The 144,179-nt window shown below is 37.0% G+C and overlaps 2 protein-coding genes across 8 annotated transcripts in view; both read right to left on the reverse strand.

The window, feature by feature from the left end:
- The window catches only part of LOC110147941 (cylicin-2-like), a 56,205-nt gene extending 29,882 nt beyond the window's left edge, over positions 1-26,323 (reverse strand). The window contains exons 1-9 of the mRNA XM_020909740.2: positions 26,305-26,323; positions 25,100-25,120; positions 24,892-24,912; positions 21,759-21,779; positions 21,560-21,580; positions 14,129-14,152; positions 11,292-11,309; positions 10,097-10,114; positions 4,739-4,759 (exon numbers count right to left, since the gene is read on the reverse strand). Coding sequence (XP_020765399.2) covers positions 4,739-4,759; positions 10,097-10,114; positions 11,292-11,309; positions 14,129-14,152; positions 21,560-21,580; positions 21,759-21,779; positions 24,892-24,912; positions 25,100-25,120; positions 26,305-26,323 — 184 coding nt within the window. The remainder of the gene's footprint in view (positions 1-4,738; positions 4,760-10,096; positions 10,115-11,291; positions 11,310-14,128; positions 14,153-21,559; positions 21,581-21,758; positions 21,780-24,891; positions 24,913-25,099; positions 25,121-26,304) is intronic.
- A 15,506-nt stretch (positions 26,324-41,829) lies between these two features.
- Positions 41,830-103,237, reverse strand: TSBP1 (testis expressed basic protein 1). Of its 7 annotated transcripts, none has more exons than XM_070456285.1 (33): positions 103,027-103,237; positions 101,281-101,361; positions 100,499-100,531; positions 100,053-100,085; positions 98,951-98,983; positions 98,836-98,865; positions 98,722-98,742; positions 97,435-97,455; positions 96,889-96,909; positions 89,998-90,018; positions 87,376-87,414; positions 86,801-86,821; positions 85,072-85,092; positions 84,383-84,403; positions 83,796-83,816; positions 83,171-83,191; positions 81,575-81,595; positions 80,978-80,998; positions 79,056-79,076; positions 76,207-76,221; positions 75,585-75,608; positions 74,924-74,947; positions 74,589-74,612; positions 74,108-74,128; positions 73,125-73,145; positions 70,461-70,481; positions 69,481-69,498; positions 67,914-67,934; positions 67,212-67,229; positions 63,119-63,139; positions 49,970-49,990; positions 49,158-49,172; positions 41,830-43,760 (listed from the first exon to the last, which is right to left on the reverse strand). In XM_070456285.1, the coding sequence occupies exons 1-33, from the start codon at positions 103,037-103,039 to the stop codon at positions 42,163-42,165; spliced, it is 2,376 nt and encodes a 791-aa protein (XP_070312386.1). In that variant the 5' UTR covers positions 103,040-103,237; the 3' UTR covers positions 41,830-42,162. The 7 variants fall into 7 exon arrangements, with proteins under 7 accessions (XP_070312386.1, XP_070312385.1, XP_070312388.1 ...); XM_070456284.1 differs by having other exon boundaries at positions 101,281-101,367; XM_070456287.1 differs by lacking the exon at positions 96,889-96,909 and having other exon boundaries at positions 101,281-101,367.
- Positions 103,238-144,179: the final 40,942 nt, after the last annotated feature.

Genomic DNA, 144,179 nt, shown 5'->3' on the forward strand with positions numbered 1-144,179 from the left:
GAGTCCCAAAAAGACAATGGCTATCTTCATTTTAAGAGTGTGAATAAGGTATTCTTGGTAGAGCGAATGATTCATTTTTGGTAGTATCTCCAGTACTACGCAGAAATATCCTGGTTTACTGTCAATTTGGGTGTCCTTTGATTTCTTGAAGAATACAGAGATTCCTTTAAAACCTTAAAATATTTTTTTTTTACTGCTGAAAAATCTGGGTTGATTTTGCAGAATTTTAATAATCTTTCTTTAGTTCTTGGATTCCCTTGCTTCTGTGTTATCCATCAGTCCCTTAACTGCTGATAAATATGAAAAAAACTAAATGCCATCAGTTATGACAAAGTTCAGGATTAAATCTCCTGGGATTAGTTATAATGACTTAAGAGAAATATGAATTTTCAGGCTAACTGATTATACTTAGGAGAGTGATGGTATAAGAATGCAGAGAGAATAACAAAAGAGGCAACATTAGTCCTTGGTCGAAGTGTTGGAACTAAGAGAACTCTAGCCCAGTTCCTGCTGCTCAAAAAAGGGAAAGAAAGGGTGCTCACTTCTTTCCCAAATAATGGAAGGCTCAGCTTATAATTTATTTATAATTTATTTATCAACTCCCACAAAGGAGAGGTACAATATTTCCCATTGAAAAGAATTCATCCTTCATTCCCAGGTGGAAAGTATTTTGTTTCTTTTTTATTCTAAGAATAGCTGATATACCCCAAATTTCCTTTCAAATTCTAAATTCTGGTTCCTTTAGGCTTCCAGATTCAGTAGTGACTAGGAGGCTCTGGCCTAGCTGGCAGTTTTCATTTCCAGCTATGTTTATATTGATATACCCCCTTTCTTATCTTCTTATTTGTTGTTAGTAATTTTGAGGACTAACTCATATTACAAATAGAGAAAAACATTATCCTGGTAACTAATAATGGTAAAACTCAAGACTTATAAGAATGGTGTACAAATACTGAAAAAGGCAGCAACTGAATTAAAGAGTGGAAAGAAAGAAATGACAAGTAGAGAAATTAATTTCAAATCAGTTTCTCTCACTTCTTGCCTAGGGTCAGAAAGTGAAATAAAAGACTGGAGTCCACCTACCAAAGTCTCTCATACATTGAGAGGTGGACACAAGGCTCCTATAGTTGCTGAAACATAAAGGAACCTATTCTTCCTACACATTTCACTGCCCGTGAATAATTGCACTTGATTGCCCCTTCCCCCACAAAAAAAGGCCACAAGTGGAAACTGTCTTCATTCATTCCTCCAATTTATCCAACAAACAGCACTTAGAATATGCTCTCTGTACTAAGTAACAGGATTGTGAAGATAAATAAGTTGGTTCCTCTCTTCAAACTCATAGTCTAATAACCTAATAGACAAAAAATTTTAACTAACTTAATATTATCAAATATTCACAGGTGCCAGGTAGTATTTATGTACTAAGGACTCAATGGCAAAAATGTCAGAAAAGGTTTTTTTTTTTTTTCTCCCATTCAATTTGTTTAAACTAAAAAAAAAAAAAAAAAAAAATCAGTTCATCCATTTATCTCGCCTCCCAGCCCCCAACTCTTGTAAGCACCAGTCTGTCCTCTGAATCTATGAACTTGGGTGTTTGTTTGTCTCAGATTGTGCATATAAGACAGATAGTATGGTCTTCGTATAATTTATTTCACTAGCATAATGCCCTTAAATTTCATTCATGTTTTCACAAATGGCAAGATGTCATTCTTTTTTTTGTGGCTGAATAATATTCTATTCTCTATACATGTAGATCTCACAAATTTATTTAGCCATTCATAATCTTAGATGGGGCTTCCCAGGTGGTGTCAGTGGGAAAGGACCTGCCTGTTATTGCAGGAGGTATAGGAGATGGGAGTTCGATCCCTGGGTTGGGAAGATCCATTAGAGAAGGGCATGGCAACAAATTCCAGTATTCTTGCCTGGAGAATCCCATGGACAGAGGAGCCTGGTGGACTACAGTCCATAGGGTTGCAAAGAGTTGGACACAACTGAAGTGACTTAGCACGCACAATCTCAGATAACATTCTTATTCATGTGGAATTTTCATTGAACTGGAGAGAGACAACAAGAAAATAAATAAATGCAAAGGACAATTTCAGAAAGTGATCATTGTTATGGAGAAAGTTAAAGGAGATAGCATAACAGAGTTACTGAGGAGAGTTAATTTGTCTTGATTGAGAAGGCATGAAGAAGTGACATTTGATCTGAGACCTAATCAAGGGGCTAAGCATGTGCATATCTAGAGAGAAAGTATTCCAGAGAGAGAGAGAGAGAGAGAGAGAGAGAGAGAGAGAGAGAGAGAGAGCAACTTCAAAGGGCTTGGGGTGGGAATGAACTTGAGGATTGGGGGAAAAAAATAGTGTGACTAGAACCTAGGAGGCAGAGAAGAAAATAAAGAAGATGTTAGAGAAGTAAGGATGTAGTAAGTCTTGAAAATACATTGGTATTTTACCCTAAGTAAAATGAAGATTCACTAGAAAGTATCAAACAAGGGGGTTACAAGTTCTGATTTTTTTTTTTTTTGAGAAGGTCTCTCTGGCAATTTGTGCATAATGTATGTTTGAGAGGAGCAGAAGAAGCAAGACAGGCTGCCAGGTGTTGAGGTGGTTAATTAGGAGAAAATAATAATGATAAGAATACTGAGATTTCCAAAGCTGGATATTTTCATGGACTTAGGTGTTTATAAGTAGTTCAAACTGGGAAACAGAAATTGAACTTACTGGTAGTGTTTGCTGTTGTTTAGTCATTAAGTCGTTTCCAACTCTTTTGTGACCCCATGAACTGCAGTCCGCCAGGCTCCTCCATCCTTGGAATTTTGCAGGCAAGAATACTGCAGTGGTTGCCATTTGCTTCTCCAGGGAATCTTCCTGACCTAGCGATTGAACCTGTGTCTCCTGTATTGCAGGCGGATTCTTTACCACTAAGCTACCTGGGAAGCCATCTTTATACTTAGATTATATTAATTCCTTTTTGTTCATGCATGTGATTAAATTTTTTACTAAGTAGGTTTCTGAGAAAGGAAAGAAAAGATCAAAGAAAATACGAGATCTTATATTTGAAAAATGAGACTTACTTAAGTTAAAGTTTGGAAAATAACCTTTTAGCTTATTACAGAATATTGAGCAGAGTTCCCTGTTCTATACTGTAGGTCTTTGTTGGTTATTTATTTTAAATATAGCAGTGTGTGTTTGCATTCCCAAACACCTGATCTGTTCTTCCCCCTAGGTCATCATAAGACCCAAGAGTGGGATTGCTGGGTCATGTGGTAGCTCTATTTTTAGTTTTTTAAGGTGGCAGTTCCCAACCTTTTTGGCACTGGGAACTGGTTTCATGGAAGACAGTTTTGCCATAGACCAGTGGTGGGATGGTTTTGGGATGATTCAAGCACATTACAGTTATTGTGCACTTTATTGTTATTACATTGTGATATATAATTAGATAATTATACAGCTAACCATAATGCAGAATCACTGGGACCTGTGAGCTTATTTTTTTGGGCTTAGAAGTAACACAGGTTCTGGGGAGTGGCTGTAAATATACCTCCTGATGTGTGGCCCTGTTCCTAACAGGCCATGGACTGGTACTGGTTCGTGACCTGGGGGTGGGGACCCCCGTTTTAGGGAACCTCTATACTGTTCTTCATAGTAGCTGTATCAGTTCTCACCAACAGTGCCAGAGGGTTCTCTTTTTTCCACACGCTGTCCAGCATTTATTGTTTGGTGATGGCCATTCTGTCTGGTGTGAAGTGGTCCCTCACTGTAGTTTTGATTTGCATTTCTCTAATAATTAGTGTTTTTGAGTATCTTTTAAAAAAATTTTTTATTTTTTATTAGTTGGAGGCTAATTACTTTACAATGTTGTAGTGGTTTTTGTCATACATTGACATGAATCAGCCATGGATTTACATGTATTCCCCATCGCGATCCCCCCTCCCACCTCCCTCTCCACCCTATCCCTCTGGGTCTTCCCAGTGCACCAGGCCCGAGCACTTGTCTCATGCATCCAACCTGGGCTGGTGATCTGTTTCACCCTAGATAATATACATGTTTCAATGCTGTTCTCTTGAAACATCCCACCCTCACCTTCTCCCACAGAGTCCACAAGTCTGTTCTATACATCTGTGTCTCTTTTTCTGTTTTGCATATAGGGTTATCATTACCATCTTTCTAAATTCCATATATATGTGTTAGTATACTATAACGGTCTTTATCTTTCTGGCTTACTTTGCTCTGTATAATGGGCTCCAGTTTCATCCATCTCATTAGAACTGATTCAAATGAATTCTTTTTAATGGCTGAGTAATATTCCATGGTGTAGATGTACCACAGCTTCGAGTATCTTTTTACGTGCCTCTTGGCCATCTGTATGTCTTCTTTGGAGAAATGTCTATTTTGATTTTCTGCTAGCTTTTTGATTGGGTTGTTTGGTTTTTTTGATATTGAGGCACATGAGCCGTTTATAAATTTTGGAAATTAATCCCTTGTTGGTTGCATCTTTTGCAAATATTTTCTCTTATTCTGTGGGTTGTCTTTTCATTTTGTTTATAGTTTCCTTTAATGTGTAACAGCTTTTGAGTTTAATTAGGTCCCATTTGTTTGTTTTCATTTTTCATTAATCTAGTAGATGAGTCAAAAAGTTATTGCTGCAATTTATGTCAAAGAGTGTTCTGCTTATGTTTTCCTCCTCCTAATTCTAAATGGTAAAAGAATTAGTTAATGAATGAGAAACTTACCTGGGGTTGCTGAATATCTTCCTAAAATAAAACAAGCAAGTGAGTGTGGCATGGTTTGCTAAAATGCTTGATAAAAACATTGTTTAAACTTAATTATCTTGAAGCATTAAATAATATTGGGTCATTTTTATTGACGAATGACCATGTGCTAAGCAATTGTATAAGAGCTTTATGTATTATATAATATAATCCTCAACAACCCTATGATAAGGATTCTGAGCACAGAGGTTACCAAGGGTCACACAGCTAATAATTAGGGGAGATAAGATCTGCCCAAAGCAAACAGGATCTACTCTTGCTTTGAAAAATGGTTTTTTGGTCAATTTGGCACCATTATCTCAGGATTGGTCTGAATCTGCTGGCCTTTTATGAGTAATATCATACTCTTATTCTCTTTTTTAAATGGTAGACCTGGAACTGGAATCCAGGTTTGCTCTACTCTAGTCTTTGTGTAATTCAGGCTGTTCACAAATTTTTTAGAAGAGGAAATAGTCTACTTGCATTTGTTCCACAGATGTGTATTGAGCATCTGTATGTTCCAGACACAATACTAGGTGCTGGCAACAGAATTCAAGATGGAACACTGAGCTGACTCTTGAAAAATTGAGGAGTCTACTAGAGGAATCAGCTATTTTAATAAATTATTGCATCAGGGTAGTGAGTACTCTAATAGAAGTGCAAACTTTAAGTGTACTTTAAGAACAGAGAAAGAAGTACCACTCTTTTTTTTTTTTTTAGAAGTACCACTCTTATTCCCTTTTCTTTCAGCCCTTTTAAGGAGTTGACACATATTGGGAATTTTGAGCTCTCCCCTTATATGTGTCTTAGTCATGTCTGACTTTTTGTGACTGACCCCAAGGACTATAGCCTGCCAGGCTCTTCTATCCATGGGATTTCCCAGGATAGAATACTGGAGTGGGTTTCCATTTCCTTGTGCAGGGGATATTCCTGACCCAGGGACTGAATCTGTGTCTCCTGCAATGGCAGGTGGGTTCTTTACCACTGAGCCACTTGGCCTGATTCTAAAGGAAAAATGTTTCTTTAACAGTAGGCAGAGAGGGGATAGAGCATGGTACAATGAAGGGCACTGGTAGATGCTTTAAAGAAAAAAGTGAAAGATTAAAGTAATGTAAAAGTTATGGAATAAATTGTAGAAGAATATCTTCATGAGGTTTAAGTTGGGAAAGAATTCAAACCTCTATAAGCCAAATCATATTGTGAAAAGCTGAGCTATTTGATTACATAAAAATCTAGTGGGAAAACCACTAGACCACTCAGGTATGACCTAAATCAAACCCCTTATGATTATACAGTAGAAGTGAGAAATAGATTTAAGGGACTAGATCTGATAGACAGAGTGCCTGATGAACTATGGTTGGAGGTTCATGATATTGTACAGGAGACAGGGATCAAGACCATCCCCAAGAAAAAGAAATGCAAAAAAAGCAAAATGGCTGTCTGAGGAGGCCTTGCAAATACCTGTGAAAAGAAGAGAAGTGAAAAGCAAAGGAGAAAAGAAAAGATATACTCATTTGAATGCAGAGTTCCAAAGAATAGCAAGGAGAATAAGAAAGCCTTCCTTAGTTAGTGATCAGTGCAAAGAAATAGAGGAAAACAACAGAATGTGAAAGACTAGAGATCTCTTCAAGAAAATTAGAGATAACAAGGGAACATTTCATGTAAAGATGGCCTCAATAAAGGACAGAAATGATATGGACCTAACAGAAGCAGAAGATACTAAGAAGAGGTGGCAATAGTGCACAGAAGAACTGTACAGAAAAGATCTTCATGACCCAGATAATCATGATGGTGTGATCACTCACCTAGAGTCACACATCCTGGAATGTGAAGTCAAGTGGACTTTAGAAAGCATCACTTTAAACAAAGCTAGTGGGGGTGATGGAATTCCTAATTCAAATCCTAAAAGATGATGCTGTGAAAGTGCTGCACTCAATATGCCAACAAATTTGGAAAACTCAGCAGTGGCCATAGGACTGGAAAAGGTCAGTTTTCATGTCAATCTGAAAGAAAGGCAATGCCAAAGAATGCTCAAACTACTGCACAATTGCACTCATCTCACACACTAGTAAAGTAAAGCACAAAATTCTCCAAGCCAGGCTTCAGCAGTACGTGAATTGTGAACTTCCAGATGATCAAGCTGGATTTAGAAAAGGCAGAGGAACCAGAGATCAAATTGCCAGCATCCACTGGATCATTGGAAAAGCAAGAGAGTTCCAGAAAAACATCTATTTCTGCTCTATTGACTATGCCAAAGCCTTTGTGTAGATCACAACAAACTGAGGAAAATTCTTCAAGTGATGGGAATACCAGACCCCCTGACCTGCCTCTTGAGAAATCTGTGTGCAGGTCAGGAAGCAACAGTTAGAACTGGACATGGAACAGCAGACGGGTTCCAAATAGGAAAAGGAGTATGTCAAGGCTGTATATTGTCACCCTGTTTATTTAACTTATATGCAGAGTACATCATGTGAAATGCCAGGCTGGGTGAAGCACAAGCTGGAATCAAGATTGCCAGGAGAAATATCAGTAACCTCAGATATGCAGATGCCACCACCCTTATGGCAGAAAGCGAAGAACTAAAGAGCCTCTTGATGAAAGTGAAAGAGGAGAGTGAAAAAATTGGCTTAAAGCTCAACATTCATAAAACGAAGATCATGGCATCTGGTCCCATCACTTCATGGGAAATAGATGGGGAAACAGTAGAAACAGTGGATGACTTTATTTTTCTGGGCTCCAAAATCCCTGCAGATGGTGACTGTAGCCATGAAATAAAAAGATGCTTGCTCCTTGGAAGAAAAGTTATTACAAATCTAGACCACATATTAAAAAGCAGAAACATTACCTTGCTAACAAAGGTCCATCTAGTCAAAGCTATGGTTTTTCCAGTAGTCATGTATGTATGTGAGAGTTGGACCATAAAGAAAGCTGAGTGCTGAAGAATTGATGCTTTTGGACTGTGGTGTTGGAGAAGACTCTTGAGAGTCTCTGGACTGCAAGGAGATCCAACCAGTCCATCCAAAGGAAATTAGTCCTGAATATTCATTGGAAGGACTGATGTTGAAGCTGAAACTCCAACACTTTGTCCACCTGATGCAAAGAACTGACTCATTGGAAAAGACCCTGATGCTGGGAAATATTGAAGGCAGGAGGAGAAGAGGATGACAGAGGATGAGATGGGGTGGATTGCATCACTGACTCAATGGACATGAGTTTGAGTTAACTCTTGGAGTTGGTGATGGATAGGGAGGCCTGGCGTGCTGCAGTTCATGAGGTTGCAAAGAGTTGGACATGACTGAGCAACTGAAGTGAACTGAACTGACTGAACTGAGTTATTTGATTACATCAAAATTTAGAATTTCTGTTCAAGGAAGCACACAATAGACAGAATTTCAGAGGTAAATGACAGAGCGGGAGAAGATATTTGCAATTCCTAAAACCTGGAATGTAGCAACTGAGCTGTGTGGTGGCACCTGAAAACCAGTAAGAAGAAGTCAAAAAATCCAATAGAAAAGTGACAACCAATATGCATTCAAGTTCATGAAAAGGAAACAATGGTTAGCAAGGATGTATTGAAGTGCTCAAACCCATGGAGATAATATTACAAATTAATGCAACATTGATATACCTTCCTTTCACCTGAGTGGCAAAATTTGCAAGTGGCATAATTCAAGATGTTGATAGGAGTGGGTTGACTGCCACAGATCACAGGTGGGAATGTAAATTGTACAGCAGTTATGGAAATTATCTAGCCTATTCTGTAGACCAGAAATCCATTTGCTGAACGTATTTCTCAAGAAATTTGAACTCAAGTCCTCAAGATATCACATATCAGGATGTCCAATTAGTGTTTTTGTGACATTAGGGCATTGAAGGTAGTGGAGATATCACTTTTCTATTGGATTTTTTTTTGTCCTTTTCTTACTGGTTTTCAGGAGCTACTACTAATATACATCAGTTGCTACATTACATTAGTGATGTGTCTACTATCAGGAAAATGGAAATGTGAGAGATATATTCTCTGTAATCCTCACAAAACTAGAAGTAAAGTATGGGATGTCCATATAGCAACATGAATCTTTAAGGCTATTAACAGTAAAGAATGAGATATAATTGATGATATTAGATATACATACATGCAAATAAAAACTATGAGTTATTTAGGGATAGAAGACTACTAAGAATAAACATTAATCACAGGGTAGTTATATATGGGACTGACGGTTCTGGGTGAAGGTGAAATATTAAAAAAACAGTAAAGTTTGAATTTTAAATCCACTTTGATTTCAGCCTTGGTTTTGCTTAATAGCTGTATGGATTTGAATACATATTTTATTGAATATGCATGATTTCTTGCCTCTAAATAGGATAAGTGATAGAATTACATTGAGTTTTAGGAAAATACTCTATACAAAGTTCTCTTTTCCTGTTGTGTGCTTTAGTTCAGGCATGCATGCATGCTAAGTTGCTTCAGTTGTGTTTGACTTTGTGTGACCCTATGGACTGTAGCCCGCCAGGTTCCTCTGTCTATGGAATTCTCCCAGCAAGATACTGGAGTGGATTGCCATCCCTTTCTCCAGGGGATCTTCCCAACCCAGGGTTGAACCTGGGTCTCCTGCACTGCAGGCAGATTCTTTACCATCTGAGCAACTAGGGAAGCCCATGCTCAATTCATATCCTTTCCATTTCTTCTCTCTTTCCATCCTTCTCTTTATAGGGATACCATCTTTGTTTACCTGCTTTTATTACCTTTTATTTAATCTTACTTTCTTTGTCTTCTTTCTAATCTTGTTCTTTTCTCCTCTATTTTTCTTTCCACTCTCATTGTCCCTCATGCATATTAATGCATTTATTGCTTTTGATGATGAGCTACTATAATCATTCTAATAAAATTGCACATTTAATATTTTCCTATGTCTCTGGAATTAAGAAAATACTTCACTAGGAAATATTTCATGCATATATATATATGAGTTTATATATATTTGTGTATAGTTCAAAGAATAATATCCATCTACTATCCATCCAGGTGCTCCTATACCTGTTTGTCCTACCTGATTGCACATTTTGCCCCCCTTACACTTCTTCATTCTTTGCTTAAATTAACCATGGTCCTGAATTTTGTTTTAATCCTTCCTGATTTACTCTCCATTCTTTTTCTTTAGTGGGTTCTGTTCATTTGCTAAACATTTATAAGCAGTCTAATGAAATTTTGCTTATATAAAAGAGGTGAAAATACCTGAGTCTAAATTTGAATCTACCCAGAAGTGAAAACAGAAAATTCCAAAAAATTTCCCAGAAGGCACTGAGAAAACCATATCTAAGAATTAGAAAACTTACCAAAAGATGAAGATACATCTAAAAGTAAGTCAAAGAAATAAGTAAGGTTAGGTTTTCTGCATCAGTTACCCATGTCTTATCTAATCTTTGCATGGGAAGCATAAACATTTAGGGAGTGCCTCATCTTCACAGTTACTCAGTTGTAATAAAATGTACTGGGTGCAGCATCTTTGACTTTAAGAATAGTTCTAGTTCTTCCCTATCTCTGAATAATTGATTTGGTGGACCTTCAGGGATGCTAGAGTGGGTATAATTTCTTCCAGTTTTTCACTTCATTTTTTAGCCCATCATTAAAAAACATCACAGTGAATTAAACTTAAAGCATTCAGTATATCCCTGTTTCTCACTATTTTTAAAATCATCATTCTTTCTTTTTGTCTTCTCTTTGTTCTTATTTCCACCACCAAATACAGAAATATGTGATCCACTAGTTTTTGTTGTTTAGGAACTATTTTCAGTTTTATCAGTGTGTTTTCCTCTTTATGTCAGAGCTATCTTTACTTTCTAAATGTGTTAGTAACCTGTCAAGATAAAGAGAAGACTTATGGTCTAAATCTTTTGTGTGACAATGCTGGTGATCAGAGCATTGTACAGTAAGTAAGTCAATAGAAAAAAGGAAGTTACTGGGGGTAAGTACAGACATTTTGAAAGTAAAACATATTTTAAAATCTCTTTCATTTAACACATGGAGAAGTAGCATGTGTTGATTACAGTTTTTTCATAGGGTTACCAAATCCTTCACAACAGATTCTGTGGCATTTTTAACTCTACCAGGAGAGAGATAACCATTCTTTTCTTTAAGTTTTTGAAGACAGTTATTGATTGTCAAAATTGCTCTACTTAAAAATTTTCTGCCCTTGGTTTTTTATTTCTTTATTTTTCTTAATTTTTAGGTCTGTTTTCCATCTTTGTTTTTTCTTTATTATGTTGGAAGTTTCAGTTAATAGCCCATTACAATCAATCTTTGGAGACATTTCTCTTACTTCTGTTCTTTTGGCCAGTCATTGGGATTTTGTCTTCTAAATATGCTCAATGAATGGAAAGGATTTTATATACTATGAAACCAAAGGGAATAGAGAAGCATGTTTCTCAGGTAAATCAGAGCCAGAACAGAAAAGGATTAAGTGTGGAATGCGTTGTATATGTTTCAAAAGACTGAAATACACCAAAATTGATAAAGAAATAAGCAACTCACTGCAAGTTGTAGAGATTTCTAAAAGAGAAAAAAATACATATGAATTAGCTCTAAAAGTTTAGTATTGCATTTTTGAGATTAATAGCTATTTTATCTAATATTTCTCCAATAGAAACATAAAAAAGGATGTTTACAGAACTTGTTTCTTCTCAATGAGTGATTATGACATTGTAAGAGACTGGTGTGTATGCCTGCTAAGTCGCTTCAGAGTAGCCCAGCAGGCTCCTCTGTCCATGGGATTCTCCAGGTGAGAATACTGGAGGGGGTTGTTGTGCCCTTCAGGGGGTCTTGTGTCTCATGCATTGGCAGGTGGGTTCTTTACCACTAGTGCCACCTGGGAAGCCCTTAGTAATTCTGAACAATCCCATTGTGGGGTTCTGTGGTCCTTAACTTGGAAGAACTACAGGGAGACTAGACAGATGGAACTCATTATACCCTTTCACTTTTCTTCATCTGCTGAGCATCTCTTTCCTATCCCTAAGTTTTTTTTCTCCTTTATGATTTTTTCCCTTTTTACACACTTTTGTTTTCTGAATGGCAAGTGTCAGTTTATATTGACAGCCTCTAGAAAACCTTTCCCAGACTAATGTTATTCCATACAGTGTTTAATTAGAAATGATTATGTTTTAAAGAAAATGTTAATAATATAAGGGCTTCCCTGGTGGCTCAGATGGTAAAGAAGCTGCCTGCAATGCAGAAGACCTGGGTTTGGCCCCTACGTCAGGAAGACACACTAGAGAAGTGAATGGCTACCCACTCCAGTATTCTTGCCTGGAGAATTCTATGGACAGAAGAACCTGGCCAGTTACAGCCCATGGAACTGCAAAGAGAATCGGACATGACAGAGACTGACACCTTCACTTCACTTAATAATATAGCAGAATTCTGAGAAATAAGGTGCTAGGAATGAATATTAAACTTTTGGAAGCTTAGAAGTGAAAGCCCTCAGACATTGTGGAAGATCAAAATATATTTGGGAACCATCTTATCTGTTGTTTTTACTGAAATATAATAAAGATATAGATGTTTTTGGTCTAAGAAGAGACTAGACTTTTCTCTAAACCTTTAAAAAGTGCAATAGGTTAAAATTAATATAATTTTAAGTTTATAATTTAGTCTTATAGAAGTAATACATATATATTCTTAAAAACTTCAAATAATTTTATAAACATAAGAGAAAAACTCAACAATATCCTGACCTACACCCTTTATTCCTATTTTTCTTTCTTGGAAGGAACTACTTTTAACATTCTTTGATTGTTTTTTCTTGTGTTTTATATCTGTTTTTCTAAATAAGATATTTATAGAGTTATTTTTTGATTTATAATAGTCCATTTTAATTTTTGACTGCTTACCAGGCTTTATTTCTCATATTCTGTCTCTTTTCCCTTACGATGCATGTTCCCTTCTTCAATCCTTCCAATATATTTTGTCACAATTTTTGATTAAAATAACATATTCAGTGATTACATTGTTACAAACCTATATCCACAGTTAAGGCTTATACAATGTTATGGTGGTTTTGTTTACTGTACAACTCTTTGTATTTGTAATTAACCTTTTTCTTTGTTTTAAAAGAAGCTTGTCCTTTGGATTTTATGCCATTTTAATGCCTTAACTGTCACTTTCTTTGCTTTTAGAAAGCACTGATTTCATTAGAGTGGTTAAAACTAGTGTGTTTGAACTGTTACATCTTCCTAAATCTCCTGTAATACTTTTCTCACAAATGGTTTTACAATGGATCTGGTAAAAGCCAGAGCAAGCAAATATCTTTCACATCATTAGATTAAAGCCATGAGAGATGAAAGTGAAAAAGGAAACTGTAACAGGGAAATACAAATCAAAAGCACAATGAGATATCACCTCACATGTTAGAGCGGCTATTATCAAAGAGGCAAGGATGCGAAGAAGAGGGAATGCTTGTGGACTGTTGGTGGAAATGTAAATTGGTGCAGCCACTATGGAAAACAGTATGGAGGGTCCTTAATAAGTTAAAAATAGAACTGCCATATGATTCAGTAATTCCACTTCTGAGTATTTATCCAAGGAAAATGAAAAAACTAACTTGATAGATATATGCACCCCCATGTCTATTGCACCATTATTTACAAGTCAATATATAGAAACAATTTGTGTCCATCAGCAGATAAATGGATGAAGATGTGGTGCATGTATACAGTGGAGTACTGTTCAGCATAAAAAGATGGATGGACTTTGAGGGGATTATGTCAAGTGAAATAAGCTAGACAAAGACAAATACTGTATGATCTCACTTAAGTTGGAATGTAAAAAAAAGAAAGCAACAAACCCCCAAACCCAAGATGTAGAGCGTAGACACAAAGAACAAATTGGTGGTTGCCAAAGGTTGAGGGTGGGAGTTGGGCAAAATGGGTGAAGGGCATTGAAAGGCACAAACTTCTAGTTGTAAAATAAATGAATCATGGGATATAGTGTATAGCTTGGCAACTATAGTTAATAATGAGAGAGTAGATTTAAAAAATTTTTGTCATAAGAAAAAAATTCTGTAACTATGCATGGTGAGGAATGTTAACCAGACTTACTGTGAAGTATATAAGTATCAAATCATTATGTTGTACACTTGCAACTGATATAATGGTCTATGTCAATTATACCACAGTAAGAAAATAACAAAAGAAAAAGGAACTGGGTAGCAAGTTGTGTGGTCTTTCCCCAGCATAAACAAAAGCCTAAGTGTAGTTTGTATGGAAGAAGATTGTTCTTCTAAAGATTCTCTACCAGAGTAAATTTTAAGACCAGAAGTAACAGAGTAATAAGATTTCAAGCAACTAGATATGAGAAATATGAGAGGAACTTACTCCTGGGTGATTCTTTAGTTGTAACTGAAATACAAACACAGATAAGAATTAGTGTTATTCTGTGAGGAAGAGAAAATAGCTCTTAAACAGTTTTTCATTATCAGCAAAATGCATAATTATATAAAAATTTAAAAATTGTGTTTTTATAATACATGTATATATGTTTTAAAATTAAAAATTTTATTGGCCTATAATGAAATTTAACCATATGACTTAATTCTTTATACCCCCAATTCCCTCCCCTAAGAATCAAGCACTTTCAGAAGTTTCAATAGGTGTTTTGTTTTCTGGTGTCATTTTTTTGTCTTTTAAAAAAATGGAAATATAGCTAACTTACAATATTATGTTGGTTTCAGGTACTCCATAGTGATTTGACATTTGCATCCATTACAAATCTGTCCCCATACACAGTTATTACAACATTGATGACCATATTTCTTATGCTGTATATTGCATGTGCATAACTTATTTATTTTGTAATTGGAAATCTGTGCCTCTTAATTCCCTTCACTTATTTGGCTCAGCCTTCCACCCTCTCCCCTCTTGTAATCACTCATTTGTCCTCTGTATCTACAAGTCTGTTTTTATTTTGTTTGAGTTTTTGCATTCTACAAATAACTGAGATCATGCAGTATTTGTCTTTCTTTGTTTGGCTTACTTCACTTATCATAATACCCTCTTGACTTCCCTGGTGGCTCAGACGGTAAAGAGTCTGCCTACAATGCTGGAGACCCGGGTTCAATCCCTGGGTTGGGAAGATCTCCCGGAGAAGGAAATGGCAACCCACTCCAGTATTCTTGCCTGTAAAATCCCATGGGCGGAGGAGCCTGGTAGACTACAGTCCATGGGGTCGCAAAGAGTTGGACATGACTGAGCGCCTTTTTTTTTTTTTAAATATCCTCTAGGTTTATTCATGTTGCATGTGGCAAGATTTCAATTTTTTTTAAAAGCTCAGTAATATTCCATGTGTGTATGTGTGTGTGTTCATCAATAGATAAATGAATAAAGAAGATGTAGTATATATATATTATTCATCTACATCAATAGACAAATGAATAAAGGTTTAATATCTATATATTAAATGAACACTTAGGTTGCTTCCATGTCTTGGCAATTGTAAACAGTGTTGTAGTGAACATTGGGGTACACTTTTCAAATTAGTATTTTTGTTTACTTCGAGTAACTACTTAGAAGTAAAGTTGCTGGATCATATGGCATTTTTATTTTTAAATTTTTAAGGAAACTCCATAATTCTACACCAATTTACAATCCCACCAACAATACATGAGGGTAACCTTTTCTTCACATCCTTGCCGAAACTTGTTATTTTATTTATTTACTTTTAGTGATAGCCTAAAGATGAGCACAATATCACTTTTAGCGATAGCCTAAAGATGGGCACAATAAAGGACAGAAATGTATTGACCTAACAGAAGCAGAAGATATTAAGAAGAGGTGGCAAGAATACACAGAAGAACTATACAAAAAAGATCTTTATGACCCAGATGGTGTGATCACTCACCTAGAGCCAGACATCCTGGAATGCAAAGTCAAGTGGGCCCTAGGAAGCATCACTTTTAACAAAGCTAGTGGAGGTGATGGAATTCCAGCTGAGCTTCAAATCCTAAAAGATGATGCTGTGAAAGTGCTGTACTCAATATGCCAACAAATTTGGAAAACTCAGCAGTGGCCACAGGACTGGAAGAGGTAAGTTTTTATTCCAATCCCAAAGAAAGGCAATGGCAAAGATATTCAAACTATGGCATAATTGCACTCATCTCACACGCTAGCAAAGTAATGCTCAAAATTCTCCAACTAAGGCTTCAACAGCACGTGAGCTGTGAACTTTCAGATGTTCAAGTTCTGGATTTAGAAAAGGCAGAGGAACCAGAGATCAAATTGCAAACATCTGCTGGATCAACAAAAAAGCAAGCAAGTTCCAGAAAATTATCTAACTCTGGTTTATTGACTATGCCAAACCCTTTGACTGTGTGGATCACAACAAACTGAGGAAAATTCTTCAAGAAAATTCTTCAAGGAAAATTCTTCTTCTACCAGACCACCTGACCTGCCTCTTGAGAAATCTGTATGCAGGTCAGGAAGCAACAGTTAGAACTGAACATGGAACAGACTGGTTCCAAATAGGAAAAGGAGTATGTCAAGGTTGTATATTGTCACCTTGCTTATTTAACTTATATGCAGAGTACATCATGTGAAATGCTAGGCTGATGAAGCACAAGCTGGAATCAAGATTGCCAGGAGAAATATCAGTAACCTCAGATATGCAGATGACACCACCCTTATGTCAGAAAGTAAAGAAGAAATGAAGAGCCTCTTGATGAAAGTGAAAGAGGAGAGTGAAAAAATTGGCTTCAAGCTCAACATTCATAAAACGAAGATCATGGCATCTGGTCCCATCAATTCATGGGAAATAGATGGGGAAACAGTGGAAACAGTGACAAACTTTATTTTTTCTGGGCTCCAAAATCCCTGCAGATGGTGACTGCAGCCATGAAGTTAAAAGACGCTTACTCCTTGGAAGAAAAGCTATGACCAACCTATACAGCATATTAAAAAGCAGAAACATTACTTTGCTAACAAAGGTCCATCTAGTCAAAGCTATGGTTTTTCCAGTAGTCATGTATGGATGTGAAAGTTGGACTATAAAGAAAGCTGAGCACCAAAGAACTGATGCCTTTTTTTTTTTTTTTTTTACTCTAGAGGCTGTTCCTCTCTTTTTTATTTATTTATTTATTTATTTATTTTTCCCATTTATTTTTATTAGTTGGAGGCTAATTACTTTACAGCATTGCAGTGGTTTTTGTCATACATTGAATTAGCCATGGATTTACATGTATTCCCCATCCCGGTCCCCCCTCCCACCTCCCTCTCCACCCCATCCCTCTGGGTCCTCCCAGTGCACCAGACCTGAGCACTTTTCTCATGCATCCAACCTGGGCTGGTGATCTGTTTCACCCTAGATATACATGTTTCGATGCTGTTCTCTTGAAACATCCCACCCTCGCCTTCTCCCAGAGTCCACAAGTCTGTTCTATACATCTGAGTCTCTTTTTCTGTTTTGCATATAGGGTTATCATTACCATCTTTCTAAATTCCATATATATGTGTTAGTATACTGTAATGGTCTTTATCTTTCTGGCTTACTTCGCTCTGTATAATGGGCTCCAGTTTCACCCATCTCATTAGAACTGATTCAAATGAATTCTTTTTAACGGCTGAGTAATATTCCATGGTGTATATGTACCACAGCTTCCTTATCCAATCATCTGCTGATGGGCATCTAGGTTGCTTCCATGTCCTGGCAATTATAAACAGTGCTGCGATGAACATTGGGGTGCACGTGTCTCTTTCAGATCTGGTTTCCTTGGTGTATATGCCTAGAAGTGGGATTGCTGGGTCATATGGCAGTTCTATTTCCAGTTTTTTAAGAAATCTCCACACTGTTTTCCATAGCGGCTGTACTAGTTTGCATTCCCACCAACAGTGTAAGAGGGTTCCCTTTTCTCCACACCCTCTCCAGCATTTATTGCTTGTAGACTTTTGGATAGCAGCCATCCTGACTGGCGTGTAATGGTACCTCATTGTGGTTTTGATTTGCATTTCTCTGATAATGAGTGATGTTGAGCATCTTTTCATGTGTTTTTTAGCCATCCGTATGTCTTCCTTGGAGAAATGTCTGTTTAGTTCTTTGGCCCATTTTTTGATTGGGTCATTTATTTTTCTGGAGTTGAGCTGGAGGAGTTGCTTGTATAGTTTTGAGATTAATCCTTTGTCTGTTGCTTCGTTTGCTATTATTTTCTCCCAATCTGAGGGCTGTCTTTTCACCTTGCTTATAGTTTCCTTTGTTGTACAAAAGCTTTTAAGTTTCATTAGGTCCCATTTGCTTATTTTTGCTTTTATTTCTAAAATTCTGGGATGTGGGTCATAGAGGATCCTGCTGTGATTTATGTCGGAGAGTGTTTTGCCTATGTTCTCCTCTAGGAGTTTTATAGTTTCTGGTCTTACATTTAGATCTTTAATCCATTTTGAGTTTATTTTTGTGTATGGTGTTAGAAAGTGTTCTAGTTTCATTCTTTTACAGGTGGTTGACCAGTTTTCCCAGCACCACTTGTTAAAGAGGTTGTCTTTTTTCCATTGTATATCCTTGCCTCCTTTGTCGAAGATAAGGTGACCATAGGTTCGTGGATTTATCTCTGGGCTTTCTATTCTAGAACTGATGCTTTTGAATTGTGATGTGGGAGAAGACTCTTGAGAGTCCCTCGGACTTCAAGGAGATCCAATCAGTCAATCCTGAAGGAAATTAGTCCTAAATATTCATTGGAAGGACTGATGCTGAAGCTGAAACTCCAATCCTTTGGCCACCTGATGCGAAGAACTGACTCGTTGGAAAAGACCCTGATGCTGGGAAAGATTGAAGGCAGGAGGAGAAGGGGACAACAGAGAATGAGATGGTTGGATGGCATCACCGACTTGATGGACCTGAGTTTGAGTAAGCTCCGGGAGTTGGTTGGTAATGTATGGGGAAGCCTGGCATGCTGCAGTCCATGGGGTTGTAGTCAGACATGACTGAGCGACTGAACTAAACTGATTCTGATGGCTATCTCATTGTTGATTTGCGTTTCTTTGATAATTAATGCTATTCGGCATCTTTTCATGTACCTTTTGGCCATTTCTGTGTCTTCTTTGGGAAAATTGTCTATTTAGGTCCTATGCCCTTTTTTTAATTGTTTTTTTTTGGAGGGAGTTTGTTTGTTCTTTTTAGATGTTGAGTTTATTGAGTTCTTTGTATGTTTTAGATATTAGCCTTTTATCACATATCATTTGCAAATATCTTTTCTCATTCATTGAATTGCCTTTTTGTTTTGTTGATAATGTACTTTGATGTGCAGAAGCTTTTTAGTTTGAGGTATTCCTGTTTGTTTACTTTTGCTTTTATTTCCCTTGTTTGAGGAGACATACTCATGAAATATTGCTAAGAGTGATGTCAAAGAGTATATTGCCTATGTTTTCTTCCAGATTTTTTGTGGTTGAACATCTTACATTTAAGTCTTTAATTAAAGTTTATTTTTGATTTTATTTTTGAGTATGGTGTGATAAAGTCCAGTTTGACCCTTTTGTGTGTGGTTATTCAGTTTTCCCACCACCATTTACTGAAAGAAAGAAAGTGAAAGTTGTTCAGTCATGTCCAACTCTTTGTGACCCCATGGACTGTAGCCTGCCAGACTCCTGTGTCCATGGAATTCTCCAGGCAAGAATACTGGAGTGGGTAGCTGTTCCCTTCTCTAGAGAATCTTCCCAACCCAGGGATCAGACCCAGGTCTTCCGCATTGCAGGCAGATTCTTTACCGTCTGAGCCAACAGGGAATTCTTCATTGCATATTCTTGGACTCTTTTTTTTAAATTAATTTATCAAATATTCATGGATTCATTGCTGGGCTCTCCTTTTCTTTTACTCTATATGTCTGTTTTTATGCTAGTATCATGCAGTTATGAATATTATAACATAATAAAGTTTGAATCAGAGAGCATTTAAGCTTTAAGAATTTTGTTTCAAATTTTCTTCTGCTTGCATTCCTCTGTTATTTCTTAGACATAACAGTTTAGCCTTTTAAAATAAGTCTTTTCCAGAAATATAGATCAATGGAACAGAATAGAAAGCCCAGAGATAAATCCATGAACCTATGGTCACCTTATCTTCGACAAAGGAGGCAAGGATATACAATGGAAAAAAGACAACCTCTTTAACAAGTGGTGCTGGGAAAACTGGTCAACCACCTGTAAAAGAATGAAACTAGAACACTTTCTAACACCATACACAAAAATAAACTCAAAATGGATTAAAGATCTAAATGTAAGACCAGAAACTATAAAACTCCTAGAGGAGAAGATAGGCAAAACACTCTCCGACATAAATCACAGCAGAATCCTCTATGACCCACATCCCAGAATTTTAGAAATAAAAGCAAAAATAAACAAATGGGACCTAATGAAACTTAAAAGCTTTTGTACAACAAAGGAAACTATAAGCAAGGTGAAAAGACAGCCCTCAGATTGGGAGAAAATAATAGCAAACGAAGCAACAGACAAAGGATTAATCTCAAAACTATACAAGCAACTCCTCCAGCTCAACTCCAGAAAAATAAATGACCCAATCAAAAAATGGGCCAAAGAACTAAACAGACATTTCTCCAAGGAAGACATACAGATGGCTAACAAACACATGAAAAGATGCTCAACATCACTCATTATCAGAGAAATGCAAATCAAAACCACAATGAGGTACCATTACACGCCAGTCAGGATGGCTGCTATCCAAAAGTCTACAAGCAATAAATGCTGGAGAGGGTGTGGAGAAAAGGGAACCCTCTTACACTGTTGGTGGGAATGCAAATTAGTACAGCCGCTATGGAAAACAATGTGGAGATTTCTTAAAAAACTGGAAATAGAACTGCCATATGACCCAGCAATCCCACTTCTAGGCATACACTCTGAGGAAACCAGATCTGAAAGAGACACGTGCACCCCAATGTTCATCGCAGCACTGTTTATCATAGCCAGGATGTGGAAGCAACCTAGATGCCCATCAGCAGACGAATGGATAAGGAAGCTGTGGTACATATACACCATGGAATATTACTCAGCCATTAAAAAGAATTCATTTGAATCAGTTCTAATGAGATGGATGAAACTGGAGCCCATTATACAGAGCGAAGTAAGCCAGAAAGATAAAGACCATTACAGTATACTAACACATATATATGGAATTTAGAAAGATGGTAACGATAACCCTATATGCAAAACAGAAAAATAGACACAGATGTATAGAACAGACTTTTGGACTCTGTGAGAGAAGGCAAGGGTGGGATGTTTCGAGAGAACAGCATCTAAACATGTATATTATCTAGGGTGAAACAGATCACCAGCCCAGGTTGGAGGCATGAGAGAAGTGCTCAGACCTGGTGCATTGGGAAGACCCAGAGGGATCGGGCGGAGAGGGAGGTGGGAGGGGGGATCGGGATGGGGAACACATGTAAATCCATGGCTGATTCATGTCAATGTTTGACAAAACCCACTACAATATTGTAAAGTAATTGGCCTCCAAATAATAAAAAAAATAATAAATAAATAAATAAATAAATAAATAAATAAATTCAGATAAAAGGCAATTAGCCTCCAACTAATAAAAATAAATGGAAAAAAAAGAATAAAAAAAATAAATAAAATGTCTTTTCTCTCAATTTAATGGGTTCTTAAGCATGCCTGGAGGAAAATGAAATTTTAATTTTCAGCCTCAGTATCCCAATAGTACTCTTAATAACAAGATTTATAAAAGTGTAGGAAAGGAAATGTTTTCTTTTTCCCAAGAAAGCAACACCTATCTTGGTGGTAAGCAATATAGAGGGAACTTACCCGTTTGTGTTGATACAGTTCCTATAGAAACAAATACAAAAAAACATATAAGTTAACTTAAAGGTGATACAGCAATTATTTCTAATTTTTAAATGATAGATGCAAATCTAGAAATGAAATGATGACAGATGGAGAACACAAAGATCTCGTGTTAATTGATATGAAAACACAATATCTGAGATTCAAAGGAGGAACTTACTGACAGGTTTTGAAGTCACAACTGAAATAAGAAGAAAAAAAGATATAGGCATTTGTTGCCCATTAGGAGGAAATTAGTTTTCTTTGCTATGTTTCTAAAATCATACTATAGAATTAAAAAGTTACATAAGTTATTTAAATCAAAATTATCCTATATCAAAGTTCATATATGTATTTTAAAAGTAAGATTATTTTATGTGAGTAAAAACAGCAATTCTCTGACCATTTCCTTCTTGCCCTTAATTTCCTTTCCATTTTCATCCCTTTGGAGTGTCATTTAATATTTGGTTATAAAAGGTCTATTTTAGGATTAAAAAGTATGGATAATGTATAAAGGCTTCCTACTATGGGCAACTGTGCTTAGCCTCTTTTTTTCTACCCTTCTCCAATTCAATTTCCATGTACCTATAAGAAACCAGTTGAACATTTTTTTTTTTTTTTGGTAAATCAGTATATTTTGTTAGCAATATCATGATTATGTGAATTATTTTTATTGCTGAGTCATAATATTCTAGCTTTCATGTGCAAAATTTTCTTTTCTCTGAGGTAATTCTTTGTTTTTTGGGATTTCTTACATAGACTTAGAAGATTTTTGCCTTTTGTTATTTTTCCTCATTTAAGTGAGTTTCTGGAGGGAAAAGAAGATGGTGTCATATTCAATTATCTTTTTAATAATTATATTTTATTTTTTAAGTTTTTGGCCATGCTGTGTGGCTTCTGTGGGATCTTAGTGCCTGACCAAAGGTTGAACCCAGGCCTTTGACAGTGAGAACACAGAGTCCTAACCACAGGACCACCATGGAATTTCCCATATTCAGTTATTTTAATATGGCTTCTGATATTCTTCTTTGGTGATTATACAATTAGAAATGGTCACATTCCAAAATTGCAAATGTTTCACAATTAGTGATCCAAATTATCCCAAGATTAAAAATAGAAAGAGAAGGTACTTAGTGAAAAAATAAAAAAAAATATTTCTCTCTAAGTTAGAGTGATTTAAAAATTGAAGTTATAACTTGCAAAACTCAAAAGTTTTCCTTTTCACAAACAGAATGTGCAGATGTCAAAACTAACTTACAGATGGATTTTGAAGTCTCAACCAAAGCACAAACAAAACTAATGCAATATTCTTTGCTTAATGAAAGAAAACTAGATTTTCTTATAATATTTTTGACTTAGTCACAATATAAAATGGACCTGCTCAAATATATTATTAATGTTTACTTATTTATGAAAGTCATATATTTTCTAGTTTTAAAGTCCACTTGTTTTATAGGTGTGTAGCAAAAGTAATTAGTTCCTTAGTGAATATATTCATAGTTGGATTTTTCTCTTCAAAGGCATTTATTCAATATTTGTGTGCAATCTCTTTTTCTGGGACTTACAAGAAATATTTCAAAACTGCTTTCTCGATATGTGGTTTCTTGTATTTTTAGTTTTAAATATCATGTACTGATTTCTTACTCTCAAGATTAGTCCTTCTTGTTCCTCCATATAGCCGTATTTTAAGGTAAATCCAATGAGTCACACCCTTGTGTAATGCACTCCACTTGAGTGAGAATAGAACCTATAGTTAATAGCAGTTGGCAAAGGTTATAGGACAGTCACTACCATGATAGTGTTACAGCATCTATGGCTTAGTTCTAAAGGCTGGAGATTCTGCTGGCTTTGAAGATGTAAGCTTCTATGTTGTGTGAATGTCTTTGAAAGAATAAGGTAGGAAGAAACTTTAGAAGTCTCTAACATCTGAGAGTGGCCTCAGTTGACAGCCAGTAAGAAAGTGGACACCTCACGAAAGAGACATATAGTATATTGTGAAATAACCTAACAAACATGACATTTTAGTTACAGAAGTGAGGCAGAGAGAATAGGACAGGCACTAAAGGGAATGTTAAATGAAATAAAAGGAAAATAATTCCTGTTGGAAGTATGGAAGTATGGTTATTTGGGATGCAACAAGCATAACACAAATTAGAAGTAAATATTATATGTTTAAAAATAATGAAAAGGCATTATCAGGTTAAAATAAATGCTGATTTAAAATACATCTTAGCAAAAATGAAAGATGAAAATCACATGGCCATCTCAAAAGACAGAGAAAAAGCATTTGACAAAATTAAACATTTATTTAGAATAAAAACTCTCAACAAAGTGGAAACAGAGGGAATGTATATTATCATAGTAAATACCACATATGACAAACCCGCAGCCAATATTACACTCAATAGTGAAAAGCTGAAAGCATTTCCTTTAAGATTGGGTATAAGACAAGGATGCCCACTCACACCACTTTTATTCAGCATAGTTTTGGAAGTCCTAGCCACAGCAGTTAGACAAGAAAAAGAAATAAAGGGATCCAAACTGGAAAGGAATAAAACTATCACTGTTTGTAGGTGACATAATGCTATTTTTAAAAAATCCTAATGATACCACTGAAAAGCTATTAGGACTCATCAATGAATTCAGTAAAATTTCAGGATATAGAATTATTATATGGAAATCTGTTGCATATCTATATACTAACAATGAACTGTCAGAAAGATAAAGGAGACAATCCCTGTATCCAGGGCTTCTTTCATCCATTTTTTCCTGAGAATATTAAATTGTGGGATCAAAGTAGAAGCTTGATTGAGAGGAGTGGAAGAGATGATTTATATAGACTTATTTTTAACAAACTTTCAGCTGATCATCCTGTCTTCATTTCTGCTTTTAGGTGGTTGGTTAAATGTTACCCAGTCTGGAAATTCTGAGTCCTCTGATTTTACTGTTAGATTTAATTCTCTTGAATTTTCTGGGATTCATGTTTTGTCTTAGCTAGGTTAGTTATTACTCATCCATCTGCTTTTAAACTTGAATAGTTTTGTTTCAGATTTTCATCTGCTTATTTCTTTTTTTATTTCTAGACATCATAGTTTTGCCTTAAACTCTTTTTCTGTTATTTAATGTGTTTCCAGGAGTGCGTGGAGGAAAATATAGTTTTTCAAGTGTTCATCTTCAACCTAAAGTACTCCAGTATTACTCTTATAATAATGGGATTTAAACAGTTATGACAGTCATCACTATATAATTAAAATATTTTTCTACTCATCAGATACCAAAGTGTACTAGCAATAAGAGATAGATAAGGAGCTTACTGGTTTGTCCTGAGGTAGTCCCTACAGAAACAAACACAAATAGACATATAAGCTAACAAAGGTATTATTTTCTGCAGTTCTCTAAATAGTATATTTACAAAGCTAGAAATGAAGACAACTAAAGTATGCAACTATTCCTTGTAGGTTATTTTCAACCCAGGATATTTGAGATTTAAAAGAAAACTTACCAAAATAAAATAAAACTTACCAACCGGTTTCGAAGTGACAGCTGAAATAGAAAAAAAGAAAAAAAAAAGGCATTTATTATCTCTTAGAAGACTACTTTTCCTTAATATTGTTCTGAAATCAACCTATAGAATGCAAAGTTTGCATGAATTGTTTAATTTTTCTTAAAGCACATGTATTTATTTTTTTGAAATTTATTTACTTATTTGTCTGTGTTGGGAACTTCATTGTGTCATGCAGGCGCTTTCATTGTGGTACAGTAGTTGCAGCATGCAAGCTCTCTAGTTGTGGTGAGTGGATTCAGCAGTTGTGGTATGTGGGTTTAGTTGCCCTGAGGCATGTGGGAGCTTAGTTCCCCAACTAGGGATTGAACTTGCATCCCCTGTATTGCAGGGCAAATTCCTAAACCCTGGACCACCAGAGATGTCACCACACACTTATTTGAAAAGCCAAATTATTGAAGTTAAAACCACCAGTTCTCTTACTCATCTATTCTTACCTGTTATTTTCTTTTACTTACATAGTTTTGTGAGGGAGGACTTTAGAACTAATATTTAGTTGTGGAATAATTGTATGATATTTCATAATTTTCCTATTTTGGGTAATGAACATTTTTAAAGAAGGAATATTTCTGAACTTATTCTGAAACTGGTATCACTCTGATACCAAGACTAGGCAAAGTCGTACAAATAAGAAATTACAGCTCAATATCACCTGATGAAATAGATGCAAAAATCCTCAATAAAATATACAACAATGTCAACTTACTGACATGTTTGAAAGCCACAACTGAAATAGGAAGACAAATAAAAGTATAGGTGTTTGTTCATTAGAAGGTGAATTACTTTTACTTTGGAGCTTCCCTGGTGGCTCAATGGTAGAGAATATGCTGGCCAATGCAGGAGACTCAGGAGATATGGGTTTGACTCCTGGGTCAGGAAGATCCCCTGGAGAAGGAAATGGCAACCCCCTCCACTATTTTTGCCTAGGAAAATCCCACGGACAGAGAAGACTGGCAGGCTACAGTCCATGGGGATGCAAAAGAGTCTGACACAACTGAACAACTAAACAACAACTTTTACTTTATATCTTTCTAAAATTACGCACTGGAATTAAAAATTTACCTTTATTTATTAATTTTAATATATCAAAGTACCTATATGTACTTTAAAAATCAAATTGTTTTTTAAAATTAATATGCCAGTCCTCTTACCAATCAAATCTTACTCCCTGTTTCTTCTTTCATTTTCACTATGTTAAGGAGGTTTGGCTATTGAGCGATATTCAATACTAGAATATCTACAAGATAGCTTATGATTTTTACAATTTGAACTAGCTTCCTCTTGTGGAAATCAAGGTTTTACCTCTTTTTCTACCCTTCTCTCTTGCTCTTTCTCCAACAAAATCACGTCACATTAAAAAGAAAATCAGTATGTTAGCAATACCATGATCATAAAATAATCTTTGTAGTTGAGCCATTTATCAGTTTTCTTGTGCAAACTTTTCTTTGACTTGCAGTTAATTTCTGCAATCTTTCCTGTTTTCTTAAAATGTTTTACAGGTTTGTGGCTTTTATAATTTGCTTAGCCATTTTAGCAAGCTTCAGGAGGAAAGAGAAGAAAGTGCCCAGCTTTTGATTTGTATAATATTGTCTCTGATAATGTTCGTGGGTAGTTTTACAATCAGAAATTGTAATACATGGAAAACTCAAATCCTCACAATTAGCAGACCAGATCACCCACAGCTTAGAAACACAAACAGAGGGTACTAATAGCTTCTAGGGTTTTCCCTAGAATACAAATAATAACATAAGTGTAACTTGTTTGAGATAAGGTTATATTTTTATTCTATGATCTATTCTAGAGAGGTTTTTAAAATGTAAATTATAACAGCTTGAGAGAGTGAAAAGTTTCTTTTTATTTGGGAGACTAAACCATGCAGGGAAGATTGAAAATAGACTTATTAATGGATTAATGGATTCTGGTCTCTCAGCTGAGACACACACAAAATAAACAAATGCAAATTGTTACTTGACTCTAAAAAATAAACTAGTTTTCTCCAATAGGATTTCATGATGAAGGGAATGCAATATTGTCATAATCAGATAGTACTATTAAAATTTAATTGTAATAAAATATATTTTCAAAAAATTAAAAAATCAGTTGTATTAATCATACTTTTCTCTTTTCTGTATTTCTGATGCTTTTGGTATCTGAGATCTTGCTGCCCCTTCCAGGCCTAGCCAATTCCTTGAGACCTTAAAATAACTCTCTTGCCAGCATACCTTTAATACGCAAACTAACAAATCCAGAACCTATACCCCCAAACTACTTCCTTTGGGCTCTTGTACTCTGAGTCACTGTTTTCCTGCCCTAAACTCCCCGGAGCCAGGTATCAGATAATAAGGTGCTACTGCTATACCCTGGAGCTTGCTGAAATTCTTTAAATTAGCCATTCCTAGACCTGCTTAGCTTGTTTACTGTCTTGCTCATTTCCAGGAAAGCCATAATGAAGCCTCTTGCCTGGACCGCCCCTCCCCTATTGTATTCCCTTGACTCCCTCTATCTTCTTCCTGACCCTGATGATTCCCCATGTGACCCTGCCTAATGTGGCATGTCCTGTCCTCCCGGGACCTGTGAGTTACAAACTGTGTTTTCACTGTAGTCATCTACTTATCTATTGGCCTTATCACACATAAATAATAATAAACCCCACAGATTAAAACACTAACTTTGTATGCTTATATTGGTTCCTTACACCAACCATTTGAAATCACATTTGCTCTTCCAAATTATATCTACCTTTTACCTAAATGTAGGCTTCTTTTGTTGGAAATAACTTTCTGAAAATGTGATTTCTTTACTTGTTTTATACAGTATTTACTGACTTTCTCCTAAGATGAGACCTTCCTCTTCATTCACTCGGTACCTCACTCCTTTTCCCTTTCTGTGGTATTCAGAATTGCTCTAATCAGTCACCCCTTGTTAAATGCCCTCCCTTTGAGTGTAGGAAGAAACTTTGACTTGCTTCCAGCTTAGAAACATGGCCAAGGCCTTAGTATAGTCACTCCCATGATCATGTTGAATTATTTAAGATGCACTGTTAGCAGATAAAATTGAGAGATTTTGCTGCTGAGCTTTGAAGAAGTAAGCTACCTAGTTGTGAGACTACCTGTGTGAGGGCAGTGGGGCAAAGAACTTCAGGGTTTCTGGGATTTGAGTGTCCCCAAGTGACATCCAGTAAGACATAAGGGACCTTAGAGAAGATATATAAGATATGACAAAATCATCTAACAAGCATAAAATATTAGTCATACATGGATGGCAGAGAGAATGGTTCAAAATTATTAAAAGATTTTAAAGAATAAAAACAAATTTTTTGAAGGAAGCATAGAAATGCAGGAAAGAATCAAGAAAAAAGTAAATATGTGGGTAAGCATAAGTAAACATATACTACAGTTAATTTTTACATTCTTTTATGCTTTCTTAACATGTTTTATGTTTGTGACTTTTGTTATTTTCCTGTCATTTTTGTGAACCTCAGGAGGGAAGAGAAGAAGTACCCCTTTTCAATTTATTTCATAAAGACTCTGATACTCTCTACACAGAATTTTTTACAATAAGAAATAGTAACATATACAAAGTTCAAAACCCTTGCAGTTAGCAGTCCAAATCACCATAGATTAGACATAAAAAGAAAGCAGTGAAGAAAGAAACTTACTGGGTTGTTTTGAGATATGTCCTACAAAAGGAAAAAACCCACAGATAAACATGTAAGCTAGCTTAAAGATAACACGACTATTTTCTCTAATTCTACAAAAGATAAATTAATAAAGCTAGGAATAGTGATGACCAGAGAATGCAAAAGTCACATAAATGGTTACAAAAACACACAAGGTTTGAGCTTCAAAAGGGAAACAGGTTTTGAAGTCACAATTGTAATAGAAAGAAAATTGTAGGGTTTGATTGCCATTTTAAAGAGATTACTTTAAAAAAATAGCTTTCTAAAATCAATCTATACAATGCAAAGTTTACATGACTAATTTTTCTCATATCAAAGTACATCTTTATTTTAAAAATAAAATTGTTTTATTTAGGTAAAAATATCAGTTCTCTTACTCATTCCTTTTCATCTCCAGTTTTTCTTTTACTCTTTTGGGGGGCTAGCTATATTTGGTCATAGAATTCCTAAATAATATTTCATGGTTTTTCAAATTTGGAAGATGCAGATTGGTTTTCTATTATGCAGAGGGCTTTATCTCTTTTTGTTTTTAAAGGGATTTTAAAAACTTTCTCTTTTTGATATTTAATTATTGGTTTTAGAAACAGAAAAGTTTCCTGTACATTAAACTTGTATTCTGCAACTTCACTGGATTCATTTATTAGTTCTAGTAGTTTTTGGGTGGATATTCTAGGGTTCTCTATGTAGATTATCATGTCAGTTGTATAGTGACAGTTTTACCATCTTCCTTTCCAATGTTGATACTTTTAATTATTTTCTTGTCTGACTGATGAAGCTAAGACTTCCAATGCTGTGTTAAATAGAAGTGGTTAGACTGGGCATTCTTATCTTATCTTTGAATTTAATGGGAAAACTTTCAACTTTTCTCCATTGAGTATGATATTTGTTGTGTTTCTCATAAATGGCCTTTATCATGTTTTGATATGTTACCCCTATAACAACTTTGATGAGAAGATTTTAAAATTGTGAATGAATGTTGAATTTTGTCAAGTGTTTTCTTTCTGTGTCTATTAAGATGATTATGTAATTTTTGTCTTTCCTTTTGTTAATGTGCATTGCATTAATTTGTGAATGTTGAACCATCCTTATGACCTTGAATAAATCCAGGTTGATCATGGTTATTTATCCTTTTTATATTTTGTTGAATTTTGTTTGCTAATATTTTATTGAGGATTTTTTTGTTCTATATTTATCAAAGATTTTGGCCTGTAATTTTCTTTTTTTGTAGTGACTTTGATTTTGGTATCAGGTTAGTAGTGGCCTTATAAAAGAGTGACTTTGGACGTGTCCCCTACTCTTCAATTATTTGGAATAGTTAGGGAAGGATAGGTATAAGATCTTCTTTATATGTTTAAAAGAATTCTCCAGTGAAGCTATCTGGTCCCAGACTTCTGTTTGCAGGGAGTTTAAAAAATAACAGATTCTATTTCACTTCTAACAATCGGCCTGTTCAAACTGTTTGTTTTTCTTGACTTGGTCTTGGCAGGCTGTGTGTTTCTAGAAATTTGTCCATTTTTCTCTAGGTTGTCCAATCTGTTGGCTATAAATGTTCATAACATACTTTTATGATTTTTGGTATCTCTATTTAATTGGTTATTATTTATTCTCTTTCATTCCTTATTTTATTTGGGTCCTCTCTTGTTGAGTCTAGCTAAAGGCTATCAATTTTGTGTATCTTAAAAAAACAGTTCTTTGTTCAATGGATCTTTTCAATTGTTTTTTTTTTTTTAATTTCCATTTTATTTATTTCTTTTCTGATCTTTATTATATCCTTCCTTCTGCTGACTTTGGGTTTTGTTTGTTCCTTCTTAAATTCCTTCAGGTGGTAGTATAGGTTGTTTATTTGAGATTTTTCTTGTTTCTCAAGGAAGTACTGTAATGTTATAAACTTCCCTCTTAGAACTGCTTTTGCTGCTTTTGGAGTGTTGTTAGAACAATTAGTTTTAAGTTGTCAGATGATTCCTGGATCTCCATTTCTTTGCAACAGTAACTGGAGGTTTACTATATTCCATTTGATGCAGTCATGTTTCCCTAGTTCTTCATGATCCTTTGTGTAGGTGTCTGAATAGAGAAGTTATCTCTTCCAGACTTTGTGGACCTACTTTGGTAACAGAAGACTTTCACCTACAGGTAGCATTATGCTGGAGCTTGGTCTAGTGGTCTAGCACTTTAGGTCTAGTGGTGCTAGGCACCATGTATAGAGGCACATGGTGATACTGCATCAGGGAGGGTATAATATCTGTTTGACTTAGGCCACCAGTGTCCACAGCATCAACAACTGGTTGCTGTGGGGGGGTGTTTGCAGCGGGTACATGGGTTGTTGTTGACCTTAGTGGCACCTCCATATCTAACAGTGAGCGACCAGAACTGGTAGTGGTGGTGGCTGGAACCAGTGGTGTGCACATCCTGACCAATTGCAGGTGCCTGTGTTGTGGTATACACTGGTTGCAGACATACAGGAAGTAATGGAGGCAAGGGCAGTCAGCAAGGACTAGGAATAATTGTGGGCACAATAGCAGCTGTGGGGACCCTGGGTGTGTCAATATGCTCTCCCATCGCTACATAGAGTCCTCCTGGGTGTGTGCATGTGGTGGAGGCCAGAGACTTGTGTTTGGTTGACACTATGTACTTGCATATCTAGAGGTGTTATCCCTGAGTGGATGCATGGTGGTGGGGTCAGCTGCAGTGCCCTAGGCTGGTATCTTGCACTTGCAAAGCCACAGAGTACTGGGCTAGATGCTATTACGGTTCCCAGACTCTGAATGGTCAGGGTTGGGGTTGGGGAATGGGGAGGGACTCAGTTGGGTGGCATCAGGGAAGGTGAATATCTGTGGGGCAAAACCTCATGAAACTGCAAGGTTTTGTGGTGGTTGTGCTGACTGATGATTTCTTTAGTGGCAATAGCTCTGCGTTCGTCTATAGAGCAGGATACTATGAACTGTGGTTGCTCTTGATTTGTGGCTGCTCTTGGGAACCCTTACCTTTCTTCCTTGTTCCAGTTGTCTCTATATGACTCAGTTATGCTGGTCTTTGTGGGGTGGAACTAAAGCAAGGCTTTATTTATTTTTCTTTTATTCCAACTTTATTGAAGTATGATCAGTAAATTAAAATTGTATACATTTAAGGTGTGCATGGAGTGCGAAGCCAAGTGGGCCTTAGTGGGCCATCACTACCAACAAAGCTAGTGGAGTTAATGGAATTCCAGCTGAGCTATTTCAAATCCTAAAAGTGCTGCACTCAATATGCCAGAAAATTTGGAAAACAGCAGTGGCCACAGGACTAGAAAAGGTCAATTTTCATTCCAATCCCAAAGAAAGCAATGCCAAAGAATGTTCAAACTACCACACAATTGCACTCATCTCACACGCTACCAAAGTAATGCTCATAATTCTCCAAGATAGGCTTCAACAGTACATGAACCGTGAACTTCCAGATGTTCAAGCTGGATTTAGAAAAGGCAGAGGAACCAGAGATCAAATTATCAAAATCTGCTCAATCATTGAAAAAGCAAGAGAGTTCCAGAAAAACATGTTTCTGCTTTATTGACTATGCCAAAGCCTCTGACTGTGTGGATCACAACAAACTGTGGAAAATTCTTTAAGAGATGGGAATACCACCTGACCTGCCTCTTGAGAAACCTGTATGCAGGTCAAGAAGCAACAGTTAGAACTGGACATGGGACAACAGACAGGTTCCAAATAGGAAAAGGAGTACATCAAGGCTGTATATTGTCACCCTGCTTATTTAACTTATATGCAGAGTACATCATGAGAAACGCTGGGCTGGAAGAAGCACAAGCTGGAATCAAGATTGCCGGGAGAAATATCAATAATCTCAGATATGCAAATGACACCACCCTTATGGCAGAAAGTGAAGAGGAACTAAAAAGCCTCTTGATGAAAGTGAAACAGAAGAGTGAAAAAGTTGGCTTAAAGCTCAACATTCATAAAACTAAGATCATGGCATCTGGTCCCATCACTTCATGGCAAATAGATCGGGAAACAATGAAAACAGTGACGGACTTTATTTTCTTGGGCCCCCAAATCATTGCAGATGGTGACTGCAGCCATGAAATTGAAAGATGCTTGCTCCTTGGAAGAAAGCTATGACCAACCTATACAGCATATTAAAAAGCAGAAACATTACTTTGCCAGCAAAGGTCCATCTAGTCAAAGCTATGGTTTTTCTAGTAGTCATGTATGGATGTGAGAGTTGGACTGTAAAGAAAGCTGAGCACCGAAGAATTGACCCTTTTGAACTGTGGTGTTGGAGAAGACTCTTGAGAGTCCCTTGGACTTCAAGGAGATCCGACCAGTCTATCCTAAAGGAAATCAGTCCTGAATATCATTGGAAGGACTGCTGTTGAAGCTGGAACTCCAATACTTTGGCCACCTCATGCAAAGAACTGACTCATTGGAAAAGACCCTGATGCTGGGATAGATCAAAGGCGGAAGAAGGGGACGACAGAGGATGAAATAGTTGGATGGCATCACCAACTCGATGGACATGAGTTTGAGCAAGCTTCAGGAGTTAGTGATGGGCAGGGAAGCCGAGTGTGTTGCAGTCCATGGGGTTGCAAAGAATCAGACAAGTGAACAACTGAACTGAACTGAAGGTATATACATGCATTTTCTTTGAGTAGTCTGTTTTTTGCCCACAAATTTTTCTCTAAGGTTCTACCTGGTAAGCAAGTATATACCTGGTTGCCACTGTACTATGTAGAATGATGTGTTGTGTTTATTATTTGCAAATTTTTGTGTTTATTAGATAGTAACTTATTTAATGGCCTGATAGCAGTACTACTTCTGATCTCAACTGTGTATTGTGTTCAGAAGTTTCAACCTTCTCTTTCAACCTCTTTAGTCTTTGACTTCTTCTAAAGTGCAGTGTTTGCCTGGCTGTAAGGAGTGAAGAGGGTATTCAAGGTTCTGATAAAGACTTCTAATTAGTCATCTTGTTTTGGTCTCACCCTTCACATCTGCCATCAGTTCTTGAGCCTCTCTGGAGTTCTCCATTTGAATTGATATTTTTCTTGCCTTTCTCCATTGTTTAGGTGCAGGCTTGTTCTATCTGCTAAGTTAGTCATCTGCTTTTGAAAAACTTCTCAACATTTAAAAATTGTTCTCATTTCCTTTTGTCCTTTTCTTTGTATTTTGTGTGTATGCTTTTTCCATTTCTTTATTTTCACTCCAATGAGATTTTAGCAGGGAGTTTAGATAAATGCCTTGTAAAATAGAACTCACCCTCCCTGCCCACTCTGAACTCATTTGGAGGTCCATATTTAAACATAATGGACATGGAACTAGTAATAGCCACTGGGGTGAAAATTCTTCCACACACCATTCACACAAAGTCAGTTACAAATAAGAAACAAACAAGAAGGAAACTTACTTCTGGGTTCTGCTTTCTCTTCTGAAATATAAACACAAATAAACATATAAATATCATTTGCTTAAAGGAAGGAGATTCTAGTTTTCTTTAGTATTATTTTGTTGTGTGGTATGTAGTTTTAAATAATTAATAAACTGAAGTTCATCAGAATTAAGGAACAGTAGAGGAACTTGCCAATGGCAACCCACCCCAGTACTCTTGCCTAGAGAATCCCATGGATGGAGGAGCCTGGTGGGCTGTAGTCCATGGGGTTGCTAGGAGTTGGACATGACTGAGCTACTTCACTTTCCCTTTTCACTTTCATGTATTGGAGAAGGAAATGGCAACCCACTCCAGTATTCTTGCCTGGAGAATCCCAGGGACGGGGGAGCCTGGTTGGCTGCCATCTGTGGGGTCGCACAGAGTCGGACACGACTGAAGCGACTTGGCAGAGGAAATTGCTGAGGATTCTGAATTTTTCACAGAATAGAAACAAATATACAACTGTAGTTTCCTTCATAGAAGGAACTCAATGTCATGTTTTTCTCTAATAGTCTTTTGGATGAATTCATTTTAAAGTTAGACTATTTCGGGACTCTAAGTCATCTCTATCTGTTGTCCCTGGTCTCTATGGTGGAAATGTCGTAGGTTTTGGAAATCTGTGCAACCATTCTGTTTTCTGTTTCATCTCTTTTCACCTCAGGGACTATTGAGATTTCTGTAAATTTGCTGAGAAATAAAGTAACTTCTAGTTTTAATCAGATAGTTTTGTCACAAAGATATCAAAACTTTTAAATTTATGTTTTTAATTAAGAACAAAGCTTCTATTTACATTTTTAGTGAGGAACATCAGAAAAATGAATCTTTAGTTTTGCATCAAAAAAATTAGCTTCAGTAGAATTAGTTTGTGCATCTCCTAATGTGATTTGAGAACAGAGTAATCTGATGGTTTTAAGATTTCTTGAGTTTTTTATATTGAAGACAATAACATCCATAAATATTTTTATGTATCTTTGATTGAAACTTTTCATTTTAGGTAAAAGCATTAGAACGTGCAAATCCTATTGTATCCACATTTACATCATTATTCTTACTTTTCTCCTGTTAGGCAGCCTACATCAGAACAGCTCAACCACATACAGATAGTAGGAAAATAGATTTTGTTAACTAGTCTACTTAAACGATTTTTTCCACTGTTAAGCTAGTGTGTAAGCTAGTGGCAAGGTGACTTACTAGGGAAAGCTGACTTACTAGGGCAAGGGAAAGAGGGAATGATTTATAGAAACATCAAGATTTTGGTAATATCCATAGTTATTAATATTATCTTCTATCCCTATCAATCATGGATTAAAAAAAAACCAACTGGAGATGTTAAATAAAGAATTGCTAATAGTTCATCTTTTCCCCATCTGTCTAAAATACCTACCAAAATAAATAAATGAATGTGGTTTGTCTTGGGTAAGAAGTTATGTTTCTTTTTTTCTTGCCTTTGTTTTTTTCCAAACTCAGAATTCTCTTTAAGAGTGAACTGGGGTTTGTATTCAGCCTCTGAGATGTTTAAACACTGCACTATGTGTATTTCCACTTCCGTTTTCTTCTCTCTGTTCTAATTTTGCTTCTCATGCCTGCCTACTCACACCACCACCACTTTCCTACCCAGACTGAATATTTGTTGTTGAAAAGGCAGTATAAGTAATTCTGAGAGGGAGTTTTGATATGGTCATTGTTCCTTAGGCATGATACTTGCTTAGTGCTAAAGGGGCTCTTAGTGCTAAGGGACTGCATGTGCTAAAGCTCCAGTGGGCTCTTTTCTATTGCTCTTCAAAAATGTTTAGCAAATATTTACTGTATTTGAGAATAAAGGATATTGATATTTGGTGATGTGAGTACATTGTGATTCCCTGTCCTTACCTTTGAGTCTGCTGCTTCTATAGTGGTCTTCAGGGAGAAAGAGTAGGAACACCACCTTCCTATGATAGAGCTGAGGTATTAGTATTAGTGGTGAGGACTTTTCTGTCCTTGAGGTCTGGGGAAAATGTTAAGATTTACTGATTCTTTGAGGGTGCTTAGCATGTGAAAACTGTGAAGCCCATTGGGAAAGGCTGTTCCTTTATGCTCATTTGTTTTCCTGGGAGAGTATCCTTGACCCTGCCTGTCTTGCTGGGCCAGATTGCTCCCAGTTCTTGTAGTTAGGAAAGATCTGGTTAGGGGAGAAACATGAATGCAAGGATCCTTCCTTCCTGTGTCACAGTAAGGAAGAATTTTCCACTTTGTACACAGACACGTCAACAGGCACTGCCATGACTTTTTAGTTCAACATGCCAAAGGCACAATTCATGAAAAAAATAATTTATAAGCTGGACTTCATTAAAATAAAAAATTTCTGTGAATGATGTCTGTTGACCTGGAGTGATATATGTGACATTAGGTGAAGAAATCAAGTTGCAGAAGGCATATGTTTGATTTCTTTTGCATAGATGTTTATATGAGCATGGATTAAGATACGGAGGGATTCATAGGAAGTTACACTAACATTTTGAGTTTTTAATTTTTAGAGAGAAGTTTAATAAATATTTAAATATTTTTGAGACCTGAGTAACAGTGTGTGTAACCTGTAGTGTAATTTGACTTCTCAGTCTTGGCAGATGCTCAGGATTCTGGATGATGATAGATAAGAATATTCCTTAAACATTAGAGAATAGGTTTTTATTTTTTCAAAACCTAATTGGAATCTCCCAAGTAGTGATTAAGGACAATGGTTGTTTTTTCTACTCTTAACTACTTGAAAAAAGAGAGTAATGAAATTTAATAAAATATAAAACTGAATATTCTAATCAGTTTTTCAGTTTATTCTTTTATTCCTTTGGATCTTGTTTTAAAATTCTATACTTTTCCCCTTTCAATAGCTCCCTGTATTTACTTCCTAGATATGCCAGTTATTACCTGGTGAGAAGTATTTTGGAACAATGGGAAACTGTATTTTTAATGCAATTCTAACCCAAGAAATACTTTTGGGGATAGGAGTCACAGTAATTTTACATGAATCATTTATTTCCCAATATCTTTTCATTTCTTATTTAATTTTGTTGTTTCTAAAATCTTTCCTTTTTTCCTTTCCTTATGTTTGTCTTCTAAATGTAAAATGACTAATGGTAAGGCTTCCACCTATTTCCTTTTTCTTTTCATCTTTACTGAGGTATAACTGACAAATAAAAATTGTATATACTTAAAGTATAATACTTTATTTCATCCTTAGTTTTACTGATATAATTGACATATAACATTGTGTAAGTTTAAGGTGTACAACATATGATATATATGCATATGTTATAGATTTCTATAATAAGTTTAGTTAACATCCATCACCTCACACAGTTACAAATTTTCTTTTTTCCATGTAGTGAGAACTTTTAAAATCTACTCTCTTAGCAATCAACTTGAAGTTTTGGTGTATGTTCCTGCTTCATCTCGTGAACCAGGCACTTGACGTTTGTTAGCTTACCTGTAAGATAAAATTTACCACCACTGATTTTCTGTTAAGTCCTATATTCCTACCTTTGTAGCTGAACCATCTTGAAAGTACATATATTCATTTTACTAATATTTGCATCATTTTGCTAAACATGGTGCTATTTTGATAGCTCATCCTTTTCCCCTTCCTTTTTTGGGAGTCCTTTAAGATTTTCGTGTGTGTTAGTCGCTCAGTCGTGTCTGACTCTTTGCGACCCCAAGGACTGTAGCCTGCCAGGCTCCTCTGTCCATGTGATTTTCCAAGCAAGAATACTGGAGTAGGTTGCCATTTCCTTCTCCAGAGGATCTTTCCAACCCATGAATTGAACCTGGGTCTCCCACGTTGCAGGCAGACTCGTTACCATCTGAGTCACCAGGGAAGATTTTCATATCTATATCTTAAAGGGAGGATTAACAATTGTTTTTAACTAGTCTGTTTTTTGGTGGTCTTTAGAGAATGTTCCATTTTCATAGTTGATTTCCTATTGTATGACTTACTTGCTTTCAAAGAAACCTCTAGTGGGGATAAAAATGTTTTGATTGCAAGCTAGAAATTTTGGAGAAGATACAGGAAGGTTTCTATGAATTCATCTCTTCTGAATCCTTGGTTCAGAGGGATATACTCTTCAGTATGGAGTCAGCTGAGCTGATTGCTAGTCTGTCTGCTGTTTTTTTTTTTTTAGTAGTTGCCTTGGCAGGGTCCCTGCTTCTTAGCAGAAATCCTAGAGAAACTGCATTTGTCAGAGCCTTCTAAATCCTCTAGCTAACTACCATCAAAGGTCTGTATAGTCAAGGCTATGGTTTTTCCAGTAGTCATGTATGGATGTGAGGGTTGGACTATAAAGAAAGCTGAGCACTGAAAAATTGAAGCTTTTGAACTGTGGTGTTGGAGAAGACTCTTGAGAGTCTGTTGGACTGCAGGGAGATCAAACCAGTCAATCCTAAAGGAAATCGACCCTGAGTATTCATTGGAAGAACTGGTGCTGAAGCTGAAACTCCAGTACTTTGGCTACCTGATGCGAAGAACTGACTCATTTGAAAAGACCCTGATGCTGGGAAAGATTGAAGGCAGGAGGAGAAGGGGTTGACTGAGGATGAGATGATTGGATGACATCACCAACTCAATGGACATGAGTTTGAGCAAGCTCCCGGAGATGGTGAAGGACAGAGAAGCCTGGCGTGCTGCTGTTGGTGCAGTTGCAGAGAGTTGGACATGACTGAGCAACTGAAGAACAAAAAAACCACCAGTTGAATCCAGAGAGATAGAAAAATGACATAAGGATCATGAAAACCTAAATATTTTAAACTATATTAAAAGCCTTCTGGTTACATTTTTTCCTGATTAGCATAATATATGCAAGAGATATCAACCAAGATTCATAAAAATCTTTAAATGTGCATATTCCAGAGACATATATTTGTGTGTGTGCTAAGGTACATTATAAAAATTTCATGTTCAATATTTATTCTCCTCCTCTGCTCCATTTTTTTTTTCCCAATGCAGTCTTGCTAATAAATCCATGTGGTTTATCAAAGGTCTTAAGGAGTTTTGAGACTCCTGAAATTAACTTAAGATTATACACCAGGTGCGGGGCTCTGAGCACATGGGAGGGGTCCACACAGTGCTCTAACTTGTGGAGCTCCTCCTGTCAGCTTGTGGTTGAATAGCATGAGCCATTTATGTAATGCTTTATACTTTGGGCAGGTACTAAAGTATGGTTTCTTTCTCTCTCTTTTTGGTGAAACCTCTTTAAAGAATCCTAGCATATTATTAGTTTGAAAAACTTCCCTAGAAGACATCCAGTTAGTCCAAAAGAATTTTGTACTTTGAAATATAAACTCATATTTGGAAGAAACCATAAAGATAATCTATTCCAACCACTTGGCTGATTCCTTAGAATCTCCTCTGCAGCATTCCCACTGATTGATCATGCACTCTTTTCTTCTTTTTCAAAAAAACTTATTTTTAATTGGAGGATAATTGTTTTACAATATTGTGTTGGCTTCTTCCATATGACAATGTGAATCAACCATAAGTATACATTAAACTCTTGCTCAGACTCTTTTAGGTATACTGCTTTTCCTTATTGCTGACATAAAAATTCATTACTTTGAATCTTCCATTCATTGGTCTTATTTCCTTGAGGTTATACAAAATATTCTAATCCATGATGAACCTTCATATATTTGAAAATAATTCCCATTTTCTCCCTGTGTGTCCCTCTCCTACCACCTCGGGTGAGACTGTAGAACTTTCTGCTTACTTGAAATTATTTGAATTCCCTTATCATCATGGGCTTCCCAGGTGACAGTAGTGGTAAAGAACCTGCCTGCCATAGCAGGAGATATAAAGAGATGCAGGTTCGATCCATGGGTCGGGAAGATCCCCTGGAGGAGGACTTGGCAACCCACTCCAGAATTCTTGCCTGGAGAATCCCATGGTCAGAGGAGCCTGGCAGGCTATAGTCCATAGGATCACAAAAAGTCAGACAGGACTGAAGCGACTTAGCATGCACACACACCATCATAGTCTTTCTCTTCTGAAGACACTCTACTTGATCCACACCCCATGACAGAACTGAGTGTAATATTCAGAATATGGATTAACTAGCACAGAATAATAGTAGCATGAAAATAAAGTTCCTAAAATCCCAATCAGACTAAAACTGACTTTATTGTAAGGTATATCCTGTAGCTACTTAATTTGTCTCTGTATTCTGCCTACTTACATTCCTTCTCCTGGCTACTTCATTTTGTAAAGTGCTTTTTACAGGTTTAATCAGTCATCTTCAAAACAGCAACTTTAGTGGTCTATTTCTGTTCTTATTCTCCTTGGAGTTTCAGCTATCCTTTAATTATACTTTTTGAAATTCTCATCTTCCTTAATTATAATGTTCATTATATAGATCCTCTTTCTGTCTTCCCATACCTTAATTTTCTTCTTCAACATAGTACAAGTAACAAGGTTAGTTCTTAGAACTGTGCTTTTGCTAGCTCTGTACTTTCTCCTTTGGGAGGGTCATTTACTCTTAAGGCTTCAAATGTGACCTCTGTTGGACTGGCTGCAGACCCCTCAAGTGACAAGTGTTATTGTTTGTCCTCTTAAACTCAATATATCTGTTATTCCCTTCCTGCTCCACAAATTAGCTCATTTGTTATTGTCTGCCACTGTGTTCCAGTAGTCATGGAGTCATCAATTATTTTTCTTTTCCTTACTCATATATAGTCAGTCTTTATGAAGTAGTGATTCTTTTTGAGAAAATGTCATATCTATCTCTTCTATTTATTCTCTATCACTTACTACTCCAAGTAACCCTTAACTAGTTTTACTACCTATGATGTTTCTCCTCTTCAGTCTATTCTGAGTATTGTTCTTTAAGTGAAACCTTATTTACTTTGAGCTACCAGGGAAGATCTGGGTTCGATCCCTGGGTCAGGAAGATCCCCTGGAGAAGGGAATGGCAACCCACTCTAGTATTCTTGCCTGGAGAATCCCATGGACAGAAGAGCCTACAGTCTGGCCTACAGTTGGACACAACTGAGCGACTAACACTTTCTAACATGACTAACACTTTATTTGCTTTACTCTCCTTCTCAAACACTCAAGAAGGCTTCAGTTACCTAATGAATAAAATATAAATTCTGGGTTTATTTTTAAAATCCCTTCAGAATCTTCTAACCCTCCTTTTCAAGATTATACCACCAAATGCTTATGAGCCTATTGCAACAATAAAATTTGCTACTTCCCCTGGGATGTAACATGGTAGTCTTTAATCCCTTTGGTTTTCTTCTACTTGTTCTACTTCACTCAGCATTTCATCTCTCTTTTTAGATACATCATATACTACTTCTTCCTTCCTCATGAGGGTATCCCCTTCATCTTCTCATCCAAAGAGGTTGCTAACTTGTATTATATTGTCCACATAAACTTCATTCTGATGCTTAGATTTTACTAAAAAAAAAACTGTCACATGTATACATACTATGTAATTGTATATGCTACAAGCTACTTGATTTATAGGGACTCTTATTTTTCTATACACCCCTTATTGCTAGAACAGTGCCTTGCAAACAGATCCACCAGGGGGAATTACTGGTTGGTTGATTGATCAGGCTATCACAAAGATAAAATATTTGTCAAAGGAAATTATTTTAATTTTTAAAATAGAAATGTTTTATTTCAGAAAGTATCCAGTCTTTCTTGACTGAGTAAATCTAATAATCAACTTATAACAGAGGTGGGAGCTGAGGTTTGTTACTGAAGAGATCTAAAACTTGAAACTTCCGAATAGCAGAAACTCTGCAGATGTATAGTTTAAAAGCAATCTACTATGATATAGATAAGTTAATGGCTAGTATATAACTTGTATTTGGAGGACAGAAGTCATAATAATCAGTTGTCTTATGGGCCTTTTATTTGCCACTGCTCTTCCCTTTTGTTGTACTTTACAAGCAAAGGAAGCTTTACTTGGTTTTGCGCCTTTGTGAAGTTTCCACGTTTTTATCCTTGATTGTCAAGTTATTCTTTCCTTGAACTTTGTCCTTTTCTCCATGACCATTCTTGTTTTTGGCATCATTTTCTTCTTTATCTTTCCCTATATCTCTCTTTTCATTGTCCTGCTTTTCTTTGTCTTCTGAACTCTCCTTTTCTTGGGCCGTTTGTCCATTTGATATTCTGGTCTCAGTCTTCTTTACTTGGGACCCTTGTCCTATTGGTATTCTAGTTTCACTCTTCTTTACTTGGGACCCCTGTCCTATTGGTATTCTAGTTTCACTCTTCTTTACTAGGGACCTCTGTCCTATTGGTATTCTAGTTTCACTCTTCTTTACTTGGGACCCCTGTCCTTTTAGTATTCTGGTCTCTCTCTTCTTTACTTGGGACCCCTGCCCTATTGGTATTCTGGTCTCACTCTTCTTCACTTTGGGCCCCTGTCCTTTTGGTGTTTTGGCTTCACTTTCCTCTGTTTGGGCGTCCTGTCCTTGTGGTATTTCAGCTTTACTTTTCTCTACTTGGACTTCCTGTCCTTTTGGTATTTTGGCTTCACTTTTCTCTGCTTGGGCTTCCTGTCCTTGTGGTACTTTGGCCTCAGTCTTTTCCACTTGGACATCCTGTCTTTTTGGTATCTTGGCTTCACTTTTCTCTATTTGGGCATCCTTTCCTTGTGATATTTCAGCTTTACTTTCCTCTACTTGGGCTTCCTGTCCTTGTGGTACTTTGGCCTCACTCTTTTCTACTTGGGCGTCCTGTCCTTTTGGTATTTTGGCTTCACTTTTCTCTGCTTGGGTGTCCTGTCCTTGTGGTATTTCAACTTTACGTTCCTCTACTTGGGCTTCCTGTCCTTGTGGTACTTTGGCCTCACTCTTTTCTACTTGGGCGTCCTGTCCTTTTGGTATTTTGGCTTCACTTTTCTCTGCTTGGGTGTCCTGTCCTTGTGGTATTTCAACTTTACGTTCCTCTACTTGGGCTTCCTGTCCTTGTGGTACTTTGGCCTCACTCTTTTCTACTGGGGCATCCTGTCCTTGTGGTATTTCGGCTTCACTTTTCTTTATTTGGGCTTCCTGTCCTTGTAGTATTTTGACCTCACTCTCCTCTTTTTGGGCTTCCTGTCCTTTTGGTATTTTGACTTCACTTTTCTCTGCTTGGGCATCCTGTCCTTGTATTGTTTCGGCCTCATTCTTCTCTGCTTTGGCTTCCTGTCCTTGCGGTATTTCAGCTTCACTCTTCTCTACTACCTGGGCTGCTGCTTCTCTTGGCATTTTCAAGTCTCTCACTTTTTCTTGGGATTCTTGTCTTTTCCTTATCTCAGCGTTACTGTCCTTTTCCTTGACCCCCATTTCTATCTTACCTTTCTGCAACTCAACATCTTGGGAACTGCTTGATTCTTTTTTGTGCTCTGCTATCACAACTTCATCAGAATCTGTAAATGAGATTTTCTTCTGTAGTTCTTCCTTCTTTTTTTCTTGGCTACTCTGAAACTTTGTAGTGCTTCCACTTTTTAGAATCTGGGCTTTGGAATCTGATATTTTAATAAGTTCTCCATCCATGTAACCTGGAAATATAACTGAGCACACAACAAAAGTGCATGATTCAGATATCAAGTAGTTTTGTTTTATTCCTACATAAAACTGACAAATGGAGATAACTTGTGGAGATAACTTGAGATTTTCCTCAAAATATAAAATGGTGGAACTCTACACATAAAATTATATAAATATTGATAACTTTCCAGACTTCTTTCAATAAATCAAAAAATTAATGGAAGAAAAGGTAAAATGTTATCAAAATGAACTGGCATTTGTTCAGTATATTGTGTCTAATAATATTTGATAGCTAATGCAGGATATATTCCAAAAAGAAATAGAATTCAATTTTAGAAAAATTGTAGAAAGCAATGATTGTTTCTTAAAATAGAAAGAAGAAATGCAAAATATGCTTTCCCTATTGAATGAAAGCATATCTCATTAGTATGCAAAAGTAATGCTAGTGCTAGCTGATAATTATTGAGTGCTTACCATATACCAGGCAGTAATGTTCTGAGCACTTAGTATATATTAACTCATTTAATCCTCACAAAAACCATATAGGGTAGATACTATTACTATTCCTATTTTACAGATTAATAAACTAAGGTACAGAAAGTTTAAATGGGTGTGAATATGGTCATGAAGTTAGTAGGTGGTGGAGCTGGGATTTGAACCTGAGTAGTCAGACTTCAAAGGTCAGTTTTAGCCAATACCCTAGACATCTGCTAATGCGCTATGCAAAAATTTCAAGTCCCTTTTTTCATGCATAGGTAAATCAACTCTGCTGTGTCTCAATTTCTGTGTGTTCTATAAACTTGAATTTGTTAGTTTTTGCCTTTTTTTCTTTTTGATGATTTGATTCCCTGGATTAAGAAAAAACAGTGTCTGTAGTACCAAGGAAAATTGTGTGGGTTCTTGCCATGAAGCAGAGGCATGCCTTGCTTTGAGCAAATTCAGTATTTAATATTTAATGGCATAGTCAAGGCTATGGTTTTTTCAGTAGTTATGTATGGATGTGAGAGTTGGACTATAAAGAAAGCTGAGTGCTGAAGAATTGATGCTTTTGAACTGTGGTGTTGGAGAAGACTCTTGAGGGTCCCCTGGACTGCAAGGAGATCCAACCAGTCCATTCTAAGGGAGATCAGTCCTGGCTGTTCAGTGGAAGGACTGATGTTTAAGCTGAACCTCCAGTACTTTGGCCACCTGATGCGAAGAGCTGACTCATTTGAAAAGACCCTGATGCTGGGAAAGATTGAGGGCAGGAGGAGAAGGGGACAACAGAGGATGAGATGGTTGGATGGCATCACCGACTTGATGGACATGGGTTTGGATGGACTCTAGGAGTTGGTGATGGACAGGGAGGCCTGGCGTGCTGTGGTTCATGGGGTTGCAAAGAGTCGGACACGACTGAGTTACTGAACTGAACTGAACTCAATGGCATAGAGAGAATACTGAATTTAAGACTTAAAAACATCCTTGTTAGCTGGGTTTATTTGGGTAAATCAGTTAATCCCCAAAGACTTACTTTATTCATATTTAGTCTTTTATACCCACTTTGTTCAGCTGTTTAAGGATTCTAGACAGTGTTTATGGAGCATGACCTTTAGAGACAGACTGGTTTAAATCTGACTCCATACTTGACTAGCTGGGTGATCTTGGGGAAACTTCACTTTCTAATCTGTAAAATGAGAACAGGTACCTCACAGAAGTATAAGTAGCTACTTCACAGAAGTGTAAGGAGGATTAAATATCAATAATATCTAAGTTAAGCAGTCAGTTCAGTGCATGAAACATAGTATGTAGTGAGTAAATGTTGACTGTTATTACTGTCACATGAGACAGACACTTGTCTGTCTGTCTCTGTCTCTGATCTATCAAAACTCTCTCTGATCTATCAAGACATTCTTAGTTCCAACCAAATAATTTAGAGAAATGGTTAATTGCATTACAGAAAGATTTACTGCTTAAAATTTAACTATTCAGTTTTTAAAATAGGAAGCTCTTTGGTACATTTAGGGTTTGATGTTTGAAAAATTAATATATACATAACTGAATTCTACTAGTTATAAATAAATGAGATACTTGAATTAGGTAAGAAGGTAACTCTGAATCAAATGGGATATTTTAATTCAGTGTTTTCTGTTTGGTACTTTAAAACTTTTGACACCAAGATAAATATAACATTGAGCCCTGCAGTAATGCTTTCTGAGCCCTTTTGTATATTTTCTTCCCTAATACTGCTCAGCAAGATATTAATATGGATATTTTATTCTAGAAAAACCCATTTCCAACTTTCTAATGAAAATCAGTGGTAATATATCTTTTTTTTTTTTTTTTTTAGTGGTAATATATCTTAAGCATTTCTGTATTGAGAAAATCCAGAATATTTTGATTTTGACAGCACTCCAGTGGACACTTTGTTTGGGGGTGTGGTGTGGTAAAGAGCATGCTTTTCTACTGAACCTTCTAATCTAAAACACCTCTTAGTTACTTCTAACAGTATCTTCATACCCTTGGTTATTTTAATATCTTTGCTATATATTTTCTACTTTAAAGTTAATTAACAGAAATAGATTTTCTAGGATTTATTTTTTAGAAAACCAGTTATCCCATAAAGTGAAATTTACCCTATTTCAACCTTGAATTATAGAAGTAAGCCATAGATCATTCTTTCATCAAATTCTAAGTTCGTCTCTCCCTTCTCCTAAATTTCTAGATAATACATAAATCTTTCCTTTCCCTTGAACCACATAATCTCCATATTATAAAAATTTGTAAGCCCTGGTTGAAAGTCCATTTATTGCAAGTAATAGCCTATACAACAAAATTATAGTACAATCAAAAGAGTTAAAATTTTAGTGATCCTTCTATTCAGGCTGACTAAAGACTTTAAATTGGATTAATTTTTACTAAAGCTAAGTGATATCATGAAACAACTGTCACATTAATAATTCTAATTCTGTGATAGTTAAATGAGGTAGAAAATAGATCTTGGGCTTTGTTGGATATTAATCTTTTTAGGTTTTTAATTTAGTGATAGTCAGAGGGAGCACAATCAGATGTAAACTCTAAAAGATCTTTAAGTATTGGAGAGATGAATCATAGTTCTCAGGCTTTGGGTTAAATTTTGAAAGAGCATGTACTTATTAGTTGAAAGTGGAGGTGAGAAAATAAACTCAGCTTGAGAGGATGATGAAGTTTGATGGGCTGATCTGTCTTAAATCTTTCTTTGAACTATGAATTAAATCTTAACTTCTTTGCACTGAAAATATCATCTGGGAAGAATATGTTTGAAATATTGTCCATAAGAACATATCTTTCACCAGGAAATAATTTAAAAGATTAATCTGGTAATTAAGAAATAGTCATTAAAAATGAATCCCCCTGCAATCCTTCCCATAGCCCACTTTCTTTTTGTTAGGAAAACATACACAGTATTATCACCTTCCCCATGTGGGGAGGGCATTTGAGAGCTACAGACACCTCAGGACTAATCTGAATGTATGTTTCTTGTTCTGTGAATCAAAAGAAAATAATTGTCCCTTTCAATTTTGCCTCCTTCCCCCACCACAAACCCACCCTCCTTCTAAGTGTGAACTGAGAAAGAACAGTAAGCCTTAAATATGATTAAATATAAAGACATATTTTAGTTTACCAGTGGTTAGAACATTTGAGAGACTTGAAATGTATCTCATGACATTTAAATATTGTTTCTTATGGTGACATTTTCCACAGTTTTAAGTTATTGTTCTGTTTTGTTTTATAAGATTTCATTGAAGAATTGAGCTCTTAGTTAAATAATGCTGATATAGACAAATCTGAATTTATAAAAGTTAAAAGCATAATCAATTTAAATGAGATGTCTTCTATTTTTTAAAGGATTCTTTACACATTTAATTATATAGCTTTTCTAGTAGGTATATGTTTGTGTTTAAAAGTATCTGATTTGTAGATAAGGTTTCAGGTCTAATTACAAAAAAGGCATTGGTGGTTCAGTATAGGAGGCAATGTGTTGATGTGGAAAAGATGTGTACTTGAGAGACAAGAAGTCCTGGTTTTAGATCCTGACATTGCTGTTTACAAATTCTTTTAACTTGGGCATGTCTGAACCATTTTCCTGATCTGTTAAGTGGGGGATAATAATAGTTGCCTGGCAGGACTATAGTAGAAATAAGACATACTGTTTTTGAAAATGCCTAGCATACACACACATGCACGCTAAGTTGCTTCAGTCACGTCTGACTCTGTAGACCCTGTATGGACTATGTGGACTGCAGCCTGTCAGGCTCCCCTGTCCATGGGATTCTCCAGGCAAGAATACTGGAGTGGGTTTCCATTTCCTTCTCCAGTGCATAGCACAGTGCACAGTATATAAGAGGTGCCCAGTACCTACTATATCTCTCAAAGGTAAAGTTATTTAGAAGGCAACAGGAAGTCCATAAAATTTTGTTTTTAAGTTTTCTTTTTCTTATCAATGTGATTCAGTTGAACTTCATTTATAACTAAAATAGAGTTCTAAATTACCAGCAAAGAGCTAACAGAATTAAAAAATCAATCTTTCCATAAAACCTGGGAGTCAGTAAGGAGATTCTTTTTCAGAGCCTAGAAGATGGCCAGATACTATAGCACCCTTTTTAAAATCTTAGATTTTTTTTTCTATTTTCTTAGTCCATTATTATTATTTTTTTTTAAATGAGAGTTAGAGGGCAGAGAAAATAGTCTGTCTTGTCTTTAGGAACATAGTATAAAAAATAGTAAAGTATTGTTCCAAAAATTGGTGTCATATATCTATGACATATGTTGGAGAAGACTCTTGAGAGTTCCTTGGACTGCAAGGAGATCAAACCAGTCAGTCCTAAAGGAAATCAATCCTGAATATTCATTGGAAGGACTGATGCTTAAGCTGAAGCTTCAATACTTTGGCCACCTGATGCGAAGAGCTGACTCATTAGAAAAGACCCTAATGCTGGGAAAGATTGAAGGCATTAGGAGAAGGGGATGACAGAGGACGAGATAGTTGGATGGCATCACTGACTCAATGGACATGAGTTTGAGCAAACTCCAGGCGTTGGTGATGGACTGGGAAGCCTGGCATGCTGCAGTCCATGGGGCCTCAAATAGTCAGACACGACTGAGCAACTGAACTGTACTGATATATGACATAAAGCAAAATTTGTCTCCAGTGTATTTTCCAGTGGTATTTGAATAGCAATACCTACAACTTAGTAATCTATCACACTCTTTTGTGTAAACTTATCTCCTCTACAGCAACCTCTCCAAAAATAGTTGCTGAAAGTGTTGGAAAACTCTGGAGAATAGGGACATTTTAAATGACCTTAGAAGCACAAGACTATTTGGGGAGTAAAAACAATCAGGCCAGACAATAACTATAAATAATGTAAAATATCAGAGTTGTGAATAGATAATGAACTTACCCATAGGAGATAGTGCTAAAAATGAAACACAAAAGGAAGTCAGTAGGAATTTTGTAACTCAAGAAGAACCCAATTCTCAATGATACCCTTTGTTGGTTGTTGTTCATGTCCGACTCTTTGTGACCCCATGGATGTTAGCATGCCAGGCTTCCCTGTCCTTCACTATCTTTGTTGGTGAATCCAGAAATAGGACTTCCAGGGAGCATAAAGCCCTCTGTTTCTTACTCAGGAATCCTGGTGGCCAAAACTCCATATGCTACTCCATAGAGAAGTAACATTATGCAAACATTAGTAAGCCATTTAGTGGATTTGAATCTGTGGGTAAGTAATATTCTACCAAAATTCAAACAATTTCCCACCTTTCATTATTCTCTCACAAGTCAGATTTTTACCCACTCTACTTCAGTTTGAAAAATACATATTATTAGTCAGTTATCAAAATCACCATCTTTTTCTGACATCTATCATTATTTCAATCCTAGGGTTTTGTTTTGGGTTTTTTTTTTTTTTTTTAGTAAAAATTATTTATTGCCAGATTTCAGCACAAAGAAAATGGACTCTTTTGTGATAGACTAGCTGGTAATATACACTGCCAATAATGTTTGGTAGTAAATAATCAGGACCAACTATAAAACGGTTATATTTGGTGACAAAGAAAAAATAGAGAAAAGGAAATAAAAATAAGAGAAGATCACTTATTTAAGAAATACTGATTGAGGTAGAAGAACTTGGAATACAAAAATATCTGGGAACAAAAACTCAAGGTATCTAGACATAGAAATGGGTAAGGCAAGGAAATGATCCAAACTTACTGACTTTTCCAGAACTGTCCACTGAAAGAGACAAAGATAAACACAGCAATAGGTATTTGGTTTCCCTTCTTCAACCCTCAATCCTCTGCACTGGTTGCAATCTCTGTCATGAACAATTAAGTTCTATTTATTTGAATATGGAGAACCTTCCTTTCCCTTCCTCCTTCTCTTGGTCTGTTGTGATTAGCTACTTTATTTAAAGATGTTTTAATGAATATATATATAATTGACATACAACATTTTGCAAATTTGAAATATACATGTTAATTTGATATATTTTATATATTATAATATGACAGTCTTTGCAGGATCATTAGCAACTCTGTCACACTACATAATGATCCTTTCTTTTTAGTGGTTGGAATTCTTATGTTGTAGTCTCTTAGCAAGTTTGACAGTTATAGGTTTGTTGTCTATATTCACTACACTGTGTATCAGATCTCCAGATCTTATTTACTACTTGTTGCAAGTTTGTATCCTTAAGCATCTCTCCTATACCTGCACCCCCAATTCCCTGGTAACAACCATTTTACTTCTGTGTTTTACTAGTTTGACTTTTTTAGATTCCACATATAGAGTACATGTAGTACTTTACTTCCTCTGTCTCTCACTTATCCACTTAGCATAATATACTCATGGTCCTTCCATATTGTTGCAAATGGTGATATGTGTTTTCTCATGACTGTGAATAATATTTCACTGTATACATACAGTCATACCTCAGTATTTGTGGGAGATATTTTTATTCTCTGCACCCCATGCCCAAATCCATGGAGCTCAAGTTTCTTATTATAGAATGGTGTCATATTTGCATATAACCTATGAACATACTCCTGTATACTTAAATCATCTCTAGATTTATTATAGTACCTAACACAGTGTAAATGCTGTGTAAGTAGTTGTTTGCATGTGGCAAATTCAAGTTTTGCTTTTTAGAAGTTTCTGGCATTTTTATTCACAAATGTTTTCTATACATGGTTGGTTGAATATGTAGGTGCTGCACCCATGGATACAGAGGAATAATTGTATGCCACATCTTTATTCATTCATCCATTGATGGGCACTTGGGTTGTTTCCATATCTTGGCTATTGTGAATATGATGCAATAAACACTGGAATGTGTATATCTCGTTGATATCCTATCTCATTTCCTTTGGGTATATAGCAGAAGAGGCATTGCTGTATAATTTGGTAGATCCACTTTTATTTTTTTAAGGAATCTCTTTATTGTTTTCCATAGTTATTGAACTAATTTACATTCCCATCAATGGTGTACAAGGATTCCCTTTTCTCTGCATCCTTGTTACACTTGTTATCTCACACTCTTGAGTACAGCCATTCTACCTGGTGTGAGGTGATACACCATTTGCTGAAGAGACTATCTTTTTCCCATTGGGTGTGCTTCACTTCCTTGTTGAATATTAATTGACTGTGTATGTGAAGGCTTAATTCTGAGCTATTTGGTTACATTGATTTATTTTTATGCCAGTACCATACTGTTTTAATTACTATAGTTTTGTAATATCATTTGAGATCAGGAAATGTGACATATCTAGTTTTGTTTTTTTCCCATCAGGATTTGAGTTCTTTGTGATTCCATACAAATTTTAAGACTTTTTTTTAATCTTCTATTTATGTGTTGAATATGAAGAGTACCATTTTAATGGGGATTATTTTGAAACTATAGATGGCTTTGGGTAGTGTGAACATTTTAACAGTATTGATTCTTCTGATCCACGAACATTGGGGATGGCTTTCCATTGTTTCTTCTTTGATTTCTTTTAGCAAAGTATTAATAGTTTCTGTTGTACAGATATTTCCCTTCCTTGGTTAAATTTGTTCCTAGATATTTTATTGGCTTGGACATGATTGTGAATGGGGAAGTTGTCTTTATTACTTTTTCAGTTGTTTCATTATTAGTGTGTAGAAGTGCAATTGATTCCCAAATGTTGATTTTGTATCGGAAAAGTGAAAGTGAAAGTGAAGTTGTTCAGTCGTGTCTGACTCTTTGCGACCCCATAAACTGTAGCCTACCAGGCTCCTCCGTCTATGGGATTTTCCAGGCAAGAGTACTGGAGTGGTTGCCATTTCCTTCTCCAGAGGATCTTCCCGACCCAGGGGTCAAACCTGGGTCTCCCACATTGTAGGCAGATGCTTTACCATCTGAGCCACCAGGGAAGCCTTTGTGTTGGAAGACTTACTGAAATTGTTGACTAGTTCTAAAAGTTTTTTGGTTGCATCTCTGATATTTTCTATATATAAAATCATAACAGCTATAAATAGTGACAGTTTTACCTCTTTCCTGATTTGGAATTCTTCTATTTGTTTTTGTCCTATCCTATGACCTGTCCCTGAGAGAGTTCCAACTGAACTTGAGAAGATTGTATATTTTGTTGCCATTGGATGGAATGTTCTATATATGTCTGTTAAGTTCATTTGGTCTAGCTTATAATTCAATTCCAGCACTTCTCTGTTGATTTTCTCTTTTTATGATCTATCTATTGCTGATAGTGGGATATTGAAGTCTCCAGCTGTTACTGTATTGTTATTTATTTCTCCCTTCAATATTATAACTGACAATATATTTAGGTGCGCCAATGTTGGGTGCATATATATTTACAATGGTTACATTTTCTTGATGTAGTGACCCTTTCCTTATTATGTAATGACTTGAGGGGAGGAGCCAAGATGGCGGAGGAATAGGACGGAGAGACCACTTTCTCTCCTACAAATTCATCGAAAGAATATTTGAATGCTGAGCAAATTTCACAAAACAACTTCTTATCGCTAGCAGAGGACATCAGGCGCCCAGAAAAGCAGCTCATTGTCTTCGAAGGGAGGTAGGACAAAATATAAACGATAATAAGGGAGTCAAAAGAGCTACGGACGGAGACCCGTCCTGGGAAGGGAGTCTTAATAGAGGAAGTTTCCAATCACCAGGAAACCCTCTCACTGGCGGGACTGGGGGAAGTTTTCGGCACTCTAACTGGGAGGAAAAATTAAACAAGGCCCACAGATTACGTGCCTAAAAGCAACTCCCAGCAAATAAGTACCCCAGACGCACGTACCCGCCAGCAACAAGCGGGGTGGAAAGGAGAGGAGCGGGTGGCATTGCTTAGGGTGAGGACCAGCCCAAAGACCCTGAGAGCAATCGGAGGGAGCTTTTTTAAACTGTGGGATAGCAAGGGACAAAATTAACTGGCCGGAACACACTGCCGGTGGTTCGCAAAACAAAGGGACTGAGAATCTCCAGAGAAGAGCCGGCCCATCCCCGCTGGCGGTAGGAGGCAGGGGGGAGGGGAAAAGGGCAAACTCAGCCCCTGAGAAGCCACCCCTCCCACACTGCAAACAGGCCTCCGGGTTCTAGCTAAAGACTTCCTGAGACCGACTGGCGGTGCGTGCTGGGGCCGCGGAGGGAAAAAGTGCGCCATACCCAGGGTGATTGCGCCCAAGCCTCTGGCTGCCTGGGCCGCTCACCGCGGAGGGAAAAGGCGTGCTGCATCCGGGGAGAGTGCGCCCAAGCCTCTGGCTGCCTGAACCGCTCAGGCCGGGGAAGGCACAAAACGCAGGCGCAACCAAATCTGCGCTTTTGTGGAGTACCCGAAAACAGGAACTGCACTCAACGCAGGGCCCGCTCCATATAGAGCAGCCGGGAGCCTGAGCAGTGTAGACGGCGAAAGCACAGACACCCGTGAGTGGGGCAAACCAAGTGTGACCGGAACACGGTGAGTGCTATCCACACAGAGCGGTATCTGTCTGCACCGTCGCGCCCTCCCCGTAGCAGGACTGAACTGAACTAGAGAACCTAAATAAGAGATCACCTCCGCCCGCCTGTGTCAGGGCGGAAATTATACACCAAAGAGACGGCAAACAGAAGCCAAATAAACAAAGGGAACCGCTTCAGAAAGGACCGGTGCAACAGATTAAAATCCCTGAAGGTAACACCGACTACACGGGAAGGGGCCTACAGATATCGAGAAGTGTATGCTGGAAAGAGGAGCTATCTGAAATTGAACTGAACCTACGCTGACCGCAACAACCCCAGAGAAATTCCTAGATATATATGTACATATTTTTTTTAATTAAAAAAAAAAATTTTTTTTTCTTTCCTTTTTTTTTAAAATTTTTTATTTTTTCTCTTTTATTTTCTTTTATAATTCCCTATTACTCCCCCATTACTCCTCAACTTTCATTTTCATATATTTTTACGATTTTTTTTAATTAGGGAAAAAAAATTTTTTTTTTCTTTTTTTTTTTTCTTTTTCTTGTTTTTCTCTCCTATTTCCTTTTAGAGTCCTCTAATACTCCTCTATTATTCCTTAACTTTCATTTTCATTTCACTATAACCTTGCCAAAAAAAAAAAGAGAGAGAGAAACCCTATTTTTAAACTGAACTTCATATACAGTTCTAAATTTTTTTTGTGTTTTTGTTTTTAAATATTATATTTCAAAGAGTCTAACCTCTACACTAGATTTTCAATCTTTGTTTTTCAGTAGTATGTGATATAAATTTTGGTCATTTAAGAATCCAATATTCAGTTCCCATTTCTACTCAGGAGTGTGGTGATACTCTCCCACTTTTGACTCTCTGTTTTCTACCTCAGAACACCTCTATTTCCTCCATTCCCCTTCTCTTCCCAATCCAACTCTGTGAATCTTTGTGGGTGTCTGGGCTACGGAGAACACTTTGGGAACAGATAACTGCGTAGATCTGTCTCTCTCCTCTTGAGTCCCCTTTTTCTCCTCCTGCTCACCCCTATCTCCTTCCTCCCTCTCCTATTCTTCATGTAACTCTGTGAACCTGTCTGGTTGTCTCTCACGGTGGAGAATCTTTTCACCATTAACCTAGAAATTTTATTATCAGTGCTGTATAGTTGGAGAAGCCTTGAGACTATTGGAAGAATAAAACCTTATTATGTAATGACTTTGTCTGTCTCTTATTATTGTTTTTGGCTTAAAGTTTATTTTGTCTCATGTAAGTATGTCCAAGCCAGGCTTCAACAGTACGTGAACCATGAACTTCTAGATGTTCAAGCTGGATTTAGAAAAGGCAGAGGAACCAGAGATCAAATTGCCAACATCTGTTGGATCATCAAAAAAGCATGAGAGTTCCAGAAAAACATCTACTTTCTCTTTATTGACTACACCAAAGCCTTTGACTGTGTGGATCACAGTAAACTGTGTAAAATTCTTAAAGAGATGGGAATACCAGACCGCCTGATCTGCCTCCTGAGAAATCTGTATGCAGGTCAAGAAGCAACAGTTAGAACTGGACGTGGAACACAGACTGGTTCCCAACAGGGAAAGGGGTACGTCAAGGCTATATAGTGTCACCCTGCTTATTTCACTTATATGCAGAGTACATCATGAGAAATGCTGGACTAGATGAAGCACAAGCTGGAATCAAGATTGCTGGGAGAAATATCAATAACCTCAGATATGCAGATGCCACCACCCTTATGGCAGAAAGCGAAGAAGAACTAAAGAGCCTCTTGATGAAAGTGAGAGAGGGGAGTGAAAAAGTTGGCTTAAAACTCAACATTCAGAAAACAAAGATCATAGCATCTGGTCCCATCACTTCATGGCAAATAGATGAGGAAACAGTGGAAACAGTGGCAGAATTTATTTCTTTGGGCTCCAAAATCACTGCAGATGGTGACTGCAGCCATGAAATTAAAAGATGCTTGCTCCTTGTAAGAAAAGTTATGACCAACCTAGACAGCTTATTAAAAAGCAGAGACATTGCTTTTCCAACAAAGGTCCATCTAGTCAAAGCTATGGTTTTTCCAGTAGCCAGGTATGGATGTGAGAGTTGGACTATAAAGAAAGCTGCTGCTGCGTCACTTCAGTCGTGTCCAACTCTGTGCAACCCCATAGACAGCAGCCCACCAGGCTGCCCTGTCCCTGGGATTCTCCAAGCAAGAACACTGGAGTGGGCTGCCATTTCCTTCTCCAAAGCATGAAAGTGAAAAGTGAAAGTGAAACCTCTCAGTCGTATCTGACTCTTAGTGACCCCATGGACTGCAGCCTACCAGGCTCCTCCATCCATGGGATTTTCCAGGCAAGAGTACTGGAGTGGGTTGCCACTTCCTTCTCTAAAGAAAGCTGAGTGCCGAGGAATTGATGCTTTTGAACTGTGGTGTTGGAGAAGACTCTTGAGAGTCCTTTGGACTGCAAGGAGATCCAACCAGTCTTTCCTAAAGGAAATCAGTTCTGAATATTCATTGGAAGGACTGATGTTTAAGCTGAACCTCCAATACTTAGGCCACCTGATGCGAAGAACTGACTCATTTGAAAAGACCCTGATGCTGGGAAAGATTGAAGGCAGGAGGAGAAGGCGATGACAGAGGATGAGATAGTTGGATGGCATCACCGACTCAATGGACATGAGTTTGAGTAAACTCTGGGAGTTGGTTATGGACAGGGAAGCCTGGCGTACTGCAGTCCATGGGGTTGCAAAGAGTCAAAAATGACTGAGTGACTGAAATGACTGAACTGAAGTATGTCCACTTCTGCTTTCTTTTTGTTTCCACTTACATGAAGTATATTATTCTGTCCCGTCACTTCACACATGCCTCTGTGTGTTTAGAGCTGAAATAAGTCTCCTATGGGCTGAATATGGTTGGATCTTGTTTTTGAATCTATTTAGCATTTATGTACCTTTTGATTGGTGGATTTAGTGTGATTATTAATTGATATGTAAGGTTGTCTTACTGCTTTATTGTTTGTCTTTTTATTTGAGGGATTTTTTTTTCCCCTAATGTTTCTGCCTATCTTTGTAAGTTGGTGGTTTTCCATGGTGATGTACTCAGTTTCCTCTTTAAAATTTTTTTGTGAATCTACTCTAGATTTTTGCTTTGTAGGTTGAATGAGGACTACATAAAACGTCTCATAGATACAGGAGTCCATTTTTATGCCAATAGCAACTTATTTTCATTTGTTTAAAAGGCTCTGTCCTTTGACTGTTCCATGTATATGTACTTTTTTTTTTTTTTTTTTTGCAAATCTTTTAAATGCCTGGCTAAAGAGAATATGGCTGAATTCTCATATCTGCTTCTGCATTCAGTTGTTGTAATAGGCTGTTTCAACTGAATTATATGAAGATCTGACCTTGCATATCAAATATTAACTTTGAATCCCTTTTTATATTTTTCATGTCATAGCTTATACTTCTTATGCTATGAATTTGTTAATTATAGCTATGGTTATTTTTAATGTTCTTTAACTTTTATACTGTAGTTAAGTAGTTAAGACATCATTCAAATACAGAGTAATATTTTTCTAATTCTGTTGAATTTTCACCTTTTCAGGAGAATTGTGTACTGTCACATATTTTTATGTAGCTGATAAGTATTTTTTCCTTTTAGCCTGAAGAATTAGATTAGATTTTCTTAGATTTTCTTGCAAGGCAGGTCTTGTCATGGCGAACTCCTTCAGCTTTTGTTTTTTTGAGAAAGCCTTAATTTAGTCTTCATTTCTGAAAGATAACTTTGCTGGATAAAGTATTATTGGTTGATAACTTTTTTCTTTCAGCACTCTGAATATGTTATTTCACTCTCTCCTGGCCTGTAAAGTTTCTGCTAAGAAATCCCCTGATAGTCCACTGGGGGTAACTTATAGGTTACTTTTTTTTCTTGTCTACTTTTAAGACTTTTATCAGTGATTTTTGGCAGCTTCATTATAATGTGTCTTGGAGAGGCCTTTTAACATTGACATAATAAGGTGTTCTACTAGCTTCATGGATGCCTATGTCTAAGTCTTTCACCAGGTTTGGAAAGTTCTCAGCTATTTTTAAAAAATAAACTCCCTGCTTACTTTTCCCTCTCTTCTCCTTATGTTACACCAATTATTCTTCTGTTTGCTTTTTCAGATTGAATCTGATAGCTCTTATAGGGTCTCTTCACTTAAAAAAATCTAAGTTCTCTATCTTCTTGTAACTGAATTATTTCTGTATTCATGTCCTCTAAGTCATCTGCCCCATCTTCCATTTGGTCTGCCTTGTTACCTTTGCTCTCTATTGCATTTTTCATGATGTTTCTTGGTATACCTAACTTTATAAAGTGAAAAGAAAGCATGGAATTTACATAACAACTGGAAAAAATGTTTTTACACTGAGGAAAATGAGTATTTATATTCTAGAGAAGGGGTTAGCAAAGTACAGCCAATGGAATAAATCTATCCAGCCTGCCACATATGTGTACATCCTGTGAGATAAGGATGGAACTTACATTTTAAAAATTGTTGAAAAAATAAGAATAATATTTTGAAAGGTGTGAAAATTATATGACATTCAAATTTCAATGTCTACAAATAATGTCTTATTGGGACAAACCCATGCTGTTTCATTTACATGTTATCTCTGACTGCTTTTGTGCTACAACAGCAGAGTTGAATAATTGTGACAGAGACCTTATGGCTTACAAAACTTAAAATATTTATTATCTGTCCTCTATAGAAATGTTTACTCACATGTGCCCTAGAGGAAACTAAAATACTAGAAATAGATTAGCAATTTTATTAATAAGTACTTGAGGTATTCCTGAAAACCAGAACAAGAAGATATGTTAATTTTTGGATCAGAAACACAATTCTTCCCTACTTCCATTTCCCTAATTCTTTCTTCTATGGTACCATCAAGATCTCTAACAGGATAGAGTGCTATAATAGGACAGCAGATTCCTCAATGTGTTATAAGAATCTGATACTTCCTGCTACCTTAATGACTCACTGTGACTCAAGTTACTGTCATCCCCCTAATTGATCTTACTGCTTTCACCCTTGTCTGCCAGTCAACTTCCCAGTATAGTAGCTACAGGTATCCTTTTAAAGTTTCAGTCAGATCGGATCACTCGGGTTAAGATCCACCAATGATTCCTCATCTTGTTTAAGCCAAAGTCATTACAGTGCCTTTCCAAGGAAGACCTTAGAACATCTGTCCCCTCATAGCTCTCTGATAGCTTCTCTTTATCTCTTTACACTCCAGCTGCATGTGATTTCTTGTTTTTCTTCAAAGAGTTCAGAAATGTTTCTATCACAGAGTGGTTTTCTCATTGTCCTCTCTGCCTGAGATATTGCCTTTTAGATAGCTACCTGGCTAATTCTCTCACCTCTTTCATATTCTATTTTTTAGTTCTATCAGTTGCTGAGAATGGGGTTTTGAATTCCCAGCTGTAATTGTGAGTTTTATTGTTTCTCTTCTCATTCCTATTAGTTTTCTTTCCCATATTTTTTAAAGTTCTGTTTGTTGCATACATATTTGGAATTTCTATGTCTTCTTGGTGCTTTGATTTTTTTCTTATCTTACTGTCATGTCCCTCTTTGTTTCTGGTAAGTTTTGCTTTGAGGTCTACTTTTTGTGATATTAATTTACTCACGCTTGCTTTTAAAAAATTGATACTTTCATAGTATAGATTTTATATTCTTTTACTTTTTTATAATTTCATAGTTGGATCATTAAAAATATACTGTGCTAATTTTTTAGTAAAGCATTTTTAAAGCAGTTTTAAGTTCACAGCAATTTTAAGAAGAAAGTATGATTTCCCATATTCCTTCTACTGCTACAGATGCACAACCTTCTGCATTATCAATATCCCCCACCAGAGTGGTACATTTGTTAAACTGACAAACCTAGATTGACATTATCATACTACCAAAGTCTGTAGTTTACATTTTGATTCACTTTTTTTATCTTTGTCTGATTTATTTCACTTAGCGTAATATCCTCTAGATCCATCCATGTTACAAATGGAAATATTTCATTTTTATGGCTGAGTAGGATTGCAGCCATGAAATTAAAAGATGCTTATTCCTTGAAAGGAAAGTTATGGCCAACCTAGACAGCATATTAAAAAGCAGAGACATTACTTTGCCTACAAAGGTCTGTCTAGTCAAGGCTATGGTTTTTCCAGTAGTCATGTATGGATGTAAGAGTTGGATTATAAAGAAAGCTGAGCGCGAATTGATGCTTTTGAACTGTGATGTTGGAGAAGACTCATGAGAGTCCTTTGGACTGCAAGGAGGTCCAACCAGTCCGTCCTAAAGGAGATCAGTCCTGGGTGTTCACTGGAGGGACTGATGTTGAAGCTGAAACTCCAATACTTTAGCCACCTGATGCGAAGAACTGACTCATTTGAAAAGACCCTGGTGCTGGGAAAGATTGAAGGCAGGAGGAGAAGGGGACGACAGAGGATGAGATGGTTGGATGGCATCACCGACTCAATGGACATGAGTTTGAGTAAACTCCGGGAGTTGGTGATGGACAGGGAGACCTGGTGTGCTGCAGTCCATGGGGTCGCAAAGAGTCGGACATGACTGAGCAAATGAACTGAACTGAATATTCCATTATATATATATATATATGTGTATATATATCTTTAAAAAATAATTTAATTGGAGGCTAATTACATTACAGTATTGTAGTGGTTTTTGCCATAAACTGACGTGAATCAGCCATGGGTGTACATGTGTCTCCCATCATGAACCCACCTCCCACTTCCCTCCCCATCCCATCCCTCAGGATTGTCCCAATGCACTGGCTCTGAGTGTCCTGTTTCATGCATATGATTCACTTTTAGTGTGATATATTCTATGGGTTTGGGGAAATGTTTAGTGACATATATAGCATTATATTATCATACACAGTATTTCATTGCACTCAAAATTATTGTGGTCTACCTATTCATGTTTCCTTACACCTTTCCCCACTCCACACCTCACCCCTGGCAATGACTGAAATTTTTACTGTCTCCATAATTTTGTCTTTCAAGAATGTCATATAGTTGGGATCATACAGTATATTTCCCTTGTGGCTCAGACGGTAAAAGCATATGCCTACAATGTGGGAGACCCGGGTTCGATCCCTGGGTTGGGAAGATCCCCTGAAGAAGGAAATGGCAACCCAGTCCAGTATTCTTGCCTGGAAAATCCCATGGACAGAGGAGCCTGGCAGGTTATACAGTCAATGGGGTCGCAAAGAGTAGGACACAACTGAGCGACTTCACTTCACTATACAGTATATAGCTTTTTCAGATTGGCTTCTTTTATTCAGTAATATTCATTTAAGTTTCCTCTCTGTCTTTTCATGATTTTATAGCTCATTTATTTTTAGTGTTGAATGATATTCCATTGCCTGGAAGTACCACAGTCTGAAGAACATCTTGTTTGCTTCCAAGTTTTGACAATTACAGATGAAGTTGCTATGAACATCTGTGCGCAGGTTTTAGTGTAGACATATGTTTTGAATCCCTTGAGTATATACCAAGGAGCATGATTGCCAAATTGTATGTTAAGAGTATGTTTATACTTATAAGAAACTGCCAAATTGTCTTCCAAGATGGCTATACCATTTTGCATTTCCATCAGCACAGTTGCTTCATATACCTGTCAGCATTTGATATTGTCAGTATTCTGATTTTTGACCATTCTAAATAGATATGCAGTGGTATCTAACTTTCAATTCACATTCGTTGGTGACATATGGTGTTGAACATCTTTTTTGATGTTTATCTGCCATCCATATATCTTCTTTGGTGAGGTATCTGTTAAGGCCTTCAGCTCATTTTTTTTTTCAGCTCATTTTTTAACTGGTTTTCTTATTATTGAATTTTAAGAGTTCTTTGTATGTTTTGGGTTACAGTGTCTTTGCAAATACTTTTTGTCAGTCCATGGCATATCTTCTAATTCTCTTGATAGTGCCTTTGCAGAGGAGAAAACTTTAAAGAAGTCATCTTATCAATTATTTCTCTTATAAATTCTGCTCTTAGCTTTGTATCTAGAAAGTTATTGCCATTCCCAACATCACCTAGATTTACTCCTATGCTATCTCTAAGGAGTGTTAAAGTTTTGGGTTTTATATTTAGGGATGTGATCCATTTTGAGTTAAGTAAGATCTGGGTCAAGGTTCATTTTTTGCAAGTGCATGTGCAGGTGTTGCAACACCATTTGTTGAAGTTTATCTTTGCTCCAGCATATTGTCTTTGCTCGCTTGTCAAAGATTAGTTGACTCTATATATGCAAGTAAGGCTATTTCTGGGCTGTCTGTTCTGTTCTACTGATCTATTTATTTGTTTTTTTTCACCAATACCACACTGTCTGGATTACTGTAGCTTTATATATAAATCTTGAAGTTGGGTAGTGTTGATCCTCCAATTTTGTTCTTCTCTTTCAATATATTATATTGGCTATTCTGTGTCTTTTGCCACTTCATATACACTTTAGAATCAGTTTTTCAGCATTTACAAAATATCTTCCTAGGATTTTGATGGAAATTGCATTGAATCTATAGATTACTTTAAGAAGAACTGACATCTTGGTTATATTGGATTGTTCTAGATATGAACATGGACTATCTTTCCATTTATTTAGTTATTTGATTTAATTCATCAGAATTGTGTAATTTTTGTTTTTCAGTTGATCCATTCAGACCAACTCTTTTTGGAAAATGGAGACGTATTCATTTTTTAAATTTGCCTGAGTATGACATAAGTTCCTCTTCTGTTCTTTCAAGGGGGGAGCCTCAGAAAAGACTTCTACAGTAGTGCTCCTAACATTTACTCTCTGAGAAGCAGTGGTGGTTCAGGTTTAGAGATGAAGGAAGGGACAAAGATCAAACTCTTCTTTCTATATTCAACTTATTTTAATTAGTTTTTCTTTGTTTACATTGTGCATCTGTCCTTCCTTATACTCTCAACTTACTCATATTTTCTAATTTTATTTTTCCACCTTTCATCTTTTGGAATTTTGTTTTGTGACCCTATATTTCAGATTAAAATATAAAATTGTTATTATGTTATATCCATGGTCTTTGTGGTGATCTGACTTCAGCATATTTTGCCAGCATTGTTTCCCTTTGTTTCTATTCTATAACTTAATTCTCTAACCAAAGGAACAATTTTTTTCTTTATCCTTGACATATGGTTTCCTGTTTCTATAGGCCTTTAATTTACAGCCTTCCTCCCTAAAACCTCCCAAACCCAACAACCCCCTAAACTATTTGTAACCTAAAGTAATACTAAAAGTTGTGGAGGAAAAGTGGTGGAAAATAGTGACTCAGGGTTCAGACTAGTCAGATGTTAAAAGTATCAGGGCAAATAAAGGAACACAGGTATTACAGATGGCCAGAGGAAACTGAGAAAGATGATTAGAACTTACCAGCTGCCACTGGACCAATTACTAAAAAAGTAAAATAAAACAAATTATTATTAAAAAAAAATGATGTACTTGGTTTCCATTGAAAACCCCACTAGGAACATCAGAAGAGGGACTTTTGGGAAACATCACATCTTATATCAATATTCTATTCTGTATTAATTCAATATTAACTCCACTTGAATATCCTAAATATCGAGATTATTATTATTTTTTGTTATTGTTCAAGTTGCTAAGTCGTAACTGACTCTGCAAACCCATGTCAAATTAATGTCCATTGAGTTGGTGATGCCATCCAACCATCTCATCTTCTTGTTGTCCCCTTCTCCTCCTGAACTCAGTCTTGCCCAGCATCAGGGTGTTTTCCAATAAGTAAACTTTTCACATCAGTGGCCGAAGTATTGGAGTTTTAACTTTAGTATCAGTCCTTCCAGTGAATATTCCAGATTGATTTCCTTTAGGATTTCCTTTAGGAAGGCCTGTTTAATGGGTTATATGAGTGAGATTCACTTTTCTAATGAAATAATTTTTGTTTTCAAGATTCTTAACTAGGCCAAGAGTCACAACCTTTTAGGAGAATGATCACCAACCAGTTCAAGATTACTATTTTAAGTTTCTCTTCTTTTTTGTGTCTTTCAATATTCTCTCTCCATTTTCAAACCTCTAACCACCATGTCAGCTCTCATCATATTCCTTTTGCAGTGGAGAACGTTTATTTATAATTGTCAATTTAAAACTTTTTGTCATAATTTTTCAATTTTTTTTTTATTTCTGATAACCTCTGGGTTTTAACCAGAAATTTTAAATATGGTTTAGTAAATAGCATGTGTGAAACATGTAACCATTTAAGATTAGAGTTCTTACTTGCACCTCTTTCAAGGGTATAGAACAGGGAAAATCCAGGGTCAGTTATAATGACAAACGAAAAGTCTCAGGAGCTTCAATTCCTAATCTTTTATAGGCCTAAGTCTTTCATATGTTTAGAGTGGGCAAATGGAGTTGAGTTAAGCTCCTCTTACTTTTCTTTATGAAAATTTAAAGTATTTATTTAAATTTTGCTCCTTCTACTTTTTTCTACTTCAGAATCTAATCTCATAATATGTCTGTTCTGTTCTTCACTTTCCATTATATAATTCTTCTAAGTCCATCAACTAATTTACTTATTCCTTGTCTTATCTTGAAAATATTTGAGCTAAAACTTTTGCTATTTTAGGACATTTTTTCTATTAAAAATAAGGCCATATTATGTCTGTTCTCTTTATTCTTTGCATGAATATATTTCTCCCTTAATATCAATAATTTTGGGAAATACAGAAAAATTTAAAAGCAAAGGAGATGGGGAAATATGTTACTTAGATTTTGCATTAATAAAAGTGATTACAGCCAGTCAAAGCATGGGACTGGAACCCTGTGGGGGCCAAAGGACACTAGGATTGCTAACCAAGCAGCATGTTGGTGGGTTTGGAAAAGAACTCTACTCAACCTAACACAAAACTCAAGCTTCCAAAAATTCAATTACTCATCAGATTCTCTGTAGTGGAAGAGGAAAAATTCCTGAGACCACTTTCTCTTCTAAGAAGGAAGCTGCAATGAAACATCATAAACCAACCTCTCTACTGTTTTTGTCCAATAATTGAGGGTTGAAGGACAAATGTGGAGGCATTAGTATACCCACAGTTCAGTTCAGTTCAGTTGCTCAGTTGTGTCCGACTCTCTGTGACCCCATGAATTGCAGCACAGCAGGCCTCCCTGTCCATCACCAGCTCCCAGAGTTTACTCAAACTCATACCCATCGAGTTGGTGATGCCATCCAGCCATCTCATCCTCTGTCGTCCCCTTCTCCTCCTGCCCCCAATCCTTCCCAGTATCAGAGTCTTTTCCAATGAGTCAACTCTTCGCATGAGGTGGCCAAAGTATTGGAGTTTCAGCTTCAGCATCAGTCCTTCCAGTGAACACCCAGGACTTATCTCCTTTTGGATGGACTGGTTGTATCTCCTTGCAGTCCAAAGGACTCTCAAGAGTCTTCTCCAACACCACAGTTCAAAAGCATCAATTTTTCGGTGCTCAGCTTTCTTCACAGTCCAACTCTCACATCCATACATGACCACTGGAAAAACCATAGCCTTGACTAGACGGACCTTTGGTGGCAAAGTAATGTCTCTGCTTTTTAACATGCAATCTAGGTTGGTCATAACTTTCCTTCCAAGGAGTAAGCGTCTTTTAGTTTCATGGCTGCAGTCACCATCTGCAGTGATTTTGGAGCTCCCTAAAATAAAGTCTGACTGTCTCCCCATCTATTTCCCATGAGGTGATGGGACCAGATGCCATGATCTTAGTTTTATGAATGTTAAGCTTTAAGCCAACTTTTTCACAGTTTCATATAAATAGGAAAGCTGGGGGATGACATGCAGTAATTGCTATGGTAGAAGTTATTAATATCTAGATATTATTAATAGTTTACATTATTATCAAGTATTAAAATTTCAAAGTTATTATAGATAAGCATTATTTATGAATTATAAGCTAATAGTGTAAAGACTGTTATTACACTAAGTTAAAGATTTATTCTTTGCTCATAGGTCATTTAGAAAAGAGTTGAAATATAGTGATTAGAATGTGGAGGGGATATGAAAAGCTGCTGAAAAATAGGCAGCTGGTGAATTTATACCTAAAATCTCATCCAAGTCAAGGTCATACTTCCACCTAGTGTACTGAACAGAGTTTGTATTAATGCTATTACTTTTGAAAGTAGTAAAAATGGCCAAACATTTTATCATTTGATAAGAATAGCCAGTTTCCTCACAACACTTAGAGGGCACGTAACTAACGTCAACCAAGAAGCAGCTCTGTGTGACTGCCAAATAAAGAACTAAACTCCTAGAGGTACTTTAAAATCCTGTATCAAAAACGAAAAATAGATCTCTCTCGGGGTGTTACTTTGAAAGAGCAATGTAGTCTCTCTGACTAAAAGAGTTAGAGAGGCTATCATCCTCTAGTAACTGGAACATGAAATTTTAAAGTCTATTTTAGGAGACATAGGTAAGAGGGTAAAGTATGTATATATACATGTTTCTTAGGAAATTGAGAAAAAAGAATTTCACATTTGTTTGTAATTTTTGAAAAATTATTCCTTTTAAAAGTTCTCCACTGCAAAGTATGTTAAAGTAGACCTCGAGGATAGTAGGAGAAAGGTATCAGATGTTACCACATTCGAATGTAGCTCATAATTTTCCTGCCTCTCTCTTTTGTCAACAAGATTTGACTTCCTGCTCTCATCTCTTCATCATCAGATTTTCCTCACAGCTTGACTTGCATTGATGAAATGTTTAAACTGTCACCAGCACTTGTTTCTCCCTATTTTTTTTCTGTCAATAGGGGTTTATGTTTTCCACTAATTTATAAATAAATTAGTTGTTCCAGTAATGTGGAATAATGAGAATAAGAACTTCAAATTTTCAAGGAAATGATTAAAGACAACACCAAATAAAGATAATATAAATTAAATTTTAAGAGACATTAAATAATTTACCCACAGCCACATGACTGGTAAATGTTTTAACTGAGATTTGATTGGTCTGTCTGATTCCTTTCTTAAACACTGAAATATATTACCTTTCCTTTTTTTTTAAAACCAATTAGCATCATGCAAATTGTTTTGTCCCATATTTAGAATAATTTCTTGGAGCATGTATGTGGAAATGGAACTACGATTTTAAAGGATACTCTATTTTTTATATCTTGCAACATACTATACTACCTCTGCACGTTTGCTTTCTAAAAGGGTTATGTTAATTTAAATAGGATCAGTGATGTATCAATGTATAGTACTTACCAAAGCAATGCTGACATTGCTTATTCTATTTAAATTTATTTCTTCTTTGGGTGAAAAATACTACCTCAGGGTTTTAATTTTCTATCCTTTATTTTTTTTAACCAGTCATTGGGCATACTATGGTTTTGAAATTCATCAGTAACTTAAGGGTACTGGATAATGGGGAGGCAAAGTGGGTTGAAAAATGTGAATATGAAGTCCTTTACTTGAGGGCTAATTTTCAAAAAGACATTGGAATTAAGGAATAGATGAATAATAACTTACCAATAGGCACTGGAGTAACTGGCAGAACAACATGAAACAAACATAAAATAGCAGAATTTTAGGATCAAGAATATAGTTACCTTCCTTGTTTTTCCAAGGCAACAGAGAGATGTTTGGAAGACATTAAACCTCCCCCAGAAAGATATCCAAAATGGAATAAGAGGAATTAGCATTTCTTTGTGGTGAAGTAGTAGTCCTAGTCTGATGCGACTGTTTTCAGTGTATTTCAATGTAGTAGAAAGGCAGACTGGGCTAATAACATAAATGCTTATGTCATTCTTTTTCTTTCTCCTCTAGTATACAGGGTTTAAATCATGTGGAGAACTTTCAAAAAATTTGAATGCTAATTGCAATTATTCTCTTTCCTCTTCCCACACCAAACATATCATACTAAGTTTCCCTCTATTTTTTATTGGTATCTCCATATTTATTATATCCCCCCATATATCTTTCCTTTTTGTTGTGTGGAAGGTTCTTGTTATTAAAAGCTCTTTGAATAGTTTTAGAAAACAAAATTTTTTTTTATACTTAGTCTCAATCAAATATTCATTTTTATTGAAAAATTAATAACATAGTAGGTTGCCAAGTAAAAGAGAGAAAGACTGTTTATAAATAGAGTAAACGCAATTGGTCATATTTGGGAAAAAATCTCAGTTTATGATCCCAATTTGTACCAAATTTATGAAATGAAAAAGGACTTACTGATAGGTACTGCTACATGTGCTAAAATCCAAACACAAATGATTAGTATGGGTTGACGTTGATAACAGAATTGACACTGATAATAGAATTCTTACTGTTTCCAGACAAGAATTTCTGGGATGAAAAAGGAAGAGTAAGTTCCACATCTTTTACATGAGTTACTTAAATCTTTCTTGTACAGTAACACAAACATTTTAAAAGGGTAAGAAAGGGGGAGGTTATTTTACTTTTATCATTTAATTTCTCATGGAAATTAAAATACCACAGAGCTTGGAAAAGCCTCATATCCTTTGTTAAAACTCTTTCATGTGAGTTTTCCCACTTTTCTCTGTCTTTCCTCTCTTACATTTGTTGAAAACATATTCTTTTCTTGAAAAGTCAGTACAGCTAATTCCAAGATTTTCTTGGCATTCTTAATTATTTCTGCTTATCAGCTTCATCTTCTAGATATTATTTAATATTTCAAGTGGGAAGAAGTTGGTCTGTGTGTTTGCAAAAATTAATGAACATAAGCAGTTCCAGCTGTCAGAAATGAAGATTGACTTCACTTTCCCTGTGTTTCTCCTTGGGCAATAATATATAGTCTCTATCGTGTCCTTATCATAAGTCTCTTAAAATATATGAAGTCTAGTTTGTTTTTAGTAGGACATTTTAACTTACTATGAAAAAAATCAATCATGTTAATTTTTCCCACTTATCATTGTAATCTGTGCTTTGTATAGAATCATAAATATTCTAGTAGGATTCTGAGGAGAGAGTGTGAAAAATATAAATGTCAATTTTTTCCTTGAAATGGAAACAATCATTTTTAGGAAAAAGCTCACAGTGAGTGCATAACAAATACCAAACAGAAAGGAAATTTCTTAGAATTGCAGTTTTCATTAATGTAGATACAGAGAACATGGCTCTCATTGATCTAACTGATATTGTTTGGTAAATAAAGATGGAAATATACTCTATAATACTACTGAAACATATTTGTCAGATATAACAGTTCCATTTCTAGAAGTGAGAGAAATAAGCTACATTTTCTTCTTATTTTCCCCAACTTCTCTGGATGAGAAACATGTCTAGAATGATCTAATTTACATATGAACTCTAGGACAGGAGTGTCTTTTTCTATTTTTGGTCCCTGCTATATTCCCAGTGCCTGGCACATGATAAGACCTCAATAATTATATTTTTTTGAATGAGTAAGATCTCAATGACTTTAACTTTGCCGATTCAACTTTATTTCTGTCTTATGCTTTTTAAGTTTTCTACCAAAGAGAATTTATAAACTCTAATAAAAATACTAACAGTTAACACTTTTTTCCGTAGGTAACAATTTACAAAAAAATAGAAAATGTTTCAAAAACATTATTTCCAACTCCAGGTCACCTTTAACCTGTTTGTTATTTGCATTTGTGAATTTTTCACTTTCAAAATATTCATCAGTGACTAGAGGAAGTTAATCAATATTAATAGAGAAATTGAAAAACTTGAATGTCCAGGTCTTACTTGTTCAGAAAAGATATAATCAATACAGGAATCAACCCCAGAATTGATGGATAGATATAAAACTTACTTGGTGGTTCTTGCCTTACTGTGAAAGAGAAATAAAATAATTAAATGAATGAGATGCCAAGAATGAGTTACTTCTCAAACTCTTTATGCTGGAAGTTTTAAAAAACAGAACTTTGAGAGATCACCAAGCTCTCTATTTAGAATTAGTTAAATCAGTGGGAGAATAAATGTCTTCAGATTATTCTGCTCAAGTACCTTTTGAGTGGTTTTTTGGAAAGAAAGGATCAGAGAGGAATCATTGGAAGATGCTATTTCTTCCTTTTGATTTTTCTCTGCTAATTCAAACTTTATGGTAAGATTTTTATGTCACACTTTATTGCCTCCTTACTATCATTCCTTGTTTTCTCATCACTTCTTTGGAATGATCGTATTGATTTATCATGATCATTACTGTAATTCTTATTTGCTGATTACTGTTTTGTAGATTAATTTTAGAGAAGTTCTCTTTTTCTCAGTCACATAGTATCTTAGGGCTGGTGACTCCCCATTTGAATGGGATGAAAGCAGTACTTGTTTTTAGATTCAGGTAAGTAAACCTGAATTTGAATCTCAACCTCTTCTGCTCATAATTGTGGGGTCATGAGCAACTTACCTATTCTTACTACTTCCTTCTTATAGGAATAACAATATTTATCTGATATAATGTATATACATATATAAAGCTAAGTACAGTGCCTGGTACCTTGCAAGTATGTAACAACTAGTATTTGTTATTATAGTACCCCATAGTGTACCAATTAGTTTCAATTATAGCCTCCAAATAAAAGTTTATAGTTCAAAATGAAGCAAGCTACTTAAAATATGAATAGGGAAACAAGAAGCTAGAAGGAGAGAAATACTAGAAAAAAATAAACCATAGAGTCAGAAATATAAATCTTAAGCCTTGGTGAACATTCACACTAGAAACAAGGCACAAAAGGGCCTCTAGATACCATGAAACATCAGTGATAATAACAGAGTTGAGAGAAACATGGGACCTACCTTTAGATTTTTCAGGTCTTGCTTTAATAAAAAAAGCAAATGATCAAATTAGTGTGATTGTCTAATGAAACAGAAACACATTTTCACTGATATTATGATGAGCATCACAGACTGAACAGTAGTGGAAAGAAAAAAAGAGTTTCTGCAAGGACCACTTTCCCTTGGAAATGTTATGGAAGAAATGGTCCATAGCTAGTGATGGAGCTCACTCTTTCTTTTCCCATCTAGGGCTCTGATTTTATTTAATTATCTATTGCTTCAATTTCAGTAACTTTTTTAAAAATTTTTTTTTCAATTTCAGTAACTTTTTTCGTTTCAAAGATTTCAACTTTGTTCTTTTTTTACATCTGCTTATTCTTTTTCCAAACTGCATTAAAAATATATATAACTTCTTCTTTTATCTTTTTTAAAAACATGGATAGTCTATCTTTTATTCCCCACGAGGGAAGTCACAACTTATCAGAGCTCCCATCTTTGCTGCTTGTATGATGTTATCTTAGCTCTACCATATGCTATATGCCATATCAACTGCTTTACAGTTCTAACTTTTCTCTCTCTCCTTAACCTCTTCAATTAGACTTTTGTTTCCCCTCTATCCTATTAAGATTGCTAATAACCCTCATTTTAGAAAATTCAATGACTAATTCTCAGTCCAAATTTTTGTTTCTTAAAAGTTTTAGGTGCAGTTGTTTATATACCCTTTTCATCTTGAAATACACTCTTGAGTTCTATAACCCACTCTCCTGGTTTTCCTTCTTCCTCCACGCACACTCCTTCTTTCTATACTTTGCTAGATTTTTTTCGTCTTCTCAACCTCTAAATCTGACTTTCCTGAGCACAATTGTTAGCATTCTTATCTTTATAGGCACCTTTGGTGATCAAATTTAGTCCAGTGGTTTTAAATGCTATCTTTACACTAAATTTGTCAAGTTTATTCTCCACCTGCTCTTTCCCTAAAGCAAGGGGAAGAGGATGTGAAAAGGGACTGTCTCTATTACCCCCACATTGACTACTGAGATAAAAATCTAAGGAAAAAGAGGCTGTAACCTCTCATATTTCCCTCCTCATACAACTTAGGTGAGACAAACCCATAGGAAGGATTGCACGACTCAGAAGCATAGTGGGAAGGGATTCCTAGAGCTGTGCAGTGCAGAGATGCTGCCCTAAGGCTTTAACAAATAATGGCCAAATTAGTTCTTCTGTCCCACATATCATCCTTCTTCCAAGCCTCCATAAGCACACAAGTTTAAGAGGAAGGAGATTTAAAGCAATCTTCAGTGTTGTGGGTAGTTGACTAAGGAACGATGTGGGATAGGAAGGTATAGTGATTTCCTCCCTGAAAGCAAATGAGGAGGACTTCAAGAGATTTGCTTACAAAGAATGGGGTGGGGATTGTCTGTGAAAAAAGGTGTGTGGCAAACCATTCCCTAGTTGAATGTCTGCTTGGTGGATTTGCTGATTTGTTCTGTGCATTTTGAGCATGGGGAAAAGAAAATTGAAGAGAGGGAGCAGAGTACAGTGAGGAGGATGTCTTGGAGCAGCAGGCATCTTCTTCCTTTTTCTAGTGACAAGAATACTTGAGCTTCTTGAAGGTCAGGTGGGCATTGTGGAAGATATCCAGGCTTGAGCTTTGGTACTGGTACATCACTCAAGTTGGTGGCCTATTTGATGAGGATACCTCATCAATGACAGGCTATGAGATATACTAACAGGGGAACAGAACTAAGGGGTTTTGAAATAGTCCAGACTGGAGTCAGTACTTCCACATCAAGGATAGTGCAGTGGAGCCCTTAGAAATAGACAAGTTCTTGTAGATTCCTTCCAAGAACTAAAACATGTATTCTACAAGTTGCTGTTTTTGTTCAGTCGCTAAGTCGTTCCAACTCTTTGTGACCCCATGGACTACAGTATGGCAACTCTTTGCATCGGATGACCACAATTTTACCATTTGTGGGAAAACTGGGTAGAGTTAAGTAGCAGCTGTGCTCTTTAGGCGGCATATGGCCTTCTAATTCTCCATAATTCCTAGGGGATGCACTTTACCTCATTCAGCTATATTACCTTTCTGGGCTCTGTTGGCATCTAAATTTTTAACCTGGACAGGCACTTTGGGTTTTAATATTAATGTGATTTTATTTCATTCTGAGAAACCCTAGGGGATATTGGGCTTGCATAAAAATCACTTATAGGTATGATAACCAAATTCAAATTATGGAACACTAGAACAGTGAAAAATATGGCTTCATGAATTCTATATTAAATATCACCATGGTTTGGTTAGTTGCTAAGTCGTGTCTGGCTCTTGCAACCCCATGAATTGTAACCTGCCAGGCGCCTTTGACCATGGAATTTTCCAGGCAAGAATACTGGAGTGGGTTGCCATTTCCTTCTCCAAAATATCACCATGGTCAGTGCTTTATCTGGTTTAAATATTAAGTCACTGTTGATATTTGTAATCTGAGAAGATAAGAGCTGAAATAATAGGAATTCCTATAGTTATGTATCGAAAAGGTCATTTTGCATTCCTAATCTTAAGGTCTTTGGGTAATATGGAAGCAACTGAATATGAGAAACATGAGTCTCAACCTTTTGGCTAGTTAAAATAGAAACATCTAAGCTGAGAAAAAGTCTCACATTAGACAGATTGATAAGTAAAAAACTTACTTGAGGTTCTCTGTGAAATCACTAAAAAATAAACAAAAAGAAATCCATGTAATTTTTCTTAAATACAAAAACATAATATTATCTAATATATTCTGTCTGTGTCTGTGAGGGGAGGACTTGGGTGGGAATAAGAAGAAAGCATTGCCAATGGCCTTAGAAAGCAGTTGCAATGCAAACTTAGATATGAGATTAAGCAGTGATGATTTAATGATGAAGTCAAGGCAGGGTTTTACCAAAAGTCTTCTTCATATACTGGATCTGAACAAGTTTGGGTATAGTGTCAGGCAAACATAACTGGATATTTCTGTTTTGGATAGCAATGTATTCTTTTAGGGAACACACAAAAGTCTGTCTCCATTTAAACATCATCTTGGACTTCCTTCTCTCTCAAAAAAATCTGCCTACCTCTGTTATTTCATAATATTCAGTTTTTTTTTTTTTGTTGTTGTTGACAAATGCTACCTTACTCCTTCTTTTTGTTCTGGCTGCACACATGGCATGCAGGATAGTTCCCTGACCAGGAATTGAAATTCTGCTCCCTGCACTGGGAGCACAGAGTCTTAACCACTAGATTGCCAGGGAAGTCCCTAATCAGTATTTTCTTAAATTATGTATAATGTAGGGGAAAGTGTTAGTCACTCAGTTGGTCATGTCTGACTCTTTGTAACCCCATGGACAGTAGCCCAACAGGCTCCTCTCTCCATGGGATTCTCCAGGCTAGAATACTGGAGTGGGTTGCCATTTCCTTCTCCACGGGATCTTCCTGACCCAGGGATCAGGTTTCTCACATTGAAGGCAGACTCTTTATTGACTGAGCCACCAGGGAAGCCCTTAATAGTAATGCCCATAAAATAATGTAGGGGAAGCTGACTAATAAGAAAATAAGAGAGCAATGAGAAAATCAAATCACTATAACAGAAAAAAGTCCCTCAGACTTTGAAGACCAAACAGAACCAAAGTAGAAAAAGAGATGTTACACTTACTTATGGGTGCCAGGGGCAGACCTAAAAAACAAGTTAGATATCAGTGGATATTTGCTTGAAAAAAACAACTCTCTTTTTAAGGAATTATATTTGAGTAGGGGAGAAGCTTATTTGTCCCATAGCTCTTTGTTTAAATTGTGGTTCTATGACTATGTATTCTTGGGCCAGATTGCGGCCTCAGTTTCTTAGTCTTTACAGAGAGGTCAGTGGAGTTACTCTAAGAATTAAATAGTGTAAAGTATTAATAATTAAAGCACTTATATAGTTCTGATCACATAGGAGATGCAAGGTAAATACATGTTTGCAATTAAGTAAATATAAGTTGACTTCTCAGAGAAAGAAGTTGGATGAGCAGAAGGCAGAGGGAATTGAGAGCTATGAGTCTCAGGTTTCTACACAGAGTTAGAAATGAGGAGGACAGGGTCTGGTCCCTAGGCCTTATAGAGAACAAGGAAATAGTGGAAAAACGGATGAAACTTACCCCTGAGCATTGAAGGTGGACAAGCTGAAAGACAGAAAAATATCATCACAACTCTTTTCTCTCCCACTGTATTTCTGTCTGCTTTTTTAAAGAGAGTTCCTTCTTGATAGGTCATTATAATAGTAGGAAAAAATGTTACCTTTGGTCTTTATTTGCTTTTAACATAAGTCAGCAGGATTTGGACTTTTCTAAAAATCATTTATAACAATGGAATTTTGACCATGAGAGGGTAAGCGGTTAGTTAAAGCAGCATGTACCCTATGCCCAGAAATTCCAGCATAACTGGGGAGAGGAGAAATAGGACCCCTCAGTGGAAGAAACATCGAGTGACTTACTGAGGGCTTGTGGAGCTGGTCCATCTAGAAAACACAACCGAGAACATTTTTATCGTGCCCCCTACTTTTTCCCCATTCAATATGTTTTTCATTTTGTGAAGTCCCTTGTAGCATATCATTTTCAACTGCTGGGAAGCTTTCCTCTCTGCTCTTTATTTTTTACATGAATCAGTGGAGTTTTTTTTTTCCCCCCACAGAGTTATTGAAAAGCTGATAGACTTATTGAAAATCTGAATGTGAGACATGAAGGAAACAGCTACTTCTAATCTTTGAAATGCCTATATGGTCAGGGAAGTTTCCTCAAGTATCTTGGAATTCAAATTTGGAAAAACAGACTAAGTAGGGCAGGAGGTCCAAATGAAAACTGTCTTAGAAACTTCTTATCCCCTCCTTTCTCTCCCGTCATGTTTTCATTGTCTGTAGGTAGTCTTTTGTTTATTCTTTATAACTAAGCAAAACTTTTTTCTCCCCTCTTCATTTTTACGTAAATTAGTAGTGTCAGACCTTTCCTGGTCAAAATAACCCAGAGGCATTTTGATAGCCAGGTTGCAAGAGAACAAGATGTACCTCAAGCCCTTTGTATTTCAGTATGGCCAGGTAAAGACTTTTGGACCCCATTAAAAATCAGTTAAACTCTGGGGCAACAATCAAACAGACTTACTGACTGCATGAGGAGTTGATCCCGCTGAAAACAAGCAGAGATATTTTTTTATTACTCATTTCTTGTCTACTCTCTGTTCATTTTTTCTGTCAGAGACAGAAAAAATTTTTCTGATCGTACATTTGAACTTTCCAGAAAAATTATAATCAGTTGATGGAATACTGGTTAATGGAGAAGCAAAAGGGAAAATAAAATAAGAGTTTCAAATTCCTATACCAGAACTCAAGTTCCAGTAGACATTTCTGGACCTTGATAAGTGCACAGCAGAAAAATAAACAATTTACTAATTGCTGATATAAATGACCTAGCAGGAAAATAGAAATATTATCTGTATCTTTTTCTCTCACTCATTTTTCTCTTCTGCATGGAAAGTCTAACAATCTTTAGAACCATGGATAAATTTTTTTTCTGTTCTTTATTTTTATATGACTCAGTGAACATTCTGGAAACTTGTTAATAACTTAGTGGAATTCTGAATAATGGAAGAATAAAAGGTCAAGGAAGTGGGAGCTTTAAGTTATTGCAATCCCAATAGGGATGGATAAATTTTGGTTCAGGTAGATCTGTTAGATACTGCTGGAGACAACTGAGTTCCTTCGGAAAGGGCGATATTCAAACTTACAGGATGATCTTGAAGCTGAAAAGCAAAGAGAGAAATCAATGTGTAAAGGCTGATGAAATAAGAACTAGTTTTCCTCTTACTATTCTGAGAGAGAGTATCAGAAATATCTGTGGAGATAGAATCAAATCCTTGTAGGTGTTGTAACACACTGTGGTGGGGAATACAATTGCCATCATACCTTGTAGGTTGAATTGTAGGATTCTGCCTTCTGCTCAGTCTGGGAGGCTACGGGAAAGGGAGATGACTTATCTCTTCCCTTTTTGCAGTGGCTGGTCAACTACTTAAAATCTTACAGTGGTGTCGGTAATTTAAACTGTATTGCCTTTATTATTTTTCCTCCCTTTTTCTGCAGCCTTCTCAAGGTCTCCTTCACTCATGTAAATATACTCCCTCTCTTACTGACAAGTCACAGTAAACTTCAGATAGTTTCCTCTGTTTTAAAATATAATATATATATATATATATATATATATACACACACCTTATATATGTATATATTTGTATATAATGTATGTGTGTATGTATGTGTGTATGTGTTAAAAATGCAAAAAAACCAAAATGGCTGTCTGAGGAGGCCTTACAAATAGCTGTGAAGGGAAGTGAAAAGCAAAGGAGAAAAGGAAAGATATTCCCATTTGAATTCAAAGTTCCAAAGAATAGCAAGGAGAGATAAGAAAGCCTTCCTCAGTGATCAGTGCAAAGAAATAGAGGAAAACAACAGAATGGGAAAGACTAGAGATCTCTTCAAGAAAATTAGAGATACCAAGGGAACATTTCATGCAACAATGGGCTCAATAAAGGACAGAAATGGTATGGACCTAACAGAAGCAGAAGATATTAAGAAGAGGTGGCAAGAATACACAGAAGAACTGTACAAAAAAGATTTTCATGACCCAGGTGATCACGATGGTGTGATCACTCACCTAGAGCCAGACATCCTGGAATGTGAAGTCAAGTGGGCCTTAGAAAGCATCACTATGAAGAAAGCTAGTGGAGGTGATGGAATTCCAGTTGAGCTATTTCAAATCCTGAAAGTTGATGCTGTGAAAGTGCTGCACTCAGTATGCCAACAAATTTGGAAAACTCAGCAGTGGCCACAGGACTGGAAAAGGTCAGTTTTCATGTCAATCTGAAAGAAAGGCAATGCCAAAGAATGCTCAAACTACCGCACTATTGCACTCATCTCACACACTAGTAAAGTAATGCTCAAAATTCTCCAAGCGAGGCTTCAGCAATACGTGAACCGTGAACTTCCAGATGTTCAAGCTGTATTTAGAAAAGACAGAGGAACCAGAGGTCAAATTGCCAACATCTGCTGGATCATCGAAAAAGCAAGAGAGTTCCAGAAAAACATCTATTTCTGCTTTATTGACTATGCCAAAGCTTTTGACTATGTGGATCACAATAAACTGTGGAAAATTCTTCAAGAGGTGGGAATACCAGACCACCTGACCTTCCTCTTGAGAAACCTATATGCAGGCCAGAAAGCAGCAGTTAGAACTGGGCATGGAACAACAGACTGGTTCCAAATAGGAAAAGGAGTACGTCAAGGCTGCATATTGTCACCCTGCTTATTTAACTTATAGTACATCATGGGAAACGCTGGGCTGGAAAAAGCACAAGCTGGAATCAAGATTGCCGGGAGAAATATCAATAACCTCAGATATGCAGATAACACCACTCTTATGGCAGAAAGTGAAGAGGAACTAAAAAGACTCTTGATGAAAGTGAAAGAGGAGAGTGAAAAAGTTGGCTTAAAGCTCAACATTCAGAAAACTAAGATTATGGCATCTGGTCCCATCACTTCATGGCAAATAGATGGGGAAACAGTGTCAGACTTTATTTTTTTTGGGCTCCAAAATCAGTGCAGATGGTGACTGCAGCCATGAAATTAAAAGACGCTTACTCCTTGGAATGAAAGTTATCACCAACCTAGATAGCATATTAAAAAGCAGAGACATTACTTTTCAACAAAGGTCCATCTAGTCAAGGCTATGGTTTTTCCAGTAGTCATGTATGGATGTGAGAGTTGGACTATAAAGAAAGCTGAGCGCAGAAGAATTTGTGCTTTTGAACTGTGGTGTTGGAGAAGACTCTTGAGAGTCGCTTGGACTGCAAGGAGATCCAACCAGTCCATCCTAAAGGAGATCAGTCCTGGGTGTTCACTGGAGGGACTAATGTTGAAGCTGAAACTCCAATACTTTGGCCACCTCATGCGAAGGGTTGACTCATTGGAAAAGACCCCGATGGTGGGAAGGATTGGAGGCAGGAGGAGAAGGGGATGACAGAGGATGAAATGGCTGAATGGCATCACCGACTCGATGGATGTGAGTTTGGGTAAACTCCAGGAGTTGGCGATGGACAGGGAGGCCTGGAGTGCTGTGATTCATGGGGTTGTGAGGAGTCAGACACGACTGAGTGACTGAACTGAACTGAACTAATGTGTTAGTTGCTCAGTCATGTCTGACTGTTTGTGATCCCATGGACCGTAGCCTGCCAGGCTTCTTTGTCCATGGAATTCTCCAGGTAAGAATACTGGAGTGGGTTATGATCCCTGGTCTAGGGGATCTTCCTTACCTTGGGATTGAACCTGGGTCTTCTGCATTGCAGGTGGATTACTCACTGTCTGAGCCACCAGAGAAGCCCATAATATATGTTACATATATGTGCATATTATTACATTATACATTTTGGGTTATTAAGTGGGATTGTAGTCCCCTCAATTCATTTATTCTTGGGGTGAGGTGCAGCTAGATAGTGGAAAGAGCAAGGGACTGGGAAACGTAAATTTCTATACCCAGACCCAGTAGGAAGATGAAAGCAACTATAAGAACAGGCATGGAACTTACAGGTCATTTCTGAAGTTTCAGCTGGTAGAAAAATGGAAGAAAAAAAAGGAGAAATTAGTTTGTAGAGCCAAGAGAACTCGGTTCTCACATTATGGACTTAAAAAGAGTAACTGCAGAGAGGTTGCAGAGAGTTCTGAAACCTGCCTGTTAGCTGAGGGCCTGGGTTTAAGCACCCACCCCTGTTCTTTGTATCCTCAGGTCTGTAGCTCCTGCCTGGGGCAGAAAAGTGGCCATCCTTTCTGTCCCCTTTGGGTCTTGTAAATATAAGAAACACTTCCAGATGTTCATAAACTTAAACTTGTGCTTCTGCACTCCTGTGTACTTTTGCCATTCTTATCTTCACTAGTCTTTTTCCTTCCTAACGTTTTAATTGATTTGAAAAGTCTTCTTCCAAATGCTTCTCTTTCCTAGTCCAATTTGAAGCACTTGTTTTTGTTAATTAAAAAATTAATCAATGTGTTTTGTGTATTCTCCAAATCATGTGTAATCTAGGGGAAAGCTTAGGAAGGGATGAATGTAGCAATATAATTCATTTAAACATTGCTATATATTTAAAAGTGTTTACACATAGGGAGAGGGATTAAGCAGGGAGAAAAAGAAGGGAAAGGGAACTGATGTACCTATATAGATTTTCTGGCACACGTGACCATTAGGGGACTTGGACCAATGGAGCCCTTCCTTTAGCCACAGTGGGATCCTCTGAGGTGAACTGATTTAGGATTTTTCCCCCTTATAAGAATTATGAGAACTTTCAAGACTGTAAGTCTTGGTGATAATAAAAAGTACTGAGAAAGGCAGCCTTGATTTAGGGGAACAGTCAGTAAATGATGGCTGGTATTCATTCACAACAAGAAGCATTTAGGGCAGGTAGCATCCATTTCAGCAGTCATAGTATGATTGTGTGGGAGATTGACTGTAGTCACCACATTTTGAGTTCCTTTTTCCAAGACATCCTGGAGGACTATAAATTCCACAGCACCAGAGGTCAACCACATCTTTCTCTCTCTTATTCATGACTTTATCCCCAGGGTGCATCAGTTTCTGATACGTGGTAGAAGCTCAGCTGGTTGAAGTAATGTCTGAGTACACCCAACTTGCTTTATGATAATTTTTTCCTATTTGGCTTAAACTATGGGATGCTATCACTTAATTTCCATACTAAAATTTTTCTATCACATGGGATTGGTTTTGACACTCCAGATTTTGACACCAGCTTTGCTCTTTCTAGCTGCAGTACAAACTTAACCTTCCACTTTCTTCTACTTGTGGTTTGTAGGTACCTGATGAATCTGTCAGTTCCTGTAATTGCAGCCCAACTACTGTCATATCCTGTTCCCTGAGCTCGTGTGTGTATGTGTGTGTGTGTGTGTGTGTGTGTGTGTGTGTGTTGAGGGTTGTTTGGGGTGATTGGGCAGGATGGGACTTGAGAAAGAACAAGGTCTTGGAGGAAATGATGAGGGATCCCAGGGTAGACTAGATCCTGAGCAATATTCCTGGAAACTAGAAGGAACCTGGTAAGACCTCTGTCTGTTTACATTTGATTGTCTTTTCCCTCTTTTACATTTATTTTCGAATATTGCCTGCCTTTTCTCATTGTCTTTACATTGTCTCCATTATCTTTGAGTAGGCCCTTATAAACTACAAAGCACTTCAGAACTGGAAAGTCATCCTTATTATTCTTCTTCTGTCATATTATAAAATTTTATATTATTTTAGAAGCCATTACTGATCATTATTGAGGGAATTTTCTTATTCCTTTTCTATAAAAAATAGCCCTGGAAAATTCTAGGCAGGTAGAAACTGGGAAGCATGAAAACATGTCTAAAACCACTATCTTTCTGGCAATAGATACATTTAAGACAGGAAACAGGCCCTTTACACATTGTAGAACACCAGAGGAAAGAAATAGGTAAGGGACTTACCAGTGGGTCCAGTATATTGTACTAAAAACAGAAACAAACATGAATTATTGTACTTGTTAAACATGAAAAACACATGTGTACCATTGATGTTTTCCAAAGGAGAGCAATGAAAATGGTTTCCTTGGAATAACTAAATCCCAATTTTCAAGATTAAATACTTTTTACTGCACTGCTGCTGGACTATAGCCTTTCCATAAGAATCGCATCTTCCTCTAGGAGATTTGTAACCCTGCTTTAGTTGGCAAGATAACCACTTCATTGTTGCCTTTCCAAATGTTTAAGGTAAAATCTTAATTATATTCTCTTCTCTCCATTTGCCTCATTTTTTTTCTTCACATCATTTTTTATCCCTCTCTGAGCCATCTTTCTATTGTCTTCTTCATCATTTCTTACAACATCCTTGCCCAGATTCTCTCTGTTGCATCTTTTCTTTGGAATTGTCTTCTAATAATTATTGACAAACCACTATTATCACTATTATAATTATCACTATTATTAATTTGAGTAATATGTAAGAGTGGAACATATGTACCTTATTAATGTACATATGCATCTTATTAATACATATATATATACACATACATATGGGCAACTTACCAATAGGTCCTGGAGTTTGCACTAAAAAGAAATCCAAATTGACAAATGAGTATGGGTGTTCGGATGAAGAATACATCTTTTAATGAATTTTATTTAGGGATGAGACTTGGAGAGGTAGAGTATGGGAGAGGAAGTTGTATCAGTAATGAGAACATCCAGGAGTTTGGTTAACTATAGAACAAAAGGGATATTCAAATATACTGCACTATTTCAGCCTGAGGTAAGGGCTTCCTAGAATCCTTGTCAACCAAGGAGACAGTAAAGTAATGTGAAAGTTTATACTTTTCTTTCCTATCAGTAACAGAAGATATTGCTTTTTCAAGGGACCACCCTATACTAAAGTATTTCTGACCAGCTAATATGTTCTAGGAGTAGGTATTAGGGTAGGGAGAGAAAAATCCTGTCTTCTCACAGCTTCCCGCTTACTGGGAACTGATAAATGGTCAAAGACTGCCTTGATTAGTTTTAGTGTCTGTGGACAAAGAGTCAACAAAGTCTTCAGTTTTAATGAGAATTTAGCCTTCAGTTGATTTTCTAGCTCTGATCCTTTGGTGACTTGATAAAGACTGTAAATCTGCCATGTTACTTGGCAACATTAGTTTTACACAAGGATGAGCCTTGAACAGTGAACTACATCTGAACTGGGAGAACTATAAATACCTATTAGAAAGCCATGGCTTTGGGCTTCCTTGAGTGTAGTGCCCATGTGTTTAGGTATTTTCTTATGGGATCTCTTTAGACATCTGCACAGACCATTGTCAAGATTACTCTAGCAGAAGAGGAATGGGTATAATATCTGCCTTACCCACCACCGTTGAATCTAACAACATAATGGATTTGAGATTTAGAAAAGTCATAAAGCATTATAAGAATCATTCAAAGAATGTGACTAGATACAAATACAAGAGTCATATTCATTTTGTTAAATGAGCCTAGAGGAACCTAAAATCATATTTCTTTAATTTTATAATTTAAAAATATTTTCAGTTTTTGCTAGGAATACTATAATCCAGTGTGTGAAGCTATGACTGTTTGCTCTTGTTTATAAGCATATAATTATGGATAATTGTATCTTGAAGCCTAACCATTACTTATAATGTTTCTATGGAAAAATGCAACAGGGCAAGTTACTAAAAGTTGGTGAAATAGAACCTACCTATCCTGGAGAGAACTTTTCAGAGTAGTTAGAAATGAAAAGAATCTGAAATTTTCTTTTTTTTTTTTTTAAACAAAATGAAGATTATATAATGAAAGATTACATGCACAGAAAGCAATAAGTTTAGAAGCTATGTTCTAAATTTTTATTACATATTGGTTTTAAAGAGCTAGATTATGTACTAAAGTGGGAACAGCTCACAGAAGACCATTCTTAGGGAACTTCTTTTTTTAAACTTGTTTTTCAGCTTCATAGTTAATATCTTTTATTGCAGAACCTGGTTGAATCCAGCCTTTAGGAATTCTGGGTGGGATAGTGAGGCAGTGGAAACACTTGGTCCTGGAGACTGTGGGCATGAATCATTGAAATAAAAATAGACTGATGCTTTAAGCATTATAAAGGATTAAACTGTGTTATAATTTGAGACTTAGGTAACTTACCAATGGTCTTTTGAGAGAGCTCTATAAAAGAATAAAAAAGAAGAAAAGAAGTGAAAAAACTGAGGAAGTGCTTTCAGGTTCTGGTTTGTGTCCCCTAGTAAGACTCTGTACAACCAAACTTGGGGAAAGCTGCAATTGGGTAGTGGGGCTGTTGCCTTTCTTGCTGGAATGGTGAGAAAATCTATTACATATAAGAGCTCCTCATCTAATGGATCCACTGAGAGGGTAAGTAGTAAAGAGAGATTACGCTGGTGGTCCATTAAAATCTCTGTAGAGGACTGGAAAAATTTTTCTCCATTTAAACTTGGTTATCTTACCTTCTCCCTTGTTTCATTTCACATCATCTCATTCTGGTCTTAAAAGTCCTTTGTATGATGTTGACAAGTCTTTGGAAACCTTCTACAAGTGTTTGTCTTTTACTTTATAGCTTGTATTTAGCAGTGGAATGTACATTCACAGAATCATTAATGACTTGCAGAAATGCTTGGTAGAAGAAAATTGAAAGGTCAAGAAAATGTGGACCCCCCAAACCCCTGAAGTCCTAACGTGGAATCCAAGGGAGGATCCTTAATATACTGAAGGCAATTAAAATGCTCTACAGTGAAGAATTAGACAGCAAACTTACTGATAGGTCCTGTAGCTCCAGCTGAGAAACAGAGAGAGAGAGAGAGAGAGAGAAATCAGTATGTTGCACAACTGTGAAAGAGATACCCATGCTCCAACACTTACTCTAGAGGGAGTGTCATAATGAAAACCCCAGGGAGATCAAAGGTTGTGTGTATGGCAGTCCTTGGATAGGCTTCCTGTTGCACAGCCTAGGAGACCTACAGGAATGGAGGCCTTCCCTTTCCAGTGATGATCGAAACTCTTTTGAGGATTTGGAAAGACTCATTCCTGCTAATTTGTAGTGCCTCTTTTTTTCTTAGATTTTTTTCTTTTTCTCCTCATTCCTTTAGGGACTTACTGTTATTTGAAAAGTGAACCTTCCCTTGCTGACAGCATTAAGACTGCTTCTAAGAGGGTCCTTTTCTTTTCTACTTTCTTACATTAGCCCATAGAAGCTCTACTTCATTCAGAGCTTTTTAGGAAACTGTGATAGGAATACTAGGGGAGTCAAGAAGCATGGTATCAAGAAAAAGGGCAGATCAGTTCTAAAGACCTGTAGGTCAGACGTCAAAGGAACCAGAGTAGATAAACAAGTTCAGTACTTACGAATAGGTGCTGTGAATTGCACTGAAATACAAAAAGGAAGGAAATTGTGTGGTTTGATATTAACTGAATTCTCATGCCACGAATATTATTTTTAAGAACCTAGGAAGACCCATAATCCACCCACTGGATCAAATCGTTCAGCATTCATCTTAAGTGAAGAACGTATAGAACCTAGTCTGAAGGTCGTTCTCTTCTCCTTCACCCTCGTCCCTCTCCCTCTTCTGTTCTTCTCTTTTCTCTACCTTTCAGCTGTCTCAAAGGATTCTAACTATTTAGGAATAGGTAGATGGCAGTTCCTTTATCTTTTTTTCAATCACCATCTCTTCCTTTGTCTTCACCATGCTTATTCTTTTGCCTTCTCCTAGAACTACCTGTTTTTCTTGTAGTTCTTCCCTCAGTTTAGGAAAAGCCCATAAGTAACAGTTTTGATTATTTTTTATCATAACTCAGAGAATTTTTTTCTGGTCATTATTTTAAATATAAATTATTTGGCTTTCCCTTGTCTTAAAGTCAGTTACAATTCAGGGTATCTATTTCTGTTAGCTTAGGCATCAGGAGATTCAAATGCAATCAAGAAGCATGACTGGGAAAGCCTAGAGATGTAGAAATGGAAACAGGGTGAAGAGAGGGTCCCTTATCCCACAGAAGACCAAAGAGTGTCAGAATTAGGAAACAGAAAAGGCACTCACTTATTGGGCCAATAGTTCCAGCTAAAATATGAGAAAAACAAGATAGAACTAATTAGAATGGTTCTTTGGTGTAGGAAAATGCAATTTTCATTGAAATTATTTCTGGGAAAACATCAGAAGTATAGATACCAGGACTAAAATTTCCACTTCACTGGAAAAGTAAATGAAGTTTATTCTTCATTCTCCATCTTGGAGGATCTGGGGACTACTGGCTCTGGCAGCTGGAGCTGCAAGGGTGCAGTGGTCAGTGTTCCTTCCACAGTGGGTGCCTTATTTGTAGCTCTGTAGATTACAGGCCATTGTCCTTACTCCAGCTGGGTTAATTTGAACTTGTCTAGCTAGAAAATATAGCCTCATCTTCTGAAGGTGGAAGTGGAAATTTCTGTCTCTTTTAAGTGACCTCGGCTCCCTTATTCAACAGATTAACTTCATCTTCAATATCTTAGTGTCTAAGAGGGAATAGAGATTTCTAGATAGACCCAAGACATTCATAGGTATAGTTGGGGCTAAAGAGATTGAGGCATGAGATACCCATGCTTAGCAATAACAGCCTTCTCTTTCTTTATACACATACACACGTACCCCTCTATACCTCCTAGGTGCACTTCTGTGGCACCTCTCCAGTATTTATGCTTGAAGTTTGAATTTTGATTATCTTAATCATGTTTCATGTGCATAAACACTCCAGGAGGAGTAGACACAGGATGTGATTTGCCATGAGCCCTAACTCCTCAAATTGTTCTTCTTCCTCCTCCCTTCAGGGTTGCCACTGCCCAAGTGCTCAAGTTCTGAACATCTTCAGGAATGATGGATAGAGATGTGTTAGGAAATTAATCAAACCTCTCTGAGTTTCATCTTTCTTATTATTGGCTTTAAGGCTACTCTTTGTGTGGAGAATCTTTAGAGATGGAGGAACTAGTTAAAGTTAGGTCAAGTACACTCAACTTTTTATTTCCTTTCCAAATGCAAAAGGATTGAAACTTTGTAAAGCAATAGTTCTAAACTTTACTGTGCACACAAATCACTTGGGGATCTTGTTAAAAAGCAGATTCTGATTTAATAGTTCTGAGAATGGGTGTTAGGCTGAGACTCTGCATTTCTCATAAACTCCAAGGTGATGCCAACACAGGTCCTTGGACTCACTTTATACATCAAGGCCTTAAAGGACTGGTAAAATTTCAGAGCATTTGTACATTGCTTTCTCCTTTTACCTTTTACTGTTTTTTTTTTTTTTTTTTTTTTCATTTCTAAATCAACTGCCTCTCACTCATCTCTCACTGTTTATTCTCTGCTAGTGCTTCTACCAGAAATGTTTGGCTGTATCATTTAAAATGCTATCTGGACACTTCTTCCAGATTTACTCTTTGGTAATAGCAGGGCATATAAATTCCACACAACTGTCAACAATATCCTGGGTATCCTAGGTCAGCCAGTTTGAACTCACTATCTTCATCCTCTGAGTGTTACTGGGATTTCTAGAAAGGAAACTTCCTACTTTTCTAACACTTCCCTCTGCCACCGAATCTCAGAATTTTTATATAATTAAAACTGACAGTACTTCCTCATGGAGGAACCTAGCTTGTTAAGATAATACTAGAGAATAAAGAGAAAAGAACTAACAAGTTGTGCAGGAGGGGTTAAAAACATCAAGGGATAGGAGTGTCTTACATATTCTAACAGTAAAGAAATGCAAAACACAGGAGGATTAAAATACAGAAAAAGAACTTACTTATGGGTCCTACAGTGCCAGCTAAAATGTAAACATAAATAAGTTTGACTGAAGAATGTACATTTCATAGAGCTTCAGAATAAGCATTTACTACATATCAGATTTACATGGAGGGCAGTGAGAAGGTGAATCTGCATTTCCCCCCAACCCTTTTCCTTAGGAATCCAATAAGATCATATTCTCTCCAATTATTTTTTGTATTCTCAATTTTTGTAGTTGTCTTGCTATCAGATCCTTCTGAAAGTTTGTTTTTGCCAAATAACCCCATTGAACTGGGGATTTTATTTTACTTTTTGGTTAATTACTTTTTTTTATTAGCGGAATTTCCACTTTGCAAAATAAGAAAATCATTAGTTACTTAGGGGGATCCTGAAATCAACATCAAGTTCCTCATACCAGTAAAGGAGAGCAATAAAATAATGAGTAATTGTTCTCTTTCTTCCATCTTTATGTGCCTCCTCAACTCCCTCCCCCGCAGCCCCCTAATAGTAGGCACTCCCCCCTCCACCCAGCCCAGTCCCACAGTAGTAGGCACTTTGTAAAAATGGAAACAACTGAGTTGAGGGGAAACTTACATAAAGGTTCTGGAGTTGCTTTTAAGTCATTTGTATCACCTATGATGAAAATTGACAATAACTTTGAGAAATAAATGCTGTTTGACCAAAAGAGAAAGAAAATTGACACATATAATCCCACTTAGATTTAGACTTTCAGAGGGTATGAGGTACAGATACCCTTGAGGTTAAAGATCCAATGTTAGAGAGTCCTGGCTTTGCTACTTTCTAGCTCTTTGACTGGGTAAGTCACTAAACCTTTGAAACATAAATTTTCTAATCTTTAAAATGGAAATCATATCTCCTGTCTTACATTGCAATGTTGCAGTGAAAAAGCAAGCGTAATAATGGATAGGAAAGCTGAAAAGTTCTAATAGAAATGTTATGGAAAGAAATATTCAGTGACTATAAGGAATGAAATTCTTCTGCAAAATAGTAAGTTTTCACTGAATTTAAGGTATTCTGCTTTATTTTACTTTTCTTCTACTTTCTTGCTTCTCTCTTTTATTTCTTACTGTCATTTAGAAAGTTCTGAATGTTGGTGACAGGACATAATTATGAGCATTTCAGTGTGTTTTTCTGATTTATTAATCTGTGTGATTTTACTCTTAAAACACTATCCTTTGTTTTCCTTAGTTACCTTGCAGTCTCTTAACTATTGTTTCTGGCTTGAAAAACCCACCTTATTTTCAGATGCCAAAAGTCTCTTTACTGAACCCAGTTTTTTTTTAATGAAATGAGTTAATTTTTTCATGGAATTCCCAAGGTTTTGCATATATATAAAATTATGACTTGGACTTAGAACCTACTTTGGTCTTTTAACTTTCCTGTTTTAGAGATTTTCACTGATATTCTTGCTCCCTATTACTTTCCTCACCTTGTCCTTTTTTTTTTTTTAACCTATTCAGCTCTTTGTTTTTTATTTATTTTTATTTCTCTTTGTTTATCACTGTTTGAGTGCTGAAGTCTTATTTAAACAATTATATTTAGTAGTAAATATTGTGAGTTGCAAAGTTTACAATTTCTTTTTCTTTTTTTATTGAAGTATAAAGTGAAGTTGCTCAGTCATGTACGACTCTTTGTGATCCCATTGACTGTATCATGCCAGGCTCCTCTGTCTGTGGAATTTTCCAGGCAGGAGTACTGGAGTGGATTGTCATTTCCTTCTCCAGGGGATCTTCCTGACCCAGGGATTGAACCCAGGTCTCCCGCATTGCGGGTACATGCTTTACCCTTTGAGCCACCAAGGAAGCCCAACTATACTTATTGAAGTACAGTTGATTTAAAATACATTAGTTTCAGGTGTATGGCATAGTGACTCAGTGTTTTACATATTATGCTCCATTAAAAGTTATTACAAGATAATGGCTATAATCCTCAGTGCTATATAGTAAATCTTTGTTTTCATTTGCATATTTATGACTCTGTTTTTGTTTGTTTTTTATGTTAGGTGGGAAATAATAGCTTTTTCCATAAATGATGAGATCTACTTCAGCATTTGGAAAGAGATGTCAGTTTTCTAAATGGTATAAATTGAAGTAACATGTCATGCCCACTACCAAATAAAGGTAGTTTAAAAATACATATATTGTTAAGAATGACAAACACATTTGAGTTGTATGCTAATTATAAGTAGCAACTCCCTGGAGATTAGGAGAATTTTTAGGTTGCATATGGGCTGAGCAGGAATGAGCAGGAAAGAGAACTATGACACATTATTGAAGTCTGCCACTGGCAAAAGTGTGAACAGTGGTGGCATGCATATCATATATTTTCTATTCTTGACCTAAAGTACTGTAGAATAATGAGGACAGGAAAATTTTAAACTGAGAGTTTTGTGGCCTTGTCTAGGTGAAAATAATAAGTAGGACAGTGAAAGATAACCACTTACTGACTTTCAGAGTGGAGAAGTAGCTAAAAAATGATGACATGAGTATCTTGCCTAAGTACTACTATGTACTTTTTTTAAATTAAGATTGCGGTTTGAGAATAGTTACTCTTCTTAATGAAAATGTCAGGATTAGTTCTCTTAGAAAGTGCTAAATTTTCCATACTGGACAGAAATCACAATACTGGTTATCTTTGTGGGTATCAGAAACTTAGTTGCTGTTAGGAGCCAGCAGTTCTCATGAAATTATGAATGTTAGTTATGGGGCTAGTGGGGATTTTTGCCATTTGAAAAATGCACACCCTATTTAAAAACACAAAATACAAAACTTAAAATAATGCTTTGCTGTTCAAACAAAATACATCTACAGGTGGCATTTTATATGACATAGGTAAGGTAATTAATGAAAGAGAAGGTGGAGAATTGTGAGCCTCAATCCTGGTCACTCTGACAAAGCAGGGAACAGGTAAGACAGGGAGATTAGCTCTGCCTAGTATAGGAGCCCTATAAACCAGATTACTGTGCTGTATGGCATGCAAGATCTTAATTCCCTGACCAGGGATCAAACCTGTGTCCCCTGCAGTGAAAGTGCAGAGTCTTAACCACTGGATCACCAGGGAAGTCTCCAGAACAACATTTTAAAATCACAGATTCACTAAATTTTCTAGGCTGCAATTCAGTTCACATGATTTTATCTCCTCTCATTTTATATAGAGCTCTTACAAATCAGATTTTGAAAGAAAAAGAAAACTTACTCACAGATTCTTGAGGTAAAACTAAGGAACAATAGAAAATATTCAAATCAGTCTTGAGTTAATTATTTAAATAATCCACCTATTTCCCAAGTCTTTCCAGAAACTGTACATTAGACCTTCTGTTCTCCAGTAGGTACAAGTTACCACATCTCTCAAATCTTTAAGTCTTGAATCTTCTTTCCTCTTGGACACTATCCAGGAGTAGAAATTTTTGGGAGAGAATTCAAACTTACTATATTCCCAATATAATGATTCTATTCAGCACCTTTTATTTCCCCTATTTTCCATTCCTTACCCTTTTTCTCTTTTCAGTTTGGAGAGTATCCTCTCCAAAATGTGATAGCTTCAAGAACCAAAGAAAGGCCATGTTACTTTTATAAAAAAGAAAACCAAGACTGAGAGAGGCAAAGGTCTGTGCCTGAATATCTGAAAAATTATAGGCAGTTTTAGCCTCCAGTGCCTCTGACTCTAAGTTAGTGCACTTTCCTCTGTACCCCACTCAGTTTTCTCCTGTTTCTATTCTTCCTGGAATATTCTTTTAAAAAGTAAGTTCTTTCCTACTTGTAAACTCATTTTTTTTTTCTATTCTCTTCCATTGGTCTTTGGAGTACTCTTATAAAATAAATTATAGAGAAAGTTTGTGATAATTATTAATGATAATAATTATGACAGTAATAGTAACATACAAACTTTGGTAGAATGAATCCCCACCATATTTAGTGCAGAAAAGATGGGCATTTGTCTTACTTGCCTTGTTAAATTTTAAATTGCTATATGAAATTTGATAATTTTCATTATCTTTCAGGACCTTATTTAGTGAATCTTCAAAAAAAATAGGGTTTAGCAAAACTTTTTGGCTCAACTTTTAATGATTTACTTAGTCTGAATTCACAGGCTGAAGTCCTATATTCCTGGGCCTTTCATTATTAACTGATAAAATCTATGATAATGGAGAAGCAAAAGGGCTGACATTCTTCATGGTGGAGAAACAACTGGGAACATGCTCAATCCCTGATCTCTGTTAAACGGACACACAGATAAATCCTTGAGGCCAAATCCTTTAAAATATCAGAGTTAATTCCCTTTTGAAGAGAAGCATGAGAAAAAGACTCTCACCCTCCCCTCCTGAGGGAGCACCCAATTCCCTGTTCCACCTGTGGTGAGATTTGGCCACAGATTTTTAAAGATCCTGTGCTTTGGTGCTGTGACTGAAGCCCAGAGAAATATTTAAGACAAGTGATGAGCATGGAGGCCATTTACTCTTTCTTCTCAGCCTTTGTAAAAGTTGAAACTCTTCAGGGAGCTTGGAAAACCTTAGCCTTAGCTAAGCTTTCTTTAGTTGCCCTATGTTCTCCTTTGTTTTTACTCAGTTGCTCTCATTTCTCTTTCCTGAATTTAGAAATAGAAAGAAGACTTAAATAAGATTCCTGGAATTACACTGAGGAATAATAAAAACCTACAAAAGTCTGAATTAATTGATTTAAAAAGCACATAATTCTCATGAGACTCTCTAAAATGGGACCCTAATTAGTTCTCTTTAGGTACTGTGGGGGATCAGGTGCTAGAATGCTTGAATTTACATCCTCATTCTTTTACTTGCTAGCTGTGTGACCCTGCACACACTGCTTAACTCTTTTGCACCTAAATTTGTTCATTTAAAATAGAGCATTTGAAATAATGTCTACTTCATAGGGTTGTTAAGAAGATGTAAAGTACCTGGTAAATGTAAATGGTAGATGTAAAGAAGATGTAAACTGCTTATTTAACTTAAATGCAGAGTACATCATGCAAAATGCCAGGCTGGATGAAGCACAAGCTGGAATCAAGATTTCCGGGAGAAATATCAATAACCTCAGATATGCAGATGACACCACCCTTATGGCAGAAAGTGAAGAAGGACTAAAGAGCCTCTTGATGCAAGTGAAAGAGGAGAGTGAAAAGGTTGACTTAAAACTCAACATTCAGAAAACTAAGATCATGGCATCCTATCTCATCACTTCATTGCAAATAGATGGGGAAACTGTGGAAACAGTGACAGACTTTTTTTTAGGGGGGCTCCAAAATCACTGCAATTTGTGACTGCAGCCATGAAATTAAAAGACGCTTGCTCCTTGGAAGAAAAGCTATGACCAACCTAGACAACATATTAAAAAGCAAAGACATTACTTTGCCAACAAAGTTTCATCTAGTCAAAGCTCTGGTTTTTCCAGTAGTCATGTATGGATGTGAGAGTTGGACTATAAAGAAAGTTGAGCACTGAAGAATTGATGCTTTTGAACTGTGGTGTTGGAGAAGACTCCTGAGAGTCCTTTGGACTGCTAGGAGATCCAAACAGTCAATCCTAAAGGAAAACAGTCCTGAATATTCATTAGAAGGGCTGATGCTGAAGGTGAAACTCCAATACTTTGGCCACCTGATGTAAAGAACTTACTCATCGGAAAAGACCCTGATGTTGGGAAAGATTAAAGACGGGAGGAGAAGGGGACAACAGAAGATGAGATGGTTGGATGGTATCACCAACTCAATGGACATGAGTTTGAGTAAGCTCCAGGATTTGGTGATGGACAGAGAAGCCTGGCGTACTGCAATCCATGGGGTCGCAAAGAGTCGGACATGACTGAGCTACTAAACTGAAAGGAACGTACCAATATTTGATTGAGACAGTGCTAAAAGAAAACAGAAAAAGAAGAAGATCTGTGTGTCTAAGGGAGAACTTAAAATTCTGCTGTTGCTGCTGCTGCTGCTGCTAAGTCGCTTCTATAGCTACTATATTAGGAAGAGGTTACGGAAAGAGGTCACATTCCCTCTTCTATTATCAGTTGCAGTGCAGTCTGGTGGGAAGATGGATATCCATCTGTGGATTGCTTTTTGGGTATGAACTTCAGATTTTATTTATTCTATCAGTAATAGTCTTAAGATAGGGCAGGATTGCAAGATCTATGCAATCCATCATTTAATTTCTTTTCTTAAAAGAATAACACTGTTTCAGGGATTAATAGTTTCTCAGACCATGGAAATTTTCCTGCCTCCATGTCTTCTTTCATTTCTGATCCTGCTTCTTTTGTCCTTTCCCCTGTTCCTTCTTGTCTCTCCTCTTCTTCCTTTTCCCTCTCCTTAATTTTCTTTGTCTTATTTTCTCCTTTGAAAGATCCTTTGTTGCACCAAATTGTTACTATATAACTGCTTCAACAAAAGGTTTCCATTTCAAAATCATTTGTGTCCTATGGGAATGCTGAATAACAAGAAAAAACAGGATGTACCTGAATGTTAGAAGATAAAATGTCAAGGCTCACTGTCAGGATGGATATTTTACCCTTGTTTCTAACCACTTGGAAAAGTTGGACATAATATTTCTTAAAAATTTAAAATGTAGAGCTGAGTTTGAAAACTAGGAAAAAAATTCTCCTAGAATAATATATCAAGAGGTCATTCATACTTGGGATAGTGAATGGGAAGTTTCATCACTCATGTATCTTAACAGGCGGCTGGGATGTCAACAGCTGATCAGAAACAAAAATGAAGGCCATATGTCTTATGCATTATAAGAGCCTGGGACTAGTCTTCTTGTATATCTAAGACTCACAAAAGCTCAATCTGTGGAAAGGGCACCATTAATTCTCACCTGTTGGTTAGGTGGTGTATGCCAGGAAGTGACCTGTTTGCACCAGGCCATGGCTGGAAATGGAGTCATCAGCAATGGTAGAACCTTACTGTAAGCTGAGTTCAGGTATAGAGCCCACATTTGAATCCCTCATGTAGGGAAGAAACTATGCATGTATAAACTGTTATAAAAACTGGCCTATAAAGTCTGTGCAGTGGTAGGGTTATTATACAACAAAGATTTATGAGAAACTCAAACAGATGATAACCAGTGAGCTCACAGACATACATCAGACTACATCTGAGGAAACCTACTGTTGTGATAGACAGTCGCCACAACAAATAGGACAACACATGAAGGAAGAGCTATTCAAAAGAGATTTTCAAATAGTGAAGTGAAGTGAATTGAAAATCACTCAGTCATGTCCAGCTCTTTGTGACCCCATGGACTGTGGCCATGGAATTCTCTAGGCCAGAATACTGGAGTAGGTAGCCTTTCCCTTCTTCAGTGGACCTTCCCAACACAGGGATTGAACCTAGGTCTCCTACATTGCAGGTGGATTCTTTACCAGCTGAGCCACAAGGGAAGTTAATGAAGGATAGAATCCATAAAGCAAGAATAACGTTAATTCAGAAGAAGCTATATTTGATAAAGCATAAAATGGAATGAGCAAATGTAGCAAATGTAGTCATTAAATTATAAAAATCATTAGGTGGGTAAACAAAGAGAAGAGACTCAGAGAAAGAATTGGACTTCCTCAGTGGCTCAGTGGCAAAGAATCCGCCTGCAATGCAGGAGATGTAGGTTCAATCCCTGGGTCAGGAGGATCCCCTGGAGAAGGAAATGGCAACCCACTTCAACATTCTTGCCTGGGAAATCTCCATGAATAGAGGAGCCTGGCGGGTTACAGTCCATGTGTAGCAAAATAGTCAGACACAACTTGGTGACTAAACAACAACAACAACAAAGAAAAAATTAGTGAATGATATAATCTGAGGAAAACATCCAGGGTCAAGCATTGAGAAATAAGGAAATGATATAGAACTCCTCCACTCCCCTGTCCTCCATGGTCACATCCTAATCCCCAGAATCTGTGAATATGTTAGATTACATGGAGAAAGGGAATCAGGGTTGCAAATGGAGTTAATGTTGCTAATCAATTTATCTTAAAAAAGGGAGATTATTCTGTATGATCTATGTGGGCCTAGTGTAATATTAAGAAATGTTAAAAGCAGAAGCAGGAAGTTGAAGGGAGTCAAAGAAAGAGATGTAATAATGAACAAAGTTCAGAGTGATATGATGTGAAAGTTTAGCTTTTTTTAATTAGCTTTGAAGGTAGATGAGGGGGACCATAAGCCAAGGAATGTGGGCAGCCTCTAGAGGCTGAAAAAGCAAGGAAACAGATTGACTCCTAGAATTTCCAGAAAGAATACAGCCATGTTACACCTTGATTTTTAGTCAAGTGAGACATGTCAGATTTCTAATCTATAGAACTATAAAAAATAGTTTTGTGTTGTTTTAAGCCATTACGTTTGTGGCAGTTTGTTATAGTAGCAATAGAAAATTAATACAACATGATTAGACTATTGCCCCCATATTCCCTTGACATTAGGTGTAGCCATATGATTGAATTCTAGCCAATTATTTGGAAGTGATGTGTGAGACAACATCCAGGCTTATCCATAAAAGTTTCACACTCATGATCTAAAAGCTTTTTCCCCTCTGCTCACTTCAGGCAGGCAAGATGTAGAAGCCATTAGGTAAAGATGGTGGAGATTTAAGATGAAATTGAATGCTTAAGTCATTGCTGACAGAAGAGCTAAGCATCAACTAGGCATATCTGATATTACAGAATAACAGGATTTTATGAATAGAATCACTGAAATTTTAAGATTTATTTATTACAGGAGCTGGAGTTAACTAATGCAAATGAGGAATATGAAAGAGAAGTTACCAGACCTGAAGCTGTGAGGAGAATCTTTATACATATTTGACAGTTATTTTAGAAGAAGAGATTATAGTTTGTTAGATAGACGCAGCTCCTTTATTGCAGGTGAATGCTTTAATGCTGAGCCACTGGGGAAGCCAATGGCTTATATATATATATTTAATTTATATATATATATATAAATTAAAATGCAGACTATAAGGATAAAACCTTAAAACCATATTTACTTAGGTACAGTCATCAAAATAGTAGCATATTCTTATCAACAATAATAAATGCCACAAGACAATGGAATAAATCTTCAAAGTGTGAGAAAAATAATTGTTAATTATTTACTCAGCTTAACTCTTGTTTAAGGCTGAGGGTGAAGTAAAACTATTTTCAGTCATACAAAGGCTTGGAAAAATTTTTACACACACATGGGGCTTAAAGAACCACTAAAGGATTGTCTTTGGGCCAAAGTAAAAGAAGAAAGGCACAGGATTAAGCAAACAATGATAAACAGGAAAAATGCCCAAACATTCATATACAGCTATGACTGTAAAAAAGTAATTTAACTTATCAAAGTGGCAGTAGTGTAAAAGTATGACAAAATCTAGGTTTGAATTGATGCAGGGAAATGGGAAACTTTTATACATTTTGCTATGCTTCCCGTGTAAGTACCATGGAACTCACACAATAGTAAACTTAAAATGTCCCTAACTTATGTAAATGTTTATATACAGTGTGATTCATTCATCTCACTTCAGGGTAGGTACCTTGAATAAACTATTCTCTACTTACTGAAGGACATTTTACAGTATTATTTGTGACAGAAGAAATTGGAAACATTAAGAATATATCAGTAGGGGACAAAATAATGTATGTTTGTAAGTTAGAATATCATTCAATGATTAAAATACATAATCTAGGTTTCTATATATCTCAGTATTACCATGTGTCTTGGGGAAAAAAGCAGGTTATAATGATGGTTTTAGAATGATGCCATTTTAGTAAAATTTTAAAAATGTATACAAAACAATACTATATGTTGTTAAGTGTTACAGAGAGATTATATAAATATGTGAAAATAAGCAAAAGATTTATACTTATAACTCTTTGGGAAGAGGAAAGAGTAGAATAGATCTACAAATGGGGACAGAAGATTTCTACCTGACAGTTAAGAATTATGACAAAAATAATACCAGTTATCAAATTTAGGGTGTGGGTTTACAAGTGTTAATTATTTTTGTACTTTATTTTTAAAACTTCTTTAAGAGAAAGAAAAAAAATCAAATACGGGAACTTTAGGACTTGCAAACCAGATGACAGTAGAATTGAAAGAAAGCCACAAAGAACTTACCGAGGGAGCTGGTTGATGGCGCTAAAACACACACAACACAGGGACACAGGAGGCAAATCATCAGAATTTGGATCCCTAAACTTTGCCTATTAGCTTCAGTCATTGCAGCCTTCCAGGAGATGAAACCCCAGCTCAGGGAGATCTACTGACTTGGTGGTGGGTACTGGAAGTCATGTCCAGCAGATTTCTCATCACTTCAATCTCTGTAAAGGTTTCGTGTTTTAGTAGATGGACGCTATTCCTATGAAACTTGTGGCTTGCATTTTTTTGTATTCTCCTTTCTGTCTCTCTCTCTTCTCCCTGTTTATCTCTATCACTTCCTTTTTCTCACACTCAACACTTTCTCTAATTTTTTTTTCCTTTCCTTTCAGTCAGTTCGGAAACGTGTTACTGACAGATCATCCTAAACCAGCACTGGGTGACCTTGTCTAATGCTTAGTAGTCATATAAACCGAAAGGATTTCTCTTTCCCCAAACCTTTAACAACCTAGGGAAATGTTACTTAATGGGAAACACACTTTTGTTGAGAAATAAGAGGATACTCACTGTAATTTCTGTTGTATCCCTCTAAAAACACAAAACAAAGAAAAGTCATTTTGAATTTTCTGTTTCTATAGCTTTGATATCATTATGGAGAATTACTCAATCAACACCCTCAGTATCCAAGTAATCAAGAAACTAAGGCAAAATCTCTTCATGCCTTAGTTTATGAGCCAAATAAGGGCAGCAAAGATTAATTAAGGTAAATAAGTGTAGTGAGAAAAAATAATAAATTATATACAAGGAAACACTAAAACAGTACATATTAGCTATAAAATAAGTTGAAGCCACATAAGAGAAAAAATGGAAAAAGATTTATTCAGCTGATTGAAAATTCATGTTCAATGATGATATGCCAAATTTAATGAATCCATATGCATATACTTATTGTGATTTGATGTATATCCTTTCATCTAAAACTTGTTTTTTAGTGATTTCATAGAAATAGATTTTCTACAAAATTTCCAGAGACATACAAAGCTTGATGTGTTATCACTATTACACAAAAATTTGTCATATTATCACTGTTATTTTCATGAAAATGTAAAAATAAATAATACTGGCACTCTAGAAGTGACTTAAATTTTGTTGCTTAATGGTATCATTTGCTATTTTACTAAGGTAGTTAAAGATCCACCCAGAACTGTGAAGACAGCGTGTATTTTTTTCCCCAGCTCTTTTTCTGAATATGAGTGCTTTGTTCATTTGTATGAGCATTTATATGAGCTCACTTGTATGAGCATTTGTATGAGCTCATTTGTTGGAGGAGATACTTGGTTGTCTTTGTAATGTGAATTAAGACTGAAACACACAAAATCTCTGCTTTCCGTTAATGCTACTTGTTTCTTATCACTCTATGGATATTTTAAAGATAGAAAACACTACATTTGCTATAGAAGTTAATAACATTAAAAATAAATTCAGTGCATTCCATGCACAGATCATACCCTAATGTGATGAATTTTCAGGGGTTGATTCCTTTGTTTCTTAGCATTTATATTAAGAAAGGCTCACTGAATATTTAGCATTTCTGAGCTCTAAGATACTGAATTTCTCCTGAGTTACTCAGATTACTTTTGTTAAACCAATTAGGAAGTAAATAGGTGAGGAATTGAATAGCACTTGGGGAAAAGTGTCTCACAGTGTGAAGGTGAACATTTCTGAATGTCACAATCTTATATGTTACTTTGGTTTCTTATCTTTTACCTGGGTAGGTTTTATAGCCCTTCATGTATAACAGGAAACAAGTATAGATTTTCCTTTAATTTTACCATAATCTCTAAATAGACTTACCTCGATCATCATATGAAATGTCTAGAGGATTGAGGGAAAAAAATAAAGAGTCTTAATTTCTGATAAACAATTTCTGTATTAATTTCTTAACAAGCTGGGATCTAATTTATTTACCACTTTCTGTTGAGTATAAATTCCGGAATCCTAAAAAAGAAGAGGAAAATATAATGAGATTCTACCTTGACAACTATGTCTACATTATTTTCTTATTAGGTGAAAATCTATTTACCTCTTCCTCTTTTAGATCTTGGAGAAGAAAAATCTTTTGGGGGAAAAAACAGATTAAGTTAACTAACGGCCCATCAAGAAATGTTTCATCATTAGTTTCAATCTAGCTTCTAAGAGATTTTTATAGTTTCCCAGATATTCTCATTTTCTTTGGATTCTGTTTCAGAAAAGAAAGAGGAAATTGTCAGGGCCCTTTGCTCCTCAGTCTTGTTGGTCAGGACAGATGAATCATAGAGGTAAGAAGAGGGTAAATGGGCCAAGAGTCCAAATGTGGGACAAACAAAGTGACCAAGTTACCTTCTCTTTTCTTTCCTCTTGGGGATATGAATCTATGTGCTTGGAGTGTGTGTGTTGTGTGTCCCTACAAAGAAGTAGAGTGTGCCTTGGAATCTCCTTAGAATCATTGGATTTCTGAATGTTTTATTTCAAATAAGCTTTATCATTTCACTTTATCACTCATGTCACACCACATGTTCTGATTTGAGGGACAGAGTATAACTCTATTTATAATAATAAATAGTATAAAATAAGCCTTTTTTTTTGTTCTTAAATCAATTTTGGATAGTAAGATGTAAGAGTATGAATGTTGAGTTTAGGGCCACAAATTGGCTTCACTACTCAACTCCTTCCTTTGCTAGGTGAATTTGGATAAGTATCTTAACCCTTTGTGTATCAATTTTATCTTCTAACATGAAGATAATAACATAAGTTGTGCTCACTTCTTATACTTTATACCTTATAAAGTATCCTCATGTATGCTGCTTCATGACAGCTCATGAATTATGTATTTTATTCTCATTTTACACATCCAGGTAATTGTTTCATTTCAAAAGTTCATTAACCTTTCCAAGATCTTGGGATTAACAGGAACTGGAAAGAGTTCTTTTAGTGGTCCTAAGAAGGGAACATATTTGTCTTTTCTGAGAAAAAAATACACAATCTTTCACATATTTGTATATGCAGAAGGAGACGATTTGGCAGTTGGAAATTATAACGACAAAAGACTTGCTATGTAATAAATCATGCTCAAAGGGAGATGAGTCCATTTTATCCTCTCAGGAACACTTTCCTAGTTTTTCTCTAGTATTTCCTAGTTTATTTACCTCTGTCATCCTCATAGTCCAGCAGACCAGCACCTGGAAGAAAAAGGAGAGAGAGCTCCATGATTTTGCTTCTTGAAAATTAGTGGGGCTTTAAGACTCTGAGACCTAATGTAGACATGAACTCCTGACAACAGGTAATGATGGGGAATTAATTTACTTTGTAGAAACTAAGGACTGTACATAAGTAGCAGGAGTAGATTATGCTAAGTGACCATGCCAGTCACCATTTTCATAATATTATCTGGGCTGAATAATAATCAAAAGGGGTCTCAAAGTCACTTTTCCCTCTTGGTTAAATTTTCCCAGTAACTTAGAAGTTCAGTTCATGGAATGATGCACTATGCAAGGTGCTGGAAATGCAATGGTAAACAAGACAGATTTGGTCCCTGATTTATGGAAATTTCATAAATGCTTACTTTGTTTTTCTCATGGGTATAAGTACTTACTTTGTTCAGAACTGTATCTTGAGATATCAATTTCTGTGGAAGAATTAAGCAAAAATATTTCTATTAGCCACTTGTGAGAGGTGTTCTTTATCCTGTTTCAACTCTCCTCACTCTAAACCATGCTTCTTTGCTCCCCAAATGGTCTTGACATCATGCGTTACTGGTTCCTACCTTTTCTCACATGCCTCCAGTCAGCCTTGTTTTGTTTATCCTTCCGTATGACTTACTATTCTCTGAGAGCTTATAGGCATTGAATATGAGAAGTAAGGAGGGGGTGCAGTTGACTAGAAGAAAGTGGGGAAGATGCTAAAAAAATTCCTGAAGATATCTCATGGCACATGAATAGGTCAGTGTAGATCTAAGCCATATCTCTGTTTCACTGACAACTATTACTCTATATTTGTTTCTTCTTATCAGCTCCCTAATCGCTAAAAATATTGAATTCTTTCCATAAAATATTAACCAGTGGTATCTACCAGTGTAGTGCCTTCTCTCTTCTTCTTTCTTTTCCTAAGGTAATTTCCCTTGGAGCTCAGATAACTTTCTTTTAGACTATTCATATTATTTCTCTTGTTAAACTAAATGTGATCTTTTTTTTCTGTAATGTGTGATGCAGGGGGAATCACTAATAGGTCAGAGATTACATGTATTGAAATGGATTTCCAGAATATTGGCAAAGTCTCTAGATATCTGGTAAATAGAAACAAACTCAGACTGAATCTTGACATTCCTGCCTCTGTGGCTTTCATAGGGAATCTCCATTTTCACTCATTGTTACTCACCATTTTGCTTGCGCCGTGTCCATCTTGTTAACAAAATAGCGAGAATGGCAAATCCCAGTAGAGTCAGGATAACAGCCAAAACTATTTCTGAAATGAAAACTCACCTGTAACCTGTTTATTTAGATGTGGTCATTATCAGAGACAATTTCTGGGCACCTCTTACGTACAGATAGACATTTCCCCTTCACCCCCTTTTGTGCTGCCTCAACTCTGTTCTTCCTTTTTCATCATCATATTGTCTCCACTTATTTTCCCTCCCATTTCTTGACTTTTCTGTTGGTCCTTTTGGTCAGATACTAAGACCCTCAAATGCTTGTACCCTTGGTTTAGAGTGGGAAATCTGACAGATTTCCTCTTCATTGAATTCCTTACTCTGTGGGCAAGAGATTGTTAGCGGAGCCAGTGGCATGTAAAGAACTCCATTGGGATGTTAGAAAGAAATATTAGTTTTATTTTTATCTAATTTATAACTTAAAATTTTATAGACTTTCTATTTTAAAGTCTGTAAAAATTTTTATAGACTTTCTGTTTTCTTTATGTATTAGTAGAGTAATATGTTCATAAAATTTGCATTATACATATATAAGAAATGAATGCTCAAAATTTTTTCATGGGTGATCAAAAAATTTGACTGTAAGTCATTCAGTTCATACTAATGCAAGTCACAGCAGAGGACAGAAATTTCTTATTGAAAAAGACCCCTCAAACATCACTTCCCAAGTCCTTCATTATAAGATAGATATTTATGAGGGTTACTACTGTGGTCAGTAGGAGAGAGCACAGTGAGACTTTCTAACCTTAGTGTGTGTTTATGTGTCACTAGAGAGAGAATCTTAACAAGATTATATTGCTGTGGTTATGAAGACCATAGACTGTGGAGGCATTGGGAGAAGGAAAAAAAGGAAGGAAAGATGGAAAGAGAGAGAGATAAAACAAAGGTAGGAATGAGGAAGGATGGGAGAAAGAATGGGAGGAATGAATGAAGGAAAGAACGAACCATGAATCTGCCTATGACTGTGAAAAATGCTGAAGAAAAATGGACTTTGAAGGGCTAAGAAAATTATACCAAGATTAAGGATACTGCAAAAAAGCAATATGTGAGTTCACCTCAAGATGTAACAATATACCTCCACTTAGGGAAAATTAGGAAAATGTTTGCTGAGCCTTCTAGGTATTAGGTCAGAAGAGAACATTCTCTTACCAAATAACCTCCAGAGATTTGCTCTTAATAGACCACTAAAATGAAGAGCAAATAGTTTGGCCTCTATCATGAAAGTAATTTCATATCTGATATGAAATAACCCTTAGGGGAAGAAGGAACAAACACATAGGATATTGGATCAAGCCTCTTGAATGGTGCCTGGAATGTTCTTATGTTAGACCACTAAGAAAATGCTCCTGTCTCTTCCTGAAGAAAATAAGAGGAAGAATTGAGGAAGATTATAAAGTGAGCAGTATTACAGGCAGTGAGACAAAAGACTGAGGAATTTTCCTGTTTCTCCAGAAAATAGCTATTTTCTTTGACCAATTCCAGCCCCAGAAACTGAAGGAGAAATCAGCACTCACTCTACAGGTTGAATGTGGGTTTTCCTCAGGCTTCCAGAGAAATCAATGAGAGCGAAAGAAAGGATATTGAATTTGAAAGAAAGCAGGCAAGGAAGGGAGAGCAGTTGTATTAAGTTCCCAAAGAGAAGACTCCTGATCCAATAGGGTCAAGGAGGCCTCAGAGAAGGTGTCAGTCCATACCCAAGACTGCCATGTTCCAAGTATTGTCTTCAGTGGGTTCTGTGTCATCTGGATTTCTTTGTCAGAGGGTGATCAAGATAAAACAAACACCCCAAGCTCACTGTTTCTGAGTAGTATGAACTTGGATGTGGGGGAGGCCCTTGTAAACAAGGATGCAGAGAGTCACAGAGGAATCGTGTGGCTCAGGTTGATTAGACCTAAGCAGACTACAGGAAAGTTCTGGAATGTGTGTCATAACAAAGAACTAGAACTTAGAGGCAGGAGGAAAGGAAGAGGGGAACCAAGAGGCTGTAAAGATTTCAGAATACTTTGGAGGATCTTAAACTTAGGATACTGGAAAGGAACTTACTCTGTCTGGGCTCTGGAATAATTTCTAATTTTCAGGGATTTTGAGACCAGAGATTGGACTTCATTCATCTTTGTAACTCTTGAGGCAGTTAGGGACTTAATAAATGTTTGATGATTAAAAGTGAAAAACATTTCTAGGTTCCTTGAAACAAATGAAGGTTGAATCATGAAGCTGAGGCAATGGAGTTAAATGTAGTAAGGGAAAGCTCAGAGGTCTGTTGTGTGAGGAAGAATGAGCCAGTGAATGGGATTTCACAAGCCATTGTGGAGGGCAAAGAGAGCAGTAAAACCCCCTTTTATTAAGTGTTTAGGAACCATAAGGCTCTGTGGTGGTTTAGTTGCTAAGTTGTACCCGACTTGTGACCCCATGGACTGTAGCCTGACAGGTTCCTCTCTCCATAAGATTTCACAGGCAAGAATATTGTAGTGGGTTGCTATTTCCTTCCCCAGTGTAGCTCTGTAGTAGATACTTTCCAAGGACCAACACATTTAATCCCCAATAACCTTCACAATGAAATCCTTTATTACTGAGACTTCTGAAACTGCCCAACCAGCAAACAGTAGAGTTTCTGACTCCAGAGTCCATATTCTGTTTACAAAGCCACATTTCATTTCAGTCTTGGAGGCCTACTGTCCATGGTGATATATTTTAGACTAAGCTGTGAGGTGCAGGAGGAAGAGAGTAATGTTCTCCAGTTATAGGATTCTCTACCTGCCTACTTTGTCTTCTAAGATTGACTTTGATAGTTGAAATCTTTATTTAGCTTATTTTTATGACCTAGGCTGATGAGGAAGGAGTCATTAAAAATTTTTACATATATAAATTTAAATTACTAGTATTTAAATAATCCCTCCATATTTTGACTCATCTATTGACATAGATTAATTCTAGTTATATCACACAGTTATTAGAACCACTGTAAATACAATAGTCAATTACAAATATTAACCATATAATTTTGACTGCGTTAATAGCATACCATAATAGAATTATGTAGAATTTGATTGCATAACATTTTGCAAAATAGCTTGATATCTCAGCAGCCTGGCTTCTGAATTGCAGCTATCTTACCATAGCCTGAATGTGAATATGCAGAAAAATTCTAATGGAGGAAATATTATAGTTCCTTGATATTACCATTATAACTACTACCACCATCATAAATCTGAACCCAAACTCAACTAAACCAAACAAACCTAAATACCCCCTGTGATGGTTAATGTTATCTATCAACTTGGCTAGGCTATGTGCCCAGTTATTTGGTCAAGGAGTAGTCTAGATGTTGCTATGAAGGTATATTTTTGATGTGATAAGCATTTACAATCACAAGACTTTTAAGTAAAGCAGGTTATTCATAATATGGCTGGGACTCATCCAATCAGCTGAAGGCCTTAAAAGTGAAAGGCTGAGATTTCCTAAAGAAAATAGAATTATGCCTCAAGAATGCATCATAGAAACTTTGCCTGGGTTTCCAACTTGGTTGGCCTTCCCTGTGGATTTCAAACTCAAGACTGCAATATCAACTCTCTTGTGCTCTTATAGCCTACTCACCAGCCCTATAGATTTCAGACCTGCAAGTCATCACAATTGTGAGCCAATGCCTTACAATAAATCTCTTTTTCTAGATATATTAATACTTTATTCATTCTGTTTCTCTGGAGACTCCTAACTAATACACCCCTGTGCTAAATGTCTCATTATTGTCAATATAATGTAGTGTACATGTTAAAAAAAATTATGTATGGGCCCTTTGTATACTTCCAGTGGGGGTGGGGAACATTTGATCTATTTTAGAAAGCTGACCACACACAATAGGAATTCTAAAATACTAACGAGGATAAAGAACTAATTGGAAAGAGTTCAGATATGTAACTTTCAATGGATTTGATTTGTTAGAGTTTGCAGTTTAAGAAATGTACATTAATGAATAACAAGTGTCACCTTTGATCTGTACACTTTGTTCATCTAAGACTGATAATCAAAGATTACATCTTAAAGGCATACTTGTCCTTTACTTTAGGCATTTGGATGAGATTAGAAAAGTTAAAGTTACTATTGCCAGCCCTTCCCAGATGGTGCAGTGGCAAAGAACTTGCCTGCCAATGCAAGAGACATGTCCCAACCCAGAGATCGAACACTAATTCGAGACGGTATATGCACTCACGTTCATTGTAACATTGTTCACAATAAGCTAAACTATGGAGACAATCTAAGTTGTTATTCATTGTTAGATGGATAATGAAGATGTGAAATACATATATACAGTGGACTATTACTCAACCATGTAAAAGAATGAAAAGTTTCCATTTCAACAACTGAATTAACCTAGAGGGTATTCAGTCAGTTCAGTCACTCAGTTGTGTCCAGCTCTTGGCAGTCCCATGGATTGCAGCAGGCCAGGCTTCCCTGTCCAACACAAACTCCTGGAGCTTGCTCAAACTCATGTCCATCAAGTTGGTGATGCCATTGAACCATCTCATCCTCTGTTGTCCCCTTCTCCTCCTGCCTTCAGTCTTTCCCAGCATCAGGGTCTTTTCAAATGAGTCAGTTCTTCTCATCAGGTGGCCAAAGAATTGGAGCTTCAGCTTCAGCATCAATCCTTCCAGTGAATATTAAGGACTGATTTCCTTTAGGATTGATGGTTTGATCTCCTTGCTGTACAAGGGACTCTCAAGTGTCTTCTCCAACACCACAGTTCAAAAACATCAATTCTTTGGCTCTCAGCTTTCTTTATGATCCAACTCTCACATCTATACATGACTACTAGAAAAGCCATAGATTTGACTAGATGGATCTTTGTCGGCAAAGTAATCTCTGCTTTTTAATATGCTGCCTAGTTTGGTCATAGCTTTTCTTCCAAGGAGCAAGAGTCTTTTAATTTCATGGCTGGAGTCACCATCTACAGTGATTTTGGAGTCCAAGGAAGTAAAGTCTGTCACTGTCTCCATTGTTTCCCCATCTATTTGCCATGAAGTGATGGGACCACATGCCATGATCTAGTTTTTTGAATGTTGAGTTTTAAGCCAGGGTTTTCACTAGCCTCATAATAGTAGAGGGTATTATGCTAAGTGAAATGTCACACAGAGAAAGAAAAATACCATATCATTTCATTTATCCATGAAATCTAAAATACAAAACAAATGAACAAACATGAAAATAGAAACAGAAACATAGATACAGAGGAAAAACAATTGGTTGCTGGAGGGAAAGAGGATGTGGAGATGAGTGAAATTAAGAGGTAAAAGCTTCTAGTTACAAAATGAGTCAGAAGGGTGAAGTGTACATTGTGGGAAATTAAAGAAAAGAAAGAGAAACCTAAATGTGCTAAAACAGAGGGATTATTAGATAAATTATTGTATACCTGAATATATTACACAACACAGAAAAGCATGTTTTTGTAGAATTTTTAATGACATGGGAAGAGCATATGATACATGGAAAAAAGAAGCTCAAATAAGTTAAAATATAAATTAATCTGAAAGTCAAAACATGCATTAAATTAATAATAATGATCTTTCATTGTGGTGTTATGCAGAATTAATTTTTAAATTTTTTAATATTTATGAAGAATTAATTTTTTGTATTTTCTAATATTTTCTGTGTTTGCACAGTGATTTTGCTTTGCCTTTTAAATCATAAAAGTAGTAGATAGATAGATGCATAAGTAAAGATAGATACATAAAATTTCTCATAGGGAAACATTTATAGTCTTCTCTGCTTGATTTTGTGGTTTGTGTCTGCCTGGATAGGCGAAAGTTGCCTAGAGTGTTGCAGGGAAGGTCTCACTGCATAAGAAGGATGCTCTGAGATGAGTGGCCTTTGGAGATTCTATTCACAGTGGTTCACTAGGCTACAACAGTTCACTTTACCATTTTGGTAGATTATACTATTACATAATATATATAATGCACATGAGCCGACAGACTTCTTTAATACTCCTGTTTCTTCATAAAGTAAACATTTATTCCATACTTACTGCATGCAACGTCCTATAGGTCAAGTAATACCTATTTAAAATGACATGAAATAACATATTTAAAAATCTAATACAAACCTTGAAAAATGTAATCCTCTGTCAGTAAACCCTTCCACAAGTTCCTCAGAAATACTATGTTTTGGCTCATTTTCCTCTCCTGGTGCTCCTGGTAACAGTTATGGCAAAGGACAGCTCTGCCAGTCAAACTTTAAACATTTTTTCCTCTTATAAAAGCCATTCATGCTCAACACTGCATGCTGAAAATAGAGAAACAGAATAATAAGAAAAAATTAATTACTCCTTTTTCTGGAGAGAAAAATCATTTAACATTTCAGTCTATTTTCTGCTAGTCTTTTGGCTATTTCATAGTTGTAATAAATGATAGCTAAATTGTAATGTACAGTTTTTTTTAACTGACATTTGTAAATTAAAAAGTGTGCATACTTGTTATAAAAATAAAAATTACAGACAATCATAAAGCTGAAAAGAAAAAGATTTCCTTTTGGTAATTCTGGAACTGGATCTTAACCATGTTAAAATTTCAGAGTTTGTTTTTAAATCTCATATATGTACAGAAAAGTGCACAAACCTTAAGTGCACAGCTTAATGTATTTTTATGTGAAGGTACATCAGTTAGACTCCACTTAGATCAAGATATAGAGCACTTCTAGCCCTCTAGAAAGCTCTTTTTTTGTTCCCTTTCCATATCACCCCCACCAAAAGTACTTATGGTTTGATTTCTATGCAAGGGTTGGTTTTCTCTGTTCTTCAGTTCAGTTCAGTTCAGTTGCTCAGTCGTGTCCAACTCTTTGCGACCCTATGAACTGCAGCACGCCAGATCTCCCTGTCCATCACCAACTCCCGGAGTTTACCTAAACCCATGTCCATCAAGTTGGTGATGCCATCTAACCATCTCATCCTCTGTCGTCCCCTTCTCCTCCTGTCCTCCTGCCCTCAATCTTTCCCAGCATCAGAGTCTTTTCAAATGAGTCAGCTCTTTGCCTCAGGTGACCAAAGAATTGGAGTTTTAGCTTCAGCATCAGTCCTACCAATGAACACCCAGGACTGATCTCCTTTAGGATGGACCGGTTGGATCTCCTTGCAGTCCAAGGGACTCTCAAGAGTCTTCTCTAACACCACAGTTCAAAAGCATCAATTTCTTCAGCTGTCAGCTTTCTTTATAGTCCAGCTCTCACATCCATACATGACCACTGGAAAAGCCATAGCCTTGACTAGACGGACCTTTGTTGACAAAGTAATGTCTCTGCTTTTTAATATACTGTCTAGGTTGGTCGTAACTTTCCTTCCAAGGAGTGTCTTTTAATTTCATGGCTGCAGTCACCATCTGCAGTGATTTTGGAGCCCAGAAAAATAAATTCATCCACTGTTTCCATTGTTTTGCCATCTATTTCCTATGAAGTGACAGGACTGGATGCCACGATCTTAGTTTTCTGAATGTTGAGTTTTAAGCCAACTTTTTCACTCTCCTCTTTCACTTTCATTAGGAGGCTGTTTAGTTCTTCTTCACTTTCTGCCATAAGGGTGGTGTCATCTGCATATCTGAGGTTATTTATATTTCTCCTGGCAATCTGCTTCCAGCTTGTGCTTCCTCCAGCCCAGCATTTCTCATGATGTGTTCTGCATATAAGTTAGACTTTATACAAATGGAATTATAGATTATATACTCTGCTGTCTGGCTTCTTTAACTTAAAATTATAAAGTGAGATTCATCCATGTTGTTGTGCTTGCAGCTAGAGTTTATTCTTTTTCATTGCTGCACAATATTCCATTTTAGAAATATACTACAACTTATTTATCTATTCCTCTGTGCGTGAACATCTGAGTTATATATAATGTTTGGTTCTTATAAATGAAGTTTCTATGAGCACTCATACATATTGTTTGATAAGTATTTGCACCAATTTCTGCTGGGTATTTATCTGGGAGTGAAATTGCTGGGTGATAGCTAGGCTGTGTTTAGCTTAAGTAGATACTTACCAAGTAGTTTTCAAAAGCGGCTACAATAGTTTACACTCCCACAGCCAGTGTATAAGAGTTCTAGCTGCATGTATTCTTTGGAAATGCCTGTTGTTGGATTATGAGGTAGTGTTTAGAGGGTATGACATTAAAGATGATTGACTTGGACCATAAAGAAAGCTGAGTGCCGAAGAATGGATGCTTTTGAAATGTGGTGTTGGAGAAGACTCCTGAGAGTCCCTTGAACTGCAAGGAAATGAAACCAATCAATCCTAAAGGAAATTAGTCCATTGGAAAGATTGATGCTGAAGCTGAAGCTCCAATTCTTTGGCCACCAGATGCAAAGAACTGACTCATTGGAAAAGACCCTGATCCTGGGAAAGGTTGAGGGCAGGAGGAGAAGGGGATGACAGAGGACGAAATTGTTGGATGGCATCACTGACTCAATGGCTCTGGAATTTGGTAATAGACAGAGAGGCCTGGTGTGCTGCAGTTCATGGGGTCGCAAAGAGTTGTACACTACTGAGCAACTGAACTGAACTGAACTGACTTCACTCATTGTGAACTTACTTAAATATTTTATCTGACAGTCTGATCTTATTATCACATCTGTTGATAAGAAACAAATTACCCCAAAATTTAGCAGCTCAAGACAACAAACATTTATTATCTCATGTATTTTCTGAGGGTCAAAAACATATTTCTGAGGGTAAGAGTAGCTTAGCTGGGTGGTTCTTGTTGAAGGTCTTTTATGAAATTGCAGTCAAGCTGTTTACTGGGGTTGCAGTCATTTGAAGGCTTGATCAGGGCTGAAAGGTGTGTTTCCAAGATATCTTACTCGTGGCTGTTGGAAGAAGGTTTTGATTCCTTGCCATGTGGGCTTCCTTAGGAGGGCTGCTCGTGACTTGATAGCCAGTTTTCTTTTGTGAGTGATCCAAGAGAGAGATGAAGAGAGCGATAAGACAAAGGCCTCACTGTCTTTTAAAATCAAACCTTGGGGGCGGGGTGGGGGCAGTCATAAGATGGAGGAGGAATAGGACCGGGAGACCAATTTCTCCCCAACAAATTCATTGAAAGATCATTTGAAACGCTGAGTAAATACCACAAAACAACTTCTGAATGCTGGCGGAGGACACCAGGCACCCAGAAAGGCAGCCCATTGTCTTCGAAAGGAGGAAGGACAAAATATAAAACATAAAAAGAGAGACAAAAGAGTTAGGGATGGAGACCCCACCCTGAGAGGGAGTCATAAAAGAGGAGAAGTTTCTAAACACCAGGAAACCCTCTCACCAGCGGGTCTGTGGGGAGTTTTGGAATCTCAGAGGGCAATATAACTGGAAGGAAAAAATAAATAAATAAATAAAACCCAGAGATTACCCACCTAACTGCAACTCCCAGTGGAGAAGTAGTCCAGATGCTTGTGTCTGCCACCAGGAAGTGGGGGCTGAACAGGGAGGCGCGGACTGCACTGCTTAGGGTAAGGACCGGGCCTGAATGCCCCGAGGGCAGTCTGAGGGAGCTAACCTGAGAAAGCAACCTAAACTGTGGGATAGCCAGAGAGAAAGGGAAAAAAAAAAAAAAAAAGAAGAAGAAGAAAGAGAACTTTCCCACAAAAAGCTCTAACCTAAGGGACTGCCGGGCCCTCTCACAGAACAAAGGAATGAGCAAATACCAGAGGAAAGCTAGCTGGCAGCGAACCGGCCCATCCTCTGACAGAGGCAGAGAGGCAGGCAGGCGACAGCCAGAGCCGGAAGGAAAGGGCCAAGCTTGGCCCCAGAGATGGCATCCTCTACCAAACTGGGAGCAGGCTCCCAGTTGCTAACCAAGTCTTCCTGGGATCCTGGATGGTTGACATCCACCAGGAGGGTCACAGCCAGAGATCAGCTCCCCAGAGGAGACACACGGCACACCTGAGACGGTGCTCCCACTGCGCGCCTGGGAAACCGAGTGGCCAGGACCGGGGAGGTGATCTAGACACACCGCCCGACCTGGGGAGAGTGAACTCACCAAGCACCCAGTTGCCTGAGCTGCTTGGACCTGGGAAGGGCACAGAACGCAGGCCCAACTGAGTCTGTGCCTTTGTGGAGTACTCAGGAACCTGAACCTGAGTGGCTCAGACCTGGGAAGCGCACGCAATCCAGGGCCCGTTTTAGACAGTTCCCTGCAGAGCAACCTGGAGCTTGAGCAGTGTTGACGGGGGAAGCACACATGTGGGGAGCGGGGGCAAACCCAGTGTGGCCCAGACACTGTGAGCACTCCCCACACACGCCAGTGATATGTGTTTGCAGTGTTCCTCCCTCCCCGCAGCACAACTGAACAAGTGAGCCTAAATAAAGGACAACCTTCGCCCCCTTGTGTCAGGGCGGAAGTTAGACACTGAAGAGACTTGCAAACAGAGAAAGCCAAAATAAACAAAGAAGAAGGAACTGCTTTGAAAGTGACAGGTGCAACAGATTAAAACCCTGTAGTTAGCATTAACTACATTGGAAGGGGACCTATAGACCTTGAGAAGAAGTATAAGCTGGAACAAGGAACTATCTGAAACTGAACTGACCCCACACTGCCCTCAATAGCTCCAGAGAAATTCCTAGATATATTTTACTATTATCATTTTTAACTTTAAATTTTTTTTTAAATTTTTAAGCTCTTTATTACTCCTTTAATTTTCATTTTTAAAACTTACTATTACCTTGTAAAAAACCCCCTATTTTTAAAGCAAATTTCATATTTTTTCTCTTATAACTTTTGCGGTTTTGTTTTTATTGTATTTTTGAGAGTCTAACCTCTACTCTAGATTTTTAATCTTTGCTTTTTGGTATTTGTTATCAATTTTGTACCTTTAAGAACCCAATCTTCAGTACCCATTTTTACTTAGGAGTGTGATTACTGGCTTGATTGCTCTCTCCCCTTTTGACTCTCCTTTTTCTCCCCCATGTTACCTTTATCTCCTCACTCCCCTTTCTCTTCTCTTCTCTACTCAATTCTGTGAATCTCTTTGGGTATTCCAGGCTGTGGAGAACATTTAGGGAACTGATCACTAGCTAGATTGGTCTCTCTCCTTTTGACTCCGTCTCCTCTCCTCCTGGTCACCTCTATCTCCTTCCTCCCTCTTCTCTTCTCTGTGGAACTCTGTGAACCTCTTTGAGTGTTCCAGACTGTGGAGAGCAAATAAAGAATTGATTACTGACTAGATTGCTCTCTCCCTTTTTGATTTCCCCTCTTCTCCTCCTGGTCACCTCTATCTCCCTCCTCCCTCTTCTCTTCTCCATGTGACTCTGTGAACCTCTCTGGGTGTCCCTCACTGTGGAGAATCTTTTCACCACTAGCCTAGATGTTTTATCATCGGTGCTGTATGGATGGAAAAGTCTTGAGGCTACTGTAAGAATAAGACTGAAAGCCAGAGGCAGGAGGCTTAAATCCAAAACTTGAGAACACCAGAAAACTCCTGACTCCAGGGAACATTAATTGACAAGAGCTCATCCAGGAGCCTCCATACCTACACTGAAACCAAGCTCCACCCAAGAGCCAAGAAGTTTCAGAACAAGACATACCAAGCTAATTCTCCAACCAAACAGGAACATAACCCTGAGCGCAAAAATACAGGTGGTCAAAAGTCACACCAAACCCATAGGCACCTCAAAACTCACTACTTGACACTTCATTGCACTCCAGAGAGAAGAGATCCAGCTCTACCCACCAGAACACTGACACAAGTTTCCCTAACCAGGAAACCTTGACAAGTCACTCATCCAACCCCACCCACAGGGAAGAACCTCCACAATAAAGAGTACCCACAAACTTCTAGCATACAGAAAGGCCACCCCAAATATGGCAACCTAAACAAGTTGAAAAGCAAAGAAATATTCAGCAGGTAAAGAAACATGATAAGAGCACAGCAAACCAAACAAAAGAGGAGGAGATAGGGATTCTACCTGAAAAAGAATTCAGAATAATGATAGTAAAAATGCTCCAAAATCTTGAAAACAAAATGGAGTTACAGATAAATAGTCTGGAGACAAGGATTGAGAAGATGCAAGAAAAGTTTAACAAGGACCTAGAAGAAATAAAAAAGAGTCAATCAACAATGAATAATGCAATAACTGAGATCAAAAGCACTCTGGAGGGAACCAACAGTAGAATAACTGAAGCAGAAGATAGGATAAGTGAGTTGGAAGATAGAATGGTGGAGATAAATGAAGCAGAGAGGAAAAAAGAAAAAAAGAATGAAAAGAAATGAGGACAACCTCAGAGACCTCTGGGACAGTGTCAAATGCCCCAACATTTGAATCATAGGAGTCCCAGAAGAAGAAGACAGAAAGGCCATGAGAAAATACTTGAGGAGATAATAGTTGAAAACTTCCCTAAAATGGGGAAGGAAATAGCCACCCAAGTCCAAGAAACCCACAGAGTCTCAAACAGGATAAACCGAAGGCAAAACAACCCAAGATACATATTAATCAAATTAATGAAGATCAAAGACAAAGAACAAATATTAAAAGCCACAAGGAAAAAACAACAAATAACTCACAAGGGGATTCCCATGAGGATAACAGCTGATCTTTCAATAGAAACTCTTCAAGCCAGAAGGCAATGGCAGGACATACTTAAAGTGATGATAGAGAAAAACCTACAACCCAGATTACTGTACCAAGCAAGGATCTCATTCAAATATGAAGGAGAAATCAAAAGCTTTACAGACAAGCAAAAACTCAGAGAATTCAGCACCACCAAACCAACTCTTCAACAAATGCTAAAGGATCTTCTCTAGACAGGAAACAAATAAAAGGTTTATAAACTCAAACCCAAAATAACAAAGTAAATGGCAACAGGATCATATTTATCAATAATTATGTTAAATGTAAATGTGTTGAATGTCCCAACCAAAGGACAAAGACTGGTTGAATGGATAAAAAAAAGACCCCTATATATGCTGTCTACAAGAGACCCACCTCAAACCTAGGGACACATACAGGCTGAAAGTGAAGGGCTGGAAAAACTTATATCACACAAATGGAGACCAAAAGAAAGCTGGAGTAGCAATAATCATATCAGACAAAATAGATTTTGAAATAAAAGCCATGAAAAGACAAAGAAAGACACTACATAATGATCAAAGGATCAATCCAAAAAGAAGACATAACAGTTATAAATATATATGCACCCAACATAGGAACACCGTGATATGTAAGGCAAATGCTAACAAGTATGAAAGGGGAAATTAACAGTAACACAATAATAGTGGGAGCCTTTAATACCCCACTCACACCTATGGATAGATCAACTAACCAGAAAATTAGCAAGGAAATACAAACTTTAAATGATACAATGGACCAGCTAGACCTAATTGATATCTATAGGACATTTCACCCCAGAACAATGAATTTCACCTTTTTGTCAAGTGCACACGAACCTTCTCCAGGATGTGCCACATCCTAGGCCATAAATCTAGCCTTGGTAAATTTAAAAAAAATTGAAATCATTCCAAGCATCTTTTCTGATCGCAATGTGGTAAGATTAGATGTCAACTACAGGAAAAAAACTAATAAAAATACAAACAGATAGAGGTTAAAAAACACACTTCTGAATAACCAGCAAATCACAGAAGAAGCCAAAAGGAATCAAAATATACATAGAAATGAATGAAAATGAAAACACAGTAACCCAAAACCTATGAGACTCAGTAAAAGCAGTACTAAGGGGAAAGTTCATAGCAATACAAGCCTACCTCAAAAAACAGGAGAAAAATCAAATAAATAACCTAACTCTACACCTAAAGCAACTAGAAAACGAAGAAATGAAGCACTTCATGGTTAGCAGAAAGAAAGAAATAATAAAAATTAGGGCAGAAATAAATGCAAAAGAAACAAAGGAGACCATAGAAAAAATCAACAAAGCTAAAAGCTGGTTCTTTGAGAAGATAAATAAAATAGACAAACCATTAGCAAGACTCATCAAGAAAAAAAAAAGGGAAAAGGATCAAATCAACAAAATTAGAAACGAAAATGGAGAAGTTATAACAGACAACAGAGAAATACAAAGGATCATAAGAGACTACTATCAGCAACTATATTCCAATAAAATTGACAGCTTGGAAGAAATTGATAAATTTTTAGAAAAGTATAACTTTCCAAAAGTGGACAAGGAAGAAATAGAAAATCTTAACAGACCCATCACAAGCACAGAAATCGAAACTGTAATCAGAAATCTTCCAACAAACAAAAGTCCAAGACCAGGTGGCTTCACAACTGAATTCTACCAAAAATTTAGAGAAGAGCTAACATCTATCCTACTCAAACTCTTCCAGAAAATTGCAGAGGAAGGTAAACTGCCAAACTCATTCTATGAGGCCACCATCACTCTAATACCAAAATCAGACAAAGATGCCACAAAAAAGAAAAACTACAGGCCAATATCACTGATGCATATAGATGCAAAAATCCTTAACAAAATTCTAGCAAACAGAATCCAACAGCATATTAAAAAGATCATACATCATGACCAAGTGGGCTTTATCCCAGGGATGCAAGCATTCTTCAATATTCGCAAATCAATCAATGTGATACACCACATTAACAAATTGAAAGATAAAAACCATATGATTATCTCAATAGATGCAGAGAAAGCCTTTGACAAAATTCAGCATCTATTTATGATAAAAACCCTCCAGAAAGCAGGCATAGAAGGAACATACCTCAACATAATAAAAGCCACATATGATAAACCCACAGCAAACATTATCCTCAATGGTGAAAAATTGAAAGCATTTCCCCTAAAGTCAGGAACAAGTCAAGGGTGCCCACTCACCACATTCAACATAGTTTTGGAAGTTTTAGCCACAGCAATCAGAGAAGAAAAAGAAATAAAAGGAATCCAGATTGGAAAAGAAGAAGTAAAACTCTCACTGTTTGCAGATGACATGATCCTCTCCATAGAAAACCCTCAAGACCCTACCAGAAAATTACTAGAGCTAATCAATGAATATAGTAAAGTTGCAGGATATAAAATTAACACAAAGAAAGCCCTTGCATTCCTATACACTAACAATGAGAAAACAGAGAGAGAAATTAAGGAAACAATTCCATCACCATTGCACCAAAAAGAATAAAATACTTAGGAATATATCTACCTAAAGAAACAAAAGACCTATATTTAGAAAACTATCAAAAAACTGATGAAAAAATCAAACAGGACACAAATAGATGGAGAAATATAACATATTTGTGGATTGGAAGAGTCAATATTGTGAAAATGAATATACTACACAAAGCAGCCCATAGATTCAACGCAATCCCTGTCAAGCTACCAATGGTATTTTTCACAGAACTAGAACAAATAATTTCACAATTTGTATGGAAATAGCCAAAGCAATCTTGAGAAAAAAGAATGGAACTGGAGGAATCAACCTGCTTGATTTGGCTATACTACAAATCAACAGTCATCAAGACAGTATGGTACTGGTACAAAGGCAGAAATATAGATCAATGGAACAAAATAGAAAGCCCAGAGATAAATCCATGCACCTATGGAGACCTATCTTTTACAAAGGAGGCAAGAATATACAATGAAGTAAAGACGATCTCTTTAACAAGTGGTGCTGGGAAAACTAGTCAACCACTTGTAAAAGAATGAAACTAGAACTTTTTCTAACACCATACACAAAAATAAACTCGAAATGGATTAAAGATCTAAATGTAAGACTAGAAACTATAAAACTCCTAGAGGAAAACATACTCAAAACACTCTCTGATGTAAATCATAGCAGGATCCTCTATGACCCACCTCCCGGAGTAATGGAAATAAAAGCAAAAATAAACAAATGGGACCTAATTAACCTTAAAAGCTTTTGCACAATGAAGGAAACTATGAGCAAGGTGAAAAGACAGCCTTCAGAATGGGAGAAAATAATAGCAAATGAAGAAACGGACAAAGGATTAATCTCAAAAATATACAAGCAACTCATGCAGCTTAAGTCCAGAAAAATAAGCGACCCAATAAAAAATGGGCCAAAGAACTAAACAGACATTTTCCCAAAGATGACATACAGATGGCTAACAAACATGAAAAGATGCTCAACATCACTCATTATCAGAGAAATGCAAATCAAAACCACAATGAGGTACCATCTCATGTCGGTCAGAATGGCTGCTATCCAAAAGTCTACAAACAATAAATGCTGGAGAGGGTGTGGAGAAAAAGGAACCCTCTTACACTGTTGGTGGGAATGCAAACTAGTACAGCCACTATGGAGAACAGTGTGGAGATTCCTTAAAAAACTGGAAATAGAACTGCCATATGACCCAGCAATCCCGCTGCTGGGCATCACACTGAGGAAACCAGAATTGAAAGAGACTTATTTACCCCAGTGTTCATTGCAGTACTGTTTACAATAGCCAAGACATGGAAGCAACCTAGATGTTCACTGGCAGATGAATGGATAAGAAAGCTGTGGTACATATACGCAATGAAATATTACTCAGCTATTAAAAAGAATGCCTCTGAATCAGTTTTAATGAGGTGGATGAAACTGGAGCCTATTATACAGAGTAAAGTAAGTCAGAAAGAAAAACACCAATATAGTATATTAATGCATATATATGGAATTTAGAAAGATGGTAATGATGACCCTGTATGCAAGACCACAAAAGTGACACAGATGTAAAGAACAGACTTTTGGATTCTTTGGGAGAAGGCAAGGGTGGGATGATTTGAGAGAATAGCATTGAAACATGTATATTATCATATGTGAAATAGATTGCCAGTGCAGGTTCGATGAATGAGACAGGGTGCTCAGGGCAGGTGCCCTGGGATGATTGTGAGGGATGGAATGGGGAGGGAGGTGGAGAGAGGGGTTCAGGATGGGGAACACATATACACCCATGGCTGATTCATGTGAATGTATGGCAGAAACCACCACAATATTGTAAAATAATTAGCTTGCAAAAAAAAAAAATAAATTAAAAAGAAAAAAAAAGTAAAATCTTGGAAGTGATAAACCAATCTTGGAATGATGTGGGAGGGGACTGCTCAAAGGTATGAATAACGGGAATTGGGGATTATTAGGTCCATTTCTTTTTAAAAATTATTTATTTATTTTATTTATTTGGCTGTCCTAGGTTTTAGTTGTGTCATACAGGATCTTTAATGTTTGTTGAAGAATGCAGGATCTTTTAATTGTGGCATATAAACTGCTAGTTGGGGCATGTGGGATCTAGTTACCCGATCAAGGATTGAACCTGGTCTCTCTGCACTGGGAGCATGGAGCCTTAGCCACTAGACCTCCAGGGAAGTCCATTAGGTCCATTTTAGATGTGGTCTACTGAAATTATTGGTGGCTCAGATGGTAAAGAATCTGCCTGAAATGCAGGAGACCTGAGTTTGATTCCTAGGTTGGGAAGATCCCCTAGAGGTTGTAATGGCAACCCACTCCAGTATTCTTGCCTGAAGAATCCCATGAACAGAGGAGCCTGGCAACTATGTTCATAGGGTCACAAAGAGTCAGACACGACTGAGTGACTAACACTTTTCACTTAAATTATCAATGAACTTCCCTCGTGGTTCAGACAGTTGTGTTTGCATACAATGCTGGAGACCTGGGTTCAATCCCTGGGTCAGGAAGATTTCCTGGAGAAGGAAATGGCAACCCACTCCAGTATTCTTGCCTGGAAAATCCCATGGATGGAGGAACCTGGTGGTCTAGAGTCCATGGGGTCGCAAAGAGTCGGACCCGACTGAGTGACTTCACTTCACATGTATATTATTTTCCCATGCTTATTTGATTTAAGTTTAACCTTGAAGTCTTTACAGAACTAAGTTCAGTTCAGTCGCGCAGTCGTGTCTGACTCTTTGCGACCCCATGAATCGCAGCACGCCAGGCCTCCCTGTCCATCACCAACTCCCAGAGTTCACCCAAACTCATGTGCATCAAGTCGGTGATGCCTTCCAGCCATCTCATCCTCTGTTGTCCCTTTCTCCTCCTGCCCTCAATCCCTTCCAGCATCAGGGTCTTTTCCAATGAGTCAACTCTTTGCATGAGGTGGCCAAAGTATTGGAGTTTCAGCTTCAGCACCAGTCTTTCCAATGAACACCCAGGGCTGATCTCCTTTAGGATGGACTGGTTGGATCTCCTTGCAGTCCAAAGGACTCTCAAGAGTCTTCTCCAACGCCACAGTTTAAAAGCATCAAATCTTCGGTGCTCAGCTTTCTTCACAGTCCAACTCTCACATCCATAGATGACCACTGGAAAAACCATAGCCTTGACTATACGAACCTTTGTTGGCAAAGTAATATCTCTGCTTTTTAATATGTTATCTAGATTGGTCATAACGTTCCTTCCAAGGAGTAAGCGTCTTTTAATTTCCTGGATGCAATCACCATCTGCCATGATTTTGGAGCCCCCCAAAATAAAGTCTGACACTATTTTCACTGTCTCCCCATCTATTTCCCATGAAGTGACAGGACTGGATGCCATGATCTTAGTTTTCTGAATGTTGAGTTTTCAGCCAACTTTTTCACTGTCCTCTTTCACTTTCATCAAGAGGCTTTTTAGTTCCTCTTCACTTTCTGCCATAAGAGTGGTGTCATCTGCATATCTGAGGTTATTGATATTTCTCCCAGCAACCTTGATTCCAGCTTGTGTTTCCTCCAGCCCAGTGTTTCTCATGATGTACACTGCATGTAAGTTAAATAAGCAGGGTGACAGTATACAGCCTTGATGTACTCCTTTTCCTATTTGGAACCAGTCTGTTGTTCCATGTCCAGTTTTAACTGTGGCTTCCTGACTTGCATATAGGTTTCTCAAGAGGCAGGTCAGGTGGTCTGGTATGCTCATATCTTTCAGAAATTTCCACAGTTTATTGTGATCCACACAGTCAAAGGCTTTGGCATAGTCAGTAAAGCAGAAATAGATGTTTTTCTGGAACTCTCTTGCTTTTTCAATGATCCAGTGGATGTTGGCAATTTGATCTCTGGTTCCTCTGCCTTTTCTAAAACCAGCTTGAACATGTGGAAGTTCACGGTTCACGTATTGCTGAAGCCTGGGGCTTGGAGAATTTTGAGCATTACTTTACTAGCGTGTGAGATGAGTGCAATTGTGCGGTAGTTTGAGCATTCTTTGGCATTGCCTTTCTTTCAAATTGGCATGAAAACTGACCTTTTCCAGTCCTGTGGCCACTGAGTTTTCTGAATTTGCTGGAATCTGAGTGCAGCACTTTCACAGCATCATCATTTAGGATTTGAAATAGCTCAACTGGAATTCCATCACGTCCACTAGCTTTCTTCATAGGCCCACTTGACTTCACATTCCAGGATGTCTGGCTCTAGGTGAGTGATCACACCATCGTGATCACCTGGGTCATGAAAATCTTTTTTGTACAGTTCTTCTGTGTATTCTTGCCACCTCTTCTTAATATCTTCTGCTTCTGTTTGGTCCATACCATTTCTGTCCTTTATGAAGCCCATCTTTGCATTAAATATTCCCTTGGTATCTCTAATTTTCTTGAAGAGGTCTCTAGTCTTTCCCATTGTGTTGTTTTCCCTTATTTCTTTGCATTGAGAGCTGAGGAAAGCTTTCTTACAGAATTAATTCTACAGAATTACAGTGTTGTAACTGGGCATTGTTTACTACACATCTAAGTTATGTTTCCTCAGCTCAGGACTTGTAATCAACATTGCATTATGTATGTCAACAGAACATTCTCCTTGCACATGAAGATTTTATTTTTTAAAGATTGTGGAGACCTTGAGCTAAATCTACTTTCTTTTTCAGAATTTCAGAATACAAAATGTGTCCTTCTGAGAATCACACCCAGTGCAAAGGTCTTGAACTGCTAGAATCTCAACCAGTATAGGTTCAGCTCTACTCCACTCTCTCATTTGAGTTTTACTGCTGAGAGGTAGAAAACCAGAATAAGGCAACTCTGGAGTCAAGATTTATTCTCAAATGAGTCTTTAATGACTTGGAAACAAATTAGATTCTTCATCAAAAATGTGAGTAGAAAATTGGTTATAGTTTAGAATATACTGAATCAGAGAGAAGGGCAAAAAATTATGGCATGGAAAACAGAGATATATAAGGACTTGGACCACATGAGTAAATGGGACATTTATTAGCTGAAAGGTGGCATGATTTTCTTTTTAACTCTATAAAGGTTTAGGCCATTCTCAGAAATATTTTCTCTTTAGAAATTAATTCTATGTATGGTAAGCCTATGGGTCTATTTCCAACCACAGGGAAGAACTACTTGTAATGACCAGGAAAAGAAGAAAGGAATATTAAACTGTGCTTATTTTCTTTATTGTCTAAGACCTGAAGTAGTTTTAACTTTGTTAATAATTTAGTACTTCTCATCTATTGGATTTAGAGCTTCTGAGCTTCTGAAGTTGAAAAGTATAGAAAATCTGCAGGCAATGCAATTGCCTGAGCTGTAAATGACTTGTATTTTTCTCTTTTTGCGCCCAGTGATAAATAGAGTTTTCATAGTTTTCTGTATCTCTTGTGTAGTTTATTTGTGTGGTTTTGTTTTTTTAAACTTTGGTAGCTCAGGAGCTATATTTGATTAACTCATATATTAACAGTAATAGATGACTGAACCCTCCAAAATTAATTCATAAAGAAAAGTTTCAACAAGTTAGAATCTGTTTGAATAAGATACACTGGGACTGATCGTCACCAAGTCCAAGCTCATATTGCTTGCTGCATGTCAGGACAATAAATTAAGAGAGGAAATGTTGGGACGAGGAATAGCAACTTTTGTTTGGAGAGTCAGAAGACTGAGAAGATACTGTACTAGTCCCAAAGAACCATCTTGCTCAAGTTACAATTCAGGCTTCTTTTGATTTCTCCCCACAATCAGCTTGCTATTATTTACTTTTCAAAGTTTTCAACTAGACTATTTTGGCATTTTGTCCAGATATTTTGGTTGTAACCAGTGGGAGACATAGGTATAGTGATCTTACTCCATCTTTGTCAGCTTTGGAAGTCTATATGTTGCTATGGAATAACTTAAAAAGTATATCCCTTTTATCTTATATTCCTGAACTCCCCTTTTCTCCTTCTTTTGGGACTCCCATGATGTGTATGTTGGTCTAGATTAACAAAGTCCACATTTTTTTCTGTCTTGGATTACTTTAAAAGTCTTTCAGTTCTCTCTTGTTTCCATGAAGAATAGTATAATGCATGCTCAGAATAAGTTGTGTTGATTTAGTTTTGTGAATTAGTAGCGGAGATGGATGAGACAGTGAAATTTAGAGGTATTCGTTTAAGCATTGGCAAAAGTTTCAAGTTAGCAGGGAAGGAAGTGGGCTTAAGAGAGAGCTCATGGATTAGGGGAGTATGGGGGTGCCACTAGCTTTGAGATCTCTGTACAAGTTATCACAAACAAGGTTGGGAGAGTAAAGGAGAATATGATATGGTAATATAGTTCACATAATATTCTAACTGTGACTATACATGTATATAGAATTTTTTTTTTTTTTTTTTTAGCCAGGCCACACGGCATGTGGAATCTTAGTTCCCCAATAGCACATAGTTCAAAAAATTTCAAGAGAAATTAAGAAATATTTTGAATTTATTTAAAAATGAAAATGCAACTTATTAAAACTTGAGGGTTCAGTGAAAGCAGTGTTTAAAGAGGAAACTTTATAGCCTTGAATGCTTGTATTAGAAAAGAAGAAAGATCTATCACCATCTAAACTTCTATATTAATAAGCTAAAAAAGAAGAGCAAGTTAAATGTAAGCAGAGCATTAAAATAATGGTGGTACAATGTAGATCTAGGTAAATGTACTTGTGGACTTTCCTTTCAGATAACTGCAAGGATGCAAGTTCTAAATAAAGTTAAGCTTTACATTTTGGGACCCACACTGGCTTTCCTGATCTACAAAATCTGGAGAAAGGACAAAAAGATAAGTAAGAAATTATGGGAAAATGCAATTCATGCTGTGGCTCTAAGAGTTAAAAATGGTGCAGGGAATAGATTTTTTTGTAAGTGCTTTGAGATCTCAAAGCACATTTAAGGAAAAATGTGGTGACATTCAAAATAATAATAGTAATAAGTGTTGTTTATATACCATGATTATTTGAATACAGTTTCATATCCAGTCTTTCTGTAAAAATTTATGACATCATTTTGAATAACAGTATTTAAATTAGATAGCCACATCCTCTTTCCCTCTTTCTCATCTCTTTCTCTTTCTTATTTTTACATGCATTTCTTCATCACTCAAACTTTTTTCCAGTAATAAGAAACATGAATCTGACATCCAACCAGAAAATCCTCTCCCATCTTCTGTATTTGAACTCAGCTCTTAAGTTCTCATTTATAATGGCACTATGACTTTATTCATGACCTTGTCCCATTATGCAGTCACTTTCTTTAGTTCTGTCAGGTAGTGAGAATGTGATAAGAAGGGAAATTCTGTGAAGAAAAAAAATCATATCCTGAGAACTGTCCAGATACAATCTCATTCAACCTCCATGCCTATGATATTAATAACTATTACACTATACTATTCTGCACTGTACTACTAATATGTACTACACTGTATTTTTTCTCCTAATTTTTAGGATCAAGTAAAAGAAATGTATCTGAGGCCTTTCTGTGAGTAGTTAATATTGTCAGAGAATACACTTTGTTAGAAAGGATAACTTTAACAATAGAAAAAATCATTATCCAAACAGACTGTGCCCATTTTGCACATTCTAAAAGAAAGTTACGTTTACTTGGTAGAATTATTCACAGAGATGGTTGGTGGGGTGAATCCTATATAGCACAACTGATATGTGAGATTTGCTGCCTGTTACAGGTTTAGATTTGCAGGGTGTACACTCCTGAGTCATTTTGGGGTTCTTTGTCATTGTTTATTTTGGTTACATAAAAGGTTTACGTATAATGCAAAGTATTCAACCAAACTGAACCATGTGAAGTTAAAAAGCAAAAATCTTCCCCAATTTCCTAACTCCTAATTACTGTCTTTAGAAGAGAATAATTCCTGCTAATGGTTTATTGTGTAATCTTCAGGCATTTTCTGTGCTTATAAAGAATACTCATTTGTGCTTATAAAGAATATGATTACATATGCATTTTTTTATCCTTATGAAATTGATAATTTTATGCCCAATGATTGGTACTTTTCTTTATTAATTAAGTACTGTAATGTGGATATTCCACCAGATAAGTGCATGTATTACAGAGTTCTTACACCACATAATACATGCAGTATGAGTTCATTCTAATAATGATGGAGGGGCTTCCTTGGTAGCTCAGCTGGTAAAGAATCTATCTTCAATGCAGGAGACCCTGGTTCGATTCCTGGGTTGGGAAGATACCCTGGAGGAGGGCATGGAAACCCATAATAATGATGGCTGTGACTGGAAAATGTTGCAGAAACAATCATTAGAAGATGTAGAGCTTTTAGTGTACAGAGATCTATCTCTTATTTGTATGCTGAGTTATTTTCTCTCAGAGAGGAGGAGGCAGCTGGTTGGTGGGAAATAGAACCTCTCTCAGACAGGCCATTCCTCTCTCCTGGATTCAGAAGATAACACAATTGTGTGTATTAGTTATCATAGTTTCATTCATGCATGAGTTAAAACAAACTCAAATACAAAAAGGTTGAGAATTAATCAGTGGCAAGAATGTTGTGAAAAGAGGTATCCAGAAACCTGACAGTGTATTACCTATACCAACAGTTTCAGTATTTCCTTATGCAGTGTTTGTGGCAACTTTTTAATACACTGTCGCTACAACAGTGATAACTGATAATATATGTAACAGTAGCCAGTGACCATATTAAAGCTAACAAACAGAACAATGGGAGCTTAAATATTATCCAAGAGATCAAGAATACTTCTACAAAGTAATAAATATTAATATTTATATTAATATATAATATTCCATAAAATTTGTCAAATAAATTAACACCAGTTCCCCTTTTGCTCATTTACTATAGCATATCTCCGGAGAAGGCAATGGCACCCCACTCCAGTACTCTTGCCTGGAAAATCCCATGGATGGAGGAGCCTGGTGGGCTGCAGTCCATGGGGTCGCTAAGAGTCGGACATGACTGAGGGACTTCACTTTCACTTCTCACTTTCATGCACTGGAGAAGGAAATGGCAACCCACTCCAGTGTTCTCGCCTGGAGAATCCCAGGGACGGGGCAGCCTGGTGGGCTGCCGTCTATGGGGTCGCACAGAGTCGGACACGACTGAAGCGACTTAGCAGCAGCAGCAGCAGGATAGCATATCTCTGGACAATATTTACCTCTCTGCCGATTGTGTGTGTGTGTGTGTGTGTGTGTGTGTGTGTGTGTATCTAAAACTGCCTAGGCTTAACTTTAAATATGAGTTTTTCGGTAAATTTGAACTCTTTTTGTAGTTCTTTCATAAGATGCTTATGTTTATCTTTTTTTTTTTTTTCAGAAGAACTTCAGGAAAACCTTGGTAAATTTTGTGATATCCTGTTACTCTTGATCCTCTTTAAAATGACCGGTTCAACATTTAACATTGCCTGACTTTTAGCCTATATGCCTTTTGGTGGCATATCTTTCTCTTGCATGTCTGCTAGTTCCACCCAAGTATTTTCTTGTTAGGCTTCTCTCATTTTAATTCTGTCCATTTCTATTTCCCTACCTTGTCTACTTTTCCATTTCTTCATTTTTCACCTTGTATCATGACTTCCTTTTAAAGACTGGCTTCTTCTGCCTTGCAGGGACTTGCAACGATTTCTTTAGAAAGTTGGTGAAGGGGAAGGGGATGGTGGGATGAATGGGAGATTAGAATTGACATATATATATGCTGAGTAGCTTCAGTTGTGTCTGACTCTTTGTGATCCCATGGACTATAGCCTGCCAGGCTCCTCTGTCCATGAAATTCTCCAGGCAAGAATACTGAAGTGAGTTGTCATGCCCTCCTCCAGGTGAACTTCCAGCCCCAGGGATTGAACCCATGTCTCTTATGCCTCCTGCATTGACAGGCAGGTTCTTTACCACTTGCACAACCTGAGAAGTGAAGTGAAGTGAAAGTTGCTCAGTGTGTCTGACTCTTTGCCACCTCGTGGACTATGCAGTCCATGGAATTCTCTAGGCCAGAATACTGGAGTGGGTAGTCTTTCCCTTCTCCAGGGAAGCTCCTGACATACATAAGCTACCATTAATAAAGTAGGTAGCTAGTGGGAATCTGCTATAAAGCAAAGAAGCTCAGTTTGGTGCTCTGTGATGGCCTATATAGGTGGGAGGGAGGTCCATAACTACTTCACTGCATTGTACAGCAGAAACATACAGGGGATGTAAGAGACGTGGGTTCAGCCCCTGGGTTGGGAGGATCCCCTGGAGGAGGGCAGGGCATGGAGAATCCCATGGACAGAGGAGCCTGGTGGACTACAGTCCATAGGGTCATAAAGAGTTGGACACTACTGAAGTGATTTAGCCCAACAGCATGTATGACCACTGTTGCAGATACAATTTGCACAGATGGGTGCCTGCACTGTATACTTCCTCATCACTTTTTAAGTGCATGTGTGTACATTTGCTTTTAAGGTGCAAAAGGATGGCCCAATGAAAGAGGACAGATGGATATTGTGCATTCCAGAGGAATTCCCACCATACCTCTTCTTATGATTTCATTTCCTAATTGAGTTTCTTTTGCACTAGGGGTGGAGGGATGTAAAAAACTATGTTGTTTCTGATTGATGAAATGTCCTTTGGAATCTTGTGGTTTCAGTTTTCCCAAATATGGTCAAGTTGTGCCACAGAGTAAACTAGAAAAGGGGTCTGAATTTTGTTCTTCCTTCCTGACATTATGCTTTTGTTTGGAATGAATTGTTTATTTTTTCTTTTTACTTTTCAGAGAAGAGTGGACAGGAAAAAGGTAAATACCAATAATGTCTTGCATTGTGTACCTTGTTATTCTCTCATCTATTTCTTGTATCCTTGAAACGCTAAACCTTGAAACTCTTGGTGATCACCTGCCTTAACTCAAACAGAGATATGTCTTTACATGTTTTATGTCAGTAACCCTCCCAACTCAGGTTACCTATCTTCATTTGCTATTCATTTATGCCTTTTTGCCTTTTTCATATTTCTAGTCATTGCAATCAAGGAGACAGAACCTTTCTATGAACAGAATGTTACCACTAAGATGATTGTCACATTTGGATATTTTTGAAATTCTGTCAGTTGGCTCCAGGATAGACTTCCTTGACTTAGATCTCTCTTTATTTCCACATAACACCTCTGCTCTATTCCTATTGTGTTATTTAATTTATAAGAGTGAATTTTTCTTCAAAAGAATGTATATGAGATTATATTATTTTGCCTTTTTTAAAGTGAGGAAAGATATGTTCTAAAAGGCATCTAAATTTAGGAGTTTTGGCTTGGAAGATAGAGATGAGTAGTAATAGATATTTTAGTCTAGTGAACACAGGAGACATGGGAAAAAGAACACACAGTGGATATAACACCACCAGAGAGATTCCTTTCAAGAGTGTAGGACAAGGAAAAGTGTGCATAGTACCTGACACTTCGAAATTGTAAGGACTCCCAGATACTGTCTTTTAACAGAATGTCAATTCTGATCTCTTAAAATTTGTATGAAAATTTCATAAGAGACTTAAGTAAAGCCTAGAGTCATATTATAGAAAAGAGATAAAATTATTGCCTTAAAAACGGTCATTTAACTCTTTGGTCATATAATCACAGCATTTGTTTTCCTCCATTGACTCATTGCTGAAAATTATGTTTATCTAAATACATGAGTCAGTCATCTACACAATGTTTTTCCATTTATTTTTGTTTGCTGAGAAATTTTCCACTGCCATGTAAGTAAATTGATATGGAAAGAATTGGGTTAGAACCATGTCACTCAATTCTTTGACTTTCTGAAGTAAATGATAAAATGAGGGAGTAAGGGCTTTCAAACCTAAATTTGAAAGTCCTTCAGCTGAAAACTTAATTAAATATTATTGCCATCTTGTTAAGTGTAAAGAATTAGAAACCATCAACCTTGCAAAAACGTACCAAGACATATAGTCATTCGCTTCCTCAATGGTTATGATATCTTTTAAAAAGATTTTTTTGGGATTTATACATATCTTCACCCTAGTTATCCAAATAATATTTCCACTTAAAGACATGTTGCTTAATTTGGCATAATCAGAAACATTTGTAACACTAAAAATCAATTTTAATACACCACTACTGCAATCACATTTGCCATAAAATTATTTTATTAAATATGTATGTTGGTCTAAATTTGAATTACTTGTATCCTTAAAACTCTCCATAAATGAAATATGAAAGTGAAAGTGATATTGAAATTCACTCAGTTGTGTCCGACTCTGCAACCCCATGAACTATACAGTCCATGGAATTCTCCAGGCCAGAATAGTGAAGTGGGTAGACTTTCCCTTTTCCAGGGGACCTTCCCAACCCAGGGATGGAACCCAGGTCTCCCACACTGCAGGCAGATTCTTTACCAAAATGAAATATGTATTATATGAAATTCTGTTTTTTTTCTTTCCACATATTTACCATACTTTATTCAGTCAATTGAGAGATTCATTTCCAGTTTTCGAAGTGCTTCCTTGCTATTTTTTTTTTTTTTTTTTAGTTTTTGGTTTGTTTTATGTTTTTCTGCTTTTCAGCTTCCTACCAACATTATGTACATGGATGATGTTCAAATTATTTTCTATTTTGTGTTGTTGTTCTTTGACATCTATGGAATATATTCTTTTTTTCCAACTTACTTTTCATAGTTGCTTCACTATGAAATGGGTAACATTTTTTCTGACTTTGTATTTTTGTCTAACTTTTTAAATGGATGTATATGCTAAAAACATTTTTCCTTTGTTTCCTTCCTTTGATATGTTCTTGGGCTTCTGTCTTCCACATAATCACCATAATTTCATTATAAGGTTGGTGAAATGAAGGGGATTAGCCTAAGAAGGGGCTTCCCTGGTAGCTCAGCTGGTAAAGAATCCACCTGCAATGCTGGAGATCCTGGTTTGATTCCAGGGTCTGGAAGTTCCACTGGAGAAGGGATAGGCTACCCACTCCAGTATTCTTGGGCTTCCCTCATGGCTCAGATGGTAAAGAATTCATTTGCATTGTGGGAGACCTGAGTTCGATCCCTGGGTTGGGAAGATCCCCCAGAAGAGGACATTCCAACCCACTCCAGTATTCTTGCCTGGAGAATCCCCATGGGCCAAAGAGCCTGGTGGGCTACAGTCTATGGGGTCCCAAAGAGTCAGACATGACTGAGTGACCTAGCACAGCACGGGCTAAGAAGAATGTGGTTTTCTTTATTTACTAGACAACTTTCTTTAACTTGGGTTCTCCAGTGTCCTCTGAGATGAAGTGCCCATTGTTTTAGAAATCTTATTGTCTCAGTTTTTAATGGAAAGATTTAGACTCCAAACCTGGTGATTGATAAAAATTTTTTCCTTTCAATTTTCTCACTTTGTCTATTACTGATGTCAGGTGTAAACTTAAGACTTGCTAGTCCACTTCTCTTAATTGTACCTAAGTGACCCAATGTGTATAAATATTTTTGCCAGATTTTGCCTTATTTTCAATTTCTAATTGTAGTTATAAATCCTGCCTCATTTTCATTTTCTTTCATTTTTGACTATTAATTTACCAAGTTGCTTTTCCTTTTGAATCTTTATACATACTTGTTTCACTGAGCATATCTCATCGATAATATATCCCTGAAGTCTAAAGTTGTGTTCTGAGATGATTCTGCACTTCTTTTTACAAGCTTAGTACAAGAATTATTTAAAATTTTATGTTCCTGTATATCACACTTGGTTGGTGCTCTTCAAATTATAGTGATGTTTTCAATGGAATGGGTTGTAGAGATCTACCTCTTTAATTATGGAATGGACATGACTTGAAAATATTTCAGAAATAATCACTAGGTGATGTATAGCTTTAGTTGCATCTTCTTTATAATGTTTAGAAAACCTGTCTCATGTGTGTGTGTTTAGATGTTTTCTCTCGAAGAGGAGGAGGAACGATAAAAGCATGGTTGTTGAGAAACAGAATTTATCTTAGAAAACCTATTTCTTTCTCTCTCATGGATTCAGCACCCATGTGATTTGGTAAGGATAAGTTTCACTTATGCATGAGTTAAAACATAAACTCAAATACAAGAAGATTTTGAATGAATGGTGGCAATCAGTTCAAGTCAGTTCAGTTGCTCAGTCGTGTCTGACTCTTTGCAACCCCATGAATTGCAGCACGCCAGGCCTCCCTGTCCATCACCAACTCCCGGAGTTTACTCAAACCCATGTCCATCGAGTCGGTGATGCCATCCAGCCATCTCATCCTCTGTCGTCCCCTTCTCCTCCTGCCCTCAATCCCTCCCATCATCAGGGTCTTTTCCAATGAGTCAACTCTTCGCATGAGGTGGCCAAAGTATTGGAGTTTCAGCTTCAGCATCAGTCCTTCCAATGAACACCCAGGACTGATCTCCTTTAGGATGGACTGGTTGGATCTCCTTGCAGTCTACAGGATTCTCAAATCTTCTCCAACACCACAGTTCAAAAGCATCAATTTTTCAGCGCTCAGCTTTCTTCACAGTCCAACTCTCACATCCATACATGACCACTGGAAAAACCATGGCCTTGACCAGACGGACCTTTGTTGGCAAAGTAGTCTCTGCTTTTTAATATGCTGTCTAGGTTGGTCATAACTTTCCTTCCAAGGAGCAAGCATCTTTTAATTTCATGGCTGCAGTCACCATCTGCAGTAATGGTGTGTAAATAGGCACCCAGAAACCTGACAGTGTTATGACCTATACCAATGTGTGTTCATGCTAAGTTGCTTCAGTTGTGTCTGACTCTGTGCAGCCCTATGGACTGTAGCCTGCCAGGCTCCTCTGTTCATGGCATTCTCTAGGCAAGAATACTGGAGTTCCCATGCCCTCCTTCAGGGGAGCCTCTTGACCCTGGGATTGAACCTGCCTCTCTTATGTCTCCTGGACTGGTGGGTGGGTTCTTTACCTCTAGTGCCACCTCAGAAGCCCATGACCTATACCAATAGTGTTTCAGTATTCCCTTATGCAGTGTTTGTGCCAACTTTACACACAATAGCTACTGCAGTGATGAGAATTTACTGATATTAGTAAAAGCAGCCAATGCCCATACTAAAGCTAACAAACAGGATATGGGTACTAAGTTGCTCAGTCATGTCCAACTCTTTGTGACCTTATGGACCGTAACCCGCCAAGCTGCTCTGTCTGTGGGATTCTCCAGGCAGGAATACTGGAGTGGGTTGCCATGCACTCTGCCAGGGTATCAAGCAGGACAGTTGGAACCTATATATTGTCAAAGGAATAAAGCATATTTTTTACAAATTAGCTACCAGAACTAATTTATCTAACAATTCTATCAATTAATTAACTTAACTTCCTTCTTTTCCCACTTACTGTAGAATATCTCTGGAAAACACTGACCTCTGTGTTAATTTGTGTATGTTCATCTGAAACTGGATGGGGTTAATTTTAAATATGAAAATTTCAGTAAATTTTATTTCTCTTTGTAGTTCTTTCTCATGACATTAAAAGTATTTTTCTGCTTTTTTTTTTTTATCAGAAGAACTGAAGAAAGAACTAGGTAAAATTTATGATATCCTATTACTCTTGATCCCCTTTAAAATGACTTGTTCAACGTTTAACACTGCCTTGCTTTTTGTCTGTGTGCCTTGTACTGGCAGGCCTTTCTCCTGCGTGTCTATTAGTTCCACTCTGATATTTTGGTGTTGGGATTCTTCCATTTTGATTCTGTTCATTTTTGTTTCCCTAGTCAGAAAAATTTTCAAAATTAAAAAAATCTGTGTAGTACACTACTACCAAGATAATATGTCTTATAAGATTATTTTAAGTATATATTTTGATCTAAACTTTGAATTACTTATATTCTTTTAACTATGCATAAAATAAATATGTACAGGATAAAATCCTAGTTATTTTCTGTCCATATCTTCTCCATATGTCTTTTATTCAGTCAAATGTGAAATTGATTAATTTTTTCACTTTTTAAGTTAGAAATGTGATTTCTTGCCATTTTTCCATTTTCACTTAGTTTTGTTCATTTTCTCCCCTTGAGAACATTCATCACCTCAGTTTTCTATGAACTGGAAAATTTCAGCTCATTTTCATGTTCTGTGTTGTCTTTCTTGATATTTACTTCAGTTTTTTCCATTTTACTTCTCAGGCATCCTTCAGAATGAAATTGGTAAATGTTTTTTCTGATTTTTTTTTTCTTGATGTAATGCCTAGAAACATGATTTGTGTGTTTCACTTTCTTCCCCTAATATATTCTTAGGCTTCTATCTTCAGATGATTACCATAATTTCTTTATAAGGTCCCCTGAGAACTTTCATTGCCTCAATTTTCTGTGACGTGGAAATTTTCAGCTCATTTTAATGTTCTGTGTTGTTTTTCCTTGATATTTACTTGAGTTTTCTCCATTTTACTTTTCAGGCATACTTCAGAGCGAAATTGGTAACTTTTTCTGATTTTTTTTTTTTCATGGTGTAATTCCTAAAAACATGATTTGAGTGTTTTCATTTCTTCTCCTGATATAGTCTTAGACTTCTATTTCAGATGATTACCATAATTTCATCATAAGGTTACTGACATGAATGGGATTAGGCTTAGAAGAATGTGGTTTTTCCATTAAATAGAAGGCTTTCTTTAACTCGGGGTCTTCAACTTGTCCTTTGAGATGGAGTGCCCGTTGTTTTATTTGTGATATTGTACCAGTTCTTAGGGGAAGTGTTCAGACTCTAAGCCTGGTTAAGTGAGATGAGTTCCTTCTGATGGACTCTGACATATTTTCTTCTTTACTGATATCGTAGGTAATCATGAGACTTGCTTGAGCACTTCTCTTGGTCATATTCTCAATGACCAAGGTGTATAAATTTTTTTTTGATTTTGCCTTGTTATCTTTGTTCCCAATCATAGCTATTACTCTTTTTTTGTATTTAATTAAGTCAATTATTCAACAAATTGCTCATCCCTCAGGATCTTTTGTATTGCAATTTTGACTCAAGTAAAATCATTGAGCCTGTATCTTTAAAGTCTAAAACTATTTTATGAGGTAAGAAAGTGAAAAGTGTTAGTCACTCAGTCATGTCTGACTCTTTGCAACCCCATAAACTGTAGCCCACCAGGCTCCTATGTCCATGGGATTTACCTGGCAGGACTACTTGAGTGGGTAGCCATTCCCTTCTCCAGAGGATCTTCCCGACCCAGGGATCAAATTGGATCTCCTCCATTGCAGGCAGATTCTTTACTGCTTGAGCCACCAGGGAATATATCTGCATTATTTAGTATCATATTATAAGAATTATTTATATCCTCATATTCTGCATATGATGTTGTATTCTTCATAATCTACTAAATGTTTCATATGGAATGAACTTTAGAGATTTCTGTCATTATTTTTGAAATGAGCATTTCTTGATCAATATGCAGATACAAACATTGGCAGGCATGTGGCTTTAACTGCATTTTCCTTATGATGTTAAGAAATCCTGTCTCATATATGTGTCTTTGTGAATTCTCTCTCAGATAGAAGGAAGGCTCAATTCAAGCATGGTGAGTAAAGCTTATCTCTCAGAAAGCTCCACTCTTGTGTCTATCTTGGGTCCTGCTTCTAATGCAGTAGGATAGTATAAGAGAATAAAATCAGAATGTCTGTAGTTGGTGAAGAAGCATTTCTAGCATTATCTTCTCCTAAATTTCTGTAATTGTCTTTGAGAAGTAAAGCAGCAATTTAGCATGCTTATCCTCTTTTCCTCCTTCCTTCCTTCTTGTCTTTAATCTTCCTCTTACACTTACCCACCTTCCCTCCCATCTTTTGTTGCTTCTGTGTTTCTACTCTTCCTACACCTGACCACCTTTGTTACATGTTTGGAAAAATAGACTATGAAGATAACACAGGATGGAAATAAGTCCAAGGGATTCAAAAGAAAAAAATTAGATAAAGGCAAGGGAAAATGGAAAAGATAGTAAGAGAAAGCAGGGTAGGAAAAAAAAGTAAAGGGTTTCCTATTTTGTTCTTTGGCAGCATGGAGGAATGCACCATTATATCCTGGTAAGTTACATGGACTCTGCTGAAGAAAAATGTATTATGAAAGATTTTTAAATGAACATATACTGTGTAAAACAATATACTGAAGATCAAATAAACTCCAAAGCATATATAATATGAACTCTATGGATTATTCAGTATTTTAATAGATAGTAATATGTTTGAGACAAGAAATTTTAGCAGATTTTTTGTTTTTAATTACATCTTATATTGTGTTTTGAGCATATGTAAAGTGATTTTCATCAGCTAAAATCTGAGGAAACAATGTGAAAAATAAGTTATTTGATTAGACAGACTGTATCCCTCTCAAACATCCTGAATAGACTTTGGGTATTTGTCCTGAAGAAATGTCGACTGAGAAGGCATAAGAATGGATCAGTTCTCAAGTAAGACATGATTTAGTAGATTTTAGAGAAGTATTTTCTTTGGTTGCAATTATTCTTGAATTAATCCTAGGGAGTTTATACTCCATAGTATTTTGGACAGGTAGGCGGCTGTGTTTTTCAGATGGTAGGTTCTCATGTTTACTTGCTCCTTGTAGATTGGAGGAAAGAAGAATTCAAAGCTGGTGAGTATGCAATAATCCATGAGGGATCTTGCTCTTTGTGGGACAGTCTGGAGGAATGTTGGGTGGAGTGAGCTGAATCTACCCAGGGTCAGAGGGGTCCTCACAGAGTAAGAACCCCTCTGGCCCAGGCCTACTGAAACTCTTCCCAGAAACATGATGGTCTACTTGTCTTTGCAGCAAATGTTACCCTGGATGCAGCCACTGCTCATCCTGCCCTCCTCCTGTCTGAAGAAGGGAGACGAGTTTCCTGGCAAGAAAGGTGTCAAGATCTTCCCAGCTCCCCACAGAGATTCACCTCCATTCCCTGTGTGCTGGGTCAATTGCACATCATCTCAGGGAGATACTTCTGGGAAGTAGAGGTTGGGGACCCCTGTTCCTGGGACCTGGGAGTTTGTAGAGATAACATAACAAGGACGGGGAGGGTCACAATGTCCCCACAGAATGGTTTCTGGGCCATTAGGTTCTATGAGGGGGAGTATTGGGCCCTCACCTCCCCAGAAACCCATCTTACTCTAAGAGAAAAACCCTTTATTGTGGGGGTATTTCTGGATTATGAGACTGGAGATGTATCTTTCTATAATATGACAGATGGATCCCACATCTTCACCTTTCCCCAGAACACATTCTATGGTGTCCTAAGACCACTTTTCAGACTTTGGTCCTCTGAGTCAGGCTTCCTAACCATCTGTCCAGGTGAAGGAGAATGTGCTGATGTTGTAATTCGTATGTCTACCCCCCATGAGAAGTGATGACTTTGATCCCCAATAAAATTCACAATTATCCCCCAATGAGATACAAATAGATATTTTTCTTATTCCTTACTGGTTCATTCTCAAGATGAACTCTGGAACTTATGATTGCCCATTGAATCAGATGGCATCACCAATTCAAGGGACATGAACTTGGGAAAACTGCAGGTGATTGTGAGGGACTGGGAAGCCTGGCATGCTTCTATGAGGTTGCGAAGAGTCAGACTTGACTTGGTGACTGAAAACAGCATATCAATTCTCCCCTCTTCTTAATTATATATGTGTGTGTGCCTGCTCAGTCATGTCCAGCTGTTTATTTACTCTGATACCAAAACCAGACAAAAATACCAGGGAAAAGAAAATTATGGGCCAATATCACTAATGAACATAGATGTAAAACTTATCAACAAAATACTAGCAATTTGAATCCAACGATACATTAAAAGGATCATTCACCATGATCATGTTGGATCAATTTGAATCCAACAATACATTAAAAGGATCATTCACCATGCATCCTGTGAATGCAAACATTTTTCAGTATTTGCAAATCAATTAGTGTGATATACCACATCAACAAACAGAAGAACAGAAACTATATGGTCATTTCAACAGATGCAGAAAAAGATTTTGACAAAATTCAGCACCCATTCATGATAAAATATCTTCAGAAAAAGGACACTGAGGGAATATACCTCAACATAGTAAAGATCATATATGACAAATCTACCACTGACATACTCAATGGTGAAAAGGATGTCCACTCTCACCACTTTTATTCAACATAGTTTTGGAAGTCCTAGTTATGGCAATCAGAGAAGAAAAAATAAAATGAATCCAAATTTGAAAAAAAGTTAAACTGTCACCATTTGCAGATGACACGATACTTTACATAGAAAATCGTAAAGGTGCTACCAGAAAACTACTAGAACACATCAATGAATTTGGTAAAGTTGCAGCATACAAAGTTAATACACTGAAATCTGTTGCATTTCTATACACTGAAAACAGAAGATCAGAAGGAGAAATCCAAGAATCAATCCTATTTACCATTGCCTCAAAAAGAACAATATACCTAGGAATAATTACCGAAGTAGAGAAAAGACCGGTATGTTTTAGTGCTTCCCTTAAGTTTGCAATTGTTCGGGTTAAAAACAACAATGACAACAACATCAACAATAAGAACAGAAGTTTTCAGTCTTCCTGTTACAAATGAACATCATCTGATGCTATTGTCACTACTTAAATTTTGCCTGCCACTGTCTTTCATTTTTTTTCAGTAGGGGACAGGTTATATTTCTTGTAAGAAATGAATGAATAAATGAATGTTAATTTATTCACTTGCCATATTATTCACCTTTACACTAAGCATTGGACATGGAACAAAAGACTGGTCCCAAATAGAAAAAGGAGTACATCAAGGCTGTATACTCTCACCCTGCTTATTTAACTTACATGCAGAGTACACCATGAGAAATGCCAGGCTGGAGGAAGCACAAGCTGGAATCAAGATTGCCAGGAGAAATATCAATAACCTTGGATATGCAGATGACACTACCTTTATGGTAGAAAGTGAAGAAGAACTAAAGAACCTCTTGATGAAAATGAAAGAGGAGAGTGAAAAAGTTGGCTTAAAGCTCAACATTCAGGAAACTAAGATCATGGCATCTGGTTTCATCACTTCATGGGAAATAGATGGGGAAACAGTGGAAACAGTTGTAGACTTAATTTTTTTGGGCTTCAAAATCACTGCAGATGGTGACTGCAGCCATGAAATTAAAAGACGCTTACTCCTTGAAAGGAAAGTTACGACCAACCTAGACAGCATATTAAAAAGCAGAGACATTACTTTGCCAACAAAGGTCCATTTAGTCAAAGCTCTGGTTTTTCCAGTAGTCATGTATGGATGTGAGAGTTGGACTATAACAAAAGCTGAGTGCCATGGAATTGATGCTTTTGAATTGTGGTGTTGGAGAAGACTCTTGAGAGTCCCTTGAACTATAAGGAGATCCAATCAGTCCATTCTAAAGGAAATCAGTCCTGAATATTCATTGGAAGAACAGATGCTGAAGTTGAAACTCCAATACTTTGGCCACTTGATGTGAAGTACTGACTCATTTGAAATGACCCTGATGCTGTGAAAGATTGAAGGCAGGAGGAGAAGGGGACAACAGAGGATGAGATGGTTGGATGGCATCACTGACTCAATGGACATGTTTGAGTAAACGCTGGAGTTGGTGATGGACAGGAAGGTCTGGTGTGCTGCAGTCCATGGGATCGCATGAGTCGGACATGACTGAGCAACTGAACTGAACTGAACTGAGCACTAAGCATTCAATTGGAGCTTCCCTGGTCGCTCAGACAGTAAAGAATCTGCCTGCAATGCTGGAGACCCAGGTCGATCCCTGGGTCAGGAAGATCCCCTGGAGGAGGAAATGGCAACCCATTCCAGTATTCTTGCTTGGAGAATTCCATGAACAGAGGAGCCTGGCAGGCTACAGTCCATGGGGTCTCAAAGAGTCAGACATGACTGAGCACTAACACTTACTTCAAAGCATTCAATATGTTATGTAAACATCAGATAAAGGCAGCCTTGTTAAGTATGAGAAAGATTGTAGAAATATATTAAGTAGAAATGGTTACTGAGCAAAATATCTATATCATATAATCAGTAGCCTTTGGCATTTAATCAATAGGGATTAAATATTTTTATTTTTAAAGTGTAATTGATTATGTGCAGGAAAACTCTCTTGGCTGTTTGTAACGATTAAAGATAATATGGATTTTTTTTAAAGAGTAAGAAAAATATTAAGTGTTAGAGACATATCCTCTGGTTATTTTGAGTTATATAACCCCTCAGTAATATTGATTAGGGTGCAAGAGGCTTTAAGAGGAGACCAAAGAATAAATATGGGATATAATTACCTCAAGTTTAGACATAGGTTGGTGTCATTTTCCAAAAACTATGTCACAAATGCTAGGAGGGGGACCAAATGGAATTTATGAAAGTTCTCTATTTTCTTCCCCTTCATTGCTTCATAGTCATGCATTGCTTCTTCTAGACTTAATGTTTCTTGAGGTTGTGAAGGGAAATATTGAGCCTCTTAAAGAACCCCATTATCTGAACTCTTAGCACTTGTGCCACAATAAGCAGTGAGGTGGTATTTGTAATAAACCAGACTCTTAAGTCATCTGGGAAATAGTAATCAGGCTGATACAATGGCACTACACACAAAAGTGAATGCGTGTGTCCATTAATGTTCAAACAATGGGACTTATGTCATGGTGAAATGGAGGATGACTCTACGTTCCTTCTCCACCATATCTTCTGCCTGCCTTTTGTCTGTGGAAAAAACTTTAGCCAAAGAATAAGTTTAATCAGAGAAATGAGAACATGCAGAAACAAAGGAAAACAATCAAAGGAGACCAAATAATAAAGTATAGTCAAACACCTTTATTTCATTCTCAAGGGCCATAGATGGTATTCTGAGCTGTATCCTGTGAGCTGTTCTATAGATACTGAAACTGGAATAAGTTAATTCCATGATGAATAGATTGTAGTTCTGACATTGTTTAGTTGCTAAGTCGTGTCAAGACTCTTTGCCACCCCATGGACTGTAGCCTTCCAGGCTCCTCTCTCCACAGGATTTCCCAACAAGAATACTGGAGTGGGTTGCCATTTCCTTCTCCAGGGGATCTTCCCAACCCGGCTATCAAACTGGAATCTCCTGCATTGCAGGCGGATTCTTTACTACCACCTGGGTAGCCTTGACATAAGTGGCTACATTTCTGAGAATTGACTTCAAAGAAATGGGAACAAACCAACTGTGAAACTGAAGATTAACTATACCTAAAACAAGATGACATTGGTCAGGCCACTGATGACCAATTTCAAGATGACTGTCAAAGCTGACTGTACTGTTCTGGCATGTAACCTCCTCCTTCTGTCTATAAAAGCTCTTTCCCCATGATTGTTGGGAGGTAAGGAGGAGTTTCAGCCTTTGGACAGGCATCCACCCTCCCTGCTCTGGTTCCTGGCATCTAAAATAAAGCAAACTTTCTTTTCCACCAACCTGGCTTCCTTAATGGCTTTTGAGTGGTGAGTAGCTGGACCTGTGTTTAGTAACAATGGGAACTGTGATGCCAGTCCCAGAAATCACTGTCTATGTTTTGGTGTTCAGTATGAACACATAGTTGTTCTGTCATTAGTAGAGACTTCAGGTCTCTATACCATTAATTACTTTAGAACTATAAACCATATTTGTGATATAGCATGACTGAATTGTTTTGTACCAGCAAGACAGAGAAGGAGCTATATTACTCTGTAGGTTGAAGTTTATTTCTCCTTGCTGAAAATCTTGTTGACTCAAGAAACAACACTGAAGAATGAATTATTTTGATAGAAGTTTCCCCCCACATTTCCACAAATTCTTTTTGGGAGGTTTAAGCCTTTGCTCTATATCTGCCATTTTACTAAATATAAGGAAACATCCTATCCTTAGAATCTGGCCATCTTTTAAGCTGTATGAAACCCATAGGGGATTAAACATAAAACAGGCAAATGAAGCTTGGCTACTATGTTGGGTTCAAATACTTCTTTGGAAGAGAAAAGTTGTGCATTATAGGAAACTATTTTAAAAGAACTGATAAATCTTCACTGGTGTGTGGCTTGTATTCTTAATGCCTAGCACTTAATACCTGAGTGCTATACTCAGTTGGCCACAGGAAATACTGGAGTCTAAGACTGTACTTCCAGAGAAACCTTGGCATTTACTGAGGACACATGTTGTTAAACATCACTGATACTATACCTACTGATACCTAGTGTGAGAATGGTAGCTTTAGTGTGAAAAGTTCAGTGGAATTCTTGGGATAAAAATAGACTATTCATTTTCTAGGGCTGCTATAACAAAGTACCACAACTGAGTAGCTTAAATAACAAAAGTTTATTATCTCACAGTTGTGGAGGCTAGAAATCTGAGATCAAGGTATCGACAGGATCATACTTGTTCTGAAAGCACTAGAAAAGGGTCTATTCTGTGCCTTTCTCTTAACTTCTGGTGGTTTGCCAGCAATACTGAGGATTCCTTGGTTTGTGGCAACAAACTCCAGTCTTGATATGATGTTCTCCCTCTGTGCGTGTTTGTGTCCACATTTCACCTTTTTATGAAGATATCAGTCATTTTGGATTAGAGAACCACTCTACTCCATTATGACCTCATCTTAGTTAATTACATCTGCAATGACCCAGATTCCAAAGAAGATCACATTCTGAATACTGGAGGTTAGTCATTCAACATGTGAATTTTGAGGGATTGGAGTATGGCAAGAGAAAGTGAAAGTGAAAGTCACTCAGTCCTGTCCGGCTGTTTGCAGCCCCATCCACTGTAGCCTGCCAGGCTCCTCTGTCTATGGGATTCTCCAGGCCAGAATACTGGAGTGGGTAGCTGTTCCCTTCTCTAGGGGATCTTCCCAACCTAGGGATTGAACCCAGGTCTCCCAAATTGCAGGTGGATTCTTTACTGTCTGAGCCACCACAGAAGCCCATAATATGGTGACAGTGTTCAACCCATAATCTAGAGTGTGCAGAGGAGAAATGGGAAACAAGGAAATATGAATAGACTATTTAGAGAACTACTCTGAGAAGTTTTTTTATGAAAAGAGAGAATAGTATATGAAAGGACACAGAGTTGATGGAATATTGTATTGTTTTGTTTTTAATATGGGAAATACTTTTAAAATTTTAAGGTTCATGAGGAGAAGTTGTACAAAGTTTGAGAGGAATAACTAATGGATCCAAGTACTAGAAAGGGCATTACAGGATGGATAAAGAGGAGAAGGATCAATATTTCCTATAAAGGAAAAGGAATACTTCTCTTATAACAGTGAAGGGAGGCATAATGAAAAAATGCAGAATTAAATTGGTTTGTTAGCTTATTATTACAAATTCATACAGTACCCTTCTCATATTCTTCTCCTTCTTTTTCACCTCCTCCTCCTCCTGCTTATTATTATTATCATAAGAGGGAATGCAGTCATAAACTGAGAATAAGGAGGCAGTAGAGTAGGAAGTTTAAAGAAAGTGAAATTTTTAATGAAAATTTTTGTCTTCATTAGAATTTTTTATTGTATTTATTTGAAAAATATTTTTCATTTATATTATTGGCTAGGAGATATTGCTGAGTAGGTTTTTGTCTTTTTATTTTATTTATTTATTTACTTTTTAATTGGAGGATAATCGCTTTACAATGTTGTGTTGGTTTCTGTTTCTACAACTACTAATAGCCCCAGAAAGAATGAAGTTGCTGGGCTAAAACAGAAATGATGCTCAGTTGTGGATGTATTAGGTGATGAAAGTAAAATCCAATGCTGCAAAGAACAGTATTGCATAGGAACTTGGAATGTCAGGTCTATGAATCAAGGTGAATTGCATGTAGTCAAGCAGATGTAAAAATAAACATCAACATCTCAGGAATCAGTGAACTAAAATGGAAGGGAATAGGTGAATTTAATTCAGCTGACCATTATATCTACTACTGTGGGCAAGAATCCCATAGAAGAGTTTGAATAGCCTTCATAATCAACAAAATGCAGTATTTGGGTGCAACCTCAAAAATGATAGAATGATATCTGTTTGTTTCCAAGGCAAGCCTTTCAACATCACAGTAATTCAGGTCTATGCCCCTACCACTGATGCTGAAGAAGCTGGTGATCAGTTCTATGAAGACCTAGAAGACCTCCTAGAACTAATACTAAAAAAAGGTGTTCTATTCATCGTTAGGGATTGGAATGCAAAAACAGGAAGTCAAGAGAAACCTGGAGTAATAGTGAAGTTTGACCTTGGAGAACAAAATGAAGCAAGGCAAAGGCTAACTGAATTCGGCCAAGAGAATGCACTAGTCATAGCAAACTCACTTTTTCAGTTACACAACAGATGACTTTACACATGGACATCACCAAATGGTCAATACTGAAATCAAATTGATTACATTCTTTGTATCTGAAGATGGAGAAGCTGTATACAGTCAGCAAAAACAAAACCTGGAGCTAACTGTGGCTAAATCATCAGCTTCTCATGGCAAAATTCTGGCTTAAGCCAAAGAAAGCAAGGAGAACCACTAGGTCAGCCAGGTATGACTTAAATCAAATCCACTGTGAATATGCAGTGGAGGTGATGAATAGATTCAAGTGATTAGATCTAGTAAACAGTGTGCCTGAAGAACTATGGATGGAGGTCCATAATATTGTACAGGAGGCAGAGAACAAGACCATCCCAAAGAAGAAGATAATCAAGAAGGTGAAGTAGTTATCTGCGGAGGCTTTACAAATAGCTGAAGAAAGAAGAGATGCAAAAAAGCAAGGGAGAAAGGGAAAGGTACATCTAACTAAATGCTTAGTTCCAAAGAATAGCAAGGAGAGACAAGAAGGCCTACTTCCATGAACAGTGCATAAAAATAGAGGAAAACAACAGAAGGGAAAAGACTAGAGATCTCTTCAGGAAAATTGGAAATATCAAGAGAACATTTAACCCAAAGATGGGCACAATAAAGGATAGAAACAGTGTCTACCTATTAGATGCTGAAGAGATGGAAAGAATACATGGAAGAACCATAAAAAAAAGATCTTAATGAACTGGATAACTATGATGATGTGGTCAGTCACCTAGAGCCAGACATTCTGGAGTGTGAAGTCAAGTGGCCCTTAGGAAGCACTGCTGTTAATAAAGCTAGTTGATACAATGGAATTCCAGTAGAGTTATTAAAAACTCTAAAGGATGATGCTATCAAAGTGTTGCATTCAATATGTCAGCAAATCTGGAAGACCCAGCAGTGGCCACAAGACTGGAAAAGGTCAATCCTCATCCCATTTCCAAGAAGGCTAGTACTAAAGGACATTCAAACCACTGGACAGTTGCACTCATCTCCCATGTTAGTAAGGTCATGTTTAAAATCTTGTATTCTAGGCTTCAACATTATGTGAACCAAGGACTTCCAGATGTCCAAACTGGGTTTAGAAAAGGAAGATTAACCAGAGATCAAATTGCCAATATTCTCTAGATCATAGAGAAAGCAAAACAATTCCAGGAAAACAATTACCTCTGCTTCATTGACTATGGTAAAACCTCTGTGGATCACAACAAACTGTGGAAAGCTCTTAAAGAGATGGGAGTACCATACCATCTTACATGTCTCCTGAGAAACCTGTATGCAGGTCAAGAAGCAACAGTTAGAACCCTGTATGGAACAACTGATTGGCTAACGATTGAGAAAGGAGTACGACAGGGCTATCTGCTGTCACCCTTTATTTAACCTATATGCTGAGCACATCATGAGAAATGCCAGGCTGGATGAGTTATAAGCTGGAATCAAGATAGGGAGAAATATCAACAACCTCAGATATGTAGATGATAACACTCTAATGTCAGAAAGCAAAGAGGAA

The sequence above is a fragment of the Odocoileus virginianus genome, chromosome 27, assembly GCF_023699985.2.
Source record: "Odocoileus virginianus isolate 20LAN1187 ecotype Illinois chromosome 27, Ovbor_1.2, whole genome shotgun sequence".
Lineage (NCBI taxonomy): Eukaryota > Metazoa > Chordata > Mammalia > Artiodactyla > Cervidae > Odocoileus > Odocoileus virginianus.

Excerpts from the sequence above, each read along its gene's own strand:
- TSBP1 (XM_070456284.1), bottom strand. Across the intron at positions 97,456-98,721 it reads CATTTCATATGATGATCGAG|AGGGATACAACAGAAATTAC; the intron begins GTAAGTCTATTT and ends TTGTGTTTTTAG. Across the intron at positions 90,019-96,888 it reads GCCATCAACCAGCTCCCTCG|TTTTACCTCAAGAATCTGTG; the intron begins GTAAGTTCTTTG and ends ATTGTTCCTTAG.